The 131,060-nt window shown below is 36.1% G+C and overlaps 1 protein-coding gene and 1 non-coding gene across 2 annotated transcripts; both read left to right on the forward strand.

The window, feature by feature from the left end:
• The first annotated feature begins 1,496 nt into the window (after positions 1 to 1,496).
• Positions 1,497 to 81,379, forward strand: KIF18A (kinesin family member 18A). Its single transcript, XM_028117706.2, has 17 exons — positions 1,497 to 1,581; positions 9,049 to 9,421; positions 11,505 to 11,662; positions 14,548 to 14,652; positions 15,718 to 15,828; positions 17,249 to 17,446; positions 19,363 to 19,539; positions 21,555 to 21,629; positions 21,839 to 21,951; positions 26,613 to 26,775; positions 32,585 to 32,749; positions 39,691 to 39,812; positions 44,338 to 44,579; positions 71,954 to 72,395; positions 73,184 to 73,291; positions 78,528 to 78,637; positions 80,905 to 81,379. Exons 2-17 carry the CDS (start codon positions 9,097 to 9,099, stop codon positions 80,985 to 80,987), a joined length of 2,697 nt encoding a protein of 898 aa, XP_027973507.1. The 5' UTR covers positions 1,497 to 1,581; positions 9,049 to 9,096; the 3' UTR covers positions 80,988 to 81,379.
• Positions 81,380 to 122,732: 41,353 nt separating this feature from the next.
• Positions 122,733 to 122,839, forward strand: LOC114220061 (U6 spliceosomal RNA). The gene has a single exon (XR_003611509.1). It is a non-coding gene; the product is annotated as a U6 spliceosomal RNA (small nuclear RNA).
• Positions 122,840 to 131,060: the final 8,221 nt, after the last annotated feature.

The following is a 131,060-nucleotide window of genomic DNA, read 5'->3' on the forward strand; positions in this document are numbered from 1 at the left end:
TTAAAAAATGCCTGTTTTCATAATAGACTAAGAAAGCATCTTAATATCACTTAATTTAGAAAGTATTTCTGAGACAAAGTCCTCAATTCTGAATTGGCTGGTTTGTACAGTTAATAATAATTTAGGGATTTTCTGAAAACTTCAGTTTTTTTTCTTCAGTAAAATAAATTGTGCCTACATCTCATGGACTTTTTTGAGAATTAAATGAAATAACATATATAAGTTAACAAAATGCCTGGGACACCAATGGTAAAGTACTATAGAATGAGTGCATATTTTAAATAAAATAAAAAGGCTTCTCAATTTTATTACCAAACCCAGCACCACACAAATAACTATTGCATTAGCTAAGATATATGTAATATAGCCAGCAATTAGTGTCTTTATTGATGCTCTATCCAGAGTTCAGAAACAATCATATAACATGAATCATATACAATACAGTGCTTCTGATTTTCTTCAATAGGAAATAAATGTCCATATTACGGAGGTTTTCATATATTATTTCACTTGTAATACTCTGCAATGTGTTGTGCCATCCTATTTATTATGGGGATAAGCTTCATGTAAGAATATAAACTCCAAGAGGGCAGGGATTTTTACTTATGGTATTATGTCCCAAAAGTCTACAATCAGAAATTGCTGAATGAATACAATAATGTTAATATAAAGAATAACAATGACATTCAGATCACACTATTCAAAATATCCTGACAAAGATGGCTTAGCAAACATTTCCCATTTTTTTCTGGTATTTTTTTCTTATTAAAGCATACATTCTGAAATAATATCTACAATCTAAGACTTACAAAACCACTGCATCCAATAATGAACTAGGACAATAAATTTAAAGGAATTTATTTTGTAAAGTCATCATCAGAAAGAAAGGTAAAAACAACAAAACACCAAATAGTTTCAGTCAGCAATAAAGGGAGTAGGCCTGGGAGTCCTGAGAAATGAAGACTGGGGCCTCAAACCAAAAGCCCTGGACTTTCAATTAATTGAAACACTGACCCCAGTTCGATCCAGTTAAAGTGGCTAAAAGGAACAGGTCCCTACACCTACCAGAGCATGGGACCCGCACCTTGGAGGCCTCACTACTAAATAAAGAAAAGGAGAATATAAACATTCAGAACCCATTCACCCACACCCAATAGGCTCCACCTCTCCCACAAGCAGACGGCACAAGCCAACCCCTGCCCTCTCCCGTCTCACTCACACCCTGAACCCTGGGACGCGGCCATGCGCCCGCGGGTCTGGAGGTGGCCTGATGATCCCAGATGGCTACCTCCCACCGGCAGCTGAGGTCTAGCCCCGCCCACCTCGGCCGGCGCCTCCGGAAACAGCCGTGCGCGTTGCCCTGGCGACGCGCAGCAAGGCCACGAGCTGCGCGGCTGAGACTCCTGGCGCCAAGCGGCAGCGCGCCACGGCAACGTCCGACGTGATGGCGTAACGAAGACGGCAGCCAATGAAACGCGGTGCTGAAAAAGCTGGCTTGGGTTTGAATCTTGTGGCAGAGTTTGAATCGTGGAGAGGCGGCCGTCGTAGTGAAGTGTCGTGGTAATGTTTGCTGGACCTGAGGTGAGTGAGAGGCACGCGAGGAGAAACCTCTCGTCTCCAGACGCTTCTTTTGTTGACCCATCTCGCTGGAAGCGGAAGGCTCCTGGGGCCGCCTGAGGAGTAGAGGACGGGATGGGCTTGTTGACAAATGCGGAAGGGTTAAGTAGTGGGTGTGTGTGTGTGCGGGGGTGAGGGTAGTTAGGGTCCCTGGGGAGAAAGTGAAAGGAAGAAGGAACTCGAGAACCCGCTAGAGCAGAACTCTGCCTGATCAGGAGCCCTTGACTGCTCATCGGGAAGGGCAGAAATCTACTGCCTTAAATCCTGAGGAAGTCGGACGTTTTAAAAGGCATCCTGGCCTCTTTCCCAGACTGGCAGAGCACTTTCATTGCCCTGCACCTTACAGTGTAAAGTTCATTCCGCACTCCTAATCAGAGTGTTTTGTTTCAGATACAGATGTAAATGTAACTCTGGGCTTAACTATCAAATAAGGAGTTTTGCTTCTCCAACTTAAAAACTTTTTGTCCTGCAAGGTTCTGCTGTGAGCCTGGCAAAGTTCGGTCAGGAACCTCCTCTGAGTCCCAGTTGTAGCATCAAGACAAGACTTGCCAGCACTGCCTAGCGGGATTGCCAAGAATGGTATGGAAGCGATACTGCTTGGCAAAGTGCTTTGCGAATGAAAGGTCCTCTTGAACCTTGAGAATAAGTCTTTATACTGTCTGTTCTTAGTTTCTGCAAGACTCTCTTAGGAGCTCATTAGGCACTCAGTTAACAGAGAGATCAAGGCTAACTGCTGTTTATGAAAAGAAGTTACTTGACCGGAATTCAATAATTTTGTTGTATAATACATAGTTTAGGTTAAAAAAAAAAGCTATTAACTATCAAGTAGAATGTATTAAGCATTCTACAGGTTTTAGTTGGTAGTTGTTATTTTACTACCTTCAGCGCTCCGCCTTGGATTTTGGAAAGTATTTATGAACTTTGGCGCTAGAGAATATAAGAACCAAAGGCAAGATAGTGTCTGTTACTAAGTTTCTGTTACCTTGTAAGAATTCTCTGTTTCAGTAAACAAAGATTATCTTGCCTTCAACAGTAATAAATTAATCTCTTCTGTTACTGAACAAGTATTTGAAGTACATAAAATTTTCACTTTAAAAGTGCATCTTGTCAAAGTGCACTGATACCTTGAATCGATGAAGGTACCCAACAAAATCACGTTTGTGCTGTCAACTCTATGAAATGTAGGAGGAAAAAAATAGCTGAGATGTTAGTGCCGCCCTTCACTGCATTTGAAATTTCTTTCTTAATGTGATGTTTTTAACTAGTAGAAGCACTGGCTCTAACACTAAAGTTAGTTCCAAGGACAGGTGTAAGTTGCATAGAGACAATAAAAGGTAGTGTGTGGAGGATAGTTCCTGCTCCTAAAAAGTGTTTGTTGAACCTGAATCTAATTCAGATTTAAGCTTGAATTTAAGAAATAATTTAGAATTGTATGACTCCACATTCAAAATAATTCATGCAGCATTTCTGTTCCTTTGTTTGAAAATATTCTTTTCTTATTCCAGTGGAGCGTTGTTCTTCGGGAACATGGGCTTTGGATTTAGACCTGAGTCTACGTTCTGGCTCCTCACTTACTAGTTATGTCATCTTGGAAAAATTACTTATCCTAAACTAACTGTCTGTTTTTGTAAAATGGAGACTATTATAGAATATACCTTATATGATTATTTAAGGATTGAAAGAGATGGTGAATGGTAACTGGGGTTTTTTTTTGTTTTGTTTTTTAAAGATTTTATTTATTTGACAGAGACATAGCGAGAGAAGGAACACAAGCAGGGGGAGCGGGAGAGGGAGAAACAGGCTTCCCGCTGAGCAGGGAGCCCGATGTGGGCTCGATCCCAGGACCCAAGGATCATGACCCAAGCCGAAGGCAGACGCTTAACAACTGAGCCACCCAGGCGCCCCAAGATGTTTACCATAATGTCTGACATACACAGCATGCTCAAATGATAATCGTTGTTGTTCATTAGTAGTAGTTATGACCTTATTGACCTAATTTAAGAGTTCTCAATTAATAGTGTATTTGCTGAGAATAGATAACTGTTTGATATCCCACAAGCAGAGAGAAATCATACTTTCCCTTTTATTTCAATATTCATTCAAGAGCTCCTCTCCTGGGCCCTGAAGTTTTTATCAAAAATAGGCAAATATATATTTTTAACTTCTATGAGAACATTTCTGGAGACTATATATTTACAACCAAAAGAGTAGTGATTTAAATACTTCAGCTTTACATCCAGTTAGTCTGAGTTCAAATCCCATGTCTTGTGCTTCCAATAGTGTGACTTTAGCCAATTAACTTAATCTATATTGTAGTTATCCCTCTGTAAAATAGAAATGATTATAAATGCCTATATCATAGGATTGTTATGGGGATTAAATAAGAAGTATGTAAATTGCTTAGCAATTTCTATTTGTATACTAAGTGTTCATTAGAAAGTATTCTATAAATACAACATTATTAAATGAAGGATTGTACTTACGGTAAATTTTAATACTTTTTTGTTTTGTTTTTGAAAGGAAAATAACTAGTCTTGTTTAAAATCCAAATGATACAAAAGGATATACAGTAGAAAGTAAGCCTGCCTGTCACCCATACCTTCATATTTCCCCACCATGGGGCAACTGATGCTATCAATTTCTTGTGTTCCTTTCCTAAAAGAGCCCATACATATAAAAATATGTATGTCTTTTAAGATACAAATGGTTCTATGCCAAGTCTGCTATTTTGCACTTGTTTTGCACATGTATCTTGAAAATCAGCATTAGTTCATTCATTCACTTATTGAACAAGTATGTACTGACTGAGTCCTAAATATTGAACAAGCCCTGTTCAAGGTTCTGGGGTACAGATGTAGTCCATATTCTCATAGTGTTTATATTCCAGAGGGGAAACAAGCAATAAATATGTAACCAAATGATACATATTTTCCAATTAGTCTAGATGCTCAGAAGAAAAATAAAGCTGGTAAGGGATGGAAGAGGAAAGAGCAGGGTGACACTCTTTTGAATGGAATCTTTAGGGAAAGCCTCTGTGAGATGATATTTGGACAGAGATGTGAATAACGAACTGAGAGATTAAGATTTGCAAATATCTGAAGGTAGTGCCTTCCAGGCAAAGAAGAGAAAGTGCAAGGCCATGAGGTTAGAACAAGACGGAATGTTTTAGGAACACTAAGAAGGACAGTGTGACTGAAGCAGAATAATCAAGAGGGAGGATACCATTTGAAAAAGACGGCAGAGAGGTAGATGGGGCCAGATGTAGAACCTACTAGACATGCTAGGGAGTTTGCATTTTATTCTTATGCAGGAAGTCATTGGAGAGTTTGGAGCTGGGAAATAACATGAGATACATAACATGATCTGATTGCTCTTGAAGAAGGCATCTACATGCAATCAATTAAATAAAATTTATTATTGTACTTGCATATAATTGGGCATGAATCTTTAAGTTGATTGGCTTATATTTATCTTGGGTGAACAGTACCTGCTTATATTATAAGTTTAGAATTTGCCTCTTCAACTTGGTTTATATTATCTTGCAGTTATTGAAGAGAATTAGGTTTTTAACACTTCTTTATTAAATATAGCGGAGGAATGAGCTTTTCTATGTAAGTGAATATTCCAGAAAATTAAATGTTACCCTTACTAAGTGACATGGTGTTTTAACCACCCTCAGTGATTATTATAAAACATGATCTTTCCACTTTCCTAATTTTGTAAACCAGAACCGGGCGCATTAGGAATATAACGATAAAGACATACAGTCCCATTAGCTGTTATTTCTTGTCACTTTCTTATACTCTTTTCCAATCACATGTAATAATCATAAAATATTAGAGCTAGAAACGGACCTTAGGTATCATAGGGTCCAGTCCTATCACTTTATAGATTAGCAACTAAAGCGCCTTCTTTAGCTTCTTCATTGTTCTCTTTTATATTCTATTTTCTCTAGACAGATACCTTCCTATTACAATGAACAGTGGTGTTGGAACTATTTTATCTTTAATGTTTTAGTCCCACCAACAAAATCCTACTAGCTTACTCTTGATTCTATTCAAATACAATTAGGAATAGATATGTCAAAATTGGTCAGAGGCTGTGATACTATCTTCTGAACAGTCATCTGAACAGAATTTTTTTTTTTAAGATTTTATTTTTAAGTAATCTCTACACCCATCTTGGTGCTTGAACTTACAACCCCAAGATCAAAAGTCACGTGTTGTACCCACTGAGCCAGCCAGGTGTGCCTGAAAAGAATTTTTGAATCAACACGTTATTACATAGGTAACAATACTTTGGCTTTTCTGTTGCTGCTTCTTAGTAAACATGGTCAAAGAATTTACTTTCTGTGTGCCTTATTCAGCATCAACTAGATATCCATCTCTTTTACTTGGCCATGTTAGGAAAGAAAACTGGCATTATGTATTAATGTAGGGAAAATTTCATTAATCCCTGAAGACATCAGTATATTTGAACATAGACTGATTTTTTACATTTTGGTGATCCTGTTGACCTTAGGTATTTTTATTAAGAAAATTATTTTCACTCATTTGTTTTGAAAAAGTCCAGAAATGTGTGATACTTTAAAAAAGATTGATGTCTTTCTTAAAATCTGTAACAAGTTGTAAAACAAAGTTGTATAGAGCTGGAATTTTAACCTAAGGTATCTGGCTCCAACATCTAACAGTTAGCATCTTGATTTGATTATTTAATTAATTGACAAGAGATCCCATCCAACCTTGAGATTCTAAGGTCTATTTCAAAAAATCACCTGATGTCTTCTTATGCTTATTTAACTATTTCATTTGTGTGTATTTTATCTATCATTGGGGGTGAAAAGCATTCTTCAGTATTCCTAAGAGGTTTTAAAAGTGTGTATAGAGATCAGTTTTTGGTATCACAAGGTATGTGGGATGCCACTAGGCTAAAGTAGAGTTCAGAAATGCTAAACATCCTCTAATACATGTAACAGTTCCAAACAAGGAAGAATTATCCTACCCAAAGTGCCATCATGAGCCCACTGGGAAACACTAAAAAGATGAGCCAGTGTCTTTGGCAAGAAGAGACAGGAATGGGATAGACAGGGACGAGAACTGACATTTACTGAATGCCTCAATACACTTAATACTTATCTCTTTTAGCCTTCACAGTGCTTTGAGGTTTCTTTTACACAAATGAGAAACTGAGACTCAGTGAGGTTAAGGAAGTTGTCCAAGGTAATAGAAGTGAGGTATAAGTGCTATGTGGAACTTGGTTAGACAGAAGTTCAAGGATGAAGAAAGAGCAGAGTAGTAATTCATCTGGGACCTGACTTAGAATCCAAATGACCATCCTTCCCTCTTCAGTGTTCTATTTTTGGGGAAGGACAGAGTCTAAAAGGAGTGCCGTGCCCAGTGTCTCCTGCTTTTAGATTACTTTGGCTTTATTTGAATTTTTTCCAAAAGTATGTGGTTTTATGACATATTTTAGCTTCTTTGTTGTTATTTATCCCATTTAAAAAAACAAAATATCTTTTTTAACCTTTCTTCCCCCTCCACCATACCATTTCTTTGCTCATTTTTGCAATAGTAGTTCCTGTATTTACTGAGTCTTCTCTCATTCAGATTTTTGTCCCACCATTCCCCCAAAACTGTTCTCGTTGGCTTCTGTGTTACTAAATCCCAGGATTACTTCTTAGTGTGTACTTTACCTGTTAGCAGTATTTAACACAATTGATCAACCTGTTCTCCTTGATTTAAAGATTCCCCAAAATCTTAATGCCATTTGAAGCATTAAGACTCTGAGGACAGACTTTTTTAATTTGGGTTCCAACTGCCTTGACATTTCCACCTGGATGTCTATTAAAAGTCTCAAATTCAAGAAGGCTAGATCTTCCAACACTCAGGCCAAGAACTTTGGAGTTATTCTTGAATCCTGTCCGTCTCTCATACTCCACATCTATTAGGAGAATCTATTATCTTTACCTTCAGAATGTTTCCAGAATCTGACTACCAAATTGTTCTGAGTTGACATTATCTCCTGTCTGTACTACTTCAATGTTCTAATTAGTCTCTATTCCTTACAGTATGTTATCTACACAGCAGTGATAATGATCAAATTATATCACAAAACAAAAAATTAAATCACACAAACACAAGACCATGGTAGATCTCTTTACCTGAAGTATAAGTCAGAAGTCAGATCCTGGGCTTCCTATTAGACTCAACTTTACTATAGATAGGTAAACCGTATACAGTCATAGTGAGGCTACCCAAAAACCTAGCTTTGATTTTCACAAGGGTTTCAGCACTATATTAGTTTGGCTTATGGTAATGGACAGCAAAGATCTCTCAGAATCATCAAGGTAATGAAGGGAGAACCTTGACTTATGAACTATTTTTAGTAAAAGTGATCTTAGCTGCAAGCCTCTTGGCGGTGGAAATTGATAAACCAAGGCTCATCTCTACGTGTCTCACAAACCCATAGGGTTAAAAATAGTCCAAGGATGCATCAATTAGCCCGGGTATGAAGATGATGAAGATAACATATACACCATAGTGTATTCAGAGATCCTAATCTGCTCTCTCATGATCTAAGTCTAGGGTACATCAATATTAGGGTTAAAATTTACAGTCTGACTTTCAGATTACCTCACATAAAAATAAAAAGTAAAAAAGTAAAGATAAACTAACAAAGATCAGTAGTTTGGAAACCTCAACTATCCAGAAATTAATTGAGAATATAAAAGTTAAAACTAAGAAAAAAAATTAAAAACCTTTTAGATTTTCTAATTTATTTATTCTTCAAATACTTATATAGTCTACCCTGTGCTGGGCACTGTTTTAGGCTCTTGGAACACATCAATAAGCAAAACAGATTTTAAAAAAATATACATGTACTTAAAGAGTGTATAGTTTAACTGGAATAGAGAAAATAAACATAATAAGTGAAAAGTATATACCTTTTGGAGATGATAAGTTCTTTGGTAAAGAATAGAGCAGTATAAGGGTAATTAAGAATTGGATTGGCAGTTTTAATCAGAGTAGTTGGGAGGGCAACATTTGAGCAGGGACTTGAAAGAAGGGAGTTCATCATGTAGATATTGAAGAAAGCATTTTGCAATGGAGAGAATGGCGGGTGGAAAGACCCCATTGGGGTGCTTGATGGGTTAGCTGGAATGGAGGGAGCAAAGGGAAGATCAATAAAACATGAGGTAAGAATGGAGACCATTTAGAGAACTTCAACTTGTACTCTGAATAAAATAAAGAACCATTGGAAGGTTTTGAATCAGGGAGTGGTGTGTGTGTGTATGTGTGTTTAAATATATTTCCAGTAACATTTACCAGATAAGTGGAATAGAATTAACACTTTTTTAATGAATCCTATATGTCAGTCATATTGTATACAATAGAACTAATATTCATACTTTATTTTCTTTTTTAATTACAGAGGAATATTCAGGCATTCGTTTAAACAGGGGAAGGAAGATAATCAACAATGTCTGTTACTGAGGAAGACCTGTGTCACCATATGAAAGTAGTTGTTCGTGTGCGTCCAGAAAACACAAAAGAAAAGGCAGCTGGATTCCATAAAGTGGTCCATGTTGTGGATAAGCATATCCTAGTTTTTGATCCCAAACAAGAAGAAATTAGTTTTTTCCATGGAAAGAAAACTGCAAATCGAGATATTACAAAGAGACAAAATAAGGATCTCAAATTTGTATTTGATGCAGTTTTTGATGAAACTTCAACTCAATTGGAAGTTTTTGAACATACTACTAAGCCAATTCTTCGTAGTTTTTTGAATGGATATAATTGCACAGGTAATTGTTTCAGTTAGAGTTTAATTTTTCCATCTGATTTCAGTTTTACATTAGAATGGACATCTACTTGACCCATTCTAAACAATCAATTTTAAGGTGCTTGTTTGCTAAAAATTATTAAATTCAGTAGAATTTCACTGTAAATGTAGCCTTTCTTTGAAATTTAGGCATACATAACATATAATTTGTGGAACTTTCTCTTCCAGAGTCTTGCTATAGTCCCTATAGACAGTCATCTTTTCAATTTCCTATGTTATAAAGCACATGCGTCTTGCAGTTGATGCCAGATTTCTCACAAGTTGTATTCATTAATATTCCCGCTGCTTACCTATACAATTATCTATCCCTGGGGAAGGATTGGACATTTCTGAACACTTGGCAACTTTCTTTACAGAACCAGTTCTCTTTATTGTACCTTGAAAAAAAATGTTAAAAGCCCATGTTAATTGAGTATCATATACTATTTTAGCATATCTTCAGGCCAGAAAGCATCTCTAGTACTCTGGATAGATCTGTAGTAATTTGCCTTTCAAAATGGCCATGTTTATTTCCTAGAAAGAGACCTAAAGGCCAGTTAATTCAATATTTACAAGGCACTTAACACCATTATTTATATCTTATTTTTGTAATTACCACCATTTACGACATTTTCTTTAAGATACCCTAAAACTGTAACATGTTTCACTGTCTTTCACTGACTCATTCAGTTTTATTACAGAAGACTTACCTTCTTGGTCAAATAAGAATAGAATGTGGTTTATTGATTAGAACTGCTATCATTCTCATTTTTAAGTGTATACTCTTTTCCCCATTCATGAAACTCCATACTGTCTCCAGAGATTTAAATTTTTCTTGACTACAAATGAAAAAATCTCTACCAAACTAATACTGAATTTTTGTTTTCATCTTGGCTTTATTTTATATTATTATGCAGCTTTCTTAAGACTTTTTGATGTACTGCTAGCTTACATAAACTAGAACAGAATGAAACATGTCAGTTTGATTCTACTGAAAAGTATTTTAGTAGTTTGTTAATATTTGGCTTAGCAGAGAGATTTAACTTTTTAACTTATAAAAATATTTTTACCAGTAATAATAATGAGTTTATATTATGTCTGGTATTTGCCATATGTAATTCAGAGTACCTTTTTGTTTCATTTTGTGTTTGAAGAACACATCACTTTTATGTTATACTGGAGAGAATCATGGAAACAAAATAATTTGCCTAAAACACAAATTTTACAGAGGAATTTCTAAATGACTTCCATTGGAATTCATTCTTTCAGCAAACTTGTAGTGAACATCTGCTTTGTGCCAGGTGATTTGCTAGTTATGAAGGATACACAGCCTCAGCCTTGGAGGAGCTCACAGTCGGAAATACAGTCTGATACATACTAGAATAAAAGGACGTGTAGCATATACTGAGGACTCAAATGAGGGAGTAGATGTTTCTGCCTGTGACAGGGAAGACATGGAAAAGTGACATTTATGCTGAATGTTTAGAACAGGTGTAAATATTCCAGCTGGATTAAGTAGAGGAACTCTTCAGTGGAAAGACAGTGGAATAGAAAAGAAGCAGCACATGCAGAGAACTTCACACAATCTAGTATACCTAGACCACAGCAAGGAAGAAATAGGCTGGAGACAGTGCCTAATAATATTCCAAGGCAAGGAATTTGAACTTTCTTATGTAGGGCTGTTGAGCAATTAGGAAGATTTAACATATTCAGATTTTGTTTTCATAAAAAAAAAACACTAAAAAATTCAAAGGGATGGATTAAAGAAGATTGAGACTAGATAGGGAGACTGATAACCGATTAGTTAAAACTTGTAAGATTGCTGTGGAAGAAAGGGAGCAGATGACAGGAGAATGGTACCATTAACCAGAATACAGAATATAGGAGAAGAGTGGATTTGTGCTAAAATTCTCAGGTTTTAAGGATAAGACTCTTAAGTTAATTTTGGACCTGTTGAGTTTAAAGTTATGTTCAGAATATTCAGATTGAACTATCCACTAGACAGTGGATATAGTAATATTGTATGTCATAATAAAGAGCTTTGATCCCTTTTTATAAAAACTCAGTACTTGCATATGGTGCCACTGGAGCTGGGAAGACCCACACGATGCTAGGATCAGCTACTGAACCTGGAGTAATGTATCTAACAATGTTAGACCTTTATAAATCCATGGATGAGATTAAAGAAGAGAAAGTATGTAGTACTGCAGTTTCTTATCTGGAGGTAAGTTGACAGAATCATTCCTTAGTTTAGTCAATAGTATTGAGAAATCTTTAAGAAGTACCATGGCCCATTCAAACTATTCTGTCATATAGAATTTTCTTATGAATATATAGAATCATTAAAATTCCTGGTCTTAAGTATTTGTTACGCATCTTACTCTTTTTCTGCTGAGTATTTTATTTTGGCCTACTTTCTGATTAGCAAGATTAGCACAAAGAACTTCCAGATACCCTTCATCCAGATCCCCCATATGTTAACATTTTATTATCTTTGCTTTCTCCCTCTGTATGTGTATCTATTTCTTTTTCTGAACTGTTTAAGTTACAGACTTGTAAAAACAGGACATTTTCTTAAATAACCACTGAATAGTTATCAAAATCAGGAAATTAACAATGATTGAACACCAGTACCTAATCTATAAATCTTAATAAGATTTTGCCAATTATTCTGATGATGCCCTTCATTGAAAAAGAAAATCTAAGATCATAAATTGCCTTCAGTTGTTGTATCTCTTTAGTCTCAATCTGGATTTTTCTCTGTGTTTTATGTCACTGTCATAAAACCCCTAATTTGGGTTAGTCAATGATTAGATTCAGGTTATGCACTGGCAGAAACACCATGGAAGTAATGTTGAGTTCTTATAGTAGCATATCAAGAGGCTGGTATGGTTAGTTAGTTCCGTTACTGGCTTTGTTAACTGTGATCCGTTTCATTATGTTGGTCTTGGCAGAATTTCTGTACTAGAAAGATACTACTTTACCCTTTATCCTCTTATTCCTCAAATTTTCATCTGTTACTATTGACATCCACTGATGATTCATGCCTAAGTCAATTATTATTATGATGGTAGATAATAGTGATATTTAAATTCCATCATTTTATCTGCATTTATTCCTTGGCTTTCTACTATATGGAAGAACTTTTCCTTTATTATATCAGTGTGGATTCATAGATTCTTAACATTATTTAATAGCTTATAATCCTTTTCCGAAATTATTTATTTGTATGCTCAAATTATGCTAGATTTAGCCAATCAGGGCTCCTTCATGCTGTCTCTTGTGTCCTCATTCTTTGAGGTCTTCTGCCCCCTTAGTAATAGGTGACATTCAACAAATCATAACTAGGATATAGACACACTAACTTTGCATTCAGGTAGTGTTTCAGATACCAGTAAAGAAACAAATCCATGATTTTACTGCCTATTCATTTGTGGTATCAGAGAAAAAATTTCTGGTAGTCACAGCTCTTTTGTTGACAACTTGTAGTTTGGTTCCTACTGAGAAAGGTTCTTCACAGTTCAAAAATTGGTTAAGATATGTATGTTGATAAAAATTTTCTTGTCTACAGAACTTGGAAATAAAAGAGAAATAAAACTCATTTTCTATAGTTAAGTGCTGAAAAAAATTGCTTTGAACGTAGTTGGGTAAAGAACATAGCAATATTCTTTATTTCTTCCTTAGATCCTTTTATAACTGGGCGAATTTTGAAATTTGGTTATTTTTATAATGTTTTTTTAATTGTTTTTTCTTTCTTTTAATCTGCCTTCATTTTATTAATGGTAAGGCAAGGTGTGATCTAATGGCTTTCCACTCAGGCTGTGCACCAGAGTTGGCTTATGGAGGTTTTTAAAAATAGACATGCCTAGGCCTCAGCCCTTGGACATTTTAATTTAATAGGTCTGGATTGTGGCCGAGGCATCTCTGTTTTTTAAAAGCTCCCAGGTGATTCTGATGTGTAGACTGGCTTGAGAATGGTTGTTCTAATTTTGTATTTTGTATGACTGAAATGGGTAAGGGGAAGCATTTGAAAAGTGACTACTGCTTCTCAGAAAAATAAGAACCAAAAAATTACATCTTCATATTTTACTACTTTTAAGAGTTTTATTACATTTAAAAGTGGTTATCATTCATTGTAGAAAATCTTACCAGGTGTCACTGCAGACTATTTATTAGAACATGGAAATAACTTATACAAAATAATTCTTAAAGCCTCAGTCTCTATGCTTTTTTAAATCTTATCAGTTGTGGTCATTTGGTTGGCAAGTAGAAAATTAAGTAACTTTAATAAATTCGTAAAAACAGATCAATAGTACTATTTCTATACATTGTTTATAGAAATTACTAAAAAAATTGCTAAAAAATTACTAAAAAAGGAATTGCTTACAGAAATTACTGGGGGAAAAAATTTCCAAAGACCTAAAATAGATGTATATTCAGTACCATGCAGTAGAGTGAGGATATCTGGACTCCCATCCCTACCCTGCTATTACTTTTGTGACCATGAACAAATCACTTAACCTCCTAGGGCCTTACTTCCTAAAGAGGGGAAAAGGGGTCCTATTATGGGACTTATCATTAAGAATTGCATATTAAATTTAATGTAAATAAAGGAGAAATGAAATAAATACTCTCGATCCTTGAGTATGGGTTTTAACTCTTAAGCTCTAAAATTTAAAAAGTTTTGACTATTTGGACATCATGAAATAATAAACATCTTCAATAAGAACCATGCCACCTCCATATAACTTACTAGAATTTCCCAAGACCACGGGTCCCATTTACTTCCAGAAAATAGGAAAAGGCAATTCACGCTATCTTATTTCTGTTTCACCGTAATCATCAAGTTAGGAATTATGGAGAGAGGGTGTAATGATTCCACCTTTAAATTTCAGTTGCAAACTGAAAACTCTTCTGTTTTTTCAGATGATAGAAAATTAATGGCAACCTGAGATAGAAGGGGTGAGATGAATGCAAATGAGTTGCTGCTTACCTTTAAGATGCAATTCTAATACAATTTTAAGTCAGCAACATGTGTGATGTCACTGTTATTTCAACATCAGTGCTAAAGCAGGGTTTTTTGGGGTTTTTGTTTTGTTTTTCCTTAAGGTATATAATGAACAGATTCGTGACCTCTTAGTAAATTCAGGGCCACTTGCTGTTCGGGAAGATGCCCAAAAAGGGGTAGTCGTTCAGGGATTGACTTTACATCAGGTATGTTTATAAATTTCTTTTTCCTTATTGTAATAATAAGTGTGGTTATTTAGCCATTTACTTATTTTCTGTTGTGTTCAAGAAAGAAGAAAAATAATGAAGTGCAGAGTTAAAATAATCAGAATGTATGTTCAGTATTATTTTGTTTTCCTTTGAAATAATTGAATGAGCTTTTCTTTTTGTAGTTGTTTTTGGGCAAGAGGGTTGGGGGGGTTTTTTGTTTCTTTAGAGAGAGCAAGAGCTCAAGGGGAGGGGCAGAGGGAGAAAGCAGGTTCTACACCCAGCATGGAGCCCAACACGGGGTTCAGTCTCACAACCCTGAGACTATGACCTGAGCCAAAATCAAGAGTCCAACGCTTAACTGACTGAGCCACCCAGTCACTCTAAATGAGCTTTTCTTTTAAAAATCTTGCAAATGTAAACTCTGTATTCTGCTTAATACATTTATATTTTATCTCCTCCAATAGATAAGATTTTATCTTTTTTTTCTCATATAACACCAAAGTATAGTTGACCCTTGAACAACATGGGTTTGAGATGAACAGGTCCTCTTATATGTGGATTTTTTTAATAAATACAGTACACTATACAGCGGCTAACTGAACATAATAAAATAAAATAAATACAGTACTGCAAGTGTATTTTCTCTCTTATGATTCTCTTCATAACATTTCCTTTTCTCTAGCTTCATTTATTGTAAGAATATAGTATATAATAGATGTAATATACAAAATATGTATTAATTAACTGTTCATATAATCAGTAAGGTTTGAAGTCAACAGTAGGTTATTAGGAAAACTTGTGGGAAGTCATAAGTTACATGTGGATTCTCAGTTGCCTGGAGGGGAGATGTGTGTCAGTGCCCTGAACCCCCGCATTGTTCAAAGGTCAACTGTATATCATTTGCTTAGTACTATGTAGGAAATATATAATGGGATACAATTTATAGAATGCATTTTTACCTTTTATTTTATCTTTAAAAGTCTTTTTTCTTGTTAAAAGTTTATTAAAAATTTTAAAGATAGATGACTATTTGTATGTTTTTCTTCCACAAAATTTCTCTAGCCCAAATCCTCAGAGGAGATTTTACAGTTATTGGATAGTGGAAACAAAAACAGGACACAGCATCCCACTGATATGAATGCCACATCTTCTCGTTCTCATGCTGTTTTCCAGGTAACAGGCCATTAGACTATTGCTCTTAAAATTTAAAATAAACAAAGCCAAATTCATGTGGGGTAATTTTCATATATGCAAAGAAAATCCCTTCAGCTGTCTGCTCCTTCCTCAGCATTTCCTTTATTTTGGAGCCTTGAAAAGATTTTATCAAGAATAATCAGAATTGAGATGATGTAAATCAGAAGTATAAATTTTTACTGTGTGAAGATACAGGATAGTAAGGTGGTAGCATTAAAGGGTTTTTTCCCTTGTGTTTTTTAGTTAGTGAAAATATTTAATCTTTCCTAAGGATAATCTTATATTCAGAGCAAACCTTCTCTTTTTAGGTATAGATTTACAGAAGCAATAAATTGGGGAAAATCTGATTACTTTTTTAAAGATTTCATCACAGGGACCTTGCAAATACTTGCATTCCTTAAGGACATTGATTGCATTGATACAGTTCTTTTTAGGAATACAATTCTAGAAAGAGGTAAAGCATATGTTAGTAGCTATTATTTTTTGTAGTTTATAGTCCTGTTAAAATCCAAATTATTTTATAGCTTCATTCTGGATTATACTAGTGTAACCCAACTTACAGTAAGAAATTGATGTAGTTGAAAGAACTCATATCTGAGGCAGTCAAGTCATTCAGAAAGTCGCCAGCCCATAAAATTTTATTAATCCTTTCTGTTCTTTCCACTAACTCTTCGTTTATCAGTAGTCATAAGAGAAATGTTTATCTATGACACTAAAATTTCCCCAAAATGTCTTAGACCCTGCCCTATACGAATATTAACAAAGATCTTTATAATGGAATAATAGCTTATCTTACCAATCTGCTTAATTTATTTCAGTTAAACTACGAATTCGATAAATTATGCTTTACTCTAATGGGCTGAACATGACAAGTATATTTTACTATTTTTTTATGGGATACTTTCTTAATTATAATTACAACAGTTTTGGGAATTAGTATATTCCTACACTTCGGTTTGGGTCAACATTAAAATTCAGCTTTCCTTGAGGAACAATTCCTGGAGACATGCACATTCTGACCACTGCCTTTGGTTTTTGGTTAGGAACATTATTTCTAGAGTACCTGTGCCCCACCCACAACCTCTGATAATTCTATGATCTGGCTCAGGGGTTACCAGAACACAAATGGCAGTTGTTTTGAGCTTCTATCAGATCAAGAGTTATTTGCCCTCTGGTACGTATATAGGAAATCTTTTCATTTTCGAGTTTTTTCCAACTTCCATAATTATTTCTGGTGTTCTTGGATATCAGCCAGTCAGATTATTATACTTTGTTCAGTTTGTTTTTAAAATGAAAATAATTTTGGTTTCATGTTCTTTTAAAAATAAAGGGCACGTTTCCCTTTTAATTTTGTTAAATCTTATCCTCATTTTTCCTATTCTCCTGTAATTTCAAAAAGATTTATTTGCGACAACAAGACAAAACAGCAAGTATCAGTCAAAATGTACGAATTGCCAAGATGTCACTCATTGACCTGGCAGGGTCTGAGAGAGCCAGTACTACCAGTGCTAAAGGAACCCGGTTTATTGAAGGCACAAATATTAATCGATCACTCTTAGCTCTTGGGAATGTTATTAATGCCTTAGCAGATACAAAGGTAGGTACTATATGTTTATTTATTTTAGGTATTTTGAAATATTGAAATATGTGTAATTCCTAGGAAGTTACTACTTAAAATAATTTTGTTTTAAAGATCTGTTATAAATCAAATTTCAAGAATATATCAGTAATATTTGTATAGAGCAAAGACTGTAGAAAGTCTGTTACATCAAATAAAACTATGTTTGCTTTGGTTTGGCTGTTTTAATTTCCAGTTTTATAATCAGAATTTGTTGAAAGAAATGTATTGAATATCATATTGATGGTTAATATTTTATGGTACTTTCTCATCACTTATTTTAAACCTGATTATTAAAATGACCATTTAGTGATCACTACACAACAAGCATAATTGGGATAAATACAAAAACTACATTTTAGGAAAACAAATTCTGGTCTGATTAGTATTTTATATACTATAAAATTGGGTTAAATATTAAGAGTTAATTTTTCTTAGGATGAGAGGCTTAAGATATAAAATATAATTAAATCACCTAATAGTATAATGTTTATTAGATGCTTTTAGGGCATTTAAAAATATTTTACATCTACTATATGCCAGAGTGCTTACTAGAACACAGCATATTTGACAACTTCTGTATTGGTAAAAATTACTTCCTTTTTTTTTTTTTTTTTAATTAAAATGTGATCATTAAGTTGAAGCCAGGTTCAAGCTTTGAGAAATTTCTATATTTAGGAAAATACGAGTCAATGAGTGCTAGGAAAATGTTGTATTTTTAATTAGTAAGAGTATATTAAAATGATTTGGGAAGTCTTTTAAAAAAGACAAATTCCTGAAATCATGTAAAAGCAAAGATGTTTTCTATATTCTAAGTTAAAATCTCAAACATGTAAGCAGACAGTATGGTATAGAGACTGGTTTTCTAAACTTAAGCCATTTATAGCATTTTTTCCATACCAACTTAATTTTTAATAATTGACTCCTGTTGAATCATTTATGAGTCTGTGTTTAATGCATGTCTTGTACATATAAAATCATTTCAAGTTAACACCAGCAGCGCACGTTCCACAGTATTTGGGAAACACTGCTATGGTGGAAAGCACAGTACTACTGGGAGCTGGAACACCTAGGGCCTATTTCTGGCTGTGAGTTATCAGCCATGTTACCTGAAGCAAGTCATTTCACTTTTTGTTTAGCATCCGTTTTTCTCTTCTGTAATGTGAAAGATTTACATTGTATAACATAAGGTTGCTTTTAGCTTAATATTATAATGTTCTGTTTTTAGGGAAGTGCCTTTTGAAAAATTTGTTTTTTACTTTAAAATCAGAACTGTATCTTTTAAGTAAAGGAAAACCTACAAATATAAGTTCTCCTAGAACTGTGTTGTCCTTTCAGACTAAGTCTCTGTAAGATTATAATTTTAATTTACTTTGTATCCGTGTTAGCTAATTATTTAATGAGAGAAATAGCTCTCTGGCATACAGAATTCTTATTATTTCTATAGTAGATTTGAATAGGGCATCCATTGCCTTTGTATTTTAATTTCTTTTTAAATGATGGAGATTTTTTTTTATATGAACATTTTATTTCTGATAAAGAAAAGTTAATATGGAAAGGTTTTGTTAAATATACCCCACACTCAGTTTTCCCAGTTGTTAACATCTCACATTTATTTATACTGGTATACTTACCACAACTGATTAACCAATATTGATTTTTTTTATTAACTAAAGTTTATATTTATTTAGATGGGAATATAATCTTTAAGTAGTATATTTGTTTTATATATTCACTCAGTAGTTCCATAAGATTCATTATCATCATTTCGATCACCAATTATATCATAAGTCTGGGCAAAGTTGGGCAGTGCTTAAACTCTTAGAGTGAAGTGATAGCAGGTTTGAATTTAAATGTGGAAAATGACATAAGAATTCTTTTTTTTGTTCTTTCAGAGAAAGAATCCGCATATTCCTTACAGAAATAGTAAGCTCACTCGCTTGTTAAAGGATTCTCTTGGAGGAAACTGTCAAACTATAATGATAGCTGCTGTTAGTCCTTCCTCTGTGTTCTACGATGACACATATAACACTCTTAAGTATGCTAACCGTGCAAAGGACATTAAATCTTCTGTAAGTATGTTTAGTCTGCCTTTGTTGTAAGGGCATTGGATGTATACTATTTTTATAACTTTAAAAAATGTTAATTAGAGTTGTATTTTTACTAAGGATTAGCAAACGGTTAGAAATGTCTTTATTAGCTTGGTTAATTGAGCATTAACTTGGACAATTAAACCATTAAGCACCTTGATTACATATATAATAGATACTGTTATTTAGTCTTTTGGGACCTAGGATGCTTTAGTGCCTTTCTCCCTAACCTTTTTCACATCATGGCACATGATATTTTGATGGCACACTGGAATAATTGGTCAGAGCTTTAGCACATTTGTTACAGCCAGAGATAATGTTATCTGCTTTAACTTAGCACCAACCCTTGCTACCTGAAAACCTTGGATATGTTAGGTAATCTCTCCAAGCCTCAGTACTTCATCTGTAAAATAGATGTATCTGCCTCAGTTTATAAAGTAAATAGCCCTTTTAAAATAATTAATGATATTGATGTAACCAATCTCTATATAGCTCTAACCATATAATAATGATTGGTTAGGTCAGTATTTTTGCCAGTAATTTGGGGTGATTAAAAAAATATGTCAACCGTGATGTATTTTTAAAATTGCAGGATCTCAGGGTCAGAAAAAACCAAGAGTTTAAGTGGTGTGATGGCTTCTCCTGCTGTTTACCCCTCTGCTACTCTCACTGTATGAAGATGAGAGGGTTATTGTCTTTTTTTTTTATGTTAGTCACCATACATTACATCATTAGTTTTTGATGAAGTGTTCCATGATTCATTGTTTGCATGTAACACCCAGTGCTCCAAGCAGTGTCCTCCTTAATACCCATCACCAGGTTAACCCATCCCCCCACACCCCCCCTCCCCTCTAAAATCCTCAGTTTGTCTCTCGGAGTCCATAGTCTCTCATGGTTCATCTCTCCCTCCGATTCCCCCTCCCTTCATTTTTCCCTTCCTTCTCCTAATGTCCTCCATGCTCTTCCTTATGTTCCACAAATAAGTGAAACCATATGATAACTGACTTTCTCTGCTTGGCTTATGTCACTTAGCATAATCTCCTCCAGTCCCATCCATGTTGGTGTAAAAGTTGGGTATTCATCCTTTCTGATGGCTGAGTAATATTCCATTGTATATATGGACCACATCTTCTTTATCCATTCATCTGTTGAAGGGCATCTCAGCTCTTTCCACAGTTTGGCTATTGTGGACATTGCTGCTATGAACATTGGGGTGCATATGGCCCTTCTTTTCATTACATCTGTATCTTTGGGGTAAATACCCAGTAGTGTAATTGCTGGGTCATAGGGTAGGTCTATTTTTAATTTTTTGAGGAACCCCCACACTGTTACTGTCTTTCTTAAAGAAATGTTCATATACTCTATATAATTAATTGGAAAAGGATATTCTCTATGGGAATGCAAAGCTTTTCACACGTTTTTTATGTAGTCCTTACAGCAACCCACTGAGGAAGGCTCTACTTTATAGTTGAGGAATCCCATGCTCAGAATTTTAAGTACCAAATTCTAAATCAGTTAAGTGAAAAGTGGACAGGGCCTCGAAATCAAGTATTTGAACTTATGGTTGATATTCTTTCCACTATTCCATAGCTGCCAAGGAGCCCATACAATTATAAAAAGGATAAAATGTAATAAGAACTCATTAAAAACTAATGAACTTAGAAATTGTTGAAACTTAAAATTATCTCTAAATTTCTTAGAAGTCAGAGGAAAAAGAAAGTGGACAATTTTAATTATGTGAAGAATACTTTGTAAGTTCTTAAAAGTACCTTTTCTCAGATAGTAAGACAATTTCTTTATAATTTTACTTATTTTATAAATGTGCTCAGCATATCCTCTTGTTATAGATTTTGAACATAAGTATAATTCATCGTGATTGTCACATGATTATAATTGTCACAAATTCTGAATTCATGGAACTGAATAAGAATATGCCATTTTTTGTATATATAATTATGTGATTATCTCTGCAATCATAATTTCTATCTTTTTAACAGTTGAAGAGCAATGTTCTTAACCTCGACAATCATATAACTCAGTATGTAAAGATCTGTAATGAGCAGAAGGAAGAGGTATGTCTATTCTTTACATTTTATGCTAATTTCCCTTAGTTCCTCATTTATGGGATTTTGCAAACTTAATTGCCTAAAAATTTGACGTTTTTTCCTATTACAGTTGAAAATCTGGCATGTTCAGTTATTTTTCACAGCTAAAATTTTTCTGTAACCACGTATAATAGAGATAAATAATTTGTAATTTAACTAGTGTCTCTCTCTACTAGATCTTAATGTTAAAAGAAAAACTAAAAGCCTATGAAGAACAGAAAGCCCTTACTGATGAAAATAACAAAGCAAAATTAATGATTTCAAACCCTCAGGAAAAAGAAATTGAGAGGTAAAAAAGACATTAAGATCTCATTTTAAGGATTTTATGGTTTTAAAATTTAGTCAGATATTTTATGTTATTATCATTTGTTGTATGTCTTTGTATATTCTCAACTGAATTCAGGAAGCCACTGACTACTGCTCTTTATATTTTTCACACTTTGGAGATCAGATCATTTTAATATGTGATTGTGATTATACCAGGACTTAGGTATAAGATGGAGAAAGTAAGGCCAATTATGGCACTTAAGAAATTAGTTTTTCAGCAGTTTTCATATTTTTCTTCTCAGGTGTCTTATTCCATTCAGGCTGCTGTAACAAAATATCACAGACTGCTCTCTTATAACCAAAACAAACAAACAAAATTATTTCTCGTAGTTCTGGAGATTGGAAGTCCCAAGATCAGGGGGCTGGCATAGCTGGGTGAAGGCATTTCTTTCAAGCTGAAGATTTCAATCCTTGAATCTTCATATGGACTCTGGGAGCTTCTTTTTAAGGTTACTAATCTCATCCACGGTGGGGGCGGGGTTCTGCCCTCATGAACTGATTACCTCCCAAAGGCCCCACCTCCTGATACCTTCACCTTGCATGTTAGGTTTCAACATAGGAATTTTGGGTAACAAACATTTAGGCAGTCTAATCTGGCATAATATCATTATTCGTATAATTCATATAAATTTTATCTACCTTTTCTTGACTGTGTATAACTCTAATAATTCATGTATTTAGTTTGTTTAGTTAATTATTTGAAGGGACATCTCTCAGTGATATAAATTCATATAGAATTTTGATAGATTCCCACTAAGCTTTTTAGCAGGTGAATTTTTAAAAAAGAAAGTTGTTAATACAATATTCACAAGTACTTTTCCCCTAAGCAGTTCAGGTAATTTTTCCAAATTGTCCCAATGGAATACTAGTTCAAAAGCTGTGAGTAGTTCTAAGAAGGCAATAAGAAATTCCTGGATCAAACAAATTTGGAAATTACTTCTTATTTAAGGAATCTAGATGTTTTCCAAAGTATGTCAGTTTATTAAAGGCTCTGAGAGGTCTTGTAATAAAGGAATCTGTCCAAATTGATTAAAGTTCAGTGAAGTTAAACTTATTTTACATTCTCCAGAGCCAATGTTCTGTTATCACTAGTATGAAAAACTAACCACAACTTAAACCAATGACTATTCACACTGTTTTGGAACTCTAGAGTTTATAGCAGTCTTGATATACATAAGGAAGACTAGTGAATGGTGACTTTCAACCTAGTTTCAGATACAACACCTTTTTTTAAATTTGGATTTGTATATTGAAGTTTACATAAAATATCCTTAATTTGAAAAAAATGTTTTTTTGACTCAGTTGACCCCAAATGCTAAGTGATTAATACTTCTGATAATAATGCTTTAGTTTTGTAGATGGCTTTATAGTTTTTGATGATTTTTAGGCCCATATTAATCTGATCACTCCAACAATCCTTTGAAATTTGAATTGGGATATTGTTTTCTCAAAGATAAGGCAAGAACTATAAATCATCTCCTTCAAATATTAATCTTTTTCTTCCATACTGTGCTATTTTACAAATATCTTAAAGAGGTAATTAAACAGTTATTTCTATCAATGACAATCAGTTTTTCATATAGCATAAAGTTGACCTATATATTGTTATAGTACCAGAGCTCTGTTTATGCTGGAAATTTTCTAAAATATTTAGGTTATTTTCTTGTTAATCCCTCCAACAACCCCTTGTCAAAATAAAATTGTTACATTTATGATGCTTTTTGTTATATCCCACCAATCTTACAGTGACTTTTTTTTATTTTTTTAAAAAGATTTTATTTATTTATTTATTAGAGAGAGAGAGTGAGCGACAGAGTGCACAAACAGGGGGAGCAGCAGAGGCAGAGGGAGAAGCAGGCTTCCTGCTGAGCAGGGAACCTGATGCGGGGCTCAATCCCAGGACCCTGGGATCATGACCTGAGCCGAAGACAGTCGCTTAACTGACTGAGCCACCCAGTCACTTACAGTGACTTTTAAAAAATAAATGAAGTGAAAGTTATTCCTTGTTACACAGTTTACCTTATCAAAGAAAGCTTTTAACTGACATATTATTAGTTGTTAGTTTTCATTTTATTAATCAAATGTGGGATTGACCGACATGCAACCAGATATTCTTTTGTTGATGCAAGTTTAAAAACAAATTTAAAGAAAATTAAAGAAGTCACCAGCTGCTCAAACTTGGACTTATTGCTTGCATGGAATTGTTCAGCGCTATTTAACCAGATCTAGTTACCAGTTAAAATCTTAGTAGACTTGGGCGCCTGGGTGGCTCAGTTGATTGAGCGACTGCCTTCGGCTCAGGTCATGATCCTGGAGTCCCGGGATCGAGTCCCGCATCGGCTCCCTGCTCAGCGGGGAGTCTGCTTCTCCCTCTGACCCTCTTCCCTCTCGTGCTCTCTATCTCTCATTCTCTCTCTCAAATAAATAAATAAAATCTTTAAAATTAAAAAAAAAAATCTTAGACTTTTCTGCAGTTGATGGCTTCAAGTCATTGAACCTTTCCTTCTGATAAAATGATTCAAGAGGGAGATGGCCTGAGCTAGGAAAAAAAAAACAGTAAAAACTTTAGAGTTTTAATTTGTTCAACATATTATTTAGCATAATTTCCTTGTATATTATAAAGAAGCTGTAAATATCAGATTATATACCCCATAGCCTTTGTCATTTTCCCTCAATCGAGCCCCGCATCAGGCTCCCTCAGCAGGAAGCCTGCTTCTCCCTCTCCCTTTGCCTCCTGCTCTGCCTACTTGTGCTCTCTCTCCCTCTCTGTCAAATAAACAAGTAAAATCTTTTAAAAAAATTTTAAAAAAAGGAAAGATAATATCCAAGAAGAAATCATAAAAAGAAAGTACAGTTGTTCTTTATACAGAGTAATTATAAAACCTCACTTGTGACTGTATCAAGAAAATTGTGTAGAATTTAATAATCACCATGTATCACCTAAAATTATAGGCAAAGATTTTTATTACTAGTTAGTTGAATGTTTTAAATGACTAGAAAATAGTTATTAGTCAATCCCTTAGTACTCTTTACTGTTTTAAAATGATAGATTTTTTTTTTTTTTAATGGAGATCTCTAGAAATCTTTGGTACTTCCTTTTCTTCCATCCTAATCGGTAAACCCCACCAACTAAAATAAGTCTTGACTACAAAATCACAAAATTGACAAATATTTAACTCTGTCCTAAGAAATTATCTTTGAGAATAACTAAAGATAACTTATCAATTCATTTACTGGCATTAGCGTGTTGTAATATAATACAGTGAAATTGCAATGTCCATACATACTTCCTCTGAAATATTTATCAGTTTGACAGAACTGCAGTAAAGTCGATGTATTGTGGTTTATAGTCATTCCCAATAGAGTTTCATTAAGAACTCCTGACGTAAATTGGCAGTGTTTTTGCCACAGATCCTTACAAATATATCTAAAATTTTGGCTGAAGAATATTTATTTTTAAATGCATATAATTTGTTACAGTTTTATTTTAAAGGCTTCACAGTTTTTCGAGAGCTTTGTATATGACTGTTCATACTGTTACTGTAGGTCAGACCTGATCTGTGATTTAAAAATATAAGTATATATTTATAAAATCAGAATATTGCTGTGACCAATGTTCTGCTGACCCTGGAGGATACAGAATTGCAGGTTCCTTTTAGGAACCTTGCATAGATTTTTTTGAGCTTGAGGTCTTTATGCATCTGGAGGAGATTGAGTCAAATCCCCCAACTTTGATTCTCCAAATCTTCATCGCCCTTTGGAGGAAAGACACCAGAGTGGCTTTTCTAGGTTTACCACATTGCAAACTTGGTTGTTTTGGGTCCTGGCAGTGTCAGCTGACTCTTAGCCAGGCTGTAGGGGGTACCTAACCGTATGGTGTGTTTTCACTGTAACAAATTCTAAAACTAAAACCTGGCTATCTCACTTTCCCTAGGGGGCCATGGAGGCACCATATGATTATGCCACCCGCTGCTTATTTCTTCACAGTTAGCCAAAATCAAAACAACACACAGTACTGTGTTGCTTTGGGGGCCTTTTAATTGGGATTGTACAGGTTCAAATTATCATCCTTTTCCTACAAACATAATATTTTATTTCTGCTAAGTAGCTGGATTGCATAGACAAAATAGAGTATGAGCTATATAATTATGACTTACATAGAGAGACCTTATAATACCTACATTTTTTAATAATATGATCTTCCTTGGAGAAGAAAAAGAATACAGTAAAAATGAAGTTAATATCCTTTTCCAAACATTTTTGTAATTTAGTAGGAAACAGTCACTAGCCTATTTGCTGTTTGTCATTGAGTCTAATTCTATGAGTGATATATATTCTTTTGTTCATTTATTTGTTAAATAAATTTATTTCACAAAATTAGTCAGATTCTGGGGCGCCTGGGTGACTCAGTCATTAAGCGTCTGCCTTCGGCTCAGGTCATGATCCTGGGCTCCTGGGATCGAGCCCTACATCGGGCTCCCTGCTCAGCAGGAAGCCTGCTTCTCCCTCTCCCACTCCCACTGCTTGTGTTCCCGCTCTCACTGTGTCTCTCTCTGTCAAATAAATAAATAAAATATTAAAAAAAAATTAGTCAGATTCTATAATGTGTTTTATATTTGGTAGATTTCAAGAAATTCTGAACTGCTTGTTCCAGAATCGAGAAGAAATTAGGCAAGAATATCTGAAGTTGGAAATGTTACTAAAAGAAAATGAACTTAAATCATTCTATCAACAACAGTGCCACAAGCAAATTGAAATGATGTGTTCTGAAGACAAAGTAGAAAAGGTATTTATAATTAAATTTTAGACATGTAAACACATAGGGACTTCTAATTCTATAAATGTGATAGATAATGTTATTTAATTACCCATTCACTACAAACACCTGGAAATGCTGGAGGAAATGTATCAAACATTGTTTTAAATTCGTAGTTAAGTGTGCAAGACAGAAAATTAAATTCCTAAGTGTCAGAAAGAAAAAGGAAACCAAATAAAACAAAATCTCAATTGCAATTGTTGCTTCTGTGAGGGTTGATGGAACACTTAACATGAAGTTAACACCCTCACTGTTGGGTACCAAAGGTGGGACAGTGGGAGCGGTAAACCCCGGATGTAGGCAATAATTTACAACTTAGACCAATCGCAGATCTTTTTTTCCAGGAAAGAATATTTTATCACTGACATTGTTAGAATTTCCATTGCATGGTGCTTAGAAAGGCAGACCATCTTTTACTCATTTTTATTATTTCATGCAGTAGTACACTGCCCTCCCTCCCTCCACACACGCAGACCTCTCCCAGTATCCTACCCTTGATGTACACCAGTTCTTAGGTAAGGGACCCAAGGGAGACAGGGTGTTAAAAATGGCAGACCCTACATAAAACTGGGAACCTCAGAGGCCTGTACTCTTCATATTGGTAGTACGCCATGAAGAAACATCTTCCCAATCAGCATGGAAAGATAAGGAACCATGCCTAGGGTAAGAAAAAGTTTCACTTAAAGACTAACTGTTGGGGCGCCTGGGTGGCTCAGTTGGTTAAGTGTCTGACTCTTGATCTCAGCTCAGGTCTTGATCTCAGGGTCGTGAGTTCACACCTGTGTTGGGCTCCAAAAAAATTTCAAAAGGAAAAAAAAAAGATGTTAAAGACTGCCATTATAGATATTCTTTCCAAGGATTTGCGGTTTGAACTTTTATAATCCATGTGTTTTATTTAGTAAATCCTTAAAGTGAGAAATTAACATAGAAAATGGTATCAGAGCAGCAATAATCTTTGGGGAACTGGGCAGAGCAATACAGAATCAGCCCAGTGAAACAGACCCTCAGTTCAAATCACTAATGAGAACCCACTGTTCAAAATTTAAAAAGCACATGGTGAAACAGTCCACCATAATCAAGTCAGCAGATTTGGCAAATAATGACAGATTTCCCAAAATTTCAAACACTTGAGCAATCTGATAAAAACTATAAAAAAGACTAAAGATGTCAAAGAAGGAATTAATGATAAAGGAATTCAACATCAAAAGAACATACAAAAAGAAAACACACAAAAAGAAAACATACAAAAAAAATGAAATTTCCAGAAATTAAAGATTTATTCACTGAAGTTTAAAAGTTCACTTTAGGGACGCCTGGGTGGCTCAGTTGGTTAAGCGACTGCCTTTGGCTCAGGTCATGATCCTGGAGTCCCAGGATCGAGTCCCACATCGGGCTCCCTGCTCAGCAGGGAGTCTGCTTCTCCCTCTGACCCTCCCCCCCTCATGCTCATTCTATCTCATTCTCTCTCTCAAATAAATAAAATCTTAAAAAAAAGTAAATATAAAAAAATGGAAGTTCACTTTATAGGTACAATACTAGGTAGTGTTTTAAATACTTTACATGCATTAACTCAATTCTCAGAAAACCCTATGAGAGGGGCGCCTGGGTGGCTCAGTCGTTAAATGTCTCTGTTCGGCTCAGGTCATGATTCCGGGGTCCTGGGATCCAGCCCCGCATCGGGCTCTCTGCTTGGTGGGAAGCCTGCTTCTCCCTCTCCCACTCCCCCTGCCTTTGCCCCCTCTCTCGCTGTGTCTCTCTCTGTCAAATAAATAAATAAAATCTTAAAAAAAAAAAAAACCCTATGAGAAATGTAATATTATTCTCATAATTAAGATGAGGAAACCTGAGCACAGAGAAGTCATCTTGCTCAGGGTCACACAGCTCGTAGATGTCAGACCTCTGATTTGAACTCAGGCAAGTTGATTCCAGAGCCTATTATTTCTATCCTTTTTTGTGTGTTAGATAAGCTGAAGAGACTAATTCTGGGAGTTGGGAGACCTGAGGAAATCATATCAAATATAGGATAAAAAGATAGCAAATGTGAACAAGATGTTGCATGAAGGACAAACTGAAAAGTCATGCATTCTTTTTTTTTTTAAGATTTTATTTATTTATTTGATAGAGAGACAGTGAGAGAGGGAACACAAGCAGGGGGAGCAAGAGAGGGAGAAGCAGGCTTCCCACTGAGCAGGGAGCCCGAGATGCTGGGCTCAATCCAAGGATCCTGGGATCATGACTTGAGCTGAAGGCAGACGCTTAATGACTGAGCCACCCAGGCGCCCTGCATGCATTCTTCTAATAGTTATTCTGAAGGAGGTATATTAATGCAAAAGGGGAAAGGATAATATGCAAAGTTTCAGGCTTAGAATTTTCTAGGACTAATCAAATGTCAATAAGATGTAAGTTCAAGAAACAGGAGATCTGGGGCGCCTGGGTGGCTCGGTTGTTAAGCATCTGCCTTTGGCTCAGGTTCATGATCCCAGGGTCCTGGGAACGAGCCCCGCATCAGGCTCCCCGCTCCCTCTCTACTCTGGGAAGCGTGCTTCCCCCTCTCCCACTCCCTCTGCTTGTGTTCCATCTCTCGCTGTGTCTCTCTGTCAAATAAATAAAATCTAAAAAAAAAAAAAAAACAGATCTAAGCAGGATAAAAAATAATGTAAACCTGGATGTATGCAACTCCAGATCACCAAAGAGCAGAAAAGTAAACATTTTAATAATTGTTCCCCCCAGTTTTGTTGTTCATTGGTGATAAGCTTAATTTTATTTTTATTTATTTTTTGAAATTAGTTACACAGGTAGTACGTAAGATACATTTGCATATTACTTATTAAAAAGCTGTCTCTTATAAATAATTTTCTGATCCTCTTAGACCACCACCCCAAAATGTGTTTCTCCTTTACCTACCTTCCCATAAGTAATAATTATATATAAAAATTTTATTTTTTTTACATTTTTTTAATGTCTGAAAGCCATCAAATTTTAAAGTGCTTTAAAAAACTAGCATTTCAGTTTTTTCTCAGACTATGAAATTGCAGAGTATGATATGCTAAGAAATTAATCATAAAGTATTCATTAATATATCATTGATGACAGTTTATCAGTAGCTATTAAACTATACTATCAAAATTAGTAATTTACTTACTGAGTATGCATTTATTATGCCTTATCTTATTGAAAATGCCTTTTTTAAAAACCACTTTAATAAGATTTGATTGACATCAAAAATATGAGTACTTATTAAGACAAGAGTAGGATAATGGGTTTGGCTGGGTTTTTAAAAAATATTTTCTGTTTGCATCTGTATTCTGCTTAATAGCCTTTTTTCGACCTACTTGCCTTTTAGGATTTCTTACTTTTCGTCATTTCAGTCTACAAATTCCAATTCTTATAGCTATTCTTATGAGACTAGGTAAGCAATGGAGATAAAACCTCAAGTGTATTGGTTGTAATTAAATTACTGACAAACATAGGAAGACATCTATAGAGATTGAGGTGTTTTTGTTGGTGGCAGTTTTTGTTTTGTTTTTTACATGCTAAAGTATCAAACTATAGTTTTACTAAATTGCCTGCTAGGGCAAGGAATTTTATATCTGTCTTGGATCCTGTCCAAAAGTGGTTTATTATCAGAAGCGCTAAAAGAATCTCATAACATTGACTCAGACATAAATGGTTCTACAGGATAGACTCTGAGATTAGAATTAAAGTGAAGCTCTTGGGTGATTTTTATGGCCATATAAAGGTAATCTGCAAAATATTTTTAGCCAAATAATGAGTTTACTATGTTAGCGGTCCTTTTGCACAAAGCAGTAGTAACACCTAAATTTTAGAATTATTTGTCTGTTCTCACTCAAGAAGTTTTGTGATGTTCCAGGGATTTTGTTAATAAAATATATAAAGCTCTTTTGAAACCTTAATGGGAAGCATTTGCTTTAATGTCAGGGTTTAACATGCATATTTTAGCATTTATCCCCAGACACTTATTTGCTATTTATTTCAGAACAGTGATTCAGTAGGAATACCCTGATGGAAAATGTCCCCCTAGAGAACCATCATAAAGGATCCACTTGATGGACTTTTTTTTTTTTAAAGATTCTGTTTATTTTGAGAGAGAGAGTGTGTGCACGTGAAGGAGGGAGGGGCAGAGGGAGAAAGAGAATCTCAAGCAGACTCCACACTGAGCGCAGAGCAAGACTGTGAGATCACAACCTGAGCCGAAATCAAGAGTTGGACACTTAACCAGCTGAGCCAACCAGGTACCCATTGATGGACATTTAGAAGTAAAAACTCAAAAACATACTTTTGGAGGTTTTCAGTTAAAAACTTTTGGTATTAAATATTAGCTGCCATGAGAGCCTTAGAGCATTTCCTGCCCTGGTTTCTAAGAGTTCCTACAACATTTATAAATGTTAAAGCAAAGTAAAGATAATTTGATTTAACTGTCTTCCTTCAGGCAGGTACAATACTTTTATGTTCATTTTCAGATGAGGTGACTAAAGATCCACTGAGATTAACTTGCCTAAGTTTCCACACCTCCTGAATAGCAGAAGAAAGTCAAGAGGCTACATATCCTACCTTCTGTTATAGTAGTGGGTCTAAACTTCAGGTCTCAGGACCCCTTACTCTTTAAAAAAAAATATTTAGGACCTAAAAGAGCTTTTATTCATATGAATTCCATCTACCAATATTCCTATATGAAATACTCAAACTGAAACTTATAAAAATATATTTATGTATTAATTAATTTTAAAACCAGTAGCTCATTGCATAACATAAGTAACACTTTAATGAAAAATAATTATGTTTTCTAAAGCAAACAAGACGAGGTAGTGAGAAGAGTTATATTGTTTCACATTTTAGCAAATTTCTCTAATGCCTGGCTTTTCCCCAAAATTTTAATACATGTTTTATAAAATATAGTAAGGAAGAAGGACTTAGCTTTTAAAGAGGTCTTTGACCAAGTTCAAGGTAGTCCCTGCTCTTTTTTTCTTTCATATAGTTCCCTACTTCCAAAACCAGCTACAGGTGCTTTTTTCTAATTTGGGGGTCTATTATTTCAAGTCCAGCCATCATATCTGATGATTTTTTAGTTCAGTATCTGTTTTCAAATAACCCAAAGAGATCAAGCTGTTCAGCTCACAGTTCCCGTGATAGTGTGCAAGACCGTTGGGATAAGAAATCAAAAGGCCAGATTCATGCCTACATAAAATACCAAAAATATTCAGAATACCCATTATGGATCCTGAGCCAACCATCAGGTAAGATCAGATATTTATGAGCACTCTGATATAAGCTCTATTTTCTAACACTTGCACCGGCCTATCTACAGGCATTGTAGGCAAAATCAGAGCAGAGTTATTTCTTCCCATCTTCAGGTTGGAGGAGAGGAAAGAGTAGGACGTGCATCTGCTTTGATCTGAGTAAAGAAATCATGGCAATTATCAGACCTTGTATGAACTTTTCAAATGCGGCATTTAAAGGAATGTATTTTAGTGTGCGCACGCACATACACAAAGCTACAGTCTTCAGTTTGGCTGTTGTAATTCTTAAAGCCATAAACTCGCAACATGTAATTTTATAAAAATGACTCACAGCTCAATTTCCTATTTTCCTGCAAGCAGGAGTATTATGGAGATTTCAAAGGGGAAATAGCTTTAAGTACAAAAGTATAGCCTAACGTAATAGACTACAGTTGCACCCTTATGAGAAAATTTATTACTTTACTAATATCACATACATCAAATATCACAAAAATTAAGCTATTAAATGCATTGTTTTTCAGGCTACTTGCAAACGAGATCATAGACTTGCAATGTTGAAAACTCGTCGCTGCTACCTAGAGAAGAAAAGAGAGGAGGAATTAAAGCAATTTGATGAGAATACTAATTGGCTCCATCGTGTAAGGACTGAAATGGAACTCTTAGGTCAAAATGGTCATATTCCAAAGGTAGGAATTGTTTATGTATTCAGATTCATTTGTGAGAACTGAGCTCTTTAAACCCATTGTCTTTGTCATTGGGTATATATCTCTCATAAGACAACTATTGTTCCATCTCTTTGAGATTTAGTTGTCTTATTTTACCATTTACCTTTACTCATTTTACCTTCTCCTCTGTAATTACCCAATAAATTTGCCTTTTCTGTACTTTCTGAAGAGTAAAGTTCTTTTAAGTAAAGTTATTCTTCAGCGATTACATCCTTTGATGAGATATCTCTTAAGTTAGAATAAAGTAATCAAACTGTACTTGAGGATTCATCATTTAGGTAATTTCAGTTTGTTTTAATACTCGAGGTTTTGTGGAAAAATAGTTTTAAACCTGGTCACCCTTACTTGTATCATAGCTAACAAAAGCTGATTTGAAAGTTGTGTGTGTGTGTGCATATATGTACTAAACTGAAGATATTCCATCTAGAATGGCAAAAGATTATAAAGAGTAGTGATGGGTAATGGTGGTTAATGGCTGAATCAGATAAGAATTGTGTTTATCCACATGGTTACAGAAATATGACTTTATTTATTGCCTTTACCAGTCAGGACTATATTTTGCTCCCTTAACAATAAGTCTTGAGAATATGAAGTTTATTCCTAATATAGCACCTCCAAAATGTCATCAGTGTCATTGTTACACTTGTCATTTCATAGTTGCCATATCATTATTCCATCTTTAGTCTCAAGTTCACACTTAGGCCAGAAGAGGAAGAGAGAAAGAAAGTGGGGAAGTCTTGGGAGAGTAAAAGCTTTTCCAGAAATTCCTAGCAGACGTATCTTATTGACTAGAATTGTCACATGGCTATCCCTAGCCATGGAATATGGAATATGGAAATATGAATAGGAATATGGAAAGGTGAATGTTTTTGCTGGATACATTATCACCCTGAACAATTAGAGTTTTCTTAATAAGAAAGGAGGGGAAAATGAATATGGCATAAGCAATAAGTAGACACCTGCTACAAAGTAACTAATTTTGATCCAAATACCAGTTACTTTTTAAAAGAATAACTTCATTGCACTCTTTTTTTTAAAAGGAGGAGTGTCTGAGTCTTTATTTTGATGATGCTTTTCTGAATTTCAATATTGTGTATTAGCTAATTGGTATCTAGTCCTCTGGAAGTTTCAAATTTCAAAAAAGCACTAGACTGATTGTCAATACAGGTAAAATAAGTATAATATATTCAGTAGCAAATGAATGCAGGTTGTAATGGTTAATATTTAAAGATAACAATTTTTTTGTTGTAATTGAAAAGTTATTATCCAGTGCATCATGACTAGGGGAATGCATTCTCTGGCTGGCTAGCAGTCGCTATAAATGGCCATCCTTTTAGTGTTAAAGCTCAGACTAGGGAGGGAGAAGACTAGCAGGAGCAGTCAATGATGACGGTCAAGGTAGCGAAAGGAGTGATGAGCAGCAAGCAGCAGATACCCTGTTTCCTAAGAAGAAAACCAAAGACAAATGAAGATTGAATAATTCTTTAGTGTAGAGATTTATTGAGGGTGAGCCAACAACTTAATCTACACCTTAGTAATTCTAGAAGTCTTCAAAATAGCTTTCTGAAAGCATCACAGTCAGTCAGTAGATTACATATTAAATATAGTACAAAGTGTAATTTAATAATATTTTATAGTAAAATTTAACTGATAAAGCACTTTAGAATATTCCCTACAGAGAGAATGTAAATATTGGGAAAAAAATAGACTTTGGAGTTGGAGTGATTAGTCATTCTGTTATTTAATATTTGTGTTGAATACCAACTCTAACTGTATGACTTTGGACAAGTTGTTTAACTTTGTTTTCCTCTTAATTTCTTATCTTCAAAATATATTTAAATGAAATGCTATATGCAAAGGCCTCGCACCACATAACACATAATAGATGGTCGAAAAATAATAGTTTAATAATATTCTAAACATCTGTAACGTGGATGTCAATAGCCAAAGAAAGGTGTATACAAAAGGAATGCAAGAGTTAGCTGCATTACAAAATACATTTTCTCTTTTTCCTCCAGAACAGTGATTCTGACCATTTTGGGTCATTGATGCCTTTGAGAATCTGATCAAAAAGCTAGGAGACGGGAGGTTGGGGGTCACATTTATATAATTTTGCTCTTTTTTAAAGTCATTTTTCCATTTGTACATTAAGAATACTCTGGAAGAAAGCTAAAGAACACTTTTCTTAAAATACTGTATTCATGTTAAGATGACAGAACAGACATATTTACATAACTTAAAGGTAGTAAGGAAAAAAGACGATTAATCAATGAACTGTACTAGAGATTATCTAGGTTTAAAGCTGTAAAGGCTCGTCCTAGAATGAAACAACTGCCATCAGAGCACCTATCAGAATACCCAAGCCACCTTCTGAGTGAAAAGTTTTCGGAGAAAACAGCTGATAGTTCTGGTCATGTACGTGTTTCTCATTCACTGCACAAGAGCCTATTCTCTTGGAAAGGCAACAGGTGTTGAATGTTTATAGTAGTTTTTGGTTTAGTTTCACTTATATATGTTTTACTTATTTGTTAGAGATGACATATATCTAAAGCAGTCTCTTTTTTTTTTAAAGATTTTATTAATTTATTTGACACAGAGAGAGAGTCAGTCAGAGAGGGAACACAAGCAGGGGGAGTGGGAGAGGGAGAAGCAGGCTACTGGCTGAGCAGGGAGCCCGATGCAGGTCTCGATCCCAGGACCCTGGGATCATGACCTGAGCCGAAGGCAGACGCTTAACGACTGTGCCACCCAGGCACCCCTAAAGCAGTCTCGTTTTTAAGACTATCGTTGTCAAAATGACAAGTATTTTGGTTAGAGTTAAATTTTTTTACCTTATTTATTTATTTATTTATTATTTTATTTTATTATTTTTTAATTTAATTTTATAATGTTATGTTAGTCACCATATAGTACATCATTAGTTTTTGATGTAGTGTTCCATGATTCATTGTTTGCATGTAACACCCAGTGCTCCATGCAATTCGTGCCCTCCTTAATACCCGTCACCAGGCTAACCCATCCCCCCCACGCTCCTCCCCTCTAGAACCCTCAGTTTGTTTCCCGGAGTCCATAGTCTCTCATGGTTCATCTCTCCCTCCGATTCCCCCTCCCTTCATTTTTCCCTTCCTTCTCCTAATGTCCTCTGTGCTATTCCTTACGTTCCACAAATAAGTGAAACCATATGATAATTGACTTTCTCTGCTTGACTTATGTCACTTAGCATAATCTCCTCCAGCCCCATCCATGTCGATGTAAAAGTTGGGTATCATCCTTTCTGATGGCTGAGTAATATTCCATTGTATATATGGACCACATCTTCTTTATCCATTCGTCTGTTGAAGGGCATCTCGGCTCTTTCCACAGCATGGTACTGGCACAAAAACAGACATATAGACCAATGGACAGAATAGAGAGCCCAGATATGGACCCTCAACTCTATGGTCAAATAATCTTTGACAAAACAGGAAAAAATATGCAATGGAAAAAAGACAGTCTCTTCAATAAATGGTGCTGGGAAAATTGGGCAGCTAAATACAGCAGAATGAAACTCTACCATTCTCTAATACCATACACAAAGATAAACTCAAAATGGATGAAAGACCTCAATGTGAGATAGGAATCCATCAAAATCCTAGAGGAGAACATAGGCAGTAACTTACTATTTTTATCTTGGTTTAAAGTAACTAGTAAGAGTCTTTAGTTTTTTTTTTTAAGATTTTTATTTATTTATTTGAGAGAGAGAGAGAGAATGAGAGAGAGAGAGAGAGCATTAGAGGGGGTAGGGTCAGAGGGAGAAGCAGACTCCCTGCTGAGCAGGGAGCCCGATATGGGACTCGATCCTGGGACTCCAGGATCATGACCTGAGCTGAAGGCAGTCACTTAACCAACTGAGCCACCCAGGTGCCCAAGAGTCTTTAGTTTTCTTTATTTATTTCTTTACTTAGTTCTCCTTATTACTATTACCTTTGCCATGATAGAGCAAAATCTTTCTCATGATGGGTCTAAAAAATTCTTTGCATTTGGTGAAATATAACAAACTAACATTTTAACCATTTTTAGGTATATAGTTCAAGTGGCATTAGTACATTATCTTAAAACTTTAGTACATGTATTTCTAGTTTAAAATGTTATTACTACAGTATTTTTACTTCTCACTAGCTTTACTTAGAATATACTTATATTTGTATAATCAAAATTCTAATTTATAACCCAATCCCAATTACAGAAATACTTATTTAGCATTAAAGAGGCAAAAAATAATAATCAATTGTAGAAATTTACTACTTTGCCTTTGCATTCCCATATTTACCATAAGCTCCCAATTTAAAAAGTGTTATAGTATTCTTTTTAGTATTAGTATTATAATTGGTAATTTGTTTTTGCCTCTTTGTCTACTTAGTAGCATTTATAAAGTTTGGGTTTATAAACTAATATTGTTTGGGTTATTTTCAATAAATTTACATTTTTTTCAATGTGGTCAGATTTAATTTTTCTAGCCATCTGTCTTCTATAACTCCCTTAAGGAAAACTTTTTCACACCTGACTGACTGTGAACCTAGAACTTATTTTTAAGTCATTTTTTTAATGAATTTCATCACAAATAATTTGAAAAAACAATAAAATTAAAACTGCTTCCATTCCTACCACCCTAATTTCACTTTCAATTCTTTTTTCCATGGATATTTTCACAGCTGATATAAGCAAACAGAGGCATAACTTTGCAAAAGGACTTACCTACAGTCATATAACTCTGGACACAAACCCAGTACTGTCACTTTCAAATTGGTGCTCTTTTCTCTATACCTTTTCTGCATTATCTACCCCTTAACCTCTCAAATCTATTCACTTCTTTCTGTCTCCCACTGCCACTACCCTTATTCAGACTCCTGCCCCCCATTATTGGACTAGTACATTTGGTCTTTTTGCTTCCATTCAAATTCCACTATAATGAAAATGAGCTTTCTAAAAAGTAACTCTGAGCATATCACTCTTCAGTGCCTTCTCCTTAATATAAACTCTGTTATGATTTCCCAGGTCTGAGTACCTCTCAAGTTTTATATATAATCTCTCATTATATTTTCACTTTAGCCATTACTAACCTACATGTAGTTCTCTGAATAGACCATGTTCTTCCAATCAGATTCCATAATTAGTGTATCAAGACAAGAAAAGACTCAGATTGTAAACTTGGATTTCCAAAGATGACAAGCTAGTCAAGGCCTATTGTTGACTAATATAATTATACAATCAAGGCTTGTCTTTTTAAGAGACAAGTAATTCAAGAAGATAAAAGAATAAAATTATCAGGGGAAATATTTAAAGAAGGGATTTTTTTTTTAAGAAAAAAGATGGAATATTTGGCAAATATGTTCAGACCATTAGGATCATTGAATTTTATAACTGGAAAAGACTAAAGAGATAATCTAGTAAAGCTCTTAAATTTTAGTCAAGTAAACTGATCTCTATCAAGACTGATTTTAGCTTAAGGTAGCATTTGTGTCCTGGCTGAGAGCATTTCTAAGACCACCTGACTCAGGCCAGTGCTCTAATCATACCATCCTGACTCCCTAAAGGGTGAAATATAATCATAAATCATGTGAAGAAACAACCCCCAACTTCACTATATCTCAGATTCATCGAATGACATTGTTCCCAGTCATAGTACCTACCACTGGCATAGAAAGTATTGAAAAAAAGAAGAAGAAAAAACTATTTTAAGCTTTTAGAGAATCATTGGCCAACTGCAGTTTGGGAAGGAGTATTGAAAAGCTAAAATGGAATTGTCCCCAAGAGGAAGTTTCTTGGCATAGCTCTCTCCTGCTTATGGGATTGCTGCCTCAGCCCCTCAAATGTCCAAAAGATTTCATTTCCTTTTATCATATTGACCAAAATTTTCCCAGTTAAGGGTTCTGAGAATGCTATTGGATTATCCCTTTCACACTTTAGTATAACCGCTTAGCTGACATTTTCCTACTTAAGGTTTAGTAGGTTAAAAGAAAGATAAATAATTTTAGGGGGTAGATTAGAGAACACTTGCAGCTAACCACATGAGGTTTAGGAAAATGGGAACCTACAAAAGACTTTTCACACTTTTGCTCTAGGATGAAGCTTATACCAGATTGGGTGAAGGCAAGAAATTTTTATTACATGCAACTCTAGACACTGAATATAGGGGCTATAACACTGAAACAGTTTGACACACCCCCTGTCCTGGTTGTGAACCTTACATTCTAAGTACAGACAGAGAAACTATAAACAGATAAATTAAATTGTTACTGATCGATGCTATGGCAGAGACTATTGGGGGTGGAGAGTATCCATCTTTAAATATAATGCTCAGGGAAAGCCCTGAAGAAGTGGCATTTAAGCAAAAACTGGTCATATTCATATTTTCACAACATTATCAAGAAGTTGGATAGACCCAAGAAACTGTCATCATAATAAAATTTGTTCTGAGTTCCTAATATTTAGTTTCTGAGAAACTTAAAACTTATCTTGCTCTGAGCGCCTCAGTGACTCAGTTGGTTAAGTGACCCCCTTCGGCTCAGGTCATGATCCTGGAGTCCCGGGATCAAGCCCCGCATCAGGCTCCCAGCTCAGCAGGAAGTCTGCTTCTCCCTCTGACCCTCCCCCCTCTCATGTGTGCTCTCTCTCTCTCTCTCTCTCTCTCATTCTCGCTCTCTCAAATAAATAAAATATTTAAAAGAAAAAAAAACTTAACTTGCTCGTAAGTTATAGACCACTTATACCAGGATGTTTATTTTTCAAATCATTCTTAAATATTATTTCGTATATAAAAAATTAAAACTATTAGCACCAATATAAAATAAGTTTTATTGAAATTTATTTCATTTTAACATTCTTAATGGAATCTGAAGTATAGTTTGCATTGTTTTCCCCAGGAACTCAATAAAGATCTTCATTGTCACCATTTGCACCTCCAGAATAAAGATTTGAAAGCACAAATTAAACATATGATGGATCTAGCTTGTCTTCAAGAACAACAACACAGGCAAACTGAGGCGTAAGTGCATGGATTTATCTATTCTATAAATTTTAGCACTATAGACCTAAGGAACCTGAAACATAGTTGTTTTCCACTGCCAGAAAATTGAGTTTTACTTGATATAGGATACATTATTTTTAAGTGTTTGCCAGCATCAGAAAGTATGCAGAATTAGAAAACTTTGAGAATATAAAATATGTAGTTCTCCTCCAACTAATATTTTTAGTGCTTTATAGTTTTGAAAACATTTTTCTATAAAAATTTATTATTAGAAGCAAATACTATTAATACCAGCTGAATTTTTAAGTGGGCAGTTTTTAAAGTATTTGTAATTCCAGAATGATTTTTTGTCATTGAAATGAAGTTACTTAAAGTGTATATTTTTTAACCTCAACTGTCCCAATTTTTATGTGATGCTATAGTAGCTCTTTCATGCTCTACTAACTCAGTAGTAACATCTTTTGAAACATAATAGTAAAATATAACAATCTTTATTTTTGTTACCTTGGATGTGTCAGTCAACTCTTTAGGTGTTGCTTTCATGCTCTGTAAAAATGAAAAATTTATTTCTCTAAGGGTTTTCTGCTAGTATAAAATTCTCCTGCAGTTCTGGTATTCTCAAATAACTAGAAATTAATTTTCCATACTTCTGATGTAAAGGAAATCACATTAGGATAGTTATTTTAAAAAGAGTGAAAAGGAAAGGAAAAACTTTAGGGAGATATTCTTCTGTGGTTAGAAGCTCAACCTAATCTCCTTATACTTTCTATATCTCTTCCTAGAGCAGACCATGAATATTCATTTACTAGCACTCAAACCACTGGCAAGAGTTAAAGTATCAAAGAAACCCATTAATTTATTCACCCATACTCTGTTTACTATATCAGACAAATAGATGGATACATTTAAGGTAAATTTTAGTTTTAAATGGGCAAAAAGATTCTGACTAATTCTTACTGATTTAGCAAATTGCTGAACCAAAACATTATAAACAGAGACAATACAGCATAGTAGAAAGAGTATGAGTTTTGGTGTTGGCCTTGAATTCTATTTTATATTAACAGTATGACCTTGCATAAATTATTTAACCTCACTAAGCCTTAGTTTTCTTAAATGTTAAAATAGATTATAATACTTTCTTTAAAAGATTTTGAAAGAATTAAATGACATAAAAAAAATAATGAAGGTGATGAACTATCAGAGCCTGACCCTGTGTAGCAGAGGCAAAAAGTGATATAATATACCTTTAAAGTGCTGAAAGAAAATGATTTCTAACCAAGAAAACTCTACCCAGTACACTTATTCAGAATTGAGGGGAAGAGATGAAGAATTTTCCAGACAAGCAAAAGCTAAAGGAGCTCATAAAACTAACCTTACAAGAAATGTTGAAGAGACGTCTTTAAGCTGAAAAGAAAGGGTGCTAATTAGTAATAAGAAAACATGAAGGTATAAATCTCACTGGTAAAAGTGAATATATGATAAAGGTAGAAGATGAATTACTTGTAAAGCCAATATGAAATTTAAAAGAAAAAGTAGTAAAAATAATTACAATAATTAATGGATATGCAAGATAAAAAGATGTAAAATGTGTCATCAAAAACATAAAATATGGATTCACTTCTATGTAGATTCTAATAAACAAGACAAAAAGTCCTAGCCAAAGCAATTAGACATGAAAAAGAAAGGAAAGGCATCCAGGATTGGAAACAAGAACTAGAACTTACTATTTGCAGATGACATGACAATATATATGGAAAACCCTAAAGACCACCAAAAACTATTAGAACTAATCAATGAATTCAGTAAAGTCACAGGATATAAAATCAATATATAGAAATCTCTTGCATTTCTATATACTGATAACAACTATCAGAAAAATTAAGAAAATAATCCCATTGACCGTTGCATCAAAAATAATAAAATATCTAGGAATAAATTTAAGCAAGGAAGTGAAAGACCTCTACACTGAAAACTATAAGACATTGATGAAAGAAATTGAAGAAGACACAAATAAGTGGAAAGATATTCTATGCTCATGGATTAGAAGAATTAATGTTGGCCAAATGTCCATATGGTCCAAAGCAATCTACGGATTTAATAGAGTATCAATCAAAATTCCAATGGCATTTTTCACAAAAATAGAACAAAAATTCTAAAACTTGTATAGCACTGCAGAAGACACCAAATAACCAAAGCAATCTCAAGAAAGAAGAACAAAGTTGGGGATATCACAATTCCTGACTGATTTATTTCCTTCAAATATATTGTATTTGATATATTCCTTCAAATATATTCCTTCAAATATTGTAATATATTACAAAGCTATAGCAATCAAAACAGTAAGGTATTGTCTTAAACATGAGCACATAGTACACTGTATATTGACTGACTAGAATTTAAATAAAAACTTTTAAAAAAAGAAACTGCACTGTTATTAAAAAAAAAAAAAAAAAGGCACATAGATTAATAGAACAGAGCAGAGAGCCCAGAAATAAACCCACACATATATGGTCAATTAATTTATGACAGAGGAGCAAAGAATATACAATGGGGAAAGGACAGTCTCTTCAATAAATGATATTGGGAAAACTGGACAACTACATGCAAAGGAATGAAACTGGACCAATTCTTACGCCATACATAAAACTTAACTCAAACTGAATTAAAGACTTGAATGTAAGACCTGAAACCATAAAACTCCTAGAAGAAAACATAGGCGATAAGCTCTTTGACATCAGACATGGAGATATTTTGGATTTAACACCAAAAGCAAATGAAACAAAAGCAAACATAAGTGAAATTAACATCAAACTAAAAAGCTTCTGCACAGCAAAGGAAACCAGCAACAAAGTGAAAAGGCAACCTTCCAAATGACACAAAATATTTGCAAATCATCTCTGCTAAGGGGTTAATATCCAAAATACATAAAGAACATACAACTCAATAGCAAAAAAAAGAAACAATCTGATTAGGAATGGGCAGAAGATCTAAACAGACATTTTTCCAAAGAACATATACAGATAGCCAACAGGTACATGACAAGGTACTTAACATCACTAATCAGGATAATGCAAATCAAAACAATGAGATATCATTTTGTACCTATGAAGTATGAAGAAAAGTAGAGTAAGCCTTGGGAAGATCCAGACTTCTAGAAAGACAGAAAAGTTCTTTGTTAAAACTTTTTTGTTATCTCTTCTCTGCACAGCACCTGATTAGTATAGGTGCTCAATAAATAATCTTTTTTTTTAAATTGACTTTATGCTTGGGGCGCCTGGGTGGCTCAGTTGTTAAGCGTCTGCCTTTGGCTCAGGTCATGATCACAGGGTCCTGGGATCCAGCCCTGCGTCGGGTTCCCTGCTCAGCAGGAAGCCTGCTTCTCCCTCTCCCACTCCCCCTGCTTGTGTTCCCTCTCTCACTGGCTATTTCTCTCTCTGTCAAATAAATAAAAATAAAGTCTTAAAAAATAAATAAAATAAATTGACCTTATGCTTAATAACTTTTCCCTATAGTTGTTGCCTCCTTGGCTTAAATGGAGTACTCCCCACCCTCAGCAAAAAGTCACAGACTATTTATTTGTACTACTATCTAAATATTTAAGACTGGGATAATAAAGCAATTATTTCCTTGCTTGAGAAAATTAATGCCTATCCTTTTCCCACTGCCCTACCCATACTTGAAATGATTCTATTTTCCTGGATGTTATGAGTCAACTGAAACAACCAAGACTGAAGCATTTCAAGGTCACTCAAGTTGTTTGACATCTTCCTTGATATAAAAGTTAGGAACCATTGATTAAGTGTATAAATTTATAACTGTTTAGCTGTGGCATTTCTTCAGTGAACATTTACATGGAGGTCTAATACATAAAAAGATACCTTCAGTACTGCTCTGATTGATAGTAATAGAGAAGATTTTGAATCAGAGCCAAAAACCCAGTGCCCCCATCGATTCCCTTTACCCACCATCCTTGTCCACAGCTCTGCCATTTGGAACCCCTTTGAAGGCTTTGAAAACCATTGCTTTAGCTCATGAAGAGCTAAGCTGAAGGAAAGTTAAGTATGATTCCTTTGAAATGTTACATACCTAAAATGAATCTCATCATTGAAGAGTATATTTTTTCATTTTAATCCTATGGTACTTAGTATCAGTAACAACAGTATTTTTGTTTTATAAATCACATTACGCTTTGCAAAAACCTTCTATATGTATTTAACTCAGTTCCCACAGTAGTCTCCTGGTGTAAGTAGTGACTGTCTAGTTGTACCCCAAGTTATAGAGGAGAAACCTCAGTTTGTGTTATTATCCAAGATCAGATGGAGGCAAGTGAAGACTAGCTGAGACTACGACCTGATGCTTATAATTCCTATCCAGGATTCTTTCACTCTATACTTAATGTAGTGAGAATATGTTGAGGCATTCTAAAGGAAAACATGTACAGGGTGTCTTTCTGATGATCTGCTAATACTTTGGTTGTTATGTAGAACTATAATAATATATTTAAAATTTAATATTTATCTCTCTTGTCACCTTCTTTATATAGAGTATTGAATGCTTTACTTCCAGCCCTAAGAAAACAATATTGTGCATTAAAAGAAGCTGGCCTTTCAAATGCTGCTTTTGAGTCTGACTTCAAAGAAATTGAACATTTGGTAGAGAGGAAAAAAGTGGTGGTTTGGGCTGACCAAACTACTGAACATACTATAAAGCAACATAACCTACCAGAGGTTTCTGTTCTTATGACCTTTCCACAACTTGGACCACCAGTTCATTCCGCTCCTTGTTGTAAGTACAGCTTTTCTTGTATTAAGTAAATTATAAGTTATTTCTAGAGTCACATCTTTATGTCTCAATCTACAGAACAGTTACTTTTTTTAATAGGTTTGGCTGTTTTGTGAGAATTAATGGGAAAATTAGCTTTAGAATAATTTCATTAATCAGTATCTTTCAAAGGTTTAAGAGCAAGTATGCTTGATATTCTAAATAACTCTAGCAATAAAACCTTTAAGTTATCTTACCCATTTTTGACAGAATAATTTTACCTCCATCCTTCTTTAAAATTTAACCTCAATTAAGGATTAAAGATTATAATTAAGAATACTATATTCTGTAATACATAATAATCATCTCTTCTTAAAAATCAACTAACAGTGTAGAATAAACTATATTTTGTTGCCATATCATTTGTTATCTCTCCTGTCATAAAAGTGTGCTTGGGACGTTTAAATTGCAAAACTAACATACGATGTTGGTTAAAATAAATTCAGACAATATAGAATTACATATAGAAGTAGAATGCCTTCTTCAACTTTCCACAGAACCCAAATCTTGTGTCCTGTCTCAGAAATAAATAAATTTAGCAGTTTGGTTATCTTTGCAGTGTGTGTGTGTGTGTGTGTATGTGTGTGTGTGTGTGTGTGTAATATTTGTATTACACAATCTCACTCTAGCTTTTTATTATGTTTCATGTAAATGCTAGCACGTTATATATATTGATGTACAACTATTTTTATTTGTTATTAGTTTATTTATTTAGTTTATTGTTAGGGTACATACATGAAGACTCTACCTTATTTTTTTAACATTTGTGAGAATCCAGACAACAGATGTACCATACTTTATTTAACCATTGTTCCATTGGTGAACAGAGCATAAGAAAGCATGCTTGTATATTCACATTTGTACATGTATACCCAATTCCTAGAGACTGATTTGTTGGAATACAGGACAAAAAAAAGTTTTAAAAATTAATCTGTCAAAGTCCAAAATTTTCTTTATGCCAAATGTGTATGAGATACCTCTCTCATCTTTACCTTAACCCAAAATAATAGCAGCAACACTGAACTAGTGTATATTCTTTTTAAATTTGCAGCCCTCATATTACTGGTGACATTATTTCATCTTCTCTGAGGTATCCTCTTTACTCATTTGACTTGGAGTTTGTTTGTTGTGCTGTAGATTTTTACTTCTGGTTAAAACTGCCTCCTGCTCTACTCCTTCACCTCCAGACTTTTCTGTCTATTTAGAAGTCTGAATCTTCCCAAGGTTTACTCTACTTTTGTTTCCAATGCTGATATGAGGAGGTCTCCATTTTGTTTAGAGAGTTTTAATTTACCATACAACATCACAATCTACTGATCAGTTAAACTGATTGTCATTAGTAATTACCTCATAGTCTATTCCCATTCTTTTTTTCTGAGTTTACAGATTTGAGAAAAGCATTTCTCATAATAGATTTTTTTTTAAGATTTTTATTAATTTATTTGACAGAGAAAGGGAGACAAAGAACACAAGCAGAGGGAGTGGGAGAGGGAGAAGCAGGCTTCACATGGAGCAGGGAGCCCGATGCAGGGCTCAGTCCCAGGACCTTGGGATTGTGACCTGAGCTGAAGGTAGATGTTTAACAACTGAGCCACCCAGGCGCCCCGCATTTCTCATATATATAATACCTAGGGTCCTGATTTTTCTCTTCTAGCTTTTCCATTGATCTGATCCATGTGATTTCCAACTTCCAAAAATTACTGTTTCTGATGTGAGCAGCTATTGCTTTTTTCTATCACTGATGCTGTGTCAGTAGATTTTAAGAGGGAGATGAGGCAAATCTCTGTAGATTTGTGTATTTGATCTTATTTCTTTTAGTATGATCGCTTGTCAACTGTCAGTCAAATATATGCTTTGTTGCTTTTTCCTTTTGGATATTTCCTGTTTCGTCGTGGATTTTGTTTTCTATTTAATTCTATTTAAAAAAAAAGTTTTTATCTTTACTTCTATTATTTCTTTCCATTTACTTTTACTAGGTTTATGCTGCTGTTTTCGCTTAACTGGTGAAGATGTTTGTTCATTAGCTTTCACCTGATTTTTCTAATTTATGCAATAATGTCCATAGGTTTCCCTCTAAACACAGCTTAGCTTCATTTCACAAGTTTTGATACATAGTATTTTAGATTATTATTTAGTTCAAAATATTTTCTGATTTCTGTTGTAATTTCTTCTTTGACCCATGGAGCATTTTTTTTCTTTTAATCAGTTTTTATATAAATTATACTTTCAGATTGAGCAGATTTCCATTTGAATTAGGTTTGGAGAAACAATTAAAATGAGAATCATACTTTTAAGTGTCATGTAGGCATCCAATAAGAACTATTTCATAAAACTGTTAGTTTGATTTTTTTTTTTTTTAGTTTTTATTTATTCTTAATATCAAAAAGCTATGGCAAATTCCATTCTATTTTTTGTTTATTTATAGCTTAATTGAATTGTATTCAGGGTAAATACTCAGTATGATTTTAATCCTTTAAAAATTGTAGACTCACTTTATTCCCAGCAATAGTAGGCTGGTATAAATGTTTCAAGTGTGCTTATAAAGAATGTTTATTTTGTAGTCATTTATTGCAATATTCTATATAAGTCAGGCCAAATTGGTTGTGTTCTTCAAATTTTATTCTTACAGACCTTTTTTTTTCAATTTCATGTTCTATCATATACTGAGGAGACCTATTAAAAATCCCCTTATTACACTGGATTTTTCTATTTTTTGTCAGTTTTCTATTGCCATGCTAACAAATTAACACAAACATATCAACTTAAAATAACACTGATTTATTATCTCAGAGTTCTGTAGGTCAGAATTACAGCAGGCTCAACTGGTTACTCCGCTTAGAATTTCACAAGGCCAAATCAAGGTGTCAGCCAGCTGGATCCTTCATCTGGAGGTTCTGGGGAAAGAATGTGCTTCTAGGCTCATTCTCGTTGTTACCAGAATTCATTTCTATGCAGCTGTAGGGCTGAGGTCCCTGTTTTCTTGTTGGTTGTTGGCCAGGGGTCATTCTCAGTTTTTAGAGGTCTCCCGTATTCCCTGGCGCATTGCCCTCTTCATCATTTCATCTCCTAACCAACAAAGGCAGGACAGTTCATTCTCATGCTTCGAATCTCTGTCATCTTCCCTTCTGCTTCATTTCTCCTGCCTACAATTAGAGAAAAGTCTCTGCTTTTAAGGGTTCATTTGATTCGATTGGGCCCACTGGGTAATTTAGGATAATCTCCCTGTTTTAAATTCCATAACCTCAATTACATCTGCAAAATCCCTTTTACAATGTAACATAACATATTCACAGGTTCCAGGGGCTAGGGCACGGACAACTTTTAGAGGATACTTCTCTTTGTAGTTCTGTCAATTTTTAGTTTTCATACATTGAAATTATATTATTACATCTGTATATTTCAGAATTTTAACATCTTCCTTTTCTTATAAAATGTACTTAATCCACTCATTTTTCTTAACCTTAAATTTACTTTAATGTTAATATAGCTACCCCACTTTTCTTTGGCTTTTGTTTTCATGGTTCATCTTTTTTCTGATTCCTTCACTTGAAATCTGTAATCATATTTATTTCAAAGGTGTCTCATAAATATCACATAATTGGATTTTTGCTTTTTGTTCTATTTATCAGTCTTTATCTTTTAAAGTATTCATTCTTTTTCTACTTGGTGAATGTGTTGATAATTTGGTTTTGAACCTACTGTCTTGTGATTTGCTTTCTAATTGTCCTGCTTATTCCAAATTCTTTTTCTTTTGAACTTTGCTTTGAAGCGACAGAGTGATGTTTAATATTCCATTTTTTCACCTCTGAGCCTAGAAGGCTATACACTGTTTTTATATTCTTTTAGTAGTTACCCTTAGGGTAACATTATGAATCCTTGCTTTACCAAAGTCTGTTTATCAAAGTAACTCTGTTACTTTCACCTTCATACAATGCTAGAAACTTAAAATTCTTTACCTGGGTTAACCCTTCCCCTGACATACCACTGTTATGAGGTATTTCATTTTTCTCTATATATTAAACCCATAAAATATGGTTTTTTTATTGTCTATACAGTGAATATTCACATCTACTTTTTTTGTTCTCCATTTTTTCAGCATCTGTATCTCCATCCAAGATAATTTTTTTTTCATCTAAAGAATCTTTTTGCATTTCCTTTGCAGTAAATATGCTGATGATGGATTTTCTTAGTTTTTATATGGTTGAAGCTGTATTTATTTCACTTTCTTTCTTGAAGACTATTTTGCTGGGTATAGAATTACAGTTTAGTATTCTTTCTTTTCTTTAGCACTTTGAAGATATTATTTCATTATCTTATGTGTCTTTCTTACTGTTGTTGAAGTCAGCTGTCATTCTAAGTGTTGTTCCCTTGAGTGTAATTGGACCTCTGACTTCCTAAAATATTTTCTCTTTGTCTTTGAGTTTTAGTAGTTTTGCTATATTGTGCCTATATAATTTTATTTTTACTTCTCTTAGGTTCATAGAACTTTTAGAATTTGTGTCTGGGTTATCTTTCATTAGTTTTATGAAGTTCTTAACCATTATATCTTTAAATATTGCTTCTGCTATTTTTGTTCTCTCCCCTACCTATGGGACTGCAGTTATATTACACGATTCTTTCTCCTTGTCTTATCTGTAACTTCTTTACTCTCTCCTTTTCTTTGTTTTTTGTCTCTCTGGAAATTTCTTTTCACACATTCTGTAGTTTACTTTCTCTTTGCAGCTATGTCAAATGTTTCTTAAATCCATCAAGTTCTTAATTTCAGTTATATTTCAGTTTTAGAATTTCTATTTGACTCTTTTTTATAGTTTCCATTTCTTGGCAAAAATTCTCACGAACACAGTGGCGTATTTTAAAGACTGTCTGAGAATTCCCAGGTCTGGAACCCTCTGCATCTGTTTCTGTTACCTCTTTCTGCTGGTTTTCTTTCACATGGTCTCATTTTCTTGAAGCCATGTTAATTTTTGTGCCCCAGACATTTATTTGCAGAATTGTTTATAGAAATACTTCAAGACTTCTGATAATAATGTCTTCCTTCAGAGAGGATTTACATTTGCTTCTTCTAGGCTCCTGGTGGCATTAACAATACAGAATCACTTTAGTCCAATTTTAGGGATTGGGATCGTTTGAAACTACACTGCAGCTTCTGCTAGGACCTGTCTACCCCTGTTTTACCCTCTAGAGTATAAGCTGTTTAGGCTTCTAACTCAAAGCAAGGAGGGTTTATGAAGAACTTTGCTTAGTGGGCCCTAACTTCCAGTTCCAGCACCCCAGTTCTGCCAAATTCTCAACAATGTTCCTAAGCTTTTCTGCCACCTCCTTCAGGATCAGCAAAAAACCTCATGGGGAAAATAGCTGTAAATGCAGATATTACCTTCCAGAGCTTCCCAGCTTTCTCTTGATACTTGCCTATAATTCTTCACAATCTCATTAGCTCTTCTGTGCCTTCAAGCATATGTTTTTTATATTTTGCCCCGACTTTTTTGTTGCCTTCAGTAGAGATTGGTCTGAATTACCTAGCCCTCTATTATTAAGTTCCCTATGTTGTATTTTTACATTAAAATGACTGGGAAGTTGGAGATATATACTTATATCTTCTTTTTCTTTAATAAAGCATTATTGTCGTTAGAACTAACCTAGTTGAGATCTTTGAAAACTTAATATTATTTTCAGATTCTCTCATACCTTTTGGGCCTTGATTTTTTTCTTTATAATGTATTCAAGATGTTGGAGAGGAAATAGGGTTTTAACACCAAGATCAAGAAATACTGGCCACCTGATGGTCATTATTACTTATTTAAAAATCCGTATTTCATTTACAGTGTAATCGCATAGACCATACTTGTCAACAGTAAAACATTTATTTGGCTCTTAATTCCTTTTCATAATACTTTTAAAAGGAAAAACTGTTGAAGTCATGTTACATTTTATAAATAGGTATTTCCTTTAGAAAGTGTATCAGAAGGTGAGTTTTGTTTTTATTATGTTTTGTTCTTGGTTTGTTGTTTAATATTTTGTTCACATGATTTCATAGATTAACTATTTGGTTGGTGTGAATACAACATACATAATTCATGTATGTTGTATTCACTATGAATAGAGAGCCAAAGATGAATAACAGGGAAGGGGCATAGGCTATAAAGTGAGTCCACTTATAAATATTTATTTTTCTTAGTCTTAAAATACTGAAATAATTCATTAAAAAAGCATAAGTAGTGAAATTTATGTTTGTATTTCTAAAGATATGAAGCAATACCCAGATAGCATATGTTGCTAAAATTACATTATCCATAGTAGTCTTAATAAATTTAAGAAGTAAAATTGAAGAGATTCAACTTATTAAGCAAAACATGATCAAATGTGTCTCATTCATCTAAGCTTACATGTATGTCACTGACTTTTTTCCTATACTCTCATAAACAAGTAATAAGTGGTTTTGTTGTTAAATTTCTCTTTTGTTGTTAAATTTCAAAAATACTAAATGCTATGTGTTATTTGAATTTTGAATTCGGTTCTTTTGTTTGTTGTTTGTTTTTCTGATGCTGTAGGGACCTTTAAAGAGTATTTATTAGATCAGCAGCAATCTTTATATTTAAAATGCATACACACTGTGCTCTTAAAAGTCTGACGAGATTAACCATAATCTAATCTATACTCTATTGTTAGGCATTTAGGTTGTTTAATAAACTTTTATTATAAATGGTATTGCAGTAAGGAAGTATGTATATTTATCTTGGTGCTCATGTCTGATTAACCCTATGATAACTTCCTAGAAGTAAAATTTTTAACAGCAGCAATAAGCACATTCTTCTAAAGTTTATAATACATATTGCTTAGTAACTTCTTCCACCTCCCTCCACCATATGATTATAACAGTTTTAACTCCCATCATCAGTGTAAGAAAATGAGCTCTTTTCTCCTTTTATCTTTTCAGCTTTTGGTTTTAAATTGTCTTCAATTTTTAGTTTTTAGAAAATTATTTTCAAACATACATAGAAGTGCAAAGAATAACGTAATGAACTCCATGAACCCATCACCTAACTTTAAGAATTATCTCGTGGCTAATCTTGAGAACCCAGTCAGCTTTTCTGCACCCTATCTATATCTCTAATTATTATTTTGAAGGAAATATCAGCATATATTTCTTCCATTTACATCTTAGTGTCTCTAAAAGAAAACACAATGTCCTTTTCATACCTAATGTCATTAAATACTTGAATCAATGTTTAAGTTTCCCCCACTGTCTCATAAATGATTTCTTTTTAAGTTCTTCCATCAACATACAAACAAGGCCCATACCTTGCCACTGGTTGATATATCTGTTAAATCTTTTTAAATCTGGGGTTCTCTCTCCCTCTTTCGTCTTTGCTAGTTATTTATTGATTCTCTGCTAATTTCAGTCATAAATATTATCTTCTTTCCATCTTTCCTTTGTTCACTACTAGTTGAATATTTTTTTTTCATCCTTTTAAGGATCTATTTTCTTTTCTGTGAATTACCTAGCCATCATTTGAACACTTTTCTGGCATAGTTTTCTTTTGTAAAAAATTGTCACATATTTACAAGAGCTTAGGATATGGATATTTATTCATTCAACAATATTTATTGAATTTCCCCTATGTGCCAGATACTTATCTGATGCTAAGGATACATCAAAGTACAAAACAACCCTTTTCACCGTCCTTGAGTTCAGGTTCGAGTGCAGGAAGAAAGACAATAAATACAATAAGTGAATTAAACAGAATCTTAGAAGGTGGTACATGCTGTGGGCAAAGAAAGAGTTCAGGAGTGGGGCAGGAAAGAGGTTGCTACTTTTTTTTTAAGTTTTTTTTTAAGAGTTTTTATTTATTTATTTGACAGAGAGAGAGAGCACAAGCAGGAGGAGTAGCAAGTAGAGGGAGAGGGAGAAACAGGCTCCCCACTGAGCAAGGAGCCACATGTGGGGCTTGACCCCAGGGTCCTGGGATCATGACCTGAGCCTAAGGCAATTGCTTAACCAACTGAGCCACCCAGGTGCCCCAGAGGTTGCTACTCTAAATAGCATGGTCAGGGTAGGCTTCACTGATAAAACATGAAGAAGTTCACGAAATTAGCCACGTGGATATATGGGAGAAGACTCATTTTCAGGTAGAACAAGTAATGTAGATCCCTAACACAGGCTGGCATATTCATGGAATGGCTAGAAGGACATATAATTGGTACAAAGGAAAAGGGAAAGAAAGTAGACAGTTAAGAGATTACAAAGATCAAGGGGAGGAAGGCAGATCAAATAAAGACTTGTAGGTCATTATAAGGACTTAGACTTTAACTCAGAACAAATCCGGAACTATGGCATGATCTGAAGAAAAAGTAACATATTTCCATCATGTTTTCAAAAGATCCTTCTGGCTGGCATGTTGAGAGTAGATTATAGTATTGCAAGGATGAAAACAGGAGACTACTGCAATAACCCAGGTAAAAGATGGTGGTGGTTCAGACCAAGTTGGTAGCAATGGAGTTGGTAAGAAGTAGTCAGATTGTAGTATGTTTTGAAGGTAGAATAGCAGGATTTTATCGCCAATTGGATTTAGGATGTGATGGAAAGAAAAAGTCAAGGATGACTCTTAAGATTTTTGAATTTAGCAACTGAAAGAATCAAGTCACCTTAAAAGAGATGGAGAAGGCTTCAGGTAGAACAGATTTGTAAGGTGGAGGTGGCAAAAGACTAAAAGTTCAATTGGGGCATTTTAAATTTGTCTAAGATACATCCAAGTGGAGATATCATGTAAGCAGTTGGATATAAGAATCTGGAGTTCAGAAGAAAAGTCTAAACTAAAATATAAACTTGAGAGCTGTTAACATTTAGATGATATTTAAAGCCATAGGACTGGATGAGATCATCAAGGGATATTAACTCTTTCCTCTAAGATGCATATTGCAAATCTCTTCTTCAAGTTTATCATTTACTCTTTACTTTGAGATATTCTTTTTAATACTGAAATTTTTAAACTTTTATGTCATACAGTAACTTCATTTTTTTTTCTCTGTGCCTTTGGAATAATTCCTCAAAAGGCCTTTTTATCTGTAAATTTTTTAAATGTTTTTACTTTTGTTTTCTCCTAATTTATTTTGATGTGAAAATCAAAATTTTTTCAAAGAGCCTGACCTTCTTGTGTAATACATTGACAGTCCATCCTTAAGGTACCTTTGTTTTAAATATAGTAAGTAGTCAAATAATTCTATTTATTGGATTTCTATCCTATTCTTTAGCTTATTTGTCTGTCCTAGAACTAGTAGCTATTATTTTCATAGCTGATACTTGATAGTATCTTTTGGTATATAGCAGTGCTAGTCCCCCGTCATTATTCTTTGGGGTTGTTTTGTTTTGTTTTAAGTAGGCTCCATGCCCAATTTGGCACTTGAACTCACAATCCTCAGATCAAGAGTCACACTCTACCAGCTGAATCAGCCAGGCACCCCATGTTATTCTTTGTCTTTTAAATGTTCTTGGAGGGGCGCCTGGGTGGCTCAGTTGGTTAAGCGACTGCCTTTGGCTCAGGTCATGATCCTGGAGTCCCAGGATCGAGTCCCGCATCGGGCTCCCTGCTCAGCAGGGAGTCTGCTTCTCCCTCTGCCCCTCTCATGTGCTCTCTCTCTCATTCTCTCTCTCAAATAAATAAATAAAACCTTTAAAAAATGAATAAATAAAAATAAAGTGTTTTTGGAATAATGAGTCGTGGGTCACTACATCAAAAACTAATGATGTATTGTGTGGTGACTAACATAACATAATAAAATTAAATTAAAAAAATAAAAAATAAATGTTCTTGGCTATCCCTGGCTAAGAAATGAATGTTAGCACAATTTTTTCAGTTCCAAGGAAATAAAATCTTTTTAAAGACTTATAAATTTTGTCTTCACATTTTTTTCACTGTGAAATCTTTTCACTCTAGAATAGTTTGTCTCTCCATACATATTTTCTTATATGTTTCTCAGCAAAGTTTTAGAACTTTCTTTATATATATTTTGTACATTCGTTATTAAATCCCTAAATATATTTTATATTTTTCTTATATGGATTATTTTAATTTTTCTTATATTAATAAGCCTGTATTGTTTCTTAAGAAGAAACCAATTTTTTTTAATTTTGTTCATTTTAATACTTTACTAATGTCAATACTTGATTTTGAAATAGTTATTTGACTTGAAATCTTTGCCTCCAAACTAAATGTCTATTTACTTGGAGTAAAACATGCACCTATTTTAGGTCTGGAAAACAGAAAATGCATTCACTGAGTGCCATGCAGGATAGGGGTGCCGGCAGCAAGGTTTATTTATGGAACTGATAAAATTTCTGACATTAAATGAAAAGTCAAGATTTCCTCATTATCCATCTGGAAACTCACATTTGGTAATATTTCTGTCTCTAACCTTTCCTTTTCTTAAATTTTGCACCTCATGTTAGTGGTCTTTATCTTAAAGTACAATAAAAGAAAAGATACTAGTAGAACCAATGTCTTATATGTTGTAGAGATACTATGATTGAATATAGTTCCAATGTAAATTTAGGTTTCCCCTAAAATTACTTGAGTAGAAGGAAATGTCATTTAAAAAATAGGAATGTCTGGGGTGCCTGGGTGGCTCAGTCGTTAAGCGTCTGCCTTCAACTCAGGTCATGATCCCAGGGTCCTGGGATCGAGCCCTGCATCGGACTCCCTGCTCTGTAGGAAGCCTCCTTCTCCCTCTCCTACTCCCCCTGCTTGTGTCCCTCTCTCGCTGTGTCTCTCTCTGTCAAATAAATAAATAAAATCTTAAAAAAAAATAGGAATGTCTATATGAATTCCTCATATAATAAATATGAAGCAGCAAAAATACTATAAACTAAATCTTCCATGTACTTTCCCATCTGGCAGTAAAATTTAACCATTACCGATAAACAATGGAAGTCATGTTTGTAGCCCTAAATACATTTCATTTGGCCCTTGTTCTCCTTGTAAACAAAACAGTATTTACTCATCTGTAACTGCAAATATTACTATGAATTAAAAGGTTCTTTGCATTGTTTTCCCCCACATCTTAAATAAGCATGAATACTAGGAAAATGAGACTGAATGGAAGCATGGTATCTGTTATTTCCTACAGAGACAAGTATCAGAAGGTTTGGGTGATTTATTACTCAGAGTGTTGGATTAATTTAAAGGACTATGACAATTTTTTAATACATGGGAAAATGTATTCTCTCTTTTTAATATTTGTAAATCGCTGTAAATTATCTGTATAAATATTAATACTACAGTAACCACAGTAGTGTCATATGAGTACATTACAAAATGTTTATTTGGTTAATCAGTAGTACCTTAAGGTTACATATCTTTTAAATAGTTTAAAATTCATTCACCTGTATCATATGCAACTGAATCCCATGAGTCATAAGGCTGTTAAAAAGAATCCAGATTTATGATTAGTACAGTAATTGTATCAATCATTTGTAGCCTAGAAGTGTTTATTGAAATGCATATATTAATATTTGATTTCACTTTAGAACTTTGCCAACTAATTTTAATTTTGCATACTTTCCCAAAATACCTCCTCACATATTAACATGAGTGCTAGCAAAAGAAAAATCCTTGCCATCATTTTGTACCAAGCCTCAATTAGATCTAATCTCATTCATCAATGTCTCCCTGTCATGAACCCTGCTTTGCAGCCTGTGACTCATGTTTGCTAAATACTGCATTCTGCTTTTTACACTAACGTACAGCTCTGTAAATCTTTTAACGTTTGCAGACTTAAGCTTTTGATAAATTAGTTCCTCTGAGTAAAATCATTCAGGACACCTGATATGGCACATCAAAAGATGACCCCAGAAAGCCTGCCCATTTTTTAAGAGAGGGATTTTTAACTCATTAGTGATAAATTATCTAGTCCCTTTATTTAAAGGAACCATCTGTGGAATATTTCAAAAAGCTAAAAATAAAAAAATAAATATAGACCCCTCCTACCTAAGAAACCACATGAAATTGCCAGTTCATAGTTGTGTTTTAGAGATTTATTTAAAACAGCTTAAGACAGAGAATAGAATGATGTTTCTTAATTCAATTTATTTTAAAACACTTTGAGAAAATTTGATGTAAGAAATGAATAATTATGGTAATATCTAAACTAGTTTCTGTTTCTCTTGTTTCTCCCGTCTACAATCTACTCTTCACGTGAAAATTTTCTTCCTAATAAAGTGCAGACCCCTTACTTAGGAGAGCCTTCAAAGGCTTTCCCAGTCCATGTCAAGCTGCAGACTCACTTTTCTGCAGCACTTGGTGTCCCAACCTCCTCTTAAACATGTTTTTATTTCCAAAGAGTTTCCAAGCTCTTCCCTCACTCTTGAATGCTGCTTCTTCTTGCTCCATCCTCCATCCTAGCCTATTAAAATCCTTATCCTCATTGAGAGTCCAATTCAGAAACTGCCTTCTTTATGAACCTTCCCTTTACTGAGTCCTCCTTGGCCCGCACATACCCTTGCATTTCCACTATATTTTTGTGTTTCACTGTTACAGTAATTACCACACCTCAGCTTCCCTCTCCCCAACAAACTATAACCTCATTGGCAGTCAGAAACTGTGTTTTCAGTAATTCATTTTCAACTTTATTGTTCCTTTCACTAATATTTTAGCCTTTTTATTATCTTAGCATTAAATGCTCATTTATTTTAATTTGAAAAAAAGTCCAGCCAAAGGAAGTAAGATGTCTTTCATTAACTTCTATTAATATATTGTTCTAATAGTTGTTGGACATTTTTTTGAAGCATGCATATATTGTTTGTTTTTAAAAAAATATTGAGATCCATTATATAATTGATAACTAGTTTTTTCCTCACTGAACCATTTGTTATACATACATTTTCCTATCAACTATGAATTAAGTCATTTTGTATATTTACCTAATCCCCTACTAATGAACATTTAGTTTGTTTTCATTTTTTTGCTATTATAAACAACACTTCACTAAACATCTCTATGTCTGTGTGTATTTCACAACTTGTCTTAATTAATTCCTTAGGTTAGGCCCCTAAAGGGTAGAATAGCTAGATCAAAGGGTATGTACATTTTCAAAGGGTTTGATATGCACTGTCAAATTATTCTCCAGAACTATAGTAACTATAGAGTCTACCACTATACATGGGCAATGAACATGAGTATTTTTTAGTGCCTTTTGTCCAATTGTAGTTCATTCTGAATTAATTACCTGTTCATTTCCTTTGTTTTATTTTGCTCTTTTTCTTATTTATCTTATAAGAATTCTTTCTTGATAGATAGATAGATAGACAGATAATGAACCACACACACACCTATATCCACACAGACAGACACATATACCTATACAAGAGCCCTAAACCCTTTGCCATGTATGGTATTTTTTTCTTTTATTCTTGGTGATTTTTAATTTTTACGTAACCTGATTTTAAATTATAAAAATACCTATATTTCATTCACACTTAATGTTTTTCTGCTGGTAGTAGTCAGAAGATAGAATCTCAGTTTTGGGGGGATGAAATTGTATATTGCCTCTATTCTTATTTTTGGATCTGTGAAGGAAATTTTATATTTTTAAGTCTTCATTATAATTATATTACTTTGTATTACTTGGTTTCTTTACCTGACTTAGTAAGAGACTTCAGTTCTGTCAACAACAAATATGATTGATATTATGACTTTGAACATGTGACTTTCTTGCTGTGAATAACAATTATAAAATAAGATAGTTTAAATAAACATAAGATAATCTAATACTCAGTCCTGGTTCTTTGTGTGAGATGATCCCAACTGTGACTTTCCTGGTGCTCTGTAGGTAATTGGGAATTAGGACCACCATATTTGAGTGGGAATTCAGTTAAAAATATCGATTGCTAGACTACATGATTTCTGTGACATAGGAGTATCACAGTTAAAGTAGGTAGGGGTTTATATTACTTGGTTCTTTCATTTTTTGCTACTTTGTGTAAGTTTCAAATTCCTTTTCCTCTATAATAGGCATTTGGTTTAAAATTATTCGGACATGACTTTTCATTTATAATTCATTTATTTAAGGGCGTTTCTTATAATAAAAAATAATAATTAAAAGACTTAATTTAAAAGTAAAAATATACCAGGGCACTGGGTGGCTCAGTCAGTTGAGTGACCAACTCTTCGACTCAAGTCATGATCTCAGGGTCCTGGGATCGAGCCCTCCGTCGGGCTCCACACTCAGCGGGGAGTCTGCTTGAAAATCTCTCTCTCCCTTTCCCTCTGCTCCTACCCCCTGCTTGAGTGCACACAATCACTCTCTCTCTCTCTGTCTCAAAATAAATAAACAAATCTTAGGAAAAAGAAATATACACCAACATTCTTAAAACTACCTTTGGGAAAATTGGGATATCTGTTTTTCTTCTGTTGTCCACTGAAACTCATGCCGGATGACTTATAACAAACTTCTACAACTTACCTAATATTTCTAAACAGTATACTTACGCTGCTGTTTTATCGATTCATCTGTTTAGATTTTATCATCTTCTCATTTTGATTGATGAAGATTTAGCTCACTTATTTCTTCTTCCTTGATCTGCTAATGTACCAGGGTATTATATAATATGTAGTTGTAATATATTATTATAGTTTATTATTGTATATTATTATATAATTACTATATGCTAATTATTAAAATATTAGTATATAATATATAACCTTTAATACATAATTATCTTAAATATACCTGGAATATTAGCAGGATCAGGTAAGATGTAGCATATCATATACATATATAACATACTTACGCATATATTAATATATATAACATTTAATCATAGGACCTACTTAAGGAAATTTTTACAATAAAATGTAAATATTATTTTTAAAAACTTGGTAAGATTTTATTCGTTTTAGAGAAAGAGAGCATGAGCAGGGGGAGAGGCAGAGGGAGAGAGAGAATCCCAAGCAGACTCCATGCTGAGCATAGAACCTAGTGTGGGGCTCAATCTCAACCCTGAGATGATGACCTGAGCTGAAATCAAGAGTCAGGTCCTTAACAAACTGAGCCACCCAGGTGCCCCATTAAGTATTATTTAAAATTTTTTTAAGTAAAAGCGTGCTGACATTTCTTAAAACTGTCCACAATAGCCAAACTGTGGAAAGAGCCAAGATGCCTTTCAATAGACAAATGGATAAAGAAGATGTGGTGCATGTATACAATGGAATATTACTCAGCCATCAGAAAGGATGAATACCCAACTTTTACATCAACATGGATGGGACTGGAGGAGATTATGCTAAGTGACATAAGTCCAGCAGAGAAAGTCAGTTATCATATGGTTTCACTTATTTGTGGAACATAAGGAACAGCATGGAGGACATTAGGAGAAGGAAGGGAAAAATGAAGGGGGGACATCAGAGGGGGAGACGAACCATGAGAGACTATGGACTCCCAAAAAACAAACTGAGGGTTTTAGAGGGGAAGGGGTTGGAGGGATGGGTTAGCCCAGTGATGGGTATTAAGGAGGGCATGTATTGCATGGCGACTGGATGTTATATGCAAACAATGAATCATGGAACACTATATCAAAAACTAATGATGTAATGTATGGTGACTAACATAACATAATAAAAAAAATAAGTCATGGGGCGCCTGGGTGGCTCAGTCATTAAGCGTCTGCCTTCAGCTCAGGTCATGATTCCAGGTCCTGGGCTTGAGCCCCGCATCGGGCTCCCTGCTCGCCGGGAGGCCTGCTTCTGAACCCTCTTCCACTCCCACTGCTTGTGTTCCCTTTCTCACTGTGTCTCTCTCTGTCAAATAAATAAATAAAATCTTTAAAAAGAAAAAGAAAGTAAGTCATGGAAATGAAAAATACTGCATATGGAATAAAAAACATAGAAGTAGTAAAAAAAAAAAACTACTTTTAGAAAGATAGATATGAAAAAACCCTGTTTCTGCTTTCTTCTAGAAATGTTTCAGATTTCTCAACCAAATATGTGGGTTAGACTTCTTGAAGAAATGAAATATTTGAAAGATAAAATAATGAAGGAGACTAGATTTTGCTCACAGGCGGACTTAAATAGCTTAAAGAACAGTACAGCCAATAAATACATTTTTAGATGTTTCAAGTATAGCTATTCAGTTCTCTAATGTCTTTTACATATACTTTTTCATGAGACTATCCTATATATTTCATTAACAAAATCAAAATATCCAGCTTATTACTTTTATTACGCTGCCATAGTTGATCATATTCCTTAAAATCCCAAAAGTTTGGGGGAGAGATAGCAAGTAGCAGATTAATTAGTATCTGCATTTTGTTTACTTCTTCATTAACCACTTAACCAGGGATCAGATATTTACTCATAATTTCTTTTAACCACTTAGCAAATGTAACTTGGTGGGGCAGGCGAATCATTCTAATATTTTGATTTTTAAGCCATGGCTTATATTAATAGCATATGTTATTCTGTGTAATACTATACAAACTCCACAAATATTAATGTACATAAATTGTAATCCGGGTGATATTGTGTTAGAATCTGGACAATCACAGATGAAAATTGTATTTTTTTTCTGTCTAACCCACAACTTTAGTGCTTGCATTTTAAAGTTCATTTTAAAGAGTTCATTTTAAAGGTAGTTTTAATACTTAAAAGTCTTTTGAAAGGCTTCTAAAACTTGGCAGTCTCAACAAAATGTTTTTGTCTGACTTCCTTTTTAAGTCTCTCTATGGGCTTGCAGTAAACAAACTTTTTGAAGCAGGAATCTCTAGCCATAATGCAGGAACAGATGAACACTAACCACTTTATCCTGAAATGCACATTTTCAGTTGTATATAAGATACCTTAAAGCATCATATAAATATTTTAAGATGTTCGTAAACTATTAATGGATAAGTATTACAAAGACTAGGATTGGATTCATTAAACAAAACTTATTGTAGGGTTTAGAAGAGAAGCTCTTCTATATCTTTCAGTAGCCCAGTCTCTCATTACTTTTAAAATCCTGCTTTGAATTATAGCACATAATTATTTTGAAAAGTTATATTATTTAATCATATAACCTCCACCGCCTACCTTCTTTCCTAAACTAGAAGTTTATCAGTAAGTCTTTAGCATTGTATACGTATTTTTGTTAAATTTTACTTTTAAGAAAAGCTTTGTGACTCTAAAAACAGCAAATGGGTGCATTATATTATTACTTCATTAATATGTGCCTTCAACTATGTGAAGTGTTAAAAAGCCTAAAAAGATCATCTTGAATTTCAGGATAATTGTATTAGACCTTTCTAAGTAAAGCAATACCAAAGTTATTTTTCAGTGAACAGTTCCTCTCCAGGTAGTTCCCAGACTGTTTTTAGAATTTTATATACTCCGATTAAGTTGAAAATAGTCTAGAAAATTTGCTGATCCTTAAAGTGACATCCTCTCTGTTTAATCATCTGAATATTTATCAACAAACACAAAGAAATTAAAGTATATCTTGTTGTCATATGAAATCTAAATGTGAAAGTAAAGATAGGTATCACAAGTATAATAACTAAAGCTGGAGATCTTAAGGACACTTAAAACATCTAAAAACAAACTGATTAAATCCATGTCCTTATACAAAGTCTGTCTTTTATTTCTTAGAGATTTTGCTATCCTAAACATTATTTTTATTTCTGCTGTTATTCTTTATAAACTTTTGGATATATCAAAATTACACATGCTGCCGTTCAGATTTCACAGGCAGTTTACCTGTTCCCTGAAGAAAAGGAATTTTCCTTCGTTCTGGAACTCATGACTTTAAATCTGTTTTACCCATTTCTTGCCATATTGAATGATTTATTTCTAATGATTGAGTCACGTTTTTATTAGCTCTCTTTAAATTTTGCTAGGTAGATAATCATTCTCCCTTGCTTTTTGTTATATGCCAGGAAAACAAGAGGTGGGGAGTGAGGTGGGTAGTAAGCCTATACAAAGTGGGCTGAGCAAAGATCTCTTTTACCTTCCCTGGGCCTAGAACATTCATTTGCTCTTCTGTTTGCCCATTCCATTCATGTTATTTGCTGGCATGTTTTCAGTTAGACTTTTGAATGTAAAGCTTCATCTCTTTTGCTAGACTTTGGTAGACTCAGTCCACAGATTTTGAGTAAAACTTCCCCAGAACAAGCAAGATAGATGTTTTGGTCTACTTTTTCCTTTATAGCCCCAGAGTCTAATTACTTTATTTTCCTTAAAAGCTCTTAGATGTGTGTCCATGTGTATGTCTGTCTGCCTCTCCCTCTTCTTTCTCTCCCCTCTCCACTTTTAAAATTCAGTGTATATATTTATATAAAAGTAGTATGCATCCATAGTTGAGAAAGCTAACAGGTACTGTCATATTTGTGGAAATATCCTTGCCCTTTTGCTGCCCATTCCTAATTCTTACTCCCCTCTTAGCTGTGTCTTCAGGTTTTTCCTTTTAATTTCCAAATTTCAAATCTATACTACTAATTCCTTTTTGCTTACATTTTTCCAATTTTAGATGTCATCTGCTTATTTTTTTATTTTGGACAATAAGGATTTAATACCTTTACATGATATATACATTTCCTCCCCTACCCCATCTCAGCTTCTTAAATGTCTAGGGGGTCTTCAAGAAAATATTGTTTCCTGTTATGCTAAAAAATATGTAAATTCTCTTTCTTGTGTTGCTTTATGGTTTGCACGTGTACTGTTCGCTTTCATCCCCATCCTCTTTCTTGTTTGCCCTTATTTTGCAGAAATACATCCTCCAGTGGATTCTCCCAGTGGGTGCTCAGGAAGTAAATTTTTTTGAGACAATGCATGTTTGGCAATATATTTTCTTGTTATTTGATTAGGTATAGAATTCTAGGTCGGAAATAATTTTTTTGAGACCTGAGAAGACATTGCTCCATTGATTTCTAGATTCTAGTGCTGCTCTTAACTGACATGCCATTTTTATTCTCCGTACTTTATGTGTGACTTTCCTCCCAGGAAGATTTTGGGATTTTCCCCTTATCCTTAGTTTTTCGAAATGTCACAATGATGTGCGTTGGTGTCGGTCTTTTTTACCTCATTATTTTAAATAGTCTGGGCCTTTCTCCCTGAAAAATCTTTATCTTTTTACTCTGAGAAACGTTCCTATATGTATTTAGGCACATACATACACCTCCATGTATACTTTTCTTCCCTACCTTCTGTTCTGTCCTTGGACACTTAACTAATCTGATATTGAATCTCCTGGATTGATCCTCTAATTCTTTTTTCTGCCTTCTAATACTTACCTCTTTTGGTTTGCTTGTTCTTTCTGGGAGATGTCCTCAACTTTATCATACAACCTTTCCTTTGAATTTTTTCTCCCTCTCATATTTTAAATTTCTAAGAGCTCTTTTTAGTAATTCAGCATTTCTTTCCATAGCACTTTGTTTCTTATTTGATGAATGTAATAACTTTTCATCTCTCTAAAGATATTAAATATGGTTATTCTAATATACTCTTCTATTTCTACATTGTCTATTTCCTTTCACTTTTTTTTTTTCCTGTATGTAGTTCTGTGTCCTATCATGTTGAAAAACATATCCTCAAATATCTGGTGACCCTGGTTATATTCTGTGTACATAGGTCTCTCAGCTTTGCTTTATGGTGATCTCCAGAAATAGTCAGTTTGGGGGAGCTTGAAAATGTCAATACTTAAGTCTTTTTATTGTTACAGTTTATCTATAAAGAACTCTGATTTCACATTTAGGAGATGTATAAGCCCGACACCAGTGTATTAGAGAAGTAAGAGAAAAATCTGTATGCATTCATTATTGAGAAATTATTAAAAATCCTTGTGTCGGCTATGCATGTTGGCCCCAAGTCTCAACTGGTCCAGAGAGTAACTCAAGTTTCTTCTAACAGGGTGGCAAAGGAACAGTCACCTGTTAGTACAGGTGATAGTGATGGGGTAAGGGGATTTTGGGCGGCAAGGGGGTGTGTGTCCAACTTCCTTACGGAGACTTTCAATCAGTTCTGGTTTTAGCTCCACCCTATACCTTCAGAGACAACCTCTTGCCTCCAATTACAGAGACTTTCTGAGGCTTGAGAGAACTGGGTTTTTATTCACTTTTGTCCCACTCCTTACATTGCCCTTCTTTAAAAAAATATTTTTGTTATTTATAATTTTAAAGAAGCAGTATATATTTATTATAAAAAGTGGTCAAATGCTTAAAGAAGAAAATAAGATCACTCAGAATTTTTCCAGTCATAATCTATGCTAATTTTAATAGATTATGCCATATTTTCTTCTGTTTTCTGTGACTTTTCCCCCTTTTTTTGCTTAAAGTATGTGTATGCTTTGATTTGTTTTGGGTGAGCTTTTTATTTGTTTTCAAAATTGGAATCATGCTGTATGTAGAATTTATATACTACTTAATTTAATGAATATTTTTCCGTATCATCAGACAGTCTACAAAACATGACTTTAAGTAACAATGAAATCGTGAATGTTGCATGTTTTATTTATCCATTATCATAATTGATTTAATTCTCCCTATGGTAGGGACTCAGTCTTGTGTAAGGCTGAAGAACATGCATCTGGATTATCAGAAGGCCTGAGTTTGTATGCCAGTTCTGCCATTCCTTTATATTATCCTTTTACTGAACCGCTACAGCTATTATAAGTACTTATATATATAACTTGCTGATAATAAGTAGAAATTAAGGTCCAGAAATGGGGTGGGGTGGGGAGCAAATGCATTCCTTTTCATGGATCTAATGGCCCAAGGGTATAGAACAGGAACCAGAGCCATAGGTAGTCTAAGCTAGAAACTTTGCCTTTATGCCCAAGAGATTCTCATCCAGATGTGGTGTGGCCACCAATGCTGGGAGCAAGGCCCACAGGGTTGGGCACTTGCTCTTCAGTGTTCCTTTCAACACTGAGACAGCTGGACCAGGACTGGATTTGGGGGCCTCTTAGTGCTACTGCTAGTATTCAGATATTACCATTTTACTGTATCCCATGGGCCTTGTCTCTTTCTCCTTTTACCTCACCTACTCCCTCATCCCTATTCCTAACTTGAGGGGCTTGAGTAACATCTGCCAGTGTCTTTTACTTAAGTCCCAGGGACAGCACTGAACAATGAAGTGGGGGAATATTTTTATGTTATTCTCCCCCAAACCTTCCTTTTTTCCAATTCTAGCTACATAGTATCCTCCCTAAAGTCCCCTATTGTCCTGGTGTGCAGATGATATTCTTCCCTTATTACCCAGTATTAGGAAGTTAAAAGTGATTGTCTTTTGCAAAGTTAACCTTCATATCCCTTCTTATACTATGGATATTTCTAAAGTGATACATAAAAGGCGAAGCCAACCAAGTACCTGGTTCTCCCGGTGAGAAATTCTTCGCAAGTATTCAGTGCCTTTCTGTGTTGTTCCCCTGTCAAAAAGAGAAGGTTCTGATAGCATGTATATTATATTATACGTTATATGATCAAAATGCATTCATTACAGGACCACATTTTGCATTTTGAAACTTCACTAAATATGGATTAAAAGACAATGGCTCCTTTTTAAGGAAGTGAATGCAACAATTAACAAGGTATTGGGAGTGGAGTAGCGAGTCTTTATATCTGAAATCATAGTATGTCTATGCCTAGAACTGAAGATGAATCTGTGTCAGTGGCTTGAGGGTATCTAGAGATGAATTTGCAGAGAAAGTAGAGTGCTTAACCTAAAAGAGGGTACTCTTTCTGTATCATTCTGTTAACTTAAATCTTTCCCTCCCTTCAAACAAATTCCTAGGAGCTGAAGTCCATTTTTAGTAATTTTCTTTCTGCCACCCTTTTCTAGAACCATTACCTACTTACCTCTCTCCCCTTCTTCCCTTTTCACTGGTACCCAAACATGATGATAACAGCCATCATCTCTGAATAAGTAACTGTATCCTCAAACCCTAGAGAGTATCTGCTGCCTCAAGTCCAGGAACATGCAAACTAGACGAGGGAAGGAAACAAATTCGAAGACACCTGCACCTCAGTAGAGGACAGGACCTCAAATGGAATGAGTGGGCTGGGGAAAGGGGGATGTCAGTAACAAGAGAATGCTAAATTTGAGGAAATGACATTTAGGACCTTTTGAACTTTTCTGTTCATGTAGAAATGGTTCATGGTTTCACTGAAAGTTGTCAATTTCTGTTGATTAAATTATACAAAATACTACTGCTTTGTGCAAACTCTTTATCTTTGGTCCTGGTTGTTGGGCAGCTAATCACACCCATGTATGTCATTGAAAATGTTTTGAATCTACTTGATAAAATTTTAATCTGGTTATTTGATTATAACACCCTTCCCACATCAATCACTTCTGCTACCAGTCTAGTCCAGGTTCTCATTATGTTTTGCCTGAGCTATAGCAATAACTCTGTTACTGATTTCTCTGTTTCCTCTCTTACCCACTTGTATTCTGTTCTCCATACCATAAGCAAGGCAATCTTTTTTTAAAACATAGATCACATCATATCCATGTTTAAAATAATCTTCCACAGATATCCCTTTGCACTTGGAATAAATGCAGACCTTTATCTTGTTCATAAACCCTAACACAGGCTGGCCCCTTTTGATCTCTCTAGTCTCTTCTCTTCTCTCCAAATCACTACACTTCAATCACATTAGCCTTCTTTCCTTTCCTCGAGCTCAACAAATTTATTGTTGCCGTCGGGTCTTTGCTCTTGCTACGTCCTCTGCTTCTTTCCCCAGATCTTCATAGGACTGGCTCCTCCACAGCCATTCAGGTCTCCGATCACACATCCCACCTGTAGAGTCGTCTTCCCCTGCCATCTAATCAACGCCTTCCTATCTTCCATCACTCTCTATTCCATTTCTGTTTTATTTCCAACTCATTTGTCATGATTATCTTAATTAAGATAATTTATTTTTCTGCCTTCTTCCCCCCAAAATGTAAGTTCTTAAATGTCTTTTTTCCTGCTAGGTTCTCAAAACCTAGCAAAGGTCTAGAACATGGCAGGTGCTTAATACTGGGTGGATGAACAAACAATGACTTCTTTTTATGCCGATGCAATCCTCGTAGTTGTTTCTCTTGTACCACAGCTGACTAAAACTTTTTTTTACTTTCATAATTAAAATAAACATTGTTCCTAGATTGAAATTAGTAGTAGTAGTGACTTCTCCTTCTAAATGTCTTGACAATATGGTTATTGTTATTATCTGGAAATGAATTTCAACATATTCACTTAATATGCCATGGATCATAATCATTTCAGGCCAGTAGAAATGCAGTATACCCACAATGTGTTAGAGAGTTAAAGTCCCAAAACTGCGTTTTCTAGACCATAAGATACATTGCTACCCACTACTTTCTATACTCAAATATTTGATGTAGTGGGCTGTTTTTTTAGATAAAAGGCCCAGGAGAGAAGACTTGCTATCCTCCCAAGTGGCTACTAATCATTTTATCCCACTTTTTAAGAGCCTACCTTATAACAATGCATTTTAATTTCCTATCCTCTCCTGTGTGACACCCACATTACTGAGGTATTTTATTGACTATCATCATCTATTAGAGTCCCTTGTTCTGAAAGTCTGTAACTACATGATTCCTTTTCTCATTTTATGAAGGCTTTTTAAAGGAATCATAATCTGCCTCCAGGTTCCTTTTGTTTTGTTTTTTTTTTTGCTTTTTTTTATTATGTTAATCACCATACATTACATCATTAGTTTTTGATGTAGTGTTTCATGATTCATTGTTTGTGTATAACACCGAGTGCTCCATGCAAATACGTGCCCTCTTTAATACCCATCACCAGGCTAACCCACCCCCCACCCCTCTCCCCTCTAGAACCCTCAGTTTGTTTCTCAGAGTCCATAGTCTCTCATGGTTCGTCTCTCCCTCTGATTTCCCCCCCTTCATTTTTCCCTTCCTGCTATCTTCTTTTTTTTTTTTTAACATATAATGTATTATTTGTTTCCAGGTTCCTTTTTTATCATTTCCACTCTGTAGGCCCAAGAATCACAGAATCTTGTTAGATAGTATTTTCCCAGGCTGAATCAGGGGAAACTACAACTGCCCCAAGCCTTGTCTTCTGGAAAGTTACTGTACATCCTCTAATGGAAAAGTACAGCAGATCTCTTTTATAGACATAGAGCTAGCATACTCAATGTTTCTGAAAGCCTGTTAAAATGTACAGTGCCGCTAACCCAACACTCCAGCTTGCCATACCCATTTAATGTACTTTATCGCCTAACTAGCTAAAGGATAATGATTGTTTATTATATAATTGCATTTATGTATTCTGGAAAACATATTCAGACTGAAATGTCAGATTATTGTGTTCTTGTACTTTTCATGGATTAAATGGAGACATAATCCCATTGTAGTTACAATAGAGTGACTGTTGAGTTTGTATTTAAATCTTTAAATCTTGTTTTTGCTCAGGTTATCTCCTGAACCTTTCTGAGCAACAAGTCAGCCTCAGTAGTCCTGAATTGACCATCTGTTTTCTTACTATTATATGTATCTAATAATTGAAAGGATAAAAAGAAAAGAACCCTCTGGATTTGTGTTTTGCATATGCTGTATGTTTGTAGCATCTCTTCCAGGCTCAAGGAAACAGTGGTGTGTGAATCTATACAAACTACCACATCTCCATGCTTCTCCTTCAAGTTACCATTTTTATCCTTCCAGGAGAGCAGAATTATGGCTAGAGATACATCATTACAACATTGCTATTCATTTCACTGACAAACTGTTAGTCTGATTATATCAAAATTTGATGTTGGGTGTATATTGAGATTATCCCAGAGAACAGGTGGATATTTCTTTGGTGTCTTATAGAAGGCCCCCATTTCCATGTTTTGTTTTTTTTCTTTTTTTACAAGCAGTAGGAGAAAAGTGGCCCACCATCATGAGAATTTGCCCAGTGCCACTCCAGGTGCCATTATCCCTCTCTAGATACTATGTGCAAGAAAAATAGTGACTCTGGATAATCCATATCTCTTGAGATTTAATGTTCCATTGTGTTTTAAGTTTTAAAATATTGTTATGAAGCCTGCATTTTCAAAGAACACTTAGATGTGCATGCTTTAACAATATTTTTCATTTATATTACACTTTATCATCAGCCTTGATAAACTGGGTATCTGATAAACTGAAAGTGAGACATTGTTTGAAATGTGTTCTTTTAATGATAACTGTGCATTAGGTATTGATAGAATACTGAAAAGTAAATTACAACTTTCTCTATGAAAGTAGTAATGCTAACAGTTGAAGCATATTTACATTTCTAGAACCTTTCTTTGAACCCTAATTATTTTATAGGTATTATCTAATCCTAGAAAATTCCATGTACATGAAGGTAGTATCCCCTTTTTTCTAGGGGGTATTAATACCCACACTGCTTAAATGAGTTGTCCAAGGTCACTCAGTGAGTTGTTGCTGAAGCCAGAAATAGAATCCAAGTCTCCTGACTCCCAATTCAGCTCTCTATCCTCGATATAGTTTTCTATCTTCTATATACCCCTGCTGCCTCTCAGGGGAAAAGAAGTTAATCTTCCAGCTATTAATAGCCACCAAATTGGTGGTAGCAGCACAGTGGAGAAAAGTAACTGTCTTTACACTGCAGCATTAGTATAAAAATATCTGGTAATGGAAAATTTGACAAATGTCATGTTAAAGGGAGTGGAAAATTATTTTAAGATCTGGATCTCATTTATCTAGTTCTCAGAAAAGTAAAATTCCTTAGTAGAACAGGGATCATATTTTTCTTCCTGTTTTTCAATTGTCTTTCCTAGAGGGTAGTTGTCAACCTAGCCATAGCAGAGCCTATCATGAACTAACATAATAAGAATAATGCATGTACTGTTGGTGATTGTTATAAGTGTATTTTCTAACTTGGTTGAGAGTTTGAATTGCTTTATTGAGATACATAACACTTATTCAGCTTTCAGTGTTATTTAAGTTAGTATTCTATCATAAAGCAAATCTAACATCAATTGGGAATTTTATTCCATGATTTAAAAACATGGGCAGAAGTACACATTGTAGTTCTTTCCTGGACAGTACACTTGAAGCAAAGTTACTTCATGTCAGGCACCTGAAGTTCACCATGAATGGAACAGCCAAAGCAGAAAAAAGTTAACTAAGAAATACAAGATTAGCATACTCGAATTGATGAAGTTTATTGTTAATGTATGCAATCAATCATTATATATTTTAAAAAAATGTTTGAGAGGTAAATATTTAAGCATGTCTAGATTGTGGGAATTCAAACTTCAGTTTAAACAAAACAATTTGTCTCTAATTTTGGACCAAGCAACAGGAATTTCCCTACTGAAAATCTCTGGATATCATGTTTATGTTAAAGATCACTAGAAGTCTTTAATCAGAAGAATGACATGATCAGAATTATGTCTTACTTTTAAGTGTAGGAGAGCTAGGATTGGTGGAAGTTGGAAAATGCGAGGAAATGATAAAAATTGGTTATTTGGGACCCACGTGACTGAAAAAGTAGTGGCAAGAGGATAATCACAAATAAGAGTGTATTTCTTTAGGGAAATATATATGCTTACCAGATGAAGGAAGACAAGGTAACAGATGTTGGAGAGGTAGTAGGGAAATCATTTTGAAAAGCTACAGAAGTTGTAGGACAGGGCTAAGAAAAGTTCATTAAATTTAGTGACCTATTGACATTTGGGAGACTTACTTGTACAGAGTGATGAGGTTCACGTAAGAGTACTCTGACCTCTTCAGCTTATGTTCATTTATCTTAAGGTATTAATCTAATTTTCAAAAACCTATGATTTATGTATGATACAGGAAACAATCAGAATGCTTAATTAGCCACCATACCTGAGAACATAACAGATTTAATTCTTTCATTCACCTAGAATTTTATTGATTATTGACATTCCTGTTAATTTAGACTAGACTTCTACTCAACAAATAACTGGTGATATTTTATAGTAGAACAAGTTACTAATCTCTGTGCCTGTGATTGTTGAATACTTTTTTGTTATCTTAAATCTAAATCAAATATAAAAGCTGGAAATTGCTTATGAATTTCATTAGGATTTGTTGGAAATTTGTTTTCATGATTACCCCAACCTCAATTTTGCTATGTCTACAAATTAGTATTGATATTAGCCATTGATTATTTCTGTTCTAGAATATCTTTATAGTGAGTTCATTAACATTATTTGGAGTTACAATCAATAACCTATGTTTTTGTTTTTCTTTTCAGCTTTCTTTTAAATTTTCATCAATTGGTAGAAAATGTACTTTATTATTGGTGGTGGTGATGTTGTTGTTTAACTGATAGGGTTATTGGAAAACTATTTAGCTGATATTACTGAGATTCTTTTCAATTTTATTGAATAGGCACATCTTCAGGTGAATCTAATCTACTTAAAATTCCTCCACAAAAAAGAACCCGAAGAAAACTAATGCCTTCTCCTTTGAAAGCAAAACATCCCCACAAGTCTACACTGTCTGAAAGTTTGCAGCTCAACGATTCTCTCAGCAAAGAACTTCAACCTATTATGTATACGCCAGAAGACTGTAGAAAAACATCTCAAAATTCATCTCTAGTGACCTTATTAAAACGATCATCACATACTACAGGTTTTCAGACCATCAGCTCAAATGTAAACAGTGACAATTCTCTGAAAATGTTATGTGAAGTAGATGTTCCTCTCAGCAGGAGAAAGGAATATGGACAGGAGGATTTGGACTCTACATTTACTATATGTGAAGACACCAGGAGCTTGAAGAATAAATTACCTGAACAAGAATCACTATCAAACAATAACATTTTACAAGGGTACAAAAAAGAGTATTTTCTAATTCTTCTTTTGTTTTTGTTCTTGTTTTGTTATTTACATAGCCTTTAAACCATAGCTTTCTTTTTCTTCCTCGGTTATATTTAAGGTCTATTTCATGGGTCAAGTATGCAGTCTTGATTACAAAAGTCAGTATTTTACCTTCATTTAATCTTGTCTTTCTAAATATTAATCCACTAACACAATATTTTAAAGTCTTTAATCTGATATCTTAGTTGATTGGCCCTCAGTGGCTAAAAGAAACCTTAAGATATATTTAGTTTGTTCTACATACTCCAAAGTTAGATGATACAAGCCATCATTGGAGGATTACTATGTTAATTATTATTTATTAATATGTTCACTAAAGGAAATCTCACATTTTTTTATTGACACTTAGCAAACCTCAGCTTACCCTGAATCATCATACTTCTAAGGTACGGTTGACTACATGTCATCCAAGCAAACATCCTTCTCATTTTGTCTCACTTATTCTCATTTCCTATTCTGTACACTTCATCTGTATAATCACAAGTAATCCAAATATGAGAAGAATGATACCTTTCTATGCTGTTAGGATGTAGAAATCTCTTAAGAGCAACTCTTTTTATGATATAAAAAAGAGAAAAGCAAACCCCAGGGCAAATGAGAGAGGCTTTATAGTCTAGAATAATATTTTTCTTTATATATTCATACAAAATGGTATTGTAATGATGAAAGTGTATGCCCCCCTATTCTCCATAATACAAATCAAAATTACTCTTTTTATTTTTTTTAATCTAATATACAGGCTTGCCTCTTCTTCATTCTCAACTAAACATCCTCTGCCTATACCAAGCATAGTACCATCCTACATGGCAATGACTGCTGCTGCCAAAAGGAAACGGAAGTTAACAAGGTACAGTTAACCATAAACTGGCTCAGTGCTCACATAAGATCATCTTTACACTTTGTTTCCTACAGCTCCTTTTTATTTCTTGTATGAAACTGTGAATTCATATTTAAAACATGTAATTAATTGCTCTGAATGTGGCACTGGATTTATATTATCAAAGGGAGATCTTGATAAAGCCCAAGTATTTCACTTGCTATTTACATAAAGTATTCCATATCTCAGATTATTAAAAATAAATTGAAAATTTTCTGGCCTTCAAAAATGTCATTTAATTTTAACTTTTCTTCTGGTGACAACTTTTACTCATTTGGTATTTTTCTTTTTATACATTAATGAATTTCTTCAGTCCTAAAATTGTATTACTTTAATAGATTTTGATATATGACTAAAATGTAATGAGTGAAGAGACTTCTATTTCTGGCTTTGACAATATATAGCTTATATCAGACCAAACCACCTATCAAAAACAGTGATAAAAGGTGATAAAATACAACCAACAGCTGCTTTCCAGTCACTGGAGACCAACCAAGGCAGCCAAGACCTGAAGGTCTAAGATCCAGAGAAAAGGAAAACAAGCTATGGAGAGCCAAACCTTCTCTACCTCATTTTTCCATTTAGTATTTGCCAACTCATGGCACCAAGTATAGAAGCCAAGCACAAAGTGGAAGCCTACAGCTATCAGCAGTCTCACTGAGTTAGGAAACAAAATAATTCTGTGTGTAGCTTTTGCAGTTAAGATATTTGCCACGTTCTGAACTCTGGCATAAGAGGCCAAGAAATAAAGCTGTAAGAAGCTAAAATATTAAGCAGAATTTTAACGTTCTCATGGGGCTAGGACACAAAAACTGTTCAGGGATTATTGGGAAGAAAAGGTGCTTTTTAACCCCCAAGGATTTTATCTGAGACCCTTGAAGGCCTGTGCTCTAGCAGTAGGGCAAACGGGAAATAGACTAGTTCTTGAAAGCCTGAAAAAGCCCTCAGAACAATTCGTCCCTTTTGGATCGAGGTGATCTATCTCTGTTCTGCCTGCTAGCCAGAAGAAAATTAAATCACTTCTGGAGAAGTATACCAACTAGGACATCAACAGTTTTGGGGTTCTTTCACATGTTTAGCACTTAAGCAAAAATTACCAAGTATGTCACGAGACAGAACCAAATGACTAAAAATCTAGATCCACAAGTGATTCAGTTAGTAAAATTATCAGGTAGGGACTTTAAAAATTTAACTGTGATTAAGTTCAACAAAATAGTGGCAATTTCCCAAAGAACTGGATTGTATTAAAATGAAATGACTATTCTAGACCTGAAAAATTAGAATCTACTGAAATTAAGAATAAATAAGTAATTTAATTGATTAGACACAGCAGAAGAGAGTTTAGTGAACTGGAAGATAGGTTGACAGAAAAATATCTAAACCAATGTACAAAGGGATAAGATAGAAAGTATGGAGAAGAATGAAAAAGACATATGGGACACAGAAAGGTCTAGCATGTATATATTTTGAGTACCAGAAAGAAATGAGGAAAAAAAATGGGGGAAAACAGTGTTTGAGGAGATGCTGGCTAATAATTTTCCAAAACTGACAGAAGAAAACTAATCACAGATTCGAGAAGTTCTGCAAACTACAAGCAGCATTAATACAAAGAGAAACATACCTAGGTATGTAGCAATAAAACAGCTAAAAATCAAAGACAAGGAAAAATCTTAAATATACTGAATTATATGACATGAAGTCCATTATATAGTCTTTATATCCCACAACATTGAATGCAATCACAAGATATAATGAGTGGTTATATTGTAAAATGGCTCTGACTTGCTTTACCTCTTTTTCTTTGTCATGTGATTATGGGGAAAAGAGTATAAGATCTAAGATAGGGTAACTCTTTGTTTAAGTTTCCTGTTTTCCTCCATGAACCTGTTATCATCTGGGCTAGTCTAAACAAACTTACAAATAGTCTATTTGTGCCACATAGAGTATTATCTCGTAGGTGCATTTAAGTTCTATCCTTAGACCAAGACTCCTATAGCAGAGTCTTGGAATGTAGATTTAAAATTAATAGACTGATTTTTCCAGAATGCCTCTAACTATCCATGACATTTAAAAATCTTTATTTTGCTATGGCACAAACTTAAATGAAGCAATTTGTCTGACTCATGTATGGGTATCAGCCATTTAATGAGTGAGCCTAGCTAACCATCATCATCTTATCACTAATTTTCATTGTGTGGATTGTGTTATTCTTTCCCTTAATTAGTGTTGGTGACTTTTCTGGTTCTTCACAACTCTGTTGTGTTAACTAAGATGTAGCAAAATCTTACAGTTAACAATGATTTAAAATGTACACATAATCATTATCAAAATCAAATGGTTTTTCAGGAAATGTCTAGGTATGTAAACTATATTCAGAGTGGTTTGAGATGAATTAAAGAGCTTCCACATGAGCAACTAATATTGTGAAATAATATTAAAGGACATATAAAGAAAGTAAGATTTCTCATAGCCTATTAATTGCTCTATCACATTCCCTCTGGTACCAGTAATTAGATCCTGCCATTAACTAAGGTTAAAAGAGATTAATGCTAGAAATGTACATAATTACTTTTTTTTTTAATCTTCCCTTTCCCCAATTAAACCTACATGAGTTTGAGAGTAATAAACTCTGGTATTTTCCACTTAGAAACTTTATGTACATATTTAGGTTGTTTGTGTGTGTGTGTGTGTGTGTGTGTGTGTATGTATGTATTCTAGTACATTTTTTTTAAATGAAGGGAAGGCTCCAGGTGTATAGTTATTTTATTCAGTTGTATCAGTTTTTCTCTCTGAAAAAAATTTAGTCACCTACAAAACTCAATTTTTTAGTTACTACTTAAATTGAGAGTATTAAATTTTTAATGATTTTAATTCATTTAATATCACTGAGGCAAACTGTTTTAACTAAATCAGCCTACCAAATATACAAATATAATATATCCGTATATAAAATTTTACTTACAAATTATATTAATCAGAGTTTTGGGGATCTGTTTGCTTTGTGTATTTAGTTAATTGGTTTTTTGTTTGTTTCATAATCTTTCTTAGCACCCAGAAATGGATCTCACACTTGTCACACATTTTTGGTCTGTTTTGAAAGACATTTAATGGTTCCAACTAGAAATTATCTCAACCGAAAGACTATGATATGCATATGTTAATTAAGCAGAAACATACTATTTATATAAGGGAACAAAAGATTAAATCTTAACTTTCATTAATAGTTATGGAAATATATTTGGCACATAACTAGAAGAGTCTTCAAATTTCTTAATATAGTCTTTAACATAATTTGAATTTTCACTCATACCAATTTTAAGTCTTATTTTATGATCCAACATAAATCTAAAATAAATTTATAACATGAATGTTAAACATTTCACCAGTGGATTATTTTATCTAAATCCTAAAATATATTTGCATGTATTTTACTTATTTATAAATATACAACTTATTTTATTAGGCTTTGTTTTCATTCCTAGAAATAGGAGGTTTCTTTCAGATAGATTTATTCAAAAGCCTAATTTTCAAGTAAAAATTTATTAGTAAACACAGATGTTCTAGAACTAAGCAAAGTGATAAATCATTCCATAAAATAATAAAGATAATTTTAAGATAAATTGTTGGAAAAACCAACACTTATCAAAAGTAACCAATGACAATGATCTGTATACTTGAAGAAAAATCACCAAATGACCAAAAAAGAATTTTTGCCTTAGACAGCTGATACATATGTTATCCAAAAAGGGTGTTTAGTATCCAAAACAGAATTATTTTAACTAAGTTTATTTAGCACCATTTAAGAATGGAGATTTTCTATAACTGTATCTCCTTGCTTTCATAATACTAGTACTTTTTTGTTACCATTTTGGGTAGGTATCATTTATATTCTTGAAAAATTACCATTGGTTACACCATAATCATATTTCTTACAGGCTCTAGAAAAGTTGAGGTACATAGGTTGAGTTATTTTTGCCAGCATTCAATGTGCTCCTGCCTATTTTTCTTTGCTATCATAATAAATTGCCATTTCTGACCACTTTTGATAACCATACAACAAATCCATCTTCTCCCTATTCCACAAACACTCCCACATCAGTTTACCATGTGGTCAGGATTACCAGAAGAGCAAATTGTTGCCATAAAAGGGAAGCCTCCAAGTGTTAATGCAACTGAAAATCAAATTAGTACCAACTTGTAAAATGGTATGTGATATCTTTTTTAATCAGAAACTCCCTAAAATTAGCTTATTTGAATCAGTATGGAGGAGGGTTCCTCACTTATCCCAACCCTGCCTGTTAAAACTTGATCCTCTTTGGGTTAAGAAGTATTGGACTGTTATTTTTCAGGACCCAGACCAAACTCATCTCATCCACAAAATCTTTCAGTTGTTTTTTTGGTTTTTTGTTTTCCTACTTTTAAAATCAGGAATCTACAGCCCCTTATAGTTTGAAAACCTATAGCACTGTCTTTTACTTTACCTTGTATTATTTTGTGTAGTTGTCTTATTTTTCCCCCTCCCCACCATATATTCATTATGTAAGTTTTCAGAACAGGAGTTATTACGGCCTAACTTATTTGTACATGAGGCCATAGTAGTAGATGTTTAGTAGTAATATGTCAACTGGAATTGAGTTGGAAATTTGACCCTTTAGTATATGAGATTGATATAATTTTTTTAAGATAAAACAAATGAAAATAGGTCATTCTTTTCATGTCAGTTTCTATATTGTAGTAATCAGAGAGAGATTCTTAGCCTATTACCATGCTTTGATTTGAAAACAAGGTTTCCAAACAATCTCACTTGTTTATATTCTCCAGATTAAGGTTCTCACTCCAAATTTATAATATGAGCTTAGTTTTTCACCTCTTGCAAGATGCTTTTTATCTCTACACTTTGAATAATAGTGTTGGCTTATATTCTAGCAGTGCACCCTGAAAATGTTTTGTTACAGAATTGTTACATACATCTACAGTAATAATCTCCAAATTGAATAAACATCATTAAAATCAAAACAAATTTCCCTATGGGCCAAAAAGGTATTTAGTACCTCCAATTACTTTTAAGTGATTTTGCAGCTTATTATTTTATTATTTTACTTTCTCTTTAATCTTTATTGCATATATGTATTAGAACTTATAAAAAATGAGAAAAAAATAACTTATAAAAAATGCTTTACTAAAATAAAAAATTTTTCCCTTACAGTTCTGCATCAAATACTTCATTAACTGCTGAGGTAAATTCTGGATTTGCCAAACGTGTTCGACAAGATAATGCAAGTGAAAAGGACTTACAAGAAAACAGACCAACAGTGGGTATGTCTCAGCTTTTAATTTGGTATTTAATAACATGATTACCAAACATATGTATACTACTTTACATTTTCTTACAGTGTTTTCATTAGAATCTCCTTTTATCTGCTCATCACATTTATTAGATATTAAGTGTGATTATCCATGTTACAGAAAAGAAAAGTTAAGACACAAAATAGAAAATACCCAAGATCACACAGATATTTCATGGTGGAGCCAGACTTCTAACTCTATATTCTGTATCCTTTTTGTTATCCATATTGCCTCATACTGCAGAAGAATTTGTAAATAATTTAACTAATAATTGAAATAATTAGCTAAATGTATTATTTAATAGGTTAATAATTAACTATATTTTACAGATAAACTTTACTTGAAATTTCTCTCTTATTAATAATTTGCCCTCGGACTCATTTGTACAATTATTGCCAGGCTTCAGTCTGTACCTAGTTACAGTCATATTGTAACTCCTATTATCCAGTTGAAAAAGATGCTGGTAGGGATGACTATATCCTCTCAATTGCAAATGGCGGTGACATGGATCTATAGTAAGAAAACCACATCTTTAGTGAAGTTAGAGATATAGCACAAACCAGTTTCTAGGCCTTGGTGTCCAGACCTCTGTCTTTCTGACACTATAATTCCTAAGATTTCATTTAAGAAGTATTTATTTACTATGCACTGATATGTGCTAGTTTCTGTGACAGATAGCAAGATCATTAAGACCCAGTTTGGTTTCTTCCCTAAAGGAACTTGTAATTACAGCACTTGGAATTTAAAGGGGTTTCATGAGATAATGAGGGTTTCTAAGAATAACATGAAAATCATTGCTATTTTTTTCTGTCAATGCTCTTTCGTTAGAGTAATATAAAATTTCTCAGTAGCTTTGCCAAACTGTGTTAATAAATCCTTACTTCTTGTAGTAGCCAGTGGCATCCTTAAGTGGAATGCCTTGTGTGCACATTTTAAAAATCAAACAAAAATGTCCTGAAACGTAAAATTTACTATGATTATTTGGTTTAGTACGCCAAACTTAGTAATGTTTAACAGTGTGTATGTGCAGTTGGTATGGATATGTACGGCCCCATTCGTCTCCTGAAAAAATTCTCCAGAAAATCATAATTCTACAGCCAAATAATAAATTTATGATACTTCTCAAATAGAGATTTGGTTTTTCTAACATGCATATTTTCTAAGAATGGTATAAAATGCATCAAATATCTCATATATAAAGAGAGGTGAATAAAGTAATTCTGCATAGAAAGAAGTAAGAGTTGATACTAAACTGCAGTGCTTGCCAAAGAGCAAAGAAGAGCTAAAGCTAGGTTAAAAGATTATGTATTGTTAAGGATAATGGAACACTTAGAAAGAGGTATTAGTTTAAGGGAAGGTAACAGCTTATGTATATTAGGATATCCAAATGAAAATGCCTAAATACCCAAGAGGAATTACTAGAGAAAGTGGGAGAGAACTGGGACTTCCTTTCTTAGAATATATTCAACTGAGTTCTCCAACTAACAGTGTACAAATAAAAAAACAAAGGAACATCAGTGGGAAAGAAGGTAACTGCTATTTACCAAGAAAGAAGAATACTGTCAAGAGAATATGTGCCCCTAAAACTAAAACCTAATGTGACAAGAAAATGGATAAGAGATTAGACTGAGCCATAAAGAAGTCAGTGGCACCTGTTTTAACAACACTTGGTTGAGTAGACAATCATTGTGAAGGCTGAAGAAGAACCAGAGGAATGGACATTTGAGAGGTGGCAGTAAAAGGAATAAGAGCTATGGGATCAGGATTAAAACTTAAGAAAGTACTAGATGCAAATTATACTCCTAAAAATAGGAAAAATATGGAATTTTAGAAGCCTTAGGGAAGTAATCCATAGAATGAGGAAAAAAGTGATGATGCCAGAAAGAAAGAGAACAATGCTTGTAGAATAGCCTTGCGTTAGTTCAAAAGAACTAAAATTAAATGCAGTAGTTTATTCAGTGATGTTATTTGATACCTGCTGGGGTGGGGGATGGCGTGTACACATGCGCACACTAAAAACTCAGTTGGCAATATGGAGAAATGAATTTCTACTTTGAAACCAATGTTATTAATGTTTCCTTCGTGTTATATTTTAAATCATGTTAACAACTATGAATTTTTAAGAATAAATTTTTCTTATGGATGTAATTTTAACAAATTTTTATAACTTGAATGAATAGTGAGAAAATTCCTTTGAATACTTTTACCATATTTATGTCTTTTTATTTCTTCTCTAGACTATAAAAGAAACATCCATAAAGTAAAGCCAAACATGGTTAGAAAATTTGGAAGAAGTATTTCAAAAGGAAGTCTAAGATAAGTCACTTCAAAATCAAGGAAAATGGAATTGACAAGTCTCCTTTTGAAAGAATTTGTTGCCAGTGCCCTTTCAGAAACTTATTTAAAACCTTTGAAAGAAGACCATCTTAAAGCTAGGTTTACCTAAATACCTTCAGCAAGCAGAAAATAAAATTCTTTGTTTTGTTCTTTTGTATTCTAAGCAAATACTAAATTTCAACAGAAAAGGTTATGTTTTAATAAAGTTACTAAAATATTTGTTACCCTTTATAATCCCTAAGTAGGCATGGTGGCACGTCAGTTTTACTATGCTACAACAAGTTGATTAGGACATCTTAGAAAATAGTGAATTAAATTATCCTTAGTTTTTTTTTAAACAAGGAGAATTTAGAAGTGATAAAATTATGGCCCAGGATGTATTTGGTCGTATATTATTTTAATCATATATAGGACTTTTCTTTCCAAAAATACTTTGATGTACAAATGTACATATATGTGCCCATAAAGTTGTAAAGATTATTTAAGTAGTCTTCATGAATAAAATACTAATATTGTTCCTTGCTACTCAGTATATTAAAGATATAGATTTTACAGTGTTTGCTTTTCTGTCTTGTTAGTACCCCTTACACACTTTCAACTATTATTTTATATAAAATGTGAATTTTATAGATTTGTATTTCAGATTAGATCGAGATATATGGCACTAGAACCACATCTGAAAATGATCCATATATTCCTAATGATAGTGAGACAAAGTTTTAATCATTCCTTCTCCTATAGGAAGTATAGTACACAGAGCTGCAACGAAATCATATTGTTCACCTGCCTTGTTTGACCTGTTCATCTTCTGAATGCAACAAATACTTGATTAAACACACTTTTAATTTTATGTGGCCTGGGAACTGTTCCACCAAAGCAAACAACCACTTAACAACCAGTCGAAACATTTTAGGCCTTTTAGTTTAGTCATGTCTTTCAACTTAAAATCTGGTTGGGAGAGTATGAGATGCAGTAATGATCTTTGAAGTTCCTTCCAACTCTGACTTTGGTAGTTCCATGTTTATAGATGTGCACACAGAATCTGTCATAGGAAGAACCACCATACACAATTTCCTTGGGGTCCCTTTGTCATTAAGCCTTTAGCTCTGTTGCCTGTTTTGTTTTGTTTTGTTTAATTTAAATTCAATTAATTAACATATAATGTATTATTTTTTTCATGGGTACAGATCTGTGATTCATCAGTCTTACATAATAACCAGGATTCATTACAACACGTACCCTCCCCAATGTCCATCACCCAGTTACCTCATCCTCCCCACCAGCCCCCCCCCCCCCGCAGCAACCCTCAGTTTGTGGAATTTAAGAAACAAGGCAGAGGATCATAGGGGAAGAGAGGAGAAAATGAAACAAGACGAAACCAGAGAGAGAGACAAGCCATAAGAGACTCTTGATCTTAGGAAACAAGCTGTGTTGCCTGTTTAACAGTCACTTTTGCCTGTTTTTCCTTTCCATCTGTTTTAGGAAATTAAGTGTTTCAAAAGATACTTTTACCAGGTACTGATGAATTAGGCTAACAGGATTCGGTGACCATACCTCATGGTCTACCTCATTATGAGTGATTTTTTTTTTTCCCCTTCTCCCACCCCTCTCCCCTCTGTCAACCACCAGTTTGTTCTCTGTATTTATGGGTCTGTTTCTGCTTTGTTTGTTCATTTATTTTGTTTTTAAGATTCCACATACAAGTGAAATCATATGGTATTCATTTTTCTTTGTCTGACTTATTGCACTTACCATAATACCCTCAAGGTCCATCCATGTTGAGATGGCAAGATCTCATTTTTTATGGCTGAGTATGAGTGAGTGATTTTCTTACATGCCATTTTTATAAGCTAGGCATTTTCCCTTCCATAATAATAATAATGCATTTGCAATGCAACCATGTTAAGGAAAAAGTAGGGGAAGAAATCATAATGAATCTGAAGAAAGAAAACTGTTGAATATATGAATAAAGAGAAAATATATGCATTTAAACTAGAACAGCGCTATTCAATAAGTTGCCGTAAAACAATTTTTAAGTGAACTTTATTCATGTAAAAAGTAGACTAATCATAAATATATAGCGCAGTGAATTTTCACAAAATGAACACATCCATGTAAACAGTACTCTAATCAAGGAAGAGAAAATCATCGGTATCCCAGAAGCCTCCCTTGTGTCCCACTCCCACCTCCCTCTCAGGGTAACCCTATTCTAACACCATAGATTGATTTTTTTTTTAATTATGTTACGTTAGTAACCATACATTATATTACATCATTAGTTTTTGATGTAGTGTTCCATGATTCATTGTTTGTGCATAACACCCAGTGCTCCACGCAGAATGTGCCCTCTTTAATACCCATCACCAGGCTAACCCATCCCCCCACCCCTTCCCCTCTAGAACCCTCAGTTTGTTTTTCAGTCTATAGCACCATAGATTGATTTTAACTAAAATAGTTTATATATTTTTTTATTAAAAAATACCTTGTTTGAAAAAGTGACAAGAGCTATAAACAGTAAAAATGTGCTCCCTCCTTATTCTCTACCAGTACCTTCCAGTTGTAACCACTGCTGATAATCTAGGTATCCTGACAGGTCATTTATTTTACTCATATACAAACTTGTATACTTGGTTTTTTACAAAAATTGTATCATACTATTTATACTATTTTGCAATTGGCTCTTTTATTCACACTTGAAAACAGCATGGGCATCTTTGTAAGATTTTTAAGTGTGAATTTCATAAGTACTGCTATCGCAAATTGAATGCTCTTAGTAACAACTGAACTAATAAATTTTATGTGGCAAAGTAGACCACAGATCAGAGAGGAACCTCAAGGATGCTCCGTGTCTTTTCACTAACACCGAACACCGTTTCTGAGAATAGGTTGGAGCATTCAGTATTTGTATATCGTAGCATCCAGAGTATAGTCCACACAACATGACTCACCTGGGATATTCTGCCAAAACAGGGCGTCAGGGCAAAGAAAGTAATAGTAATATCTCTTGAATCAATGTTCTAGATTAATAATTACTATAAAGTTAACAGGATTAGAGTTATATGGTAGGGATTTAAACTCAAAAGAGTTATTGACTAGTTTGAAATAATCTCTTTGACACAATGCTAACTCCACTAATCTTTTTCATTCGTTTTTATTAAGACCTTATTAAAACAAATTTTAGTTTTTATAAAGTAATATTTTAAAAAGGCAGTTTATGGGGCGCCTGGGTGGCTCAGTCGTTAAGCGTCTACCGTCGGCTCAGGTCATGATCCCAGGGTCCTGGGATCAAGCCCCACATCGGGCTCCCCGCACCACAGGAAGCCTGCTTCTCCCTCTCCCACTCCCCCCTGCTTGTGTTCCCCTCATCTCTCAGTGGTGTTGGAGGAAATTCATGTTTTCAAAACAGTTAAAGCAGAACTATACATGTAAATGTTGAATTTATGATTAATAATTTGTAAAAGGATTAGTGTTCATAAGAAATATATTTTATTTTAAATTATCCTTTGGTTTTTTCACATTTAAATAACTTAAAAATATCTAAGATAACTGCTTAATTAGAGCTTTGTTGTTATATTAGAGATACAAGTTATAGAATCAGGACATTTTAACCATGCCTTAAGAGAAACCTCTAGTCACAAGCTTTATAAAGTGTCCCATCTTTGGGAAGGGGCCATCAATCATAGCTCTTAATAATAGTCACGTTCTGGGGGGCTCATCATGTGATAAGTGCTTTAAATGCATTTTTCACTTATTCCTCACACAAACTTTTAAAATAGATGATACAGGTCCACAGCCCCTCATACACAGTTCTAAATCTTCATAGATTTTGAAAATTAGTTTTTTTTTGTAATTTTGGGCATTAAAGCCTGACTTCCACCAATGTGAGACTAATTGTCTTTATTTATCCCACTTGTAGTGAACATTCAAAGGTTTTCCTGCATTTTGGGGTGTTGCCCTAGATCCCACTGAGGGATACTTATATATAAGTACAGTATTGTACTATATTGCCTTTCTAAAAAAATTTTTTTGAATTCCCAAATTCCTAGCCACAAGTATTTCAGATGATGGTTTGTAAACAACATATATTTTTCTCCTTAAAAAAGAATGAAGGGCACCTGGGTGGTGCAGTCTCAGTTAAGTATCCGACTCTTGGTTTCAGCTCAGGTCATGATCTCAGAGTCGTGAGATCAAGCCCAGCTTCAGGCTCCACGCTGAGCGCCAAGTCTGCTTAACACTCCATCTCCCTCTGCCTCTAGCTCCCACACTCACTGTCTCTCTCTCTCTCCCCCTTTCTCTCTCAAATAAGTAAACCCTTAAAAAAAAATAAAAATAAAAAGTCGAGAAGACACTTAGGAAAGGTAATTTTAAAAAAAATTGGGGGCACCTGGGTGGCTCAGTCGTTAAGCGTCTACCTTTGGCTCAGGTCATGATCCCAGGGTCCTAGGATTGAGCCCTGTATCGGGTGTCCTGCTCCTCGGGAAGCCTGCTTCTCCCTCTCCCGCTCCCCCTGCTTGTATTCCCTCTCTCTGTGTCTCTCTCTTTCAAATAAATAAATAAAATCTTAAAAAAAAACATTGGAGGGGGTGGTGCCTATGTGCCTCAGTCAGTTAAGTGTCTGTCTTCTGCTCAGGTCATGATCCCAGGGTCTTGGGATCAAGCCCGTGAGCCCGCATCAGGCTCTCTGCTCAGCGAGGGGTCTGCTTCTCCCTCTCCCTCTGCCTGCCGCTCTGCCTACTTATGCTCTATCAAATAAATAAATAAAAATCTTAAAAAAAAAAAAAACTGGGCACCTGGGTGGCTCAGTTGGTTAAGCGTCTGCCTTCGGCTCAGGTCATGATCCTGCTGTCCTGGATTCAAGCCTGCATGGAACTCCCTGCTCAGCAGGGAATCTGCTTCTTCCTCTGCCGCTCCCCCTACTTGTGCTTGCTCTCTCACCCTCTCTCTCTTTCAAATAAATAGATAAAATCTTTTAAAAAAAATTAATTTGTCAAAAAAATCTCACAACTAGATGGTAGCAGAATTTGGATTTTGAGCTAAGGTTGTATAAAAAGGTTGCTGTTAACCCTAGACAGTAAACACATTGCCTTCATCTATAGTGGGGCTAATACTCTGCATATGAATAACTGTACAAAAAGTACTACAGAAAACAAATTCCATGGTCACCTGTGATTAGGTAATTTAATTTGTGGATGAAGGTCAGCAAATTGATGATACCAGAGATTAGGTGGAAAGATTTACTCAATGCATTTTGTAATTATAAAATTATAATTTAAAATTTTAAGTAAATTATATTTAACTCATAGTGTTTATATCAAAGTGTTGTTAGTAAAGTATTAATAAAAGTCTTAGTATCACTGAAGGCATTTATGGATTGATTAGTCAATCAATTGCATATTATTGCATATTCACAAATTGCTCCTGGGTTTTTGGCAACCACTTAAGGTAAGATATGTTACAAAATCACTGGTAATGTCCTGAATCTTTTTGTGTTAAGATTCCATATTCAAAATCTGAAGATACCACTTGGACACTAAGACCAAATACAATGTGTGTTTTAAGAATCAGCACAGGACAATAATTTTTTAACTGTATATGTAGGGTACTAAGTTCTCCCTCTCCTGTAACTTCCCCCAAAAGGCGGTAGTTGACAGATAGTCCATACTTCTCAGAGTGAACATCATTTAACAAACCACTCAAGCCTTGCAAATGGCAAGTTCCGCAGAACAGCCACTACAGGGATTAGTCCATCAAGTTAAGAGCTGTCAGGAAAGGTTAGTTCTGAGATATTTCTATCACGTGTGTGTGTGTGTGTGTGTGTGTGTGTGTACCTAAAGCAGATAGAAGACAAAATAAGCCAGGAGTTATAATTTAAAAAATAGTTCATTCTTATACTTTCAAACAGATGGAGGGTGAAAGATATCTTTGTTATAATTAAGGAGATTAGTGGCATGAGAGGAAAACAGTTCTATGACCCGGACTTTGGACAGAAATACTAATGTCCTCCACCTCATTTCTCATCCTGGTAGAATGTTCTTACCTTCTGCAAGCCACTTCTCAAATACAAAATGTTGAGGATCCTTTCTAATATCACCACCACCTGCACACATCTTTCCCCTTCTCCTTTTATGTGGCTATTTCAAAATCACACTTTATTACTCTCTCCTCTTCCTCCCAATAAGGTAGGTTTAACTCCTACCCTAATTCTTACTCAGTTCAAAATGCTATTTGAAAATGTTCTTTCATTCCAAGTAGATCCCTCCTCCACATTCTTTATATCAAATAAAACAATCTACTCAGGGGCGCCTGGGTGGCTCAGTTGGTTAAGCATCAGCCTTTGGCTCAGGTCCTGATCCCGGGGTCCTGGGATTGAGCCCAGGTGGGCTCCCTGCTCAGTGGGGAGTCTGCTTCTCCCTCTCCTCCCACTCGTGCTCTCTCTCTCTCTCTCTCTCTCTCAAATAAATAAATAAAATCTTAAAAAAAAAACACTGATCTACTCAAACTCAGTCTGAAAGATCACCACCCGACTGCTCTTATGTTTTCCCCTTTGCCTGCTTCCTTTGCTTTCTCCAAACAAGTCTGCCAGTTTATTTCACTTCCCCTTTCAATTTCAAGACAGCCAGACTATTTTGTTAGTCCCCAATTAGCTCTGCCCCTACAGTTTGAAGAGAATCTCCTCACTCAAAGTACATCCCTGGCAACCAACAACTCTTTTACTGTCTTGTGCTACAGAGCACTACCTAAAATGGCCCCGACTCAAAAAAGTCCCCAGCTACCACTGAGCTTAATAGATAATCACAGTGGGGTTTTGCCAATAAAAAAGGTATTTTCCAGGTTTGAGAGCATAAGTGGGTATTTTTAAATCCTGGAATCAGTGTTAGAGGGCTTCTACTTTTTTTCCCAAAACTTCAATTTAACCTATTTCAGCTATTCATCATTTTACCTGTAAAATTTTAGTTTTCTGTATGATTTAGAGACCACAGTGAATTTCTAATTTTTTGTTATCAACCTCACTTGCAACGCAATGTTGTTGAGATTCATTTTGCCCCATATCTTGGTATGTTTCCTATAGGTCTTTAGTTAATTACTAAATTCTGTTCGGTCTTTCTAGCCTCTACTTTTCTCCCCCCAAAATACATAAAATTTAAACCTGTAACCACTCCTCATTATACTATACAAATATTCAAATGTTTTGCAAGTTAGATTTTCAAGTATTTATACATATCCACAGAGTTGTCCTTGTAACATTTTAGTAGCATAGCAGAAATCTGTATTTTGCCTGACCCACCCTAACCTAAGTTTGATGAAACCATCTCATTTTTTCTCAGGGAAACCACTCTTTCTCAGTGAGGTCCTAACAGAGCTGTTTCACACACACACACACACACACACTCCCCCAGATCTCCACAACCCATCAACGTTTTTCATCTTTCTGACAGCAATGATCTGTTCCAAGAGGACATCCGACCCAAAATTTAGAGTCTTTCCTAAGAATGGAGAATTCGTTTCCTTCCTGGGTTACTATTGGATCATGTCAGCATAGATCTCTGACATCTTCCCCAGCTTCATGGAAAAAGCTATCTGCAGAATGAAATCAACACAGAGGAGAGCAGACCTGAAAAAAGGAGAGAGTATGTGATCTTTTGAGATTGGCTTTTTTCACTCAGCTTTAATGTCCTTGAGAGTCACCCAAGTTGTATGTATCAATAGTTTATTCCTTTCTTATTGCTGAATAGTATCCCATGATGTGGATATACCATAATATGTTTAACCATTCATTTCTTGAAGGACATTTTGGTTGTTTCCAGTTTGCGGTTGTTAAAAATAGAACTACTATAAACAATTAAGATACAGGTTTTTGTGTGTTGAAACACTTCATTTTCAGTCACTTGCAACTAAAAAAGTTTTGAATTATACAAGCAGAAAAATGACAGAAGAGTAGAAGAAAAATTTTCTCCATCTTTACGTATTCCTTTATTTGCACATAAATTAGAAATTTTATGCAACATTTTCTCTCTCTGAATGGAAGTAGAGAATTTCTTTCCTCCACCTTCTTATACCCACCCCCACTGCCACCCCCCAAGGAGAATTCATTTCTCTAACTTGGGATAGTAAAATCCCAATATCCATTGTTCTACATTGCTCTACTGGGTTGGGTTAAAGTGTAGAATGTTATTACTCTACTTCATGTATAGCCTGGCTTCTTGCTACATTCTCCTGAAACTCTTCTTGCCTGTGCTGACCTGTGTTTTCTGTCTTTATTTCCATGCAATAAACACCAAAGGTTGGGACACAAACCAGGAGCCCCATGATCCCAGGGTCCTGGGATCAAGCCCCGCATAGGGCTTCCATGCTCAGTGGGGAGTCTGCTTCTCCCTCTCCCTCTGCCTGCCTCTCCCCCCGCTTGTGCTCTCTCTCTCTCTCTCTGCCAAATAAATAAATAAATCTTTTTGAAAAATTAATTAATTAAAGATAAATTTAAAAAATTTTTAAAAAGCCAAGAATTGATAGCAACAAAGCTTGGATTTCTCTGCCTGGCTATCACTGACACATGAGCAGCTAAGCCAGGAGGACATAAAAGGTATCAAAAAGAGATATGTGTGATAGGGAAAGGTAGAACATCCATTGGTAATTATAGAAACATAAGCCCTGTATTCTGGCCATCTTTCACATGGATTTTTTCCAAAATTAGTATTTAACTCTGAGCTAATGCTTCTGCCAAAGTCATCTATTTGGTTGTTAATTTGATAAAGCTACCCTGAGGCCTTCCCACTAGAGTATAAATCATTCAAGCAATTGGGCACTTTCACTACCAAAGGCCCAAAGTTCACGATCTTAAGGCTTGCTTTTAAAGCCTCCAATAAAAGAGGCTTCCCTCTTGCTTACCTTTTGTTTTTAAGCAGTGACCAAGCCTAATTATCTCTGTGTGGTACCCAGACAGCCAAATGTACTCTTAAATACTTTAATGATCTTGACTCTGGAAGAAATGTATTGTTGCTATTCACTGTTTCATGGGAAGATTGAAAGGCCAAGCCTTGAGAACTAATTGAACTAGATAAACTCCTTGGAGGTGAATTTTAGTGCTTCTTTTTTGAATTCCTGTAACAGTGATTTTCCCTAGGAGACTGCTTCCTTGTGACTCTAAGTTTAATTTTGGAGGCAGTATCGTATGATGAACTTTTGGTTTTATTTACTAGTCATCATAACTCTCTAGATCAACTCATGTTCCCTCCCAAAAAAGAAATGATGGATAACAATTCGTGATATTAAACATCTTTTGTAGGTATCGAGTAGGTTTCATCATCTTTCTTTCCCACTATTGGAAGTTAATTTTTAACTAAGAGTGGTGGGAAGTGATGGCTGTCAGAATTAGTTGGAACTCATTTCAAAATTCTCCATCTGTCAGTAGTTCAGCATCATTGCTCATAGGCCCAAGATGATACAGTTGATTGCATAGACATGACATTTCCAGGTGAAACTCATTTACAAAAGTAAACTAATTCCCAGCAATGACCTTAATGACCATTAGAGAGAGTCCCTCAACTAAGAGTAAGCTGCAAATGGAAGATGAATGCAATCATTCATTTGGCATGAACTAGATATGAAAATTTTCTAGTTTTTTCCCCCAATTCATTTAATGCTCATTTAGAAATACGCACCCAAAAGGACTTGTTATTTAATTCTTTTATAAACTGTAAACACATCACAGTGGTATTTGGATATCTTACAGACTTTGTCTGTAAACAGAAGTTGCTGCAAGGCATATTCCAGATACTTGCTGGTACAAAATTTTAGATGCTTAACAAGTTCTTCAAATGAATGCCAATAATTTTTAACATTTGGATAGGAAAACCACATGTGGTACAATGAATATTATAAATGTTTTCCTTTTATAGTGGCCACTACAAACGCTATCTATAGAATTCAAGATAAACCCTGAATTACAGATAGCTTCATGGTATCTAGTAACCTACCCAAAACATGTATTTAAATAAAAATTCAAGATTCTACATCCTAACATAGTATCTAATGCCAGATGGAATGTAACATAATATTGCACAACTTAGCATGACTCAACAATCCAAGTGGCTTGGATTTAGACTATTTTTCAATTAGAAGTGTCATTAGAAAGAAAAATGCTGGGGTTGGGGGAGGGGAGAAAACCTGTTCCTGAATAACCAATTCTTCGGATTATTATACTGATGAAGTCAGTTGTGGTATTAGCACACATGTAGCAAAATGGACCCTTGGTATTCAAACATGGCTATTTGTGAAAGGGCCAATTAGCCTATCCACAGGTGTACATTAAGAAGCATAACTGCTTGAAATGACAAAGTAAATTAGAATAAATCATTGATGCAAACATGAAACTATCCGTACCTTAGATGAAAACAAAGAGCTGAGTAGAAAAATATCCACTATAAATATTCACGAGGCAGACTTTGAAACCTAAGGTTTGCCATTATAAAATTAACTTATTTAAGGTTCAGAAATGTCATTTAGGTTTATTTCACTTAACTATAATCAGAGCCATAGTCTAATAGGTTTGTATAGCCATAAACATTGGGCAGAATCCATTGACTTATTTGTAAGCAAGCCTGCATTTCTTGGGAATGAGCTGTTTCTATTTAGAGCATGACAATCAAGAAAGAAATTATTTCACTTAAAAAGAATAAATCAGTATTTCATTTTAGGTACGTGATGTTCAAGGCAACAAGACCGTAAGCTCTATGAAATTCAAAATCATGTTGCTTTTGTTCACCCTCTACCTAACACAGTACCTGGTCCTGTGTTTTCCTGTGCTCAAGAAATCCAACGGGAGGCCCTTTTATGGTTCATGTTTGGCATTTCCCAGAGGGATGCAAACTGTTTAATATAGGGGAACACAATTCCAATGCTGTACAAATGGCACAGCAATTTTTTTAACCAGCAATACAAAAGTGATTTGTTTCTTACTATTATCTTCTAAAATATGTTCTGACTTCTCCAGAGTGGCCTGGGTCATATGTTCTATATCTCTCAGATAATGAGTGAGTCATGTAACCTGAGAGGTGTGTGCCATTTTTTCCCTCTTTGTGGGCAGAGGGATATGTGGCTATGCCATTCTTGGCAAAGCTCTCATTTTAGTCCTAAACACTGAAATTTTTTTTTAAATAATAAATTCTGTTGAAATTTTTAAAAATTACTTCTTAACATATTAGACTCTTCTATAATGTCAAGATTATTAAATAGTTGCCTAGAATTATAAATGTAATTGTTTACAGGGTATTTTTAGCTAAAAGTATTATTTTCTTTTGCTGAATTAAAACTCCTGCTATATATCTAGTACACAGCTTTTATTAATCCTGTGTAAATTTACTACTTCAATATGTTTGAAAGTCTAGGTTTTGTAATATAGTTCCATTGTCCTACGTCTTACTGACTCATAAAAAAATCAGATTTTTATATGTAAGTGAAATGTTTCATTTTTATGAGTAGGAATTAGATAAAACTATCATTATCTCTGTCTGGTATAACCCTAATCAGGAACTGGGGTGCTCTGGTTATTTGAATTTGGGATTTCACAGTTTCAAAGAAGTTTTTTATTTAAAACTTTGTTTTTATTTTGACACTCATTGTTGAAAATTGATATTACAACCTTAGAGTAAGAAAGAATGTTAGGACTTTCTCTAGACTTCAGTACAGTGCTGGAATCCCAGCTATGGTGTTTTGGCCTCTTCCTGAAAATTTTAATGGATAGAAAATTAATCTCTTTGCAAGATAGCACACTCTATTAATGGAATACTTTGTTAGAAAGTTCTAATTTATGTTGAATTCAATTTGGCCCACTGAAACTTTGGTCCATCAGTTCTAGTTCTGTTCTTGGAAGCAATAAAAATATATCCTTTCCTCCCATTTTACCACTTATATGTATTGTAAAATCTGTTTCATAGTATCATTAACCATTATTACAAGTACTTGATAACACCACTATGAAACATCCAGTTACTGATTATTTGCATATGTTGTATCAGTCAAAAATGCCTTTCGCTGCAAGGAAAAGAATACCCAACTACAGTAGCTTCAGAAGTGAGGATTTACTTCCTCACCTAATTAGAAATCTAGAGATAACGGATTGTTAATGTTTGTTCAGCAGTTCAGCAATGCTCAGGAATGTTCTCTCTGCAATCCTCTAGGTCTTTCTTGTCATTTCCTACGTTCAAGGCAAGAAAAGAAAAGTGCAAGGTTTTCCCTAGATGCATCTCTCTTTTTCTCAAGAAAGCAAGAACTTTCCCAGAAATACTCCAACCAGACTGTATGGCTCATTTACCATTTTATTTCCAGCCCTTAACAGAATGTGGCACCCAGCAAGCAATCACTAAATGTTATGAAATTAATACATGAATGAATGTCTTACATCAGCATCGCCATGTGAATAAAACTCTGGCCTTCAAGGAATTCAGATTACAGGAGAGATAAGTATAAAATCAAAATACAAAGCTATCTAAAAGCTCTCACTCCTCTTTGAAAGAGAAAAGGAGATAACCATAAGGAAGAATCTAAAGTGAAGCTTGTTTAAATGTTATTGCTTGCTTGCCAGTAATTGCAGTCTGACAAAAGGGGCTCTAATGGCACACATTTGATGACAATTGGTGTCAAATAAAATAATAATAGTAAACATAAAATAAATGAATAATAAGTTCTTGTTGTAGAGTCTTTGCTGGTGAAACCTCAAAACATAAAGGATAAAAAGAAAATATTAAATATTTCCAGGGAGGAAAAAAAAACCTGGGAACTTGTTAGAAATGTAAAATCTCAAGCCTCACTTCAGACCTCCTGAATCAAAATCTGTATTTTAACAAGATCCCCAGGAGATTTGTAATGTGCACATCCTTCCATCTTTCCTTCCTCCACCATCAATTTTTCTTCATTATATATATTATTATTTATTATTTTATTATATTAAATTACATAATTGTTGTATAATAGGTTCTGTTCTTTTGCATAATCCTACTAAGGACTCCCAATATTATTACTATAATTATGTAGATACCATTTATAGAGAACTAAGTAGTATGACTTGATCCAAGGTGAAGGAAATGTAATACTCTACATCAGAGTTTACACTATTCCTATTTGGGGCATATTGACATTTTGAGCCAGATTGTTGTTATGGAGGGCTGTGCTGTTCATTACAGGATGGTGAGCAGCGTTTCTGGCCTTTACTCACTAGATGCCAGTAGCAATCCCCACTCCAGTTGTGGAAGCCAAAAATATTCCCAGACATTGCCAAATTTTCCCAGGGAACAAAGTAGTCACCTGTTGAGAAACAATAGTCTACATGAAGATTTTGCCCTTTGACAGAGAATCTTCCAAGCAGCTTCTCTTAATTTCTTTCTAGCCCTTCCTTTTCTTCTTGGTTTATATCCATCTGCCACTATTTATTATATTCCATGTATTTTTATTTACATGGATTTGTTTTTTATTTTGCTATTGTACCTCCTTTGAGTAATTTTTTTTTTTTTAAGTAAAGAGTATGTGGACAGTAAATTTTCTGGCTTCTTACTAGTCCAAAAATGTCTCAGCTTGGCTCTTACCACTGATTACTAGTTTGGCTGATTATAGAATTCTATATTCAGTATAGAGTATACTGAACCCAGAACTTTGAGAAATTGTTGTACTGTCTCATACCGTGTTGCTAGTGTGAAGTCTGATAACAACATTGTCATTATTCCTTATATATTTGTGTAAATCTACCTCACTATAGTCTGAGTTATACGAAATTGCCAATATCTGACCATTTTTTTCCTACAAACCAATCATTTCATATGATTCAGTCTAATATTTGCTTCCTATTTGGCTTGTTCTATGCTCCTCTTTCCCCTCTTGGTCTCCTTCCTTCAGATTATTTTTATTGCATTTTTCTTCATTAGTTTGAATGCATATATTCCTTCACTATTAGTGACACTAGAAATTAGAACATGCATCACTGACTTACCGAAGTCTAACGGTACTTGGTATTTTACTTCCTTCTAGACTAGACAAAGATCGTCACACTCTCATCCTCCTTTTACCCCCTCCAGACTTACATGCTTTCGTTTCATCTATGAATTTGTTCTCTATGTTAATCCTCAAACAAAATTCTTATTATAATATACAGTGTTTGTTTAGCTCTATTCCCATCATTTTACATTTTAGTTGTTTTCCTTTCCTCCTGTATCTTCTTGCTCCCATCAGGGATTCTTTTCCTTTGGCCTGAAACCCCTTTCGTGCAGTTTTTCTTGTGAATCTATGAATTTTTATTCATCTAAGGCTGTCTTATCCCACTATGTTCTTTTTATAAAAAACAGATATAATTGGCATATAATACTGTAATAATTTTAGGGGTGTGTATGGTAATAATTATTTGATACATATGTATACTGTGAAATGATTGCCACACAGTTACATTTTTTTTCTTGTGTTGAGAACTGCTACGACTTTTTCAACTTTGTTTACACCCTTTCAAATGCATAATACATTATTGTTAACTGTAGTTGCCATGCCATACATTATATCCCCAAATTTGTTCATCTTATAACTGGAAGTTTGTACCTTTCAGTCACCTTCACCCATTTCGCCTTTATTCTTGTGTGCATTTGACTAGTGATAGAATTCTGGGCGGCCAAGTGTTCTCTTTCAGTGCATGAATGCCCTCGTTCCACTGGTTTCCGTTTTAGCTCAGGAGACCTGCTCTTGCTCTTTAATTTCCTCTTTATCTTTGGCTTTCTACAGTGTTACTATATTTGGTTGTTGATCCCCTTCCTTTCTGTTCCCTTCCTTTCTCTGTTTGGAAATCACCAGACATCTTAAACCTGTGACTTTTACCTGGAAAGTTTTCAAGGAAAAATTTCCGATCTTCTCACTACTGTATTTTGTCATTGTCATGACACCATCAATCATAACTTGCACCATTAATTTATGTAACCAAGAAAAGAAAAAAATACACCCACATCCAATTAAACTCTGACATACATACACCCTTGTCATTTAAAATGTTTATCTTATATTTGTAGAAATTCCTTTTATTAGACAAAATTGTGTTACATATCATTGTTCATCCCTGTATTAATCAGGGTTCTCCAGAGAAACAGAATGAGCAGGATGTGTTTGGTGTGGGGGAAGGTAGGGTAGGGAGTGTATATGTGTGGGTGTAGACAGATAGACAAATTTATTTTAGGGAATTGGCTGTGTGATTATGGAAGCTTATGAGTCTCAAACCTAATGGCAGAGGCCAGAAAACTGGAGACTTCTGAAAAGAGTTATAGTTTGAATCCTAAGGCAGTCTGCTAGAGAATTCCTTCTTCCTTGGGAGAGGTCATCCTTTTTGGTCTGTTCTATTCAGACTTTCAATGTTTTGGATGAGGCTCACCTACATTGTGGAGGACAATCTTCTTTACTCCAAAGTGTAATCTTTATCCAAATCTTACCTAAAAACACCCTCACAGAAACATCCAGAATAACGTTTGACCAGTTATCTTGGACACTGTGGCTCAGCCAAGTTGACACATAAAACTAACCATTGCAATACCCAACAAGAAAAATATAAGCAAAATAAATTACCCCCAACAGGTATTCCTAAAACTTCTTCCCATAAAGAATCTAAGTCTTCTGAATCACTTTTGTGCTACTCTGTGTGCACAGCTTTCCCTCAAAGATTCCATTAAGGAACTAAAAGCCATTAATGATGGGCTCCTAATCTGGCTTTGAAATTACATAGAACTAGCCTACTACTGACTTCTCCTTGGAAAATGTCGTTAAACATGCCTGATCGATCTCCTTCATCCCCTCCCCATAACCATTTGTTTTCTAGCCGGTGAAAAGAATGCTCCACTATTATCTCTGGGATTTTCCTCCAAGCCACTGACCCCCATTCTGAAAGTTTTTATGTTTGCACTTTTGATATTCACATATGCACAGGCAGTGATAATTGGTAACTGCTGCCCGGCTTCGGTAAAAGTAAGATGCCATCAATTGTAAGATACATCCTGATTTCAGAAAGGATAAAATGTGGGGGGAAAATGCATCACAGCATCAGTGAAATAATTAATAATCTCTGCCTTTTCTTTGTCTACTCTCCTGGGACTCCAATTAAACCTATTTATTTAAGTATCTTTCTCCCATACTTTCCATCCTTTCACTGTTGCTAAATCGAAACTTGGGTCCTTATTTGATTATTTTTCAGTTCTAACATTTCTAGTTGATTCTTTTGCAAATAAGCAATGTCCCAATTTTTACAGTTTCCAGTTACTTGCTGAAATTTTTGTCTTCTATCTCCAGGAGTATTGCGGGTATTGTTTTTTGCACTTACATTTTATGAGAGGACAAAACGCTTTTTATAAGTGACTGAACACACTCTGTGGAATAAAAACCATATTGTATGACTTGAACTACATACGGTATACTATAAATACCCAGAAAAGATCGTAAAGCATCAGTGATGGATTCTGCTATGAGTTTCCTGATCCCCTCTGACAAAGAAACAGTAGAGAATAGCGGTTATAAGCAAAGTCAGTTAGACAGACGTGTTTGAAATCTGGCCATGAAATCTTGGGCAGTTCCTTTACTTCTCTGAGTCTCAATCTGTTTATTCATATAATTAAGACAATAACAGTAGTGATCTAAAAGGGTTGTCTTAGATCAGGTTAAAAGAAATATGGATCGAGTATGTAGACTAACATGGCACCAGGCACATAGTTCACATTGAATAAATGTGCTGTCTCATTATTAGGGAATTGGTGATAATCAACCCCTTCCCTAGGAGAGTCCTTGTTTCCTTCAGGAATTCCCTACGCCATCTGCATGGGCAGCACTGGTGTGAGGATGTCTGCTGTTTCTTCTGGGATCTTTCCACCAAGTCTTGAGCTTTGCTGCGCATTTGCCCAAAGGTTTGTACGTAAAGTACATCTTTAAGTATTAGGGCTTTATCAATTGCTGCACAGCCTAGAAAGCCTTGCTTTCTTCCATCCTGCTCTGCAAAATGCTGGCCATGCATCATGCTGCAGCTTTCTATCTCTCATCTGCAAGAACTGTGGCAATTGAGAGGTTAGAGAGAAGGAAGAGAGCAGTTGAGAGAGAAGTTGAAAAAGAACATATAACTTCCATCTGGCAATACAAGTCACTTCCTGTGCAGGTTCCAAATCAGAAACAGATTCTCCAATGCACAGAAACAAGGGTTCTGAGATAACTCCTGAGCCATTCCACACACCTGACCCCCAGGGGAGCTCCACAGGTGTTTCTATTGTGCTTTTTATTTATACACACATTTCAGGTCTCCAGGGGGAGGGGGGGTACGTGCCCACCAGTGCAGCTTGAGAGGATTATATGGGAGCACTGTGCCGTCACAGAAGTGGAAAATGTCAGCTGCTGTGTGGAAGACTGGGCTTAATACCGACTAGCCCCAGGAGATGCTCTACTTGCTGTAAAAAAAAAAAAAAAAAAAGGCAGAATTTTCAAAGATGATGTCATCCTCCTATTTGACTACTTTCTCCTTAAACTTAACTACAGACAAGTTTCAATTAGTTGGGTTTGGTGTAATAAAAATGTAATTTCTATGAGGATAGAGCTTATCTGTGTCCCCAGGGCTAGTCCTATGCCTGCAACATTATTGATGCTGCTTAATGCATAAACAATGGTATTGTTGAATTTGGTCCACTCCATATGACTTAATCCATGACTAATCCGTGTTGGAAGGGAAGTAACAACTCATGCTTTGTTAACCCCCAATAAAACTTTCAATGAAGAAAAAATGAAATATTTCTAAAAATGCTACTCAATAGTGTCAAGATATTTATTACTATTATCATTTATGTGACTTGGGACCTTAAGCAACTAATTTCTCTTCTCTGTTGGAGCTGTTCCATTCTCAAAATGTTATGTAGTAAAAATTAATATTGTGTGAGAAAATTGTAATTCTCTCTGTAAAAGATCACATTCAGTTTAATCTATAACATAAACACAGATACTGGTTCCAGCCCTCTTGGAGGAGAGTTCACTGTGATATTTCTTTCTGTCACAAATGTTTTTCCCAGGACTTGCTTTGGTAATAATCACTGGGAAATATTTAGTGCCTGGCTGTGTGCATAGCACTAAAAGGAATGTGATGATGGTCATTTGGGAGCAGAAATCAGATTCCAGTTAGTATTAGCCTTCCCCCTATCAAAGATTAATCCCTCCACTTGTGCTCTGGGCCCCTCCCTTTCTGCCCACCCCTGAAACCTGTTCTATCAGGTATACTAACACTTGCTTCTAGCAGTTGCCTCTCTCTCTCTCTCTCTCTCTCTCTCTCTCTCCTCCAGGCTCCTTTCTCATAACTTGGTTCTTTAGTTCAACAGACTTTAATGAAATGCCTGGCACAAAGCTGGGCACTGAGACAGATGCAAAGAATGCTAAGACATTGTCTCGCCTTCTAGATTCTAGAAGGTCACAGTGTAGTTCAGGAGCTTGACATGTAAACAAAATATCAGAGACAGTTACAGAGGCATCTAAAAGTTGCCATGGGGGTAAATATGATCAAGTATTTCACAACAGACCTAAAGCAATTAAGTAGTCTTAAACCCTTCGTAGCATGTGGTGGGATATAAACACACAAACAAATGTGTGAATGAATTTGTGCTCTGAGCACAATCTAAATTCTTACCATTGAATGCAGTCCGGTAAGTCAATTAAATTCAACAAACTTTTACTGAATATGTTTGTGGTTTCCAGATCTATACACAATAAAAGACACTGGTGTGGCCCTAAAATGCTCGTAGTACAGGGGAGAAGTGTGGAGTCCATGTGTGTTTTCTGGCCAGGAGTGGGGCATAGGGTGTAGTATGTGGGAATGAAAAGGAGATCAAAGCTACCATTTATTGAGGACTAATGAGGTTTCAAGCACTGATCATTTAATCCTCACATCTCTATAAGGAAGGTACCAGCACGTTGCTCCCCAGGTTCCCCCCCAAAAGAGATCAAAGCCAAACCTACACTTCAAAAAGCTAAATACAGTTTTTATTGCCTCCCAATGCAAGATGTTTCTAATACAATCTCTTCCCTTCAAAGATGGAGTAAAAAACAGGGCGTGTGGTTTGCACAATAAATTTTTATTTTTACATTTTAGTTCAGACTGGAAAATTGGTATTTCCCTGCCAAATCAATCAAGAACACATTTATTACTTAGTGTTGTTCGAAATAATATCTACAATGTTCAAAGTTTCAATTAAAAGCATAAAATTCTTTCAAGCTCACAGTTAAAACAAAAAAACACAAGTACAAACTGCAGTTCATGCTCTGTTAATATTTCACTGTATGGCCATAGATGAATCACTGTCTCTCTCTCCCCCTCTCTCGATCTCTGTTTTCTCATTGGCAAATGAGGAAATTGAAATAGTATCTTAAATCATTTCTAAGTTCCCTTCATGTGATTGAATGTAACTACATTTGTTTTGCTTGTAAGTAGTAGGTGGTGATGAAGGTTTCTGATCCCCCCAGTTGTATGCTGTAACAATTATGGGTAAGATATTAGGCATTGTTTCTCAAAGGGGTAATCTGGTTGCGACAAGAATAAGGATGCAGGGGCAGCCCTTCCTTGTGAGGAGGGGAGCAGTGTGCACTCCCAGCCAAGTCCTAAAAGGAATAGTTGCTGCTGCCGTTGTACTGAATGACAGCCACGTGCCAGGCACTTAGCAGACTTTATCTCATTTAATCATTGTAAGAATCTCGGAGAGGGCTGTCTCAAATGCAAAAACAAATGTCCGGACAAGTTAAATGACTTGCCTTAAGTAACACACCTGGTAATGCATAGTCATCCACTAATAATTCATACTCATAAGGCATTCCAAAGGGGTTGCGTTCAGGGTGGTGCCAGGGATAGCCCCGGCACCTCTCCCCTGAGACCCTGTGCTAATGTGACTAATTCGGAAATCCTCTAGGAGGCAGGGATTACTCACACCCTCACCGGTGACCCTCTGCCAGCAAGTTTGAACATTCGTGCTGTTCCACCTCCCCTATCCCACCAGAGGGGACTCACACACTGGGGACACAGAGCCTGCTGACATGGATTCACTGGTCTATGCAGGGTTCTACAATATTTGAGCCACCATTTAAAAATTAGGAGATTATACATAAAGATGCAGACGTACAGCTTCTCTTTAAAAATTCCAAAGACCCGGAAACAGAGTGTACTTTGTAGCCTGGCGACAACAAGCTGGAACCAGGGCTGCTCTCTGCCTATACAGCACCTTTGCATAAATTAGAAAAAGGGGCTGTGCTGGGCTGATGGGGGCCGGTGGGCTCACAACTTGGCAGGAGGAGAGCAGCCTGGATTTTACCCACTCCCTCATGGCCAGCACCCTCTTGCACAGTTGTTCGTGGCAGTTCTAGCCAAGCAGCTCCTCCTGCAGATGGGGCACATCCTCTCTGGTAGATACGGTCTCTAACATTCTCTTAATCCTCCCCAGCTCTGAAACCCAGTGCCAGCTAAACACTGAAAATCTAGGGACTATCAGTATTTTATACCCATCCCACTTCACTCGTTTCTTTGATCTCCTAACCCCTGTAGATTTTTTGTTTTTCATTTGCAACCCTTACTCTAATGAATTATGGAAGAAGGGTAGCATGGTGGCTTTCATATGTATTTGCAAAAATACTCAAAATGCATAGAATGGCGAACAGGGAGGTATAAGCTAGAATTATCAACCATGGAAGCAGTTATGCCCAACCATTTCAAAGTTTCCAGTGGTGGACTTAAGTTCCTCTATTCTTTTTTTTTTTTATTTTTATTGTTATGTTAATCACCATACATTACATCATTAGTTTTTGATGTAGTGTTCCATGATTCATTGTTTGTGCATAACACCCAGTGCTCCACGCAGAATGTGCCCTCTTTAATACCCATCACCAGGCTAACCCATCTCCCTACCCTCCTCCCTTCTAGAACCCTCAGTTTGTTTTTCAGAGTCCATCGTCTCTCATGGTTCGTCTCCCCTTCCGACTTACTCCCCTTCATTCTTCCCCTCCTGCTATCTCCTTCTTTTTCTTTTTTCTTAACATATGTTGCATTATTTGTTTCAGAGGTACAGATCTGTGATTCAACAGTCTTGCACAATTCACAGCGCTCACCATAGCACATACCCTACCCAATGTCTATCACCCAGTCACCCCATCCCTCCCACCCCCCACCACTCCAGCAACACTCAGTTTGTTTCCTGAGTTTAAGAATTCCTCATATCAGTGAGGTCATATGATACATGTCTTTCTCTGATTGACTTATTTCACTCAGCATAACACCCTCCAGTTCCATCCACGTCGTTGCAAATGGCAAGATCTCATTCCTCTTGATGGCTGCATAATATTCCATTGTGTATATATACCACCTCTTCCTTATCCATTCATCTGTCGATGGACATCTTGGCTCTTTCCACAGTTTGGCTATTGTGGACATTGCTGCTATAAACATTGGGGTTCACGTACCCCTTCGGATCCCTACATTTGTATCTTTGGGGTAAATACCCAGTAGTGCAATTGCTGGATCGTATGGTAGCTCTATTTTCAACTCTTTGAGGAACCTCCATACTGTTTTCCAGAGTGGTGGCATCAGCTTGCATTCCCACCAACAGTGTACGAGGGTTCCCCTTTCTCCACATCCCCGCCAAATCTGTCATTTCCTGACTTGTTAATTTGAGCCGTTCTGACTAGTGTGAGGTGGTATCTCATTGAGGTTTTGATTTGGATTTCCCTGATGCCGAGCGATGTTGAGCACTTTTTCATGTGTCTCTTGGCCATTTGGATGTCTTCTTTGGAAAAATGTCTGTTCATGTCATCTGCCCATTTCTTGATTGCATTATATGTTCTTTGGGTTTTGAGTTTGATAAGTTCTTTATAGATTTTGGATACTAGCCCTTTATCTGATATGTCATTTGCAAATATTTTCTCCCATTCTGTCGGTTGTCTTTTGGTTTTGTGGACTGTTTCTTTTGCTGTGCAAAAGCTTTTTATCTTGATGAAATCCCAGTAGTTCATTTTGCCCTTGCTTCCCTTGCCTTTGGAGATGTTTCTAGGAAGAAGTTGCTGCGGCTGAGGTCGAAGAGGTTGCTGCCTGTGTTCTCCTTTAGGATTTTGATGGACTCCTGTCTCACGTTTAGGTCTTTCAACCATTTGGAGTCTATTTTTGTGTGTGGTGTAAGGAAATGGTCCAGTTTCATTCTTCTGCATGTGGCTGTCCAATTTTCCCAACAGCATTTGTTGAAGAGACTGTCTTTTTTCCATTGGACATTCTTTCCTGCTTTGTCAAAGATGAGTTGACCATAGAGTTGAGGGTCCATTTCTGGGCTCTCGATTCTGTTCCATTGATCTATGTGTCTGTTTTTGTACCAGTACCACACTGTCTTGATGATGACAGCTTTGTAATAGAGCTGGAAGTCCGGAATTGTGATGCCGCCAGCTTTGCTTTTCTTTTTCAATATTCTTCTGGCTATTCGGGGTCTCTTCTGGTTCCATACAAATTTTAGCACTATTTGTTCCATTTCTTTGAAAAAAGTGGATGGTATTTTGATGGGGATTGCATTGCATGCGTAGATTGCTCTAGGTAGCATTGACATCTTCACAATGTTTGTTCTTCCAATCCATGAGCATGGAACATTTTTCCGTTTCATTGTGTCTTCTTCAATTTCTTTCATGAGTATTTTATAGTTTTCTGAGTACAGATCCTTTGCCTCTTTGGTTAAATTTATTCCTAGGTATCTTATGGTTTTGGGTGCAACTGTAAATGGGATCGACTCCTTGATTTGTCTCTCTTCTGTCTTGTTGTTGGTGTATAGGAATGCCACTGATTTCTGTGCATTGATTTTGTATCCTGCCACTTTACTGAATTCCTGTATGAGTTCTAGCAGTTTTGGGGTGGAGTCTTTTGGGTTTTCCACATACAGTATCATATCATCTGCAAAGAGTGAGAGTTTGACTTCCTCTTTGCCAATTTGGATGCCTTTGATTTCTTTTTGTTGTCTGATTGCTGTGGCTAGGACTTCTAATACCATGTTGAATAGCAGTGGTGATAGTGGACATCCCTGCCGTGTTCCTGACCTTAGGGGAATAGCTCTCAGCTTTTCCCCATTGAGAATGATATTCGCTGTAGGTTTTTTATAGATGGCTTTTATGATATTGAGGTATGTACCCTCTATCCCTATACTCTGAAGAGTTTTGATCAAGAAAGGATGCTGTACTTTGTCAAATGCTTTTTCTGCATCTTTTGAGAGGATCATATGATTCTTGTTCTTTCTTTTGTTAATGTATTGTATCACGTTGATTGATTTGCAGATGTTGAACCAGCCTTGCAGCCCAGGGATAAATCCCACTTGGTCATGGTGAATAATCCTTTTAATGTACTGTTGGATCCTATTGGCTAGTATTTTGGTGAGAATTTTTGCATCCATGTTCATCAAGGATATTAGTCTGTAATTCTCCTTTTTGATGGGGTCTTTGTCTGGTTTTGGAATCAAGGTAATGGTGGTCTCATAAAATGAGTTTGGAAGTTTTCCTTCCATTTCTATTTTTTGGAACAGTTTCAGGAGAATAGGTATTAATTCTTTTTTAAATGTCTGATAGAATACCCCTGGGAAGCCATCTGGCCCTGGGCTTTTGTTTGTTGGGAGATTTTTGATGACTGCTTCAATTTCCTTAGTGGCTATAGGTCTGTTCAGGTTTTCTATTTCTTCCTGATTCAATTTTGGTAGTTGATACATCTCTAGGAATGCACCCATTTCTTCCAGGTTATCTAATTTGCTGGCATATAGTTGCTCATAATATGTTCTTATAATTGTTTGTATTTCTTTGGTGTTGGTTGTGACCTCTCCTCTTTCATTCATGATTTTGTTGATTTGGGTCATTTCTCTTTTCTTTTTGATAAGTCTGGCCAGGGGTTTATCAATCTTGTTAATTCTTTCAAAGAACCAGCTCCTAGTTTCGTTGATCTGTTCTATTGTTCTTTTGGTTTCTATTTCATTAATTTCTGCTCTGATCTTTATTATTTCTCTTCTCCTGCGGGGTTTAGGCTTTATTTGCTGTTCTTTCTCCAGCTCCTTTAGGTGTAGGGTTAGGTTGTGTATTTGAGACCTTTCTTGTTTCTTGAGAAAGGCTTGTATTGCTATATACTTTCCTCTCAGGACTGCCTTTGCTGCATCCCAAAGATTTTGAACAGTTGTGTTTTCATTCTCATTGGTTTCCATGTATTTTTTTAATTCTTCTTTAATTTCCTGGTTGACCCATTCATTCTTTAGTAGGATGCTCTTTAGCCTCCATGTACTTGAGTTCTTTCCGACTTTCCTCTTGTGATTGAGTTCTAGTTTCAAAGCATTGTGGTCTGAAAATATGCAGGGAATAATCCCAATCTTTTGGTACCGGTTGAGACCTGATTTGTGACCTAGGATGTGATCAATTCTGGAGAATGTTCCATGGGCACTAGAGAAGAATGTGTATTCCGTTGCTTTGGGATGGAATGTTCTGAATATGCCTGTGAAGTCCATTTGGTCCAGTGTGTCACTTAAAGTCTTTATTTCCTTGTTGATCTTTTGCTTAGATGATCTGTCCATTTCAGTTGGGGGGTATTAAAGTCCCCCACTATTATTGTATTGTTCTCAATGTGTTTCTTTGTTTTTGTTATTAATTGCCTTATAATTGGCTGCTCCCATGTTAGGGGCATAGATATTTACAATTGTTAGATCTTCTTGTTGGATAGACCCTTTAAGTAGGACATAGTGTCCTTCTTCATCTCTTATTACAGTCTTTGTTTTAAAATCTAATTTGTTTGTTATAAAGATTGCCACCCCAGCTTTCTTTTGGTGTCCATTAGCATGGTAAATGGTTTTCCACCCCCTCACTTTCAATCTGGGGGTATCTTTGGGTCTAAAATGAGTCTCTTGCAGACAGCATATTGATGGGTCTTGTTTTTTAATCCAATCTGATAGCCTGTGTCTTTTGATTGGGGCATTGAGCCCATTTACATTCAGGGTAACTATTGAAAGGTATGAATTTAGTGCCATTGTATTGCCTGTAAGGTGACTGTTACTGTATATTGTCTGTGTTCCTTTCTGATCTATGCTGCTTTTAGGCTCTCTCTTTGCTTAGAGGACCCCTTTCAATATTTCTTGGAGGGCTGGTTTCGTGTTTGCAAATTCCTTTAGTTTTTGTTTGTTCTGGAAGCTTTTTCTCTCTCCTTCAATTTTCAATGAGAGCCTAGCTGGATATAGTATTCTTGGCTTCATATTTTTCTAGTTTAGTGCTCTGAAGCTATCTTGCCAGTCCTTTCTGGCCTGCCAGGTCTCTGTGGATAGGTCTGTTGCCAATCTAATATTTCTACCATTGTAGGTTACATATCTCTTCTCCCGAGCTGCTTTCAGGATTTTCTCTTTGTCTCTGAGACTCGTAAGTTTTACTATTAGATGTTGGGGTGTTGACCTATTTTTATTGATTTTGAGAGGGGTTCTCTGTGCCTCCTGGATTTTGATGCCTGTTTCCTTCCTCACATTAGGGAAGTTTTCTGCTATTATTTGCTCCAATATACCTTCTACCCTCTCTCTTTTTCTTCTTCTTCTGGGATCCCAATTATTTTAATGTTGTTTCGTCTTATCGTATCACTTATCTCTCGAATTCTGCCCTCATGATCCAGTAGTTGTTTCTCTCTCTTTTTCTCAGCCTCTTTATTTTCCATCATTTGGTCTTCTATATCGCTGATTCTCTCTTCTGCTTCATTTAGCCTAGCAGTTAGTGCCCCCATTTTTGACTGCACCTTATTAATAGCCTTTTTGATTTCGACTTGGTTAGATTTTAGTTCTTTTATTTCTCCAGATAGGGTTTCTCTAATAACTTCCACGCTTTTTCAAGCCCAGCTAGTATCTTTAAAGTCATGATTCTGAACTCTAGATCTGACATCGTACTAATGTCCATATTGAGTAGGTCCCTGGCTGACGGTACTACCTCTTGTTCTTTTTGCTGAGGTGATTTTTTTCATCTTGTCATTTTGTCCAGAGGAGAATAGATGAATGAGAGAACAAAATGCTAACAGGTTAACAACATCCCCAGCAAATATACTCTATACAAATCAGAAAAGACCTGAAACCAGGGGAAAAGAAAGGCAAAGAAAGAAAAAAGAAAGAGAAAAGAAAGAAAAAAAAGAAAAAAAAAGAAAAAGATAAAAACAAAAACAGAACAATACAAAAAAAAAAACAGAATATGATCAAATATGATCAGTGCATAGATCAGTGCCACACACTAGATTTTGGGTGTATTTTGGTCTGTTAGAAAAAAGTGCCTCCTAAAATTTTAAAGGAAGAAAGACTTATATATGTACAAAATAAGGATTGATACAATGAAGGGATGGAAGATGACTGTAAAGATGAAAATTATAAAAGATTTTATAAAAGGAATTGATAAAATAAGAAGTTGTTTGAAAAAGGAAAGAAGATTTAAAAAAAAGAAGAAGAAAAAAATAAAGGGAGAGAATGTGATCAGGCAAGAGACTAGAACAAAGCCATACACTAGTGATTTAGGGTATATTTTGATCTGTTAGAAAAAACTGTATCTCAAAATTTTAAAGAGAGAACAACTTATATATATATGCCAAAAATAAGGGTAACTATTATGAAGGGATAAAATATGACTCTAAAAATGAAAAATAAAAAATGTTTTTTTTAAAAAAGGGATTGATAAGATGTTGGTTGAAAAAGGGAAAAAAATTTAAAAAAGACAGTTAAATTAACTTTGAAAAAACTAATGAATCATTTTTGAAAAAACAAACTAAAAAAAGCCATGAATTCTATATGCAGTATTCCCCTAGTGCTGGAGTTTTCCCGGTCTCCTTGATCAGTAAACTTGGTCTTGGCTTGCTGGCTGTTTGTGCTGATCTTCTGGGGGAGGGGCCTGTTGCCGTGGTTCCCACATATCTTTGTCAGAGGCGGAATTGCCCTGCCCTTGTCGTCCAGGCTAAGCAAACTGCTCGGGTTTGCTCTCAGGAGCTTTTGTTCCCCGCAAGCTCTCGGTACAGCTTTGGAGGACCAGAGTGAAAATGGTGGCCTCCTAATCTCCACCTGGAGGAGCTGAGAACTCGGGGCCCCACTCCTCAGTGTGCTCCCAGAGAAAAGCAGTCACTCCCGTGTCCCCGGTCTCCGGCCGCACTCCGTGCTCACCCGGCCTGTGACCGAGCGTTTGTATCTCTGGCACCCGACCCGGTGTGGAGTCTCCAAACCCAGCAGATCCCTGCGGTGCGCTTTTGCGCCGCTCCTCCCGGGGGAGGAAGGGGAGTCTCCCCGGATCTGCCACTTGTTGGGTCCCTGCTGGAGGAGCAGTGGCCCGACTGTGCCGTGGATCACAGTTTATGGCCACCCCGAGCTGAGAGCCCGCGCCTCGGCTCCGTCTCTGCAGCCGGCTTCCCTGCTCCAATACCTGGGAGCTCTGCCGCACTCAGGCACCCCCGGTCTTTCTGTGACCCCGAGGGTCCTGAGACCACACTGTCCTGCGAGGGTTCCACCCCCCGCTTAGCCACTGAAATGAGGTCCCTCAGCGGAGCCGGCTTCTAAAAGGTCCAATTTTGTGCTCCACAGCTCTATCACTTGCCAGAAGCGGCCGACGGAGGCTCCCTCCCCTGCCGTCTATCCTCCCAAATATCACCTCGGATTCACTTCTCCGCACGTCCTACCTTCCAGTAAGTGGTCACTTCTCTGTTCAGAGAGTTCTTGCTACTCTCTTCTTCGATCTCCTGTTGAGTTCGTAGGTGTTCAGAATGGTTTGATCCCTATTCAGCTGAGTTCCTGAGACCAGACGAAATCCACGGCTCCTACTCCTCCACCATCCTGCTCCACCCCCCAAGTTCCTCCATTCTATGGGCCTAGTTGGACTTCCAACACTTCTTGAAGTGCCTGTGAGCCATGGACGGCTCCCCTGCTCACCTCATCTGCTTTGCTTCAAACTCACAGCTCAACCACTATTGATTCACTCTTACCTTCTCATAAATGCCCTAGTGTTCCCTTTATTGCCCTCTCCTCATTCCTCATGTAGCACTGGCTCACACGTCAATGTCAAAGCTGCCACGTTTGATTATTCCAACTGGACGCTGCTCTTTCCTCAGTGAAGGAAGCAATCTCTTTGCTCAACTGAGCCCATAGCACCCTATTATGGGTTGAGTTTTGTTCTCCAAGAAGATGTATGGAAGTCTTATGCTCCAGTACTTTTGAATGTGACCTTATTTGGAAATAGGGTCATTGCAAATGGAATCATTAATATGAAATCATACTGAAGTAGGGTGGGCCCTTCATCCAACATGACTGGTGTCCTTATGAGCAGAGACACAGAGACATAGGGAGAACACCATGGTGACCGAGGCAGAGACTGGAGTGATGCATCTACACACCAATGAATACCAAAGGTTGCTAACAATGGCCAAAGCCAGGAGAGAGAGAGCCATGGAACAGGTTCTTCCTTGGTACCTCCAGAAGAAACCAACCCTGCCAACACCTTGATTTTGGATTTCTAGCCTCCAAAACTGTGAAGGAATACATTTCTGTTATTTTAAGCCACCCAGTTTGTGGTAACTTGTTACAGCAGCATAGCAAACAAGATACTTGGCTTCATCAGAATCAGTGTAGGTCTGGCAGCCCAGGCCTGGATGGGTAAAGAATGTGGTTGGGATTTGTTTCAAAGTAACAAGGTCCATCACAGACCCCCCCTTGGCTTTGGCTTTCGTTCCATAGTCTAGGTGAACTAAGCAGATTGGAGATGGTAATTTTTTTTTCCTGTGTGTTAAACATAGAAAAGTCTTTTATTTTTTCCTAACTCACTCTGTGCCACCTCCACTTCCCCTCCCCTCGGCCCCCAACATCTTGCTGGTAGTGTGTTGAGAGCAACATTTCTCTGCGTGGACATTCTGACTCACTCCTTTTCAATAACACACTCTTCCTTGATAAATCAATACCCTGACCAAAGTGATGGTGCATTTAGGTCACTAAGCAAAGTAGTCATGGCAGGAGAAATGAGATGCAGCTTTGTTTCCAAGGTATTTTTGCTTTTGGTCTTATTTACCTGGATAATGCAATAAAAGTACAGCTTCTAAAAACCGAATAAAGAGAAAAATAAAGCTCTGACTATACAGAGCTGTGATGATTGAGAACGGAAGCCAGGACAAAGTGAGAAGGAGCTCTCATGGGAAGACATAGGTTGTCTTGGGCAAATCACATCCCCTTTCTGAACTTCAGTTGTCTCAGAGTTGGAATAGATCTCTTTTCTGAATCTCTGCTGTAGAGTTCTAGGATTCTCTGGTCTTAAAAAAAAAAAAAGTGGCAATGTCTGAATAATATGCAAAATCTTCAAGCTTCAGGTTTGTACTCTTTCAGGGGCTCGTTCTTTAAGGACATGACTATCTTTGGATCATGGTTTTTGTAATTCTTGAGGCACACTATGGACATTGACTTACCATGCGTGCCTACCAGAGATACAGAAAAGCTGCAAATGGCATTGTCACCAGTAAACTAAGACACACAGAGTTTCAGGTAACAACATTTCAGGGAGGACTGCAGAGAAAATCTATTAGGTAAAGATTTGAATGCAGATTTCAATATTAAATCCTTTCAATTCTCTCTGTCTCTCTCCTCTTTCTCATATACTTTCTTGGTAAAATACATTTTATTAAATTTTATGGAAAAATTATAAAATGCAGGGGCACCTTGGTGGCTCAGTAGGTTAAGAATCTGACTCTTAATTTCAGCTCAGGGTCATGATCTCAGGGTCGTGAGATGGAGCCCCATGTCAAGCTCCATGCTGAGCATGTAGCCTGCTTAAGATTCTCTCTCTCCCTCTCCCTCTGCCCCTACCCCACTGCTTGCTCTCTCTCTCTCTCAAAAAAACAAAAAATATAAAATGCAGATAAGTAAAGAGAAAAAAATAAGAAACATGCATAATCTCATCACTGGAAATAAATACTATCAGCAATTTGGTATTTGCTTGTGGATGTGTCTCAATACACTTGCATGAGTGTATGTGTGTGAAATATAACTTCCAAATTAACTTTGCAGAGAAATGTAAGAGTTTTTATGAGCTTTTATGAACCCTCAAAAGGTTTCAGGAGCACAGATCTTTCTAGTTAGAATATACTCAGCAAATCAATAATATATTTAAATTATTGCCAACAGCCCCATATTTATGGGGTCTCTGAGAAAAGCAATTTATAGTGTTGATTTTTTTTGAGGAGACCAGTTAGCCATCTTTAGGCAGGTCATGAGTGTTTTGGGATAGCCAGAATAGGTGGAAAATTTTCCACTTTCTGCTACAAGACCAAGAGCCAAAAGGAGCTCTTAGTTCCATCATGGGTTGGACATTTTTTGAACATCTGATGGTCTACACTGAGGAATGACCAAAAGAAAAAGTATAATAGATTTCCTTAAAAAAACTTATAGTGTAGGTTTCAAAAAAAATAATAAGTTTTATAATTCACTTTTTTTGAACAAAAATCTTATGCCGAAATTAATGTATAAAATACATTAAAGCAGACTGTTCTGGAGGACACAGAGGTAGAGGCCTAGAGTTCCATCCATAAGTTTTTTTTTTTTTCAGATGGCCCGTAAGGATTCCACAAACTACAGCGTGAAAACCAATAATTCCAGAAGATGTATGAAAGCATAGATCAGTCAAGGTTTGAGATTATGACTGTGGTGGGTCATGGTGAGGAAACCACAGTTAATATGCTCCCTTGTGCGCTGGGCACTCTTACTAGGGCTTTGTCTCTTATCGATTAATTTAATCACCACAACAATCTGGATATTTAGGTATAAGCATTTCTATCTGATCACTAAGAAACCTGAGGTTTGGAAAGATAAAATGACTTACCCAATATCTCCCAGCTATATTTGGCAGTCCTGAGATTCAAACATAAGTCTAGCTGACTCCAACATCTATGACAACTCTTACATCTAAAAAGAAGTCAAGAGTTGAGTTCTAAACACACACACACACACACACACATGCATACATACACATGCACGTACACATGCACGCACACACGCATGCACATAAAGAGACACAAATCACAAGGGCATACATGATTGATTGTGAAATGAGAGGTAACGGCTAGATCTGGTGTGTCTTGACCATTGAAATAAAAAACAATAGGATTATAGGTAGAAGTCTGGGCATTACATAGCCATTGGACCATGACAAAAAAGAGAATGTGTGTTTTAAGTAGATCATAGTAAACAAAGATTGATATGTGCTGATACATACCCTGTGTGTGAGAAATTACAAGGATGAAAGTCCTTGTTATTTGGAAAATCTGCCTAGAGGAAGAAGAAATTGATTTAGAGTTAAAATAATTCTTGGTTGCCTCAGAAGTTCTCCCTCCCAGATATTTATTAATTACCGTGTTATTTGAACATACGTCCACAAATTCTTTGATACTTCTCCCTCCAGGTGGTAAAGCTTAATTCTCCATTCCCCAAAAGTTACAAGATACAGGTAGTAAGATAAATACCATAAAAGGACACTGAATTAAGCTTTTCTGACTATTAAAGCAAAAAAATCTCTCTCTCTCTGTATATATATATATATATTAGATTTTATTGTTGTCATTCCCTGATGAAAGAAAACCAAATCATTAATTTGCAAAAGCAAAAAAAAAAAAATTTCTTTGTTACTACTTTTAAGGTAGAACAATCATGTAGTCCTTTTATTAGCTCATCAGTGACCAAACAAGAAAGTTTTCAACTTTAAAACACACAGAGAGTCTGCCCAGATAGATTATCCCTATAAGGCTCTTTATAAAACTGTTTCATGCTGGGGCACCTGGGTGGCTCAGTTAGTCAAACATCCAACTCTGGCTTTTGGCTCAGGTCATGATCTCAGGTTTGGGAGATCGAGCCCCCCGTCAAGCTCTGCTCTGGGCATGGAGCCGGCCTAAAATTCTCTCTCTGCCCTGCCCTGCTCCCACCTACCACCCCGCCCCACTCATGTTCTCTCTCTTAAAAAAGAGAAAAGAAAAAAAAGGCTTCATGTCTACTACCAAATTGCAACTCAATGAAGGCATTCCTGCAAGGTCGGAGATAATGTGAACCCACTAGTTTGTTTCATGACTATCTAAATTGATTCTGAGAAAATTGCCTTGAAGAATGGAAAAGAATAAGTAGTTAAGCACCACTTTTATCACACCTCTCTCTTACTAAAAAACGTTTCAATCATTCTCTATTACCTACAGGTTTAAGAGTTAATACTCTATAGTAAAAGAGCAATGCCTCAGAGGCCTGTTAGAGGAGTCCATCATAAGCTATCCATTTGCCAGCTTTTGCCAAGGGTTTGTATTTTACTGACTTTGGCTATTGGCAAGCATCTAGTGGAATTTTCTTAATTTTTAATTTTCATTCCAGTTAGTTAACATATAGTGCAATATTAGTTTCAGGTGCACAATATAGTGATTCAACACTTCCATACATCACTCAGTGCTCATCACAAGTCTTCTCCTTAATCCCCATCACCTATATAACCCATCCCCCCAACTCCCTCCCCTCTGGTAACCATCAGTTTGTTCTCTGTGGTTAAGAGTCTGGTTCTTGGTTTTCCTCTCTGTTTCTTTCTTTTTCCCATTTGCTTCTTTGTTTTGTTTCTTAAATTCCACATGAGTGAAATCATATTTATCTTTCTCTGAATGACACTTCACTTGGCGTAATACTCTCTAGCTCTACCCACATCATTACCAATGGCAAGATTTCATTCTTTTGATGGTTTAGTAATATTATATATATATATATATATATATATATATACCACATCTTCTTTATCCATTCATCAGTCAATGGACATTTGGTCTCTTTCCTTAATTTGGCTATTGTTGATGATGCTGCTATAAACAGTGGGGTGCATGTAATCCCTTTGAATTAGTATTTTCCTATCCTCTGGGTAAATCCCTACTAGTGCAATTGCTGGATCATAGGGTTGTTCTATTTCTAACTTTTTGAGGAACCCCCATACTGTTTTCCAGGGTGGCTGCACCAGCTTGCATTCCCACCAACAGTGTAAGAGGGTTCCCCTTTCTCTGCATCCTCGCCAACACCTGTTGTTTCCTGTGTTGTTAATTTTAGCCATTCTGACAGGTATGAGGTGGTATCTCATTGTAGTTCTGATTTCTATTTCCCTGATGATGAGTAATGTTGAGCATCTTTTCATGTGTCTGTTGGCCACCTGTATGTCTTCTTTGGAAAAGAAAGGGATGGAAGGAGGCTCATGGGACCTGAAAAGGAACCTGGAAAGGCCTACATGGCAGAGGGATGACTTGGGATGCTACTGGGGTCTTCTCAGCACCAGATGATATGAGTTTGACCTGGAAAGGTAATGACAGGAAGAAAAAGTTTGATGGACATTATGTAACTTCTTTTATTTATTAAAAAAAAGTTACCTATTGAGTTCTAGCTCCTTGGGATGCATCAATAAACAAAACACACACACAGAGACTCTACCTTCACTATATTTATATTCCAGTGGAGAGAGATAGACTGTAAACAATTAAATGAATAAGTTTTATGGTGTTTTAGAAGACAGGAACTGCTATGAAAAAAAAATACAGAAGGATACAGGAGATTGGGAATGCAAGAGGGCATGTAGCAATTTTAACTGAGTGGTCAGGAAATGCTTGCTACAAAAGTGAAATCTGAGCAAAGCCTAAAAAAATGACGCAATCAACCGTGTTGATGTAAGAGAAGGCTCTCGTCATTCAGAGGGAAAAGCCAAAGCTGGGCACAGCCAGGAGTTGAGTGAGCTGGGGGAGAGGAGTAGTAGATAAGCTCAGGCGGATGATGTGGGGTCTGGCAAGCCACTATAGATGCTTTGGCTTTTCTCAGGCTTAACCAGGAGTCACAGGAAGTTTCTGAGTAGAGGGCTGACTTGATCTAACTTAGGTTTTAAAAGAGATACTATAGCTGGGGTGAGGATAGAAGTAGGAAACCAAATTTATGAAAGACCCATCAAGCCATTAAATTAAACAGGGTCAAGTACCAAGGACTGCTTTGGGAAGGGCCTTATCTGAGCTGGCCAGAGAAGATTATCATAGCAAGAAGCTAATGAGAGGAAGGCTCTTTCCTGATTTTCCCGGTTGCATGTTTTCTTCATTGGGTCAGTTGGATGACAGAGCAATTCCTGGGTGTCCTGGTGACCAAGGAGCTGGCTGTCTTCTGTGCCCAGCCAGGCCTCAGTCCTGTGGTCATGTGTGTGGCTGCTACATTTTCACTTTCTTTCAAGACATGGGAATCTCTTAAATCTCTTCTGTGGCTTTTTTCTCAAGGCAGAGACACCCATAGTGGCCTCCTTCCTTTGGTCCTATAGCTGGAGAAAGGAAGAAATAAGGCATTTAGATGGACAACTCCAGTCTGTTTCCTGGATTCTGTTAAACTGATTCCCAGCCCTGTCATGCTAGGGAGAGGCATGTCCTCTTAACAGTTAAAGAGGGGTTAAGGAGGTTCAAACTAGCTCATCCCCAGACAGGCCTTCAGAGCAATGCAGTCCAGTAGAAATATAATGCAAACCACACATGTAACTTTAAATAGTCTAGTAACCACATTTTAAAATATAAAAAGAAACAGGTAAAATTAATTATAATAATATATTTTATTCAACTCATATCTAAAATATTATTTCAATATGCAATAAATATAAAAATTATTAAGGAGATTTTAAAATTCTTTCTTTTTTATAGTAAGCCTTCAGAAGCTGGTGTGCATTTCCCCCCTCCAGGACATCTCAATTCAGGGTAGCCCATTTCAAGATCACATGTAACTAATGTACTGGATAACACAGCTCTAGGCCTACAGATCCCAATGCCTGTATTTCGCTAGGTTGGCTCGCACTGTATGCAACTGTTTTGTGCATTAAGTACTAATGATCTGTAGAAATTTGACTTATGGAAAATGGAATTTGGTAATGTATGGTAGAAGGAAAGCAGAAACACCTTGATTATATCCCACCTCCAACTGCAACCTGTCTTCTCTCCACACTGAGAACAAATACGTGAGAAAGGGCTTTGTAAACAGAAAAGAGTTTTGCCCAAGCTTATTACTGTGATTAAAACTACTGGCTCTATCTTTGGAGCATACACACTGTTCCTGCCAGTATGTGCTTCAAGAGTGAAAAAGTACCTGAAGAGCATAAAGTCTTCTTATGACAAGGATGATGGGCTCATTCCAGGAGTTAGACTCAGGAAGATGTGAAACTCCAACACGGGGCAAATGGATCTTTATTTGAACCAGGTTCTCTCTGGTTGCTACTGTCAGGGTAATTTATGGCTAAGGTTTGGCATGTTTTTCACCAAGGCAATTTGTTTCCAGGCCCCGTCAAGGGTCTCCATATTGCCTGTCAATGATTACTAGTTCTGGCTGCGGAAAATCTCTCCAGTGAACACAGACAGCAAAGCAAGAACTTGGGCTTTAGCAGATGTTTGCACTAGGCGGGGTACAGTCTGCAGTGGAGGAAAGATAGCAAAGAAGTCTCTATATGACTTATACTTTCCCCTAAAGTCAAATTCAGGCTGCTGAATAAACCCAGAAACAAAGTGCTAAAACTGCCAAACGGGCCAAATCAATAACAAGGATATTGAGGGCAGTAGAGGAAAGAATTAAGGAAATATACAGATATTTTATTGGGCTATAAGCATCTTGAAGACTGGGCTATAAGCATCTTGAATCGGTTTTGTCACTCCCTTTGGTGAGCGAATGAATGATATAACTAATACATTTTTATTATTCTGTAACCCAAGACAACAATTGGTCTAAGCCCTTGTACCTTTAACAAAGCCAAGTTTTAGAATCCTGAAGATTGTATAATTGGACCAGATAAACTTTAAAGTCTTCATGAGACTCTATGATTCTGTAATTTGACTGGACATGTGCTAATGAGTACCAAATATCATTAGGCTTAAAAAGTGCTTTAAGTTTTGGGGTAGCTACTGCAAACAATACTTGTCCATTTTTTCTCAGCCTATGCTAGCCCAAGTGCTGGGCCCAAACTAGTATAAATATGAAACTCTACTGAGTGAGGATGATTGTTTGTGGTTATTGCTGGGAGGTAAAGCACTGGATGAGGGAGCCCACGACACTGGGAATGAGCCCGGAATCTTTGTGCCCTAGGCACTCACTAGAGCTCCATGGGCCCCGACATACATAACCAGATGAGATTATTTACTAAATATTATGGACGCTGACTTTTTACATGAGCTTAAGTGGAGAAACTGCCCAGGGCCACATCTTTGCCCAAGGGCTGTGACAAATATCTTTCAGTCCTATAATTCCCCAGGCATTATGTGGGATACTTTGCTCCCTCCAGGTTCTCCAGGCACAATGTAAACATGTGGGGTGGTTCAAGTTTGCAGCACTGAAGACCATCAAATTCCAGAAAGTCCAGAACACTCTGAGAAGCTCAGCAGAGAAACCATCAGTTTGAAAAGTGAACAGTTGACAGGTTCAAGGGCAGGCATTCCCAAAAGTGGGCCGGGGGGATAATTTTCCTCTAAGCTCTCCCTCCCCACCCTATCCACCTTACTGCTAGAGTAATTGCCCTAAAACCAAAGTCAGATCTAGTCACTCCCTAATTCACAAATCCTAAATGGCTCCCAACACCTGCAGAATGAAGTATAAACACCTTCGTGAGGGATTTCAGGCTGTCACTGTCTGACCCCAGGCCATCATTCCAACCTCATATCATGTTACATCCCTCTGTGCACTCTGGGCGATACCCCAGCCAAATGGACGTCTCATCATTCCTTAAATTCTATGTGTATTTCCCGCCCCTGCCCTCACATCTCTGTTTTGGGCTACAATGACCTCTCTTGCCTTTCTGGTCTACCAAAATTTTTCTTATTCTTCACTGGTCCACTTAAACTGCAGTTCACCAACTACCTCTGTCCCTGCTTACATCTTATTATTACTTTAATTCTGCCTTTGATTAGAATTCATTGTATAAACGTCTGTTCCTCCCTCCTTTACCACTTTATTTTTGAGGACATGGACCATGTCTTACTAATTTTTGTTTTTCCCACAGCTCCTATTATATAGTCCTGATCACTAGAGTTGGACAGGTAATATTTGTTGGATAAAGGAATGGGGAGCTGACTTGTGTCCTTACTTAAGCTAGCACTCCCTCTAGCATTGGTGGAATAGGATTTGTGATAAATGCCTCACTGCTTAAACAAGAAGGAACTGTTTGGTTGGAAGAAACTCTTTGGGGGAGAAAGAGCCCTGGAGCAAGATTCAGAAGACTTGTGTTTGGATGCTGGCTGGGAAGGCAAGAGGGTTGTGGGCCGAGACTGTAAATGGTTCCCCACTCTCCGTTCTCCCCTTCTCTCTCCTGAATAGAACATTCAAGTTTTAGTTGAGCTCATGACTTTCCAGCTGAAGACCACTTTGCTTAGTCATCCTTGAAATCAGGTATCAAAATTTTGGCCAAAGGAAAATGAGTGGAAGACATATGAGCAACATCAGATGTGTGCCTTTAAAAATGAAAGGAAGGCCCTTCCCTTCCTCTCTTCCTCTCTTTGTAGGAATGTAGGAATGTGGAGTCAGAGTGGAGTCTCAATGTATTTTTGAGGACAAGGATGAGGCAAACCTCCTAGGTTGTGATGGTGCCATTTGCTTCATCGGCAATTTTCCCCACCCCACTGTACTGCAGCCTCATCCTTCCTTAAGCCTTCATCTTGCTCAGCCTAAAAATCTTAGTTATTTTTGATTCCTCGTTCTACCAAGGAAAGATACCCAGTCCATTAGCGAATCCCATTGGCTCTACTTTCCAATATATCCAGAATTCATTGACTTCTCACCACCTCTGCTGGGGCCAGCCACAGTTACCTTTTCCCTGGATTACTACAATAGCTGTTTATGACCTCACAGCATTGATCCGACCCCCCTCTTTCCACATCAGTTTCCATAGAGAAGCCAGAGTGATTCTTTTAACTTCTAAGTCAGATTAATCACCCCCTTCCCAACCTTCCCAATGCTTCCCACCCCAATCAGAGATGAAAAGTCCTAGCAATAGCCTATAAAGGCGTACATGATCTGGGCCTTTTACCTCTCTGCGTTTGTCTACTACTTCCTTGCCACTTCTCTTCTCCAGCTGCTTAGCAGCTCCTTGCTATTCCCCGTACACCTGGTGTACTCTGGTCTCAGGGCAGCGCCTTTGCATAGTTGTTCCTTCTGCCTGAAATGATCTTCCTTCATATAGCCACGGGGTTAACTTGCATACCTGATGTTGTTTGTTTGAATGTTAGCCTCTTAACTAGGCTTACCCTGAAAAGTCTATTTAAAATTGCAACCCCTTGGGGAGACTGGCTGGCTCAGTTGGTTGGGCGACTGCCTTCGGCTCAGGTCATGATCCTGGAGTCCCGGGATCGAGTCCCGCATCGGGCTCCCCGCTACTCAGCGGGGAGTCTGCTTCTCCCTCTGACCCTCCCCCCTCTCATGTGCTCTCTCTCTCTCTCTTTCTCAAATAAATAAATAAAATCTTTAAAAAAATTGGGCACCTGGGTGGCTCAGTCGTTAAGCGTCTGCCTTTGGCTCAGGTCATGATCCCCGGGTCCTGGGATCGAGCCCCGCATCGGGCTCCCTGCTCCGCGGAAAGCCTGCTTCTCCCTCTCCCGCTCCCCCTGCTTGTGTTCCCTCTCTTGCTGTGTCTCTCTCTGTCAAATAAATAAATAAAATCTTTTTAAAAATTTTAAAAAATAAATTAAGTTGCAACCCCACCTCCACCCCATCCTCCTCGTTACCTGCTTGCTTTGTTCTTCTTAGCACTTACCACTTTCTAATATACCTTACAATTTATATTTTTGTCTATTGTCTATCCCCCCACACAAGAATATAAGCTGAATGTGGGCAACAATTTGTGTGTGTGTGTGTGTGTGTGTGTATATATATATATATATCCATATTTTTTCACTAATGTATCTCCTGTGCCATGGTATAAAATAAGCACTCAATAAATATTTGTTGAAGGAATAAAAATCACAAGGATTCTGGAGTCCCAGCACCATGGAGTTGTTATATCCCTGGACAGTTCTATGACACAGAAACAAATTTCTGCTTTTGTCAGGTTGGGTCTTTGTTATGGCAACTGACTTCTAACAAAGGTTAGGAGCTTGGGCTTTAGACTTGGAAGACTCCATGTAGCCCTATCACTCCCCGGCCTGCAACCCTCCTATGGCTGTCTATCACAATGAAAATAATTTCTGATTTTCCTTACCAGCCAACAAATCAAAACAGATCAATTTGATCTGGCCCCCGACTTCATCTTCCGCTTCTTCACGTACTATTCTCACTCATGTCTGTTTCTTCATTAGGGCCTTTGCCCCTACTGTTCCACCTGCCTGAAACACCCCCCCCCAGCCCCTGCCCCAGATCTGTATAGAACTGCCTCCTTGTCATTAGTCCAACGTCCACCATCCCAGAGAGGTCCTTCTTGGACGTCCAACCTACAAAGAGAGCCTTGCCATCCCTGTCCCAGGATCCTTCTCTACCCCTTCACCCTGCTTTTTATTCATGATAGTGCTTAATATAATTTCTCATTAAACTTCTCATTATTTGCCTGTCTACATTGAGAATTGGGAGTTTTATCCATGAGCTCCCATCCACTGTTGGTTGAAGTTTGCATCCACGGGTGGTAATTCCTTGCTCACATCTGAGATGCCTCTACGTCAAAATATCACGGGGACAGAAGACAAAGATATTTAGGTGCACCTTTGAGGTGAGACACTATCAGTGCCAAATGATGGAAACCCTCAGGGAGCAGCTCAACTTAGAGGTTGGCTGAGAGATTGTAAAGGGGCATTAGAGGCTCTGATAGACGTCATTCTCTCCCCATGCTCCCCACAGATGTGTAAGCTTTGTGAGAAGGGGACTTTGTCCAGGACTCTTTTCTTAGTGGATTGGCCTTAGCAGGTATTCAGAAAATGTTAGCAAAATGAATTCATTAAATTCCATAGACTTTTCTTTGTCTTTTTCCTCACCTGTAAAAGGGGAATCATAATCCAGTTGATTTTGCAAGGTTGTTGTGAAAGTCAAACCTAATAAAACATGGAAGATGCTTAGCACAGGACCACAGAAAATTAGAAAAGACCACAGAAAATTGTAAGGTGTTATGATTCACCTGTGTGATTTTGATCTAGAGAACACTTACTTCCTCTAGGCCTCAATTTTTAAATAATCATAGCTTAAATAATCATAGTTTTACCTTTCTCCAAGTCAGAATAAGAGCAAAGTGTGATGATATGTATGAGTGACAGTATTGTATAGATATACATTGTGATTATCACTCACTCAACCTTTGGAGTTGCAGGGATTAGTCCCAGCTGGGCAGGCAGGCAGGCAGGCAAAAATCCCTGTCCTCATGAGGCTTCGACTCAAATGGGAGAAACAAACAATAAAATGAATATATACATTCCGAATCTTTGTGTCCTAGCCAATCACTTGACTTCTGGGCCTCAATATTTATAATTAGACTTGATGATCTGCCAAACCCTATGGCTCTGACTTTTTTAATACGAACTTAAGTGAAGAAGCTACCAAGAGAATGCAATTTGCATAAAGACTTTACAGAGGAGGGGGAGCAAGCTGAGTATTCTTGTTAAATTACATTGTTTACCAATCAGGATACACTAAGCAATGCTGTGGCAGCAAACATCCCAGTGGCTCTAGACATTAAAGGTTTATTTCTTGCTCACACTACATATCTACTCTACTTTGTCAGGGAGCTGTTTGACATTGGCCTCATTCAGGGACAAAAGCTCTACTACTTGGAATGTCTTAAGTTACAGAGGTAGGGAATAAAGAGGGCTGGAGAGTCACACACTGGCAATAAATTGCTCCCGTCTGAAAGTGACATGTCACTTCTACCTGCATCTATTGACCAGTTATATGGTCTTGTTCGACTGCTAGGAGACAGGGAAGTATAATCTTCCCACATACTTGAAAGGGGAGGAAAATGCAGATGAACAATGGAAATTTCTACTACATTTAATAATCTGCTTTTTCCACATAAGATATCACAAAATTATTTATAAGATGGTCAACATTTAAAAAATCTTTTATTGGGGTTCCTGGGTGGCACAGTCAGTTAAACATCCGACTCTTGGTTTTGGCTCAGGTCATGATCTCAGGATCCTGGGCTCGAGCCCCGTGTCAGGCTCCCTGCTCTGCTAGTCTCTCTCCCCCTGTCTCTGCCCTCCTCCAAATAAATAAAGAAATCTCTAAAAAAATTTTTAAAAATCTTTTATTATGGGAAATTTCAAATACACACAAAACAGGATAGGATAATGAACCCCCAGGTATCCATCACCCATCAGCACACCACTATTTTTAACCACTGAAAAAGTTTCCATTGTACAAAGGAGCTTCTTATTTATCTAAACTCTTGTGTTGGGTACTGCTAAATTTTGCCACTATAAATCATACTGCAATGAACAATCTTACTCATAAGTTGTCACTTATTTAATTATTTCCATATGACAAAATCCCTTTTGGTGACAACTTTCAGACCCATCTTTCTCCCTACCAACTGACTTCCTGGGTCACTGCTCATTCCCAAAGGAATGCAGAGTCCCAGGATAAAGGGAAGGACAAGGCAGCAGGTCCTGTCCAAACAAAAATGTTTTATAATTTTTAATAATACTCTAGACATATATATTCAAGGAAAATATGATTAATACATAATTTATCAGACTGAACTAAAATATGATTTGGTGCTCACTTTGGCAGCACATATACTAGAATTGGACCGATACAGAGAAGATTAGCACAGCCCCTGTGCAAGGCTGACATGCAAACTCATGCAGTGTTCCATAGTTTAATAAATAAATAAACAAATAAATAAATAAGTGATTTGTGGTTGAAGAGTTTAACATCTCTTAAATGATAACTTAATGAGAAAAATTCTGAATTTCCTCCCAAAGTTTCCATCCCTAATACAAATCCTCTTCTTGGAGAGAGTACTTTGAGTCAGGGCCTTGCAGTTTGATAGAAAGACATGAATCCTGGTTTCAGGCACACACTATCTATAGGCTGTGTGACCTAAGTCAAGTTATTTGACTTATTCCAAGCCTTTATTTTTTCCATTTGTAAACTGGCAATTCTAACTCACAGCTTTGTTGTGAAATGTAGGTAACATGGTGTTTATGAAAGCATCTATTACCAAGCCTCGTATATGATGGGCACACAATAAAAATTTCATTTTCTTTTTTATCCTTTTTTTCTCTTTTATTTTCGGGTTATACTCAAGGCATGAGTGTTGTAGTGATTTTGAACAACAGTTTTCATGTTATTGTTCTTAGTGAGCATGCCCTTCTTGAGAATATGTCCAGCAATCAATAACATTGTTTTGAAATTAGTATTTTTCCATGACACCAAAAAAAATTTTGGAAAATTCTTTCAGGTAAGTCCTTTCTTTGGAAAATTCCCATTCCCTCATTTGCAGCAACCAAGTGCTATTTACCCCAGGACCCAACACCTTTCAAATTGTTATTTTCAATGTTAATAAATGATTTCATTCATTTCCTGTTTTCCTCTGTTCACCAACCTGCCAGCCGCTGACCTTAAAATAAGTGTACTCGTAAACAACTGATTCAGATTATTAGTAGGATATCTGTAATTGTGTTACATGGTCCACCCAGTTGGAAATGAGCAGACATGGCTCCTAGCACCTGGCTGTGTGAATTGGTGGCCGGCTTAGGAAGGCCTGGAAAGAAGGGTATCATAAAACTTGAAAAGATGAGTTCAAGGTTGATGAGAATAGAAGGCTGTTTTGCTCTTGTCATATTCTCCAGAGTGGCTGGCACACGGCAAGCACAGAGTAGGAATTAATAAGTACATCTGGGTTGAGTGGATGCCAGGAAGGGCGCAAGTGTTATCCTTTTCTAGATTCAATTTTGCTCCAATTTTTTTTAAGACCCTTCCTATTTTTGGTAATTTTCACCATTTGGGGTTTCTTTTCTTCACCTGTCAAACTTCTCTTTGTATTTCTTACTCTACCTAGTGGCAAGGCTGGCCCTCCAAGAGTTCAGTAAATGTCTGTGCAATGAATAAAAGGTACAGAAGGTCTTCTGCAAAAGATACAAGAAGTTAAACTCTGAATGTTTTGAAAGAGAGAGATTGAGAGGGTGAGAGAGAAAGAATGCATGCCTTTGTGCATGGATATTTACATGTCTGATTTTAAAGTGCTCCTCTTCAAGGGGAGACACCAGATCACTTTTGCACTAAGATGTATACTCATTATTCATAGCTTTCTGATGCTGAAAGTTAATTAAGAAAACTCTATGCAGCATTCAAATCTGGTTTCTCAACAGTGATTTTGATGACTTGAGTTGTGTATTTTTTCATCCTTATTGCTTTCAGATATACATAAATCTTTTCTCTCCCCATTTTTCCCCATGTGCATGAAATGTGATACTTTTCAGTATTCTTGGGTTCTTTTGTAATCCAGACTTTTCACTTCCTCCACATCTGCTATGAAACTGAATATTGATTAATGTGACCCATAAACCTAACTGGTTAAATGGGGCCAATGACCAGTTCCTATTCTTGGATTTTTTAGGAGTTTCTATCATTTTTTCCAATCTCTCTCTTAACTGTGCTTTTGTTGTTGTTGTTAATGAAAAGATTAAAGGAAAATTATATCAGCAGTAAAGTTCTCAAACACATCTGAGGCTTAAATTCCAAGCCTTTTGACCAATATCAACCCAGACACCAATATTAACCCAGACTATCTTACTAAATTTAAGATAAAAATGTTTCTAACCTTGCCACTTTTGCCCTATAAAAATTACAGAGTAATGTGAAAACATATAACACCTATACATCTCCAGAAAGAAGTGCCCATTTCATTGAAAGTCTCACATATGACAAAGAATAATTAGCAATAAAATAGGATTATCACTCAGTGATTCCACAGGACAAAAATATACTTAAGGAGAAAAAAATTGTAACCCTCAAGGGTCTGATATTCTGACTTAGACTGGTAAAAAGATGCTACAAAGGATGGATGCCATGAAGACCGGGAGAGCAACTCAAGTCATACTATTACTTTTTCCCAAACAGAGTAAGATATACAGAGTCCTTGGTTACAAATTCCAAGGGGTGCTATTTACATAGAATAAAATGAAACCCTCCATAGTTTGTACAACATGGAGACCTGAATGTATGCAAGCAAATTAGCAGAGGCTTCCTCTAAGTAGCCAGTCCCATAGAAAGTCTTAACCCCAAAATATTGCCTTGTTAAACTTTGGAATTACCTTAAAGGTCTGTGTTACATTCTTTGGAATATCCTTAATAACTGCAAATAATCCTTCAGTGGTGGACTTGACATTTGGAAATATTAAAAATCTTTAGGTACCAAATCTCATATAAATCATAGAACCTGACAAATGTTATTTTTTTCTTGGTTAAAAAAAAAGAAAGAATTTTAAGGTATTTAGATTAATTTTTCCCTGTGACTGAAGTGACTCTGAACGTTTTTCCCAAGGAGATAAAAGAAGATTTGGAGCAAAGGATGCCTCAATAGAATATGCATGTGGCCTCCTAATGACATAATTTTGAGGATAGAAATATTAATTTGGTTATTTTATGTTTTTCCCAAGTCTTGTTTTGTTAATATCACGTGTAAAATCTAGTTTGAGTGTCCATATTGGTGCTTTGGTCTCCCCAGAGATGAAATGAGAAGAATATACTCTAAGGAGGCTGTTTCAGAGAACGTATACATTAAAAAAAATTGCTCTGGAGATTTCAAATAATAATCCAGATGGAAAATACTTGGAAAAACCTTTGACTTGAGGCAAAAGTCTTGGTCCCCTACCCTGACCCCATTACAAATTTATCAACACTATATGAGACAATTCAATATAACCATTTCGCAGAAGGGATGACAAAAGGAAGCAATTAAGACTTAACATGATTCCTAAGAAAGTTGTATTTTGGGGCACCTGGGTGGCTCAGTCGGTTGGGCATCTGCCTTCAGCTCAGGTCGTGATCCTGGGGTCCTGGGATGGAGCCCCACGTCAGGCTCCCTGCCTAGCAGGGAGCCTGCTTCTCCCTCTCCTCCCCACTCATGTGCTCTCTCTCTCGCTATCTCTGTCTCTCTCTGAAATAAATAAAAAAAACCTTAAAAAAATGAAAGTTGTATTTTATACTTCACCTGTTGATTATAGATCAGCAATGCTGCACAAGATTTCCAATTGTAGACAAAATAATCAATCAACCAACCTCTTCCTTTTGATCGTTTTGGTTTCATAATGAACCCAAGGACTAATAAGGCTGAACATGTTAGACTTCCCCCAAAACCAGGATACCACCTCTGCCTTCAGAAGGAAAAACCACGAATTCAGGAAATAAAATCAGTCTTTGCATACAGCACAATTAGTTCTACCAACTGAAAAGCCTCCCTACTTCTCATTTGCCTCTATTTCAGGTAGAATCTTTTAAAGTTAGTCAGAACCCTGGGGGTGGAGTGGGTGGGGTACATGTGTCCGTCCTGTGTTGGCCTGTTATTGTCGTGGTGCTCACAGGACCATGGGAGGCAGTGTTGAGTGATCCCTTTTATGTCTAGACAGATATTCATAATGAAATAGATGTCTGGCTCTTGAAGTCAACTTCTTAGACTGGAGGTATTTTGGTTTACAAAGGCCCAAATAAGAATGGATGACATTGTCTTGGGTGAAGCCATAGAGACTAGGAGGAAAAATGAGCAGGGGATGGGGAGAGGGTAAGGAGATCTCCTGCTGAAAGTTAAAATGACACCTATGGCAGAATAGTGACTATAATAAGAATCTTGTGTGTTAAATCATATTGACCTGGAAAGCATTCTTCAAGTCCAACTTTCCCAGACAGCCAAATAACCTGCCTTGATCTTCTTAATGCCCCCAAATGATTGAGTTTTCCTAATGGCTTGTTTTCCTTTGGCTTCCTAGGACCCTTGATTTTAGCAGAAACTAGAGCAAGCCTCTGGGGGTTCACATTACACAGGTTCCATGACCATTTTATGAATTTCATCATAAGCAAAGCTAGTTGGACAAAGAATGGGGTCTTACTTTTTGTTTTTCCATGTCCCCCCTTCCCAATTTTCCATACTGTGGAACAACATTTGAAAGGAATTTTTCATGACTAATCCATTTCCATCTGTTAATGAAAGGGCATCATCCATTGGTTGGCCAAATTTAATGTCTCTGCGTTATCTAGAAACGAGGATGTGATAGAATAAAACAAGTTAAAATAGAATGAGATGAGGAAATACTTTCTAAAAACTCCTTTTTTTCTGCTTTCCTCTCCCCTTTTAAGCATTACCATCATCTGCCTGCCAGGTGGAACTTATTTGGATAATAGAGCACAGATGTACCTTGTTGTACTCAACAGATGAATTCCTGAAAAGCTGCATTTGATAGAATTTTTATAAATTAAATCACATTTTCCTGTAGACTTGCATTATAGTAACAGAAGCCATTATCCACATTTGACTGATCTTCAATTGGCAGAGGCCTCACACTTGGGCTTCAGATTTCTTAGCCAAATCTCTTATGTCAAACAGTTAATGATCTGGAAATAATAAGCACTTATGTGAGCTAGGGGAGCACTATACTTAAAGGAAATGTGATTGTATTCCTCTGAAAGTAAAGAATCTTTATTTCATGATGTGAATTTTCACTCATGGAATCTTAGACTATCAGGAACATTACAGATGATGCAGTCCAAGCCTCTCTTTCTTGCAGAAGAGGAAACTGAGGCCCTGAGTGTTTACTCATCTGTGCCAGTGTGCAAAAATATATGAAGGAAAGAATAACAGTTTAAGTTTGGCATCCTTGAATTAAAATGTTCTCTTCCCAGGCTACTAGTTGTTTGGCTTTGGGCAAGCTATCAGAACTTGCCTAGCGCAGTTTCCTCGTCTTTAAGATGGAGATGGTATTACCCACCTTGAAGGGTTGTTGTAAAAATTAAATTAGGTAATGTATATAAAGGGATAACATAGTGCCTAGAACACAATAAAAGCTGGATGAATGTTTGTTTTCTCATTTCCATTTTTTGGATTTTTTCGAATGACCTTTTTTTTTCTTTAAATTTTTATTGTTATGTTAATCACCATACATTGCATCATTAGTTTTTGATGTAGTGTTCCATGATTCATTGTTTGTGCATAACACCCAGTGCTCTACGCAGAATGTGCCCTCTTTATTACCCATCACCAGGCTAACCCATCCCCCCACACCCCTCCCCTCTAGAACCCTCAGTCTGCTTTTCAGAGTCCATTGTCTCTCATGGTTCGTCTCCCCCTCTGATTTACCCCCCTTCATTCTTCTTTTTTTTTTCTTAACATATATTACATTATTTGTTTCAGGGGTACAGATCTGTGATTCAACAGTCTTGCACAATTCACAGCGCTCACCATAGCACATACCTTCCCCAATGTCTATCACCCAGCCACCCCATCCCTCCCACCCCCCACCACTCCAGCAACCCTCAGTTTGTTTCCTGAGATTAAGAATTCCTCATATCAGTGAGGTCATATGATACATGTCTTTCTCTGATTGACTTATTTCACTCAGCATAATACCCTCCAGTTCCATCCACGTCATTGCAAATGGCAAGATCTCATTCCTCTTGATGGCTGCATAATATTCCATTGTGTATATATACCACTTCTTCTTTATCCATTCATCTGTAGGTGGACATCTTGACTCTTTCCACAGTTTGGCTATTGTGGATATTGCTGCTATAAACATCAGGGTGCACGTACCCCTTCGGATCCCTACATTTGTATCTTTGTGGTAAATACCCAGTAGTGCAATTGCTGGTTTGTATGGTAGCTCTATTTTCAACTTTTTGAGGAACCTCCATACTGTTTTCCAGAGTGGTTGCACCATCTTGCATTCCCACCAACAGTGTAGGAGGGTTCCCCTTTCTCCGCATCCCCACCAACATCTGTCATCGAATGACCTGTTTTTTAAAAATCCATTTCTTTTAAAATTGTAAAGGTAATAATGCTTGTTATTAAAATTTAAAGAAAGTTAAAGAATATAGAATAAAAATCAAATGGTTCTTTTCCCATACCCCAAGCTCCTTTCCTCAAACCTCTTTCTAAAGGAAAGCATCTTTAACAGTCTGGTTTGCTTTGTATCCTTCCAGATTTTTTTTTCACCATCTTTTTAGGTGAAGCACATCCTATACTAACATCATTTTGAGAAACTTCACAGTCTTTGTATCAGTCTTTTGCCATAAAAATGCTATGTAACAGAACAACCACAAAATCTCAGTGGCATGCAACCATTAGTATTTATTTCTTACTCTTACATCTAAGGATCAGCTGTGTAGTTCTGCTGATGATAGGCGCATTTGCCTGGCTGGGCTCTCAGCAGGAAGTTCCTGCTCAAGTCTGCTCTACAGGTGGGGGGTTGGCTGTGGTTTCAGTTCAGGTCTGCTGCATGGGTTTCTCATTCTTCTGAGACCATCAGGGCACATGGGGCACATTCTTCTCATGGCAGAGGTTGGAAGGTCTCTGAAAGAGGAGTGGAAACTAGCCATGTCTCCTGAGGGCAAAGTTCGCAGTGGGCTCACTTTTACTCTGGCACAAATTCCATTAGCCAAAGCAGGTCACCTGACCAACCCCACCAAAAGTAGGAAGGATAGTAACTCCATTCCTAAAGAAAGGAGCTACCAAGTCACATGGCAAACAGCATGGCCAGAGGGAGAAGTGAACAGTGGGGAACAACAATGCAGTCCTCCCTCGTCGTCGTAGCAAGGGCAAATCCATTGGGAAGTAGAACATAGACCCCTTGTCCCTACGGCTCGAGTGTAAACTCCTGGTGGGCAAGGACCATAATTGTTTTGTTCCTTGTTCTACTTCCATCAAATTTGGAGACTTGGGGGGGGGGGCGGAAATGGTATTGACTATTTGTTGAATGAAGATAGAGAATTCTGGTCCAAGAAACAAAAGCAGGAATATTAACCCGAAATGTTATTTGTATGCATTTGTGAAGCTATGTCTTTTCCTTCAAACCTCAACAACATTTATCAAAATGGGAAGCTGGCAGCCAGTATTTAGAGCAGGCCAGAGGTTCCGCAGAAAGCCCTCTGTCAGTGTAGTTTTTCTGCCAGTATAAACCTTCGTTTAATTGCTCTGGCCTGACCATCTAAGAAAGACAAGCCCATCAGTAACATGTGGAAATAGAGATTGAACCCACAGCTTGCCTTTAAATGTCAGCAGCGTAGCTGTGGTGTTGGCCTGAAATTTAGGTATGGTTCCAACCCAATTGTCTTTTATAATTTGTTGTGTTAACAGACAGAAACCGTAAAGGGAACATCGTGGAGTCACCTGAAGGGCGACCAGCCCACTGAGGCTGCAGAAAGGACCTGTTTCTGAGCAGGGAGGAGGGGAGGCTGACCGGAAAGCTGAGAGCCCATGCCTTACATCTAGCACCTGGTGCTGGGATCCATTGCTCTTCTTTCCCCCTCCCCCACTCCCCTCAGGTTTACCTCAGGGCCATCCAGTCCTCTTTGTGTGTTATTTCACATTATCTTTCAGATAATCATAGTGTATTTATATAATTAGCCTAATTGTGGGTAATTGTGTGCCGGCACTGTGTAATTATGAAACCTAGCCTCCAACACTGTGGCACAATCTGTAGGCAAGAAACACTGTACATGCAAAGCAGCCGCTTGATCCTTCTTCTCATTCAGGGTTTGTTTTTTCCCTTTCAAGGTGCCAGAAAGGCAGAACAGGCCACTTTGTAAATCCATTATCTGCAATCTGCCCCTGACAAGCACTTCGTAGAGTTTTGGCGCTGGAAGTCAAAACCACGTGTAGGGGGAATGTTACGTCGTTTTCTCTGGAGCTGGCAAAGGTTTACTTCTGACACTGAGGAGCAAAAGGGTCAAATTCTCATCTTGGGGCTGATGCCTTCACCCAGGGCAGTCTCATTGAGGGTGATTTTGAACTAAGGCTTTGTATGTGCCATCCTTAATACAGGTTAATTAGCATGAGTTTGGGGATAATGGAAGGATCTCTCCTCTCCCAGAACATCTCTGGTATCAGC

Source organism: Eumetopias jubatus, unplaced genomic scaffold (genome assembly GCF_037043125.1).
Source record: "Eumetopias jubatus isolate StellerSeaLion01/CBP00866 unplaced genomic scaffold, mEumJub1_p1.0 scaffold_13, whole genome shotgun sequence".
NCBI lineage: Eukaryota > Metazoa > Chordata > Mammalia > Carnivora > Otariidae > Eumetopias > Eumetopias jubatus.

Coding starts and splice junctions, on each gene's coding strand:
- KIF18A (XM_028117706.2), top strand. CDS start 9,097: ATGTCTGTTACTGAGGAAGACCTGTGTCACCATATGAAAGTAGTTGTT. Junction 15,829..17,248: donor GTTCTCATGCTGTTTTCCAG/GTAACAGGCCAT, acceptor AATTTCAAAAAG/ATTTATTTGCGACAACAAGA. Junction 44,580..71,953: donor AGTTCATTCCGCTCCTTGTT/GTAAGTACAGCT, acceptor TTTATTGAATAG/GCACATCTTCAGGTGAATCT.